This window comes from Gigantopelta aegis, chromosome 10 (assembly GCF_016097555.1).
Source record: "Gigantopelta aegis isolate Gae_Host chromosome 10, Gae_host_genome, whole genome shotgun sequence".
Lineage (NCBI taxonomy): Eukaryota > Metazoa > Mollusca > Gastropoda > Neomphalida > Peltospiridae > Gigantopelta > Gigantopelta aegis.
Genome location: NC_054708.1, coordinates 56,825,828 through 56,947,723, shown reverse-complemented (window position 1 = coordinate 56,947,723; position 121,896 = coordinate 56,825,828). Strand labels below are relative to the sequence as shown.

The 121,896-nt window shown below is 35.6% G+C and overlaps 2 protein-coding genes across 2 annotated transcripts; both read left to right on the top strand.

Moving 5' to 3' along the window:
• Window positions 1-1,323: 1,323 nt before the first annotated feature.
• Window positions 1,324-82,788, top strand: LOC121382789 (prominin-1-A-like). Its single transcript, XM_041512392.1, has 28 exons — window positions 1,324-1,447; window positions 33,203-33,568; window positions 36,482-36,537; window positions 37,501-37,706; window positions 41,053-41,173; window positions 43,690-43,756; window positions 46,361-46,456; window positions 48,867-49,051; window positions 50,718-50,792; window positions 51,742-51,805; window positions 52,086-52,162; window positions 53,420-53,502; window positions 54,237-54,389; window positions 55,873-56,005; window positions 57,997-58,094; window positions 58,932-59,022; window positions 60,595-60,741; window positions 61,620-61,709; window positions 62,277-62,351; window positions 63,730-63,783; window positions 66,760-66,840; window positions 67,630-67,698; window positions 68,881-68,973; window positions 70,065-70,180; window positions 70,805-70,837; window positions 71,588-71,620; window positions 73,991-74,021; window positions 77,999-82,788. Exons 2-27 carry the CDS (start codon window positions 33,262-33,264, stop codon window positions 73,995-73,997), a joined length of 2,610 nt encoding a protein of 869 aa, XP_041368326.1. The 5' UTR covers window positions 1,324-1,447; window positions 33,203-33,261; the 3' UTR covers window positions 73,998-74,021; window positions 77,999-82,788.
• Window positions 82,789-115,091: 32,303 nt separating this feature from the next.
• On the top strand, window positions 115,092-120,279 carry LOC121383711 (cdc42 homolog). Its single transcript, XM_041513805.1, has 3 exons — window positions 115,092-115,119; window positions 117,673-117,731; window positions 119,866-120,279. Exons 1-3 carry the CDS (start codon window positions 115,092-115,094, stop codon window positions 120,277-120,279), a joined length of 501 nt encoding a protein of 166 aa, XP_041369739.1.
• Window positions 120,280-121,896: the final 1,617 nt, after the last annotated feature.

Genomic DNA, 121,896 nt, shown 5'->3' with positions numbered 1-121,896 from the left:
ATTTGGTAATTGTGACATATAGTCACAGAGAGGAAACCCGATACATTTTTCCATTAGTAGAAAGGGATCTTTTATATGCACTATCCCACAGACAGGATATCACATACCACGGCCTTTGATAAACCAGTCGTGATGTACTGGCTGGAACGAGAAATAGCCCATTGGGCCCACCGACGGGGATCGATCCCAGACCGACCGCGCATCATGCGAGCGCTTTACCACTGGGTTACGTCCCGCCCCGTTAGTGAAAGACGCTTCCCGTTATGTTTGAAGGAAATGTTTTATTTAACAACGCACCCCGTTATGTTTGAAGGAAATGTTTTATTTAACAACGCACCCCGTTATGTTTGAAGGAAATGTTTTATTTAATGACGCACCCTGTTATGTTTGAAACAAGCAGCTTAAAGCTCTATTCTACAGGCCGCGCGCGACGCGAGCGATTATTTTAGAAATCATTGATTTCAGTTGTCATATCCTAACCGCATATAAATCTGTCGCGTCGCGCGCGTGCAGTTAGGATGCGGCAATGGAAATCAATGATTTCTAAAATAATCGCTCGCATCGCTCGTGTCGCGCGCGGCCGGTTAAGATAGAGCTTAAAGCTGCATCCTAATCGGACGCGTGCAGTGCGAGCGAAGCGAGCGATTTTGCTTTAGAAACCATTGACTTCCTAACCACACGGCGCGACAGATTGATGTAGTCGTGCGCACAACACAACACCGATAGGAATTGTTTCTTTTTTTTGTCGCGCGACACGAGCGATAAACATATATTAACAAATCAAACAACTTTTACTTGACGGTTTCAACTGTTGATAACAATTTTAAAATGAAGACCGTTGTTATGGTCGCGTCTGGTTAGGATAGAAATATTGTCGCGTCGCTCGCGTTGCTCGCATCGCTCGCGTCACACGCGTCCGGTTTAGGATAGAGCTTAGCCCTCCCTTTTTTCTTTCCTATTTACTCTAAATGTGGTGGGCTGTAGTACTTATAATCCACGGTGTATTGATTGAAACGTTGCATTCAGCAGAATTAGCCACACATGTTACCATTGGCGTCGTTGGGATTTAATTTGGTGGCGTACACTCTACAATAATTATATGAAAACAACACCGCTGTCGATGAACCAGTAAACAACCGAATCACACGTATTGCTAATTACGGGCTTTAATATCCATGCAACACAAACTACACATCAAGATATTACATTGATTTTTGTCTGTCGTTCGATTCGTCATGTAGTCAAGTCACGTGACCTGGCTTACCTGTAAAATCATTGTAGCGTACAATGGAGTATTGAATGCGGCACAATGTTTTATTGAATACACGCCTCGGCGTTCGATTTCGTATTTGTGTATTGCGACAGCGTGTCTCGGGTAGTTTGGGGTGGAATTCGGGCAGAGGTATTTCCACGAGAGAAAGCGAGTGCAACGGCGAGCAACTGTCAGGTAAAATATTATTTTCTTTTCACGAGAACGAAAGCGATGACCACGAACATGGATTGTTTACCTGCATAGAGCTCGTTAGGTTTTCATTTTTATATCTCTTAAACAAGGCGAGCTAAGTGGATGGATTACAAGTGGGAATTGACACACGACTCGAATGTTGTCATGTTAGAGAGAGTGAGAGTGAGTGAGAGTGAGAGAGAGAGTGAGAGTGAGAGTGAGAGTGAGAGAGAGAGAGAGAGAGAGAGAGAGAGAGAGAGAGAGAGAGAGAGATAAACAGAGAGAGAGAGTAGATGTTCGATAGATAGACTGATAAATAGAGAGATTGATAGGCAAGTAGATAGGCACATACAGACAGACAGACAGACAAGTAGATAAATACATAAAGAAAAAAAAAAGATAGATATATAGATAAGAGAAAATAGATAGATAATTAGATACACAGACATGCAGACAGACAGACAGATATATAGATAGATAGAGATACAGACATGAACAGCTATAGAAAACATAGAGATAGATCTGGATAGACAGACACACATACTTACATACCGATAAATAAATTAACAGAGAGATAGCTACATAGATAGATATATACAATAGACAGACGGACAGACAGATTGGACGCAGGTAGCTGCTTGCTAGACAGAAGGAATTTAAGTGCCTTGTGTAATTTACTTGCATGCGGTGCGTGCCATTGATTCATAATGCCGAACTCATAATAGGTTTAATGAAAAGACCACGCTTTTGAAAACCGTTAACGTTAACAATTCAGTACTGTTTTCAAACACGCAAGCTCGGTAATTATTAGGATTTGTGCCTGTATTACCCAGGGCAAGCTACCAAAGTAATATTCACACTAGTCACGGTGTGAAATAATCCAGGAATGCGTCACGATAATATTTGTGTATAACTAGCGCATATAGCCAGTGTAAAGAAAATGTACGCCTTAGGCAGGATTTCAGATATATGCGACTAGACTAAGTAATGTTTGATCAGCTCTGCTAAACACAAATGTAATTAATTATGAGGTTTAGTAACGCCAAGCGTTACTCATTTATTTACCTTTGAAATATTACTTCTCTAATATCTATATTTGTTAAGTATACAAACGCACGTACATATACATTCATAGATACATACAGACATACCTACCTACCTACCTACCTACCTACCTACCTGGATACACATATGTATATATATATATATCTCTCTCTCTCTCTCTCTCTCTCTCTCTCTCTCTCTCTCTCTCTCTCTATATATATATATATATATATATATCTATGTCCGCGTGCAAACACAACCACAAACACACACACACGCATACACACACACACACGCAAACACACGCAACACATGGAAACACACAAACGCAAACACACGCAAACACACACACACACACACACATACATACACACACGCGCGCACGCGCACACACACACAATTTCGGTTGCAAATGCCATAGTTATAGTTTATAATTTTATCCTGTTGGTTTTAAATGCAGACTCCTATTTTTATGTTTAGTTTTCTCCTGACGATGTCAACATTTAGTTAATGAAACATTGAGATTTTAAACTTGTGGTTTTAAACAGAGACATTACTTTTATTTTATAATTTATAATTTTGAATTAGAAAAAAAAAAACTGTTTATATTATTAATATAAATATATTTGATAGCGTTCAATTGATAACCGTCACAACTTTACGTTCTGAATAAACATAATTATATTAAAACATTGGAAACCGCCAAGAAATCGTATCCATAAACGAATGAATAAATGAATGTTTAACGACACCCCAACACAAAGGAAACTCGGCTACTGGGTGTCAAACAAAGGTAAATGAACGAACATACATCTCGAGGACTGGTCAGCAAAGATACAGATACCGCTATAAAATATCGATTAACATGTAGGACTGCAATACCTTGTACATTTGGCACTGCGTTGTGTTGCCACCAGTCTGACTTAAATCAGCTCAGCTTGTAAATAACATAGACGAGTTAAGCCGATTTCAATGTTGCTACATTCAGTTTTATTCAGCAAGTTACCTGTTGCATGTTAAGTAAACGTGTATCATATTCAAGTTTGGTCTTCTAAAAAAAAGCAACATAACAATTATACTCATTATTATGTTTTAGACTTTTAAACCATAATTTTCCAATTGAAACGGGCATATGTAAACATTTACCACTACAAAATAGAATATGTCCATTATATCAAAACAGAAAGTAGAAATTTCTACGAAGAATATGCACTTTTCCAAATGTAGTACATTTCATAATTTTTACATCGGGATAAAATATCGTGTTTGAAGTTTCGATGGCGATGAGCTAAAAAGAACATTCCATGTTTTCTGGTCACACAAAATTCAGTTGATTAATAAGCATTCACAAAATGTGATGAAAATGTACATCAATTTATAAGTGCATTGAAATCAGAAGTAAATCAGAACTGCAAAAATCGAAGCGCTTAAAAAAATTGCTTATTTCTCGACGATTTTGACGTTAGATAAATTGGTAGCAATACAGTGCAAAAGATTCAGTCTACAGACCTGTCCTATGCTGTGTGTCTGCGACAGCTTTTCAATATAATCTTCGGCATCAATCTCTGACTGACAGCGTCATGTCTCAGATTTTATGGAAACTAGACTTGAACTGATCTGAACTGAACTGAACGTAACTGATTATTTAGTCTAAATCACTGCGACATTACTTCACATAATATGTTTCTTATTATATATTTTAATTTGATTTTCTTGCTTATATTCGCTGTCATGTGCACACACCGTAGTTATCTGTGCGACGGTGATGAATAGTTAGTTATTAGTGAGAGAGAAGTAAATATATTGGCCTTACATCTCCCCATATAACCTTTAAAACAAGATCTGAGTGGAAGCCGGTACCAAGGAGCGAACCCAGTACCTACAGTCCTCACGGCCGACGGCTTAACCACTACTTCACTTATAGCGGGTTTCCTTGTTTCTGTATCGTTAGTTTAGACTGGTTTCATCAATCACCGGACATTCTTACCATTTAATGTAATTCTGAGGTTGTTATCAAATACGCGTAAATCAACCTTTTCAGAGAAATAGAAGATGGATTCTAGTTTATGTACCACAATGTCACCGATGTAATGATTAAAGTAAAAGCATTTACTAAAACGTACTTTTACAGATGACTTAATGTTTTTAAGCTTATCCCTCTTTTAAATACTGAAAATATTAAAGAGTTCAATAAGGTTGAAAAATATTTAATTCGGACAAATAATTTAAGAAATAATTTGATTCAATCTAGTTTTGGAATCCATATTTCTATTTGTATTGTGTATTAATTTTGTCAGTTCCCATATTACGGAACAGTCACAACCCACCTTTATACTTTACTTATTGTGTTTGCATATTGTATTTATTATGTATGCTGATGAGTTATAAAACTTAAGCCAATAGAAAACTTGAACGATTAAGCGTAGAAATTCAGTTATCTGAATGAATGAATGAATGTTTAACGACACCCCAGCACGAAAAATACATCGGCTATTGGGTGTCAAACTATGGTAATGCAAATAAATAAAGTGATGATCAACATCAATATAAAAATTCAAGACTTAAACAAAAACAGTGTAAAGAACTGTGCAAAAACACAAATATCACAGAATTTTACGGATACTGAATTTTACTCAAAACTTCAATTTTGTGCTGTAGGCCTATTGGCCATTCTCAAAGAGAATGTTACACCCCTGCACCACGGTGAGGTTACAACACACGCAGGGGTCAGTTATCTGGTGCATATATCCCATAAAAATGTGTATAGTAAAATGCTAAATACTTGTGGTAAAATGCATGGTAGCGCTGTTAACCACTAAGCTATCATTGCCACTTGATATGTCACAGACACTAATTATTCATCAATCGAGGTCAATGGCATACATGTATGTATGCCTTTTGTACTTATATGCCCTGAATTAATGTCGTTTCGTTTCCCAAACTTTATATATATTACCAAGACAAAAATCAAATTGGAGACATAATAACCAGCAAAAATGTCAAAATCATATTGATAGCAAAATAAAACACAAAATGTGATACATCTGAACATACATTTATACTGAACAGTTACCGATTATCCCCAGAAGCAATTTTTTATTTGTAACATAAAATCCTGAGAGTGCCGATTCCAACTGCATTTTAATGTATCATGTACGTTTCTAATTCTGCGAGATATTCCATACACAATTTGACCACTACTGACCTTGTTTTTGTCGTATTTGCGGAATTAACTCAGTTACAGTATGAATAAAGATGTTATCTTTTTGTTGAAGGATAGCAAAGCGTTTTGTCACAAGTTTATGCTTGTTTACATTAGAATTAGCAGTTGACGTTGCATTACGTTACCTACTCATTAATTGGATAGAATTTTGTCTCATCTATATTTCCATTGGTCAAGGCAATATATTTTTTGAAGGACCGGTGGGACCGTCCCAGGGCAATATCACTATTTACGGAAGGTCATGTAACTTGTTTTTGACCAATAAGAATACAAATATATTTTCATTATGTAATATATATATATATATATATATATATATATATATATATATATATATATATATATATATATATATATATATATATATATATATATTGTAATTGCCAACAAAAATATAATACCAATTTTTAATTATAAATCAATCCAGCAGTTTGTTCTTATATAATCTCTGCTACTCATATTTTTTTTGTATGCTTGGTTAATTGTGAAACACAATGACATTTCCATAGAGGCCGTATACCACAGCTGTGCGTTAAATCCATAAAGATTGATAATTGGCTTACGGTATTTACTGTAGTTTTGTATGTGTGTGTAAGAATGCGAGTGTGATGGAAGGAAATGGTTTATTTAACGACGCACTCAACACATTTTATTTACGGTTATATGGCATTGGACATATGGTTAAGGACCACACAGATACTGAGGGAGGAAACCCGCTGTCGCCACTTCATGGGCTACACTTTTTTGATAAGCAGCAAGGGATCTTTTATATGCACCATCCCATAGACAGGATAGCACATACCACGGCATTTGATGTACCACTGACGGGGATCGATCCCAAACCGACCGCGCATCATGCGAGCGCTTTACCACTGGGCTTCGTCTCGCCATTCCCCCCCCCCCCCCCCCCCGCGTGTGATGGATGCATGTGTATATGTATATTTTTCTCTGGTTCTGTCTGTTCATCTGTATGTATGCATGAATAATTTACAAATGTAATATTATTAGAATCTTATATATATCGTAAACAGCTTTATATCGACTTACTTCGAATCATCACTAACCAATATGATGGCAGATGCGTTCCATATTTTGAACTTTTGTAAACGTTTCCATGTCTTTGGTGAAACGTGCACACTTTATCATCGTTTTAGATGATGTGACGGACTTGACAGCTGTAGTGGTAATATTCATGACGGGTGCCACCGGTGGGGCAGGATATGCTCATCTTTCGTGAACACCCAATATCATCACTCTTTTAACAGTGATCCATGAGTGCATGCTAATCACAGCTATATTTATTCCAATGAGCTCTGAGTTCTGTACTAGTTTTGATTTAGTAAACTAGTCTGTGAGTGGGAGTCCTCTTTTGAGCGATTCAGGAAGGATTTATTTTCCAGTAAAAGTTCGCCTCAAGAATGGCTCTCCTGCTACTAGATGCCGAGACTTTTTAACGATTGTAATTACATAAAATATTAGTGGCTGTATATTAAACGTGTTTCTGACCGCTTTAGTTTTTTCCCATTTACCATAGTTTGACACCCAATAGCCGATGTATTTTTTGTGCTGGAGTGTCGTTAAACATTCATTCATTCATTCATTCATTGTTTCTGACCGTTATAATATTTGTACTAGGTTAAATTTCATTTTATTTCCTAAAAACTATGTTTTTGTACGTACGAAATTATTTGAAGACAAAATCCACTATGGGCTTCTTACAAATATTAAGATGACCAGAAACACATTGAATATACAGACACTGATATTCTAAACAAGAAAATGTATTTAATGTGTAAGTTTAATCGTAGAAATATTTTATTAGTCGGAAACATCTTACAATGCAGCAATGTCTCTTTAAGTAGCACCGTAAATGACTATTATGAAAGAGAAGCAAAGTTAAAAGCTTCAATAAACTTCATCAAACATTAATTGTTGTTTTGTATGCAAACTTACAAGTTAATTTTAAACTAGTCATAAAGTAAAAATAAATATAATATTTAGAATAAAGGTAAAAGAAAATTGCAGAGGATGTTTGTGTAAGCGTGTCTGTGTGTGCTTGTGTTGTGGTGAAGTTTGAGGTCAATTTCGTAAACAACCATCAATAACAACAGCTGCAGCAGCAGCAGCACCACCACCACCAACAAAACAACAACAGCAACACACGAACAAAACAACATCAACAAAAGCAACAAACAACAACAACAACAACAACAGCAGCAGCAGCAATAAACAACCTACCAATAACTGTGGTAGGGTAGAAAACAATATTAAAACTTAAAATACTAGACTACACCTCTATGGGAACAATCCCTGATTTTAACCAGACGTTGTGCCAACAGTAAGCGTGTTTGAACCATCGGGATATAAGCACGTTTGTACTTGCCAAAGAAACAAACGTACTAAATATTAAACGTTTGAGAATACAAATGTTTCATACAATATACCACAAAATTAATAAATTCAGTTTAAATTTAAAGTGATAAAAGGCAAAATTGATATGTAAAACATATTCAAAAACGTTTTTTTGAGAATGAATGTTTAACGATACCCCAGCACGAAAATACATGTCAAACAATAGAAGATTCAGAAAACTCATTTCTTATTTGCTTTTAAGGATTTTAGCATTATTCACCGTTAATTTGGTTAATTTAGCAAACATGAAGGAACACAATACGTTTACTGCCAGCCTGTTAAATACCTTGCAGATGAGAAAGAAGGTCACACTCTACAACCATCCCCACAAATCGCAGGCAATTTTTCAAACAAAGATGTATATACAATGCTCTCATCTGCTATTTAGCTCGTGATTCTGTTATAATTTAATTCCATAATGTTCCAAAATACATCTCAAAGGTCTTATTTTTTACACGCTATCCCAATCCCTTTCCTCACCCAATGCTGTCTTATTTCCATTAGGACATATTTGTTCCTAAAAGGGCATATTTCTTTTTGTATTCTATTTTCAATATATTCAGAATAACAACAGGACATATTTTTTCCTAGAAGGACATATTTGTTTTTCATATTCTGTTTTCCAACAAATAACAGCAGGACATATTTTGCTTCCCATTTCGAGCTCTGAATATTCCTATCGATTAAGTGAATGAATTGAATGTTTAACGACACTCCAGCACGAAATTCCTATCGAGTAGTACAGGGTTTTACCACCTACGTCTCTAGACTCCGATAAAGGGCACCATTCCTCACCATTCCTCACAGACTATGTATTTTTCTATTTTCCAATTTTGAAGTAAAAACCTCCCAATCTGAATATAAATAATCCCATTTAATTTTTACTTGTATTATATAAATGCATAGTTTGAAAACGATATGTAACACTTTCCCTCCTCACAACGTTTCGTAATGCAAACTAGATATATTAATATGAATAAACGCAAGTACATATATAGTATTACTCTTTTAAATTATAAATTAGCTTAATAAGATGTTTTTGAAATGAAACTGAAAATTGCCTTGTGTGTGTGTGTGTGTGTGTGTGTATGTGTGAGTGTGTGTGTATATGTGTATGTGTGTGTGTGTGCATGCGTGCGTGCGTGTGTGTGTGTGTGTGTGTGTGTAAAATGATGTTAAAATTCCCAAAGTCAAAGCCACGTGTGTCAAGTAACATTTTAGAAATAAAACCCTGAAGTAACCATTCGTTGTTTCTGACCTAACTAAGACACATTTACAACGATCATAAACTGAGCATGTGAACTTGCGGTGATCATTAGTTTGTGCCGTGGGGTTTGATCAGGACCAAAGTACAAGCAAGGCATAAATAGGTCATTTATTAAAAAAATATGTTGATCGTTAAATGCTAACAGTAACACCCACAAGACCTGACAAACATTTATTTAAATAGGAATGGCAGGAACGCTGTGTTAAGTTTAGTTGCGTTATATTGCGGTATTGTTTTCTAATTGTTGAAATTAAGTGTTAAATGAGACCATATTTACATTGGTACTTGAGTGGAATCTTACTCTTGTGTTTTCGGGGAACTACGGGCTTCGTAAAGGAATTTTAATTACCCAGCCAATCGTATTGTAGAATACTGATTAGTTGGCCAATGAAAATGGTTCATAATAAACTCGTGTAGTCCGTGTGTTTTGTGGGTATCGGTGATTGATTAGCTTTCACTTAGAATTTGGCTGTCAATAGTGAGTGTTTTCTTTATACATAGTATTGTTATAATTCATGCTTGTGCTTGCTTCTAAATGGTCTAAATTTATTATTATTAGACGTGTAAAATGTCATATTTATAACTAAGTAATAATGTTTGGAGTACTCGGAAATAGAAGCATCACATTTAGTTTTAATTGGTGATTTACAGATCTGTGATGGCTTGTTTTGCGGGGCCTCAAAATAATATATCGTTGTGAACGTATATTTTGTGTACATTTATTATTTAAATTATATTTCTTCTGGGTAAATTAAAGGGGGATTTTGCTTTCCGAAGAAGCAAGGGCGTAACCAACATAACGGTTCCGTTAGACTTTAACTAACAAGGAGCAAAATCCGGGTTTGCAGTTTGTAAAGACTTTCTGAATAAGCAAGGACGGAACCGTTGTAAGGGTCCCGTCAGACTTTAATAGGGAGCGGTTTAGACGAGGCTGATTGACTAATTTTCTCTATTTGTGTAATAAGAATTATAGTTAACTTACAATTGAAAACAATCAAGCATTCCGAAATAGACAGGTTCCAGTTTTACCAGGTTTTTAATTCCAGGTTTAAATAAGAGAAAATTGGGGACCATGAAATTTGGCCGGTTTTGACAGGATTTCGGTATGTTCAGTGTCTGGTTTATATATATATATATATATATATATATATATATATATATAAATGAAAATTGCAGATATTATACATGACACCTAACATTTAATCAGTAATTTATACAAATGCACTGAAATTGTTTCATCGATTATTGTATACAAAAAAGGTAAAATTCTAGTAAGTCATTATCTCTTTTATTACCATAAGCTTGATCTGCTTTGAGTAGACTTACTGGGGGGAAAATATGGAATAAGCCTGACCCAAGTTTATTAAAAGATAACAGTGTGACATGTATATCGGGTAATGGCATAGAAGATAATAATAATATATGCTATACAACTAAACGTATCCGTAGTAACACAAATACATTTACCTATGTGATTGTATTTTTGGGTAATTATATTCTACAATTTTTTTTAGTACACGTGGTATATAAATAGGAATCTTTGTATGCTTTTCTGTTCATATGTCGGTGTACTCTATTTAATATTTATGTATTTTGGGAATGCTTTGTGCATTTTTGCTGCACTAAATTATTATTATTATTATTATTATTATTATTATTATGATCAACAACAATTTTAGTTTTGACTTTGAATCTGAATGACAAAGCCGTTATCCGCGATTAAGATCGTATGTCTGCACAGTGCAGAGTCGAAGAGGCATTTGGCAAAGCAGTGGTTGATTTCATGGATCTCTATCTAGTGCCTCGTTTAGTCACTCCCGAGGAGATCCTTTACTTCCTTTACTGGACAAGACATCCTTCGTGAACTGCCACAAAGAGGATGCCACTCCTTGACCAGCTTACTATTTAATAAATAGCACGGGACATAGCTCATTGGGATAAATATAGCTGTACTGACATACACTCACGAATCTCTGCCAAAACAATGATTATTTCAGGTGTTCGTAAAACGTGAGCATATCCTTCCCCAATGGTGGCTTTCATCGTGAGTACTGCCACCACATCAGTTAAATCACTTCATCTGAAACAATGAAAAAACAAATATGCCAAGAGTTTCACCAAATTGATGAAAAGGTATGCACAAATTCAAACTTTGGAATAGCAGCAGTCATCGTTTTGGTCCGATGCACCATATTTAGTTGACAAAGCCCCCCCCCCCCCCCCCCCCAATGTCTACTATAAACGTCTTGAAGACTGGATTGGAAGTGTGAAGTGTACATTGACTGTGCCTTAAAACATTTATAATGAATAGTTTTGCACTAGTACAGTTGGAATCTTCTGGTGAGGGGAATTCTTTGATGTTCGCATAACTCGGAGTAATTCATTGACCGTTTTATTGTATTCGTCGTGAGGTATTAGCACGAACCTGTTGCTATAGCTCTTGAACATTTTCTTTAAAACAAGTGTTTTCACCATTTGTGCTGGACTTGACGTGTAAGAGATAATACCAGCAATGTTATTTTTATTCAAATTCAAATCACAAATAATCAAGCCTAAATATACTTACCTAATCACTTTTATTTAAATGCATATACACCTGTTATCAAGTACTTATAAATAAATATTATGTTTCGTGCTGGGGTGTCGTTAAACATCTATTCTATTTTATTCTATTATATTATAAATAATTATGTTACGGTGGAGAGTATAAATAATAATAATATACTAGCTATTTGTTTGACAACAGGTCAAAGAACACAGGCCGACATCACATGCCGTTCAGAGGTTGAAAAATAAAATAAAACACAAGAATGGAAATTTAACTTCTAAGAGTTACGAAAAGTACTAAATTATAATGATTTATATGGCATTCGGTATTTCCATTTTACAAATTAAGATCAAAACTAGAATGGTCAATTTCTGGGCTTCATTGATAACAGGTAAGCCAAGTAAAATATTGGCACTAATTACAAATAAAGGTAACAAATACACACGAACAAACGGGTAAATCCAAATGGTTAACTTGCTTAACGAAACCCTAAACATACATGGACTGGATAATTACTAGTTAAGTCATAACATAAATAAGAAAGCGTTTATGACTACAGTATCTCAAAATTGTAAAGATAAATACTTGCGTGTTTGGCAAGATAACTTGAATACGTCTACAGAATGCATTTCTTAAAGAGTATACTATTCAAAACAAAATTCTTGTTTGAAATTTATCTTCTCCATTTACGTATTAATTTTAGTTACTTCCGAGCAAGTAATCATTTTGTACCTATCGAAAGCGAGAGATTGCAAAATGAAGAACGAAACGACAGACAGTGGCGTCATTGTCACTCCAGTCTAGGTGTTGGGTTTCACTATCTTTTTCAGTGTCCATATTGTGATAATGATAGGTAATATATATATATATATTACTCAAAAGAATTTAAGGGTCAGACGATATTTTCGACATTATTTTCTGAATGTCAATTATATTAGCTAGACCATAATGTCACGCATGGTATTGTTCCATTTTGACGAAAGTGGGTCTAAGCAACCCATAAATGAATTAAAATCCACTGTCATTGACACTGTCGACTAGTTCTAATGGCGAAAACATGCTTACATTTGCACGTAAATTAGGGCGAAAGCGAGAGGTCTGCTAAGTGCCCATAACTTGCTTTTTCACAAAGCGCTTCATTTGCACGCTTTGCATGTGTATTCCATGTTCCCAATGCTGAATTTCTGTATAATTGGAGCTTGCGTTCGTGTACGGTGCACACTCCAAATTCGACAATGGTACGACGTCAACTGACTATCGAAGATCTAGGAAGGGCTATTGCTTGGCTTCAGGATGGCAATACGCAAAGAAATGTTGCTCTGAGACTTGGTGTCAGTCAGAGTGTCGTTGGCCGACTGTGGCAACGGTACCATATGACCAATATGGCTCTACGTCAACGCACAACCACTGCACGCCGATTACGTGACAATCTGCGGACTGCAACTGGAACTGAGTGTCTGATCAAACCATACGCAATCGTCTGAGAGCCAATAATCTACGCTGCCGTCACCAGGCTGTTCGACCACCACTCCTACCACGTCACAGAACGGCCAGACGCCACTGGTGCACACTTCATCTGCGGTGGCAACGTGTTCAGTGGGGTCGAGTGATGTTCATTGATGAGTCCAGGTTTAGTCTCCTGTTCAACGACGGTCGGGTTCGTGTCTACAGACGTCCTGGGGAGCGCTTCGCTGACGTTAACGTTAGACAACGTCACCGGTTCGGTGGTGGCAGCGTCATGGTGTGGGGCGGCATCTCTATCCACCACAGGACCCCCCTCTATGTGGTGGATGGCAATCTGAATGGAATCCGCTATCTGAATGAGATTATCCGGCTGTTGGTTCTCCCAGGCCTTCAGCAGATTGGCGGCGGGGCAGTTATGCAGGATGACAATGCCAGACCCCACCGCGCCAGGGTGGTAACGGACTTTCTCAGACAACAAGGTATCGCCAGGATGGATTGGCCAGCATATTCGCCTGACTTGGCCCCAATAGAGCATGCCTGGGACGAATTAGGCAGGAGAGTTCGGGATAACCATGCCCCTCCGGCCAACCTTCATGATCTGGGTCAACTTCTTATGGCAGAGTGGCAGGCCATTCCCCAAGAGTTCTTCAGACGTCTGATCAACAGCATGAGGCAACGATGTGTCGAGTGTATTCGCGTCAGGGGTGGATTCACACACTATTAAACGAATGTTCTGATGTGTAAAATCCATGTTTGACAACCTTCAACTTTGACAGCATGTCATGTGACTTTCTTGTATACAGTGACGTTTATTTGTGTTTTTTTGTAAATATGGAACAATAAATAAAAAAATTGGTGTAGTTTACATCATCAATCTAATACACTCTGAAACTTATTTGGTTATAAATTTTTGACCCTTAAATTCTTTTGAGTAGTATATATATATATATATATATATATATATATATATATATATATATACACATACATACACACATACACATACACATACACACACACACACACACACACACATATATATATACATATATATATATATATATGTAGGCAAATACTTCCGCACTAGGCCAAACACTCTCAAATGAAAACATCTCTTTACGTCTCCAAACGTTTCTGTTATTGAAAAAAACTATTAACTCTGTATTTAAATATACATGTATATTTGAAAAATAGATACATTGTATTTCGAAATATTGTATATGTACTACATTATATAATATGTTATAGTATGTTATATTATGCTATAGTTGCCAATCATTTGTATTATACTATTTTTGCATTTGTATTGCTGTTTTACTGCAACTGTACAAAATATTAATGAAATGAAAGCACCCCTGTGTATCGCCAAATGATGATCTGAATGTAAACAAATCTGAACGACAACACCGTTATCCGCTACAAAGAGGACTGCCACACCCACACCCAGGGCCCCATGCTTACAAAACATTTAGAGTCGAGACTCAATCTCTAATGACGTCTCACGCATACAATTTGTATGGCGTTATCATGACATTAGTGTCTCAGACTCTATTGTAGTCTGAGTCTAGACTAAAAAGGTTTATAAGCTCCAGGCCTGGTTCCCGTTCCACGAAGCGATCTTAGCACTAAGATCACCTTAAGTACTTAAGATACTAGTAGTTATAGATCACAACTAGCACATGACAGAGCTCATTGGAATAAATAAGTTCCGTTTTTCTGACGCAAACTGAATCATTGATTCAATATCGGTGGTTAAATCTACATATTCTAATTACTACTGATAGGATTACCTGAGGCTAGATCTTTCATTTTAATGAAATATTAATTAGAAAATGTGATTCACTGTTAGATTTGTGAAGACTTCTTCTCCCCCTCCCCTACCCGCTAAACGAGTTGTCATAACAAACGATCACCTCAGAATGATTGATGCACGAAATCCTAAAATTTAATTCAACAACCTTAGAGCTAATTAATTTAGAATGTCGACAGTTATTTCTAAAAATACAGAATATATTTTTTAATTATTTCTTTGTGTATTAAGCAAGATTTATGCCAATAATATATATGAAAACAAGGAAGAATATGTCTTTATTTAAAAGAACGAGAGAAAGTAAGAACACCTGTTTCTCATGTCTTGATTCCTTTCCTTGAACTTATTTTCGTGCTTATATCCAATTACGGTTCAAGCACGCTGTCCTGGACACACACCTCAGCTATCTGGGCTGTCTGTCCAGAGCAGTGGGTTAATTGTTAGTGGTTAGTGAGATGAAAGAGGGTGTAGTGGTCTTACACGTACCCATTGGGACGTCTGGGTGGGAGCCGGTACCGGGCTGCGAACCCTGTACCTACTAACCTTATGTCCGATGGCTTAACCACGACACCACCGAGGGTGATAAAACGTCCACAACGTATATGTAAAACTATCATATTTTAAGTAATAAACAACCCTGTTGCCAACTGATCGATTTGTCAGTTTACCGTAATAATATACTCAAATGTGATAAAATATTAACACCGTTATTTCTGTATAAAACTAAACAATAATACCAGTCTTTCATGATACCGATAAAAAAATAATCAACTTTCTTTTGTTCGTCCAAGTAGTGACCGTTAAACACGGCACTGTTTGTTCGTTGCTAGGGACAAAACAAAACGTGGTTGTGAGATAAATCAATAATCAACCATGGACCATTAACTGCCGTCAGTAACGCACGACTGAGACACTGACACACTGGAACACATATTTTTTTGACCTGTTTCTGAGAAACAAACGTCAGTTTCTAAATTACAGAACAGAAATTGGTAAAAAAGAAAAAAGAAAAAAAAAGAACAAAACAAAAAAAAAAAAAAAAAAAAAATAAAAAAAAAGAAGAAAGAAAGAAAGAAAAAAAATTAGAGACCCAGATTCCAAACATGTCTTGTGGTTTTGAATTCTGTTTGAGCACTTGACTTGAGCATATGTGATATACTAGTACTTCCTTTTAGTCTGTAAACATTTAAGAAAACATTATTAAAATATTATGATACGATTATTGTTTTATTCTAGAATACGAAACTGCTATTATTATCATTATTGTTATTATTATTAAAATAGTTTACTGCCACAAAAAATATTTGGCAGAGTTAAATTTGGAATGAATGAATGAATGAATGAATGAATGAATGAATGTTTTATGACACCCCAGCACGAAAAATCAAGTTAAAGTTGGAGCTCTGAGGTGATTACCTTGCACAACGTTTATAACTACACAATCTGTAGTTATTAATATAAGTAATGGATTACTAGCAGCAATAATATTTCTCTCTCTCTCTCTCTCTCTCTCTCTCTCTCTCTCTCTCTCTCTCTCTCTCTCTCTCTCTCTCTCTCTCTCTCTCTCTCTCTCACACACACACACAACTTCCGCCCGTTTTTAAAGATTGTTTTTAATTAATCATTTCGGTGGGCCCATTGAGCTATTTATTCCTTTAGCCAGTGTACAACGACTAGTATGTCAAAGGAATCTCACCAAACCAAGTCGGGTAGGGAAAAACAAGGACATAGGAAAGAAAATGGTAAGAACCCCTATAAAAAGACCCCAAACAACCAACAACACCCCCCCCCCCAACACCCCCAAAACAACAACAACAACAACAACAACAGAAACCCTAAATAAAACAATAAACAACACAAAACCACAGGGTATTCATACGTTATTAGTTGTCAAATATCTCACAAAAACACGTACTGATTTTATTAAAGATTCACCATATCTTATTACAACACGCCTCACATAATTCAATGATTTTGTTAAATATTAAAATTATCACATGACATCTGTCAAATTTAATTCCCTAGACTTATTTCTAAACATGCGAACTTTTGATAAATCATTCATAATTCACATTAAACTTTCATCACATTTATATCACAATCATACAATATGAGCAAATGTCAATAATTTACAGTCTATCCAAAAGCGCTTGTTGATGCGCATGTTTATACAGATATTTTGCCAAACACCATCCAGAAAATCCGGAATCGACTTGGGGGTCATTTGCTCGGTCCTGGCAGAGGATTCCGAGTCGCGCAAGGATACTTCCGCACCCATAGTTGGTACGCTTCTTGAAAAGGTTACCAACTGCATCCTACTGAAAGTCAGTCGTACAGTGGATTCCTACCAAGTGCTAGAACCACTGAATTACCTTCCAGACTGAAATGTAGTGGCGTCTCACCATGGTGAAGATGTTTCCACTATTTTACCAAATGCCCATTGATTCCGCATTGTGCAGAGATAGGTCTTGATCGCTGTTAACGGTTTTGTCGTTCAGATTTATTCCACATTTCGCAGATCTTATTTTTATGGTGGGCATCGCTCATGAACAATAATGCCCCATGTTTCTCGAAAAAGGCTAATAGTTTAGATGCAATAATGAAATGAATACTGATATAGATTTTAGGATCGCAAAATTATATAAAACATAAACTTTTATTTATTCAGTATACACAGTGATCTGGAGATTTTATCAATAATTGTTCAGGTAATAATAATAATAATAAATGTATTATTCAGTAATTGTACATGAATTATTAATATGAAATTAGTATATACTGGGAATTCTTTCTTCCCGTTTCTTTGTATTTTAGTTTTCTTTCTTCCGTTTCATTTTTCCTGTTTAATTTGTCCTGTTTCGTTTTTTTTCCTGATTCCTCCTTTCCTACATTCTGTCTGTTGTATATATTTACTTCAGCAATGTCTGTCTAGTAGATATTTGTATTTTCTTAGTATAGAAATCAGAGATAGAGCGTATTTAGAAACATTATCAAAGTGATTTGTCAATTTCCTCCTGTCTGTGAACGTTAAATCTAAATACTACTTAGTTTTTTTTTAACGAAAATATTACTTCGTAATTTACTGGTATTGAATTGTATCATCAGTATCACTGACGTAACTAAACATAGAAGAAGAAGGAAGGAAATGTTTTATTGAACGACGCACTCGACAAGATGGTGATTGACGGTTATATGGCGTCAGACATATGGTTAAGGTCCACACAGATATTGAGAGAGAAAACCCAAGTTGTTGGATCGATCCTAAACCGACCGCGCATCAAGCAATCTCATTACCACTGGGCTACGTCCCGCCCCCGAAAATAGAAGAGGACCGAGTATTAAGCCTTGAAGTAGTCCACTATTAGTTCACCACAACTGGATTAGAAACAATTAACAAAAATGCTTTGCGTTGTCTGTTACACATTTGCCTATCCATTTTGCACCGATGTCCTTTGTTGCTGTCAAGTTCTAGTTTATAAATTAAGACTTTATGCCATACCCTGCTTTGGACAGGTCGCAGAAGGAAGGAAATATTTTATTTAACGACGCACTCAACAGACTTTATTTACGGTTATATGGCGTCAGACATATGGTTAAGGACCACACAGATATTGAGAGAGAAAACCCGCTGTCGCCACTTCATGGGCTACTCTTTTCAATTAGCAGCAAGGGATCATTTATATGCACCATCCCACAGATAGGATAGTACATACCACGGCCTTGGACAGGTCGCTTAAGACAAAAGAACAGGAAATTAACGTTTAGCAAACATTTCCATTAATTGATGTAATGCGCTATAGTCTGTGTTCTTCTGAAATTCATAAAAATAGATTGTTGAATCAGTTTTTTGTTTTAATATATAAAGGTGCTTAACTTTAAATTAAAACGTCTAAAAGATTATTAAATTTAATTGTATTTATATGATTATTTTAAGTATTTTTCAACACAGGTGTTATTGGTAAACTATTTATAAAGTTTAATATATTATCATTGGATTTTTAATACACACACGGACTGTAGAACAAACAGAAGTACATAATTTCCAGTTGAAACAGAAACCCTATAAATACTCTATGATACATAAATACAAAATCGTGATCATCAAACACTATTCGCGCGTATCACTGCATGGCTACGAAATGAACAAATCGATTCGAAGTCATATATACATTTGCATTGGAAACAATGATACCCGTGAAATGTAGATGAAAAGATAGATTTATAACCACAGGTGCGTGAGATTAAAGTCTTATCCTAGTTATAGTAGTGCTTTTGTGTTTGGAACTTATTTCTTTTAATTAGTATTACTTACGTCCGGTTTAAACACGAATAAAGACCCAGATATCCAGATAATTATATAAAAATTAGAACATGGCTGTTTTCGTGTATTTTTTTTTCCGTGGTGACACTGGCCGTGACAGGGGCGTCGGATTATGAATTAGATTGTGCTCGGAACTATTCTCTTTGTCTGATCCTGCGTCTTGTGGGTCTTGTGATTGAAATGTGATAGTGTGTGGCTCAGCGAGTCAGTCTACCCTCTCCTCCCTCCGCTGAATGTGGACTGTGCCAAAAAAACACAAAAAAACACACAAAAAGAACAAAAAAGAAGACAGGCGTAATTGTTGGATGTCGAACGTACCATATCCACTAACGTATGCCATATGGGTATGCTTAAAACTATTTTAAGTGCTGTTTTGTATGAGAGCAAGACTAACACAGGTACGTGCTTTATGTAAAACACTAAAAAATAAATCACTGTAGGTCCGATGGGGAGAATTGTGAATTAGGGGGTGAAATGCAAATACATGCAAATAATAATTTGTTAAAACTATATTTCGTACATATATCCAATGAAGGTTCAAGCACGCTGTACTGGGCACACATGTCAGATATCTAGGCAGTCCGTCCAGGAAAGTAGGTTAATGGTTAGTAATAGATGTAATGGGCCCTATACCTCCCCACTGAGCCTTTAAAATTCGCTCTGGGATGGAAGCCGTCACCGGGTTGCGAACCCAGTACCTAAGAGCCGTACGTTCGATGGCTTAACCACCGACAGACGCACTAACAGTAGATGCTCTTAGATGTATTCTTCTTTTATAACTAACACTGTGCTGCTTTTCAATAATGTTTAAACTAGAATACCTTTAGCCAGTGAAAGTTAAGCACGCTGTCAGCTATTTGAGATGTCTGTCCAGGATGTTGGTCAGTGGGAGAAGTAAGTGTTGTGAACTTACACCTGGCATCTCACTGGACCGTTCATTCTGGATTGCGAACCCATCACCTATTTGTCTTAAAATTCCATGGCTGATCAACATTCACTTTTGCATGCCTTTCAATGCAATTATGTACTTTTCAAATAACCAATTGCTTTGAATTTAATTTTAATTGTTTGTACTAAATAAGTATTCCTAGAAGAATACAACAATATCGAGACGGCCAAGAGACGTCTGGTTTAGAGAGATCTATCCCTTGATAACTATCTTGCAAAAATCAAGAGGTTAATCAGGACAACTTTCAGTTATCGAACCTCATGCCAGAGCACCAACTCATTTTACTGTTGTATAAGTGGCAGCATACGACTCGAACAGTTGTTATTTAGTACCAAAAATGAAAAGTAACTTCAAAGCAATTGGTTTTGTGAAAACTACAGAGGTCAGTCTACTTGTAATCATCAAAGAAACATTTAGAAAGGCATTTCAGTATTTTATATTATTTATTTAATGAGGCACTATTTTCTAAACCGGACTACATTAAGCGATACAGCACGTCACGGTGGTGGTACGATGCCTTAACCACGTCGACACCGAGGCCGTAGGCTATTGATTCATGCATGGTCTTGTTGATGTAGTTTTTCAATTTTGTCTTACTGGTCACCGGGTTACGTATATTTGTAATTAACATTGTGTTTTGATTATTGTAACTTGATGTCTTGTTATTGATACTTGTTAACACCAACAATGTGCAATTGGTTTTTTTTAATGTTTTCATATATGCAATGGCACTTTTCATTTCATTTTTGTTTTCCTATGTGACAAAACATTACAACATGCAATACACGTACAACAGACAGACCGTTATAATCTAAATGAAATGCATAAATAATATTCTTACACACCCGTTAGTGAGAATATCATGAGTTATTTATAATGTCACACGGTATACAAGACTGATTGTTGACCGGGTTCTCACAGCCATACCATCCAAAGAAATAAGCACACTCGAAATTGATGTCTCCATATCGTACAGGTTAACCTGAAACTCACTACTCTGTGACGTATATGTTAACTGCAAACTCTATAAATATGTTTTTATTGAAAAGGACGTCTAAAATTTTCAAACCTGTTTTTATATGGATGTGTAAGAAGTAGAATACTATTTTCATATGTTGGTTAGATACCATTTATCTTAAAACAAGTTGTTTAAAAACATATACAACGCGCTTTCACTCGCAAGATACGTTTTAAAACAACTTGTTGAGAAATAAATGGTATCAGTGGCGGATCCAGAAAAATCCATATAGGGGGGCCCCATTGACATGAGGCGGAATGCCAATGGAACTTTGGGGAGGTTTGGAGGGGATCGTAAAAATGAAAATTAATATATAATAAAATTATAACTGTCACAAAATTTAGGGGGGTATCTGATATGACGGCCACTTATGCAGTATAATGTTTTTAAAGAGTTTATGCTGATGTTATTAAAAGTGTTAAGTAAAATGACTTTGTAAATATGAGCGGCAGAGATATGGTTCAGTGGTAGAGCGTTCGCCTGAAGTGCTATCGACCGTATGTTCAATCACCATCTTGTCCCTGTTCCTACCTATTAAGAAAAAGTCATGGTATGTGCTGCAATGCCTATCTAAAAACACATATAAAAGATCCCTTGCTACATTTTGGTAGAAACAACCTATATGGCTGCAACGGGTTTCACCTCTAATTCTCTTTGTACCGAATGTCGAAATAGCAATAAATTAGACACTCCAATAACCGTAGTTTAATATGTACTGATGTGTAATTGAACAAATATTCCTTTTTCGTTTATAAATATAACTCCCATTTAGGATATCTCGTGATCAATGTTTCACCTGCCATTCGCATGCAGTGTTTTGTTATTTTAGCTTGTTACCATAGGTACGGCGCGAACACAGGTAAATTAGGCAAACAGAAATTAACCGGTACATTTAAGGCGACTCCACATGACACGGGTGCCTTGTACGAGAATAGCCACGAAAACACACGATTTTGACATCACGATTTCATCGGTTTCTATGCAATTGACTATTCTCGTGCGATGCAGTCGTATCGTATGTCATCGCCTTTATACTGTACCACTACAGTGAATTGATTTTAAACCACTCTATTCGACTTTCCCGTCCATAATTGCCCATATCATGTTTCTTTCACATCGAGCTAAATACGGGTGCAATCAAGTTTGGTAAACTTTCTCCACACAATTACAAACACGCAATCCATTTATGTTGACAGTAACGCTAGATATAATCTTTTTCTCTGCATATGTGGTAATTCTTTTATACCAGGAGCGGACCCGGGGCAGGAATGCTGGGTGCGCATCATGCACCGAAATTATAATGTTTAATGCTGGATGAATACAATCAATCTGTTTTGGGGTTTTTTTTTTCGTGGGAAAGCTATACTATCTTGGTGAGCTTGGTGTTGCTGGGAAATATTGCAGGCTGTCCACCGATCCTACCTTTCCCTAATTTTTGGTCATTGTCCTATTTTTCCTACTTTTTCTTCAAAATACCTAGTTTCTCCTAAAAAAAGTTTTGTTTCAAAATGCCGCGAATTGTTGTTAAAATGTGCTTATGGCTTGTGTTATTATATAAGTGAACAGTTATGGAAATTTGTTTTCAACAAGATATATCTCCCAATTTAAGGCACCATATAATTCCATCAAATTAAATTTACATCCTGACAGTCAGTATGAGATGAAATTTAAGTTCTGGCACTCAAATGTTACCTTTGCCATGTCTTTGTATTGTGCTCCTTCAATACTCAGATGAAGAAATGTACTTTTAGTATAAACCATTTTGGGTACGATCTTTTCAATGGTTATGATTATTTTATTGTAAGATAAAAAAAAAAAATGTAGGTATTTCACGTTTTCGCAAAATGCTTGTTTTTCATCAACTGGATGGGAAAAACATAATCCTCCATTATGTATCTACGTGGGACAGGGCTATTCCACCCTAGTAGCATAATAACAAATTATGTACCCTCGAGTGGAATAGCCCTGTCCTACGTGGACGCATATGAAGGATGCGTTTGTCCAGTTTAAGCATGGATAATATTGCTGTGTATTGTATGAGTCCTACCTTTCTTCTATTTTCCTACTTTTCCCATATTTTCATTCCTACCTTTGTTCTACTTTTTTCACAAGGGTGTGTTGGACAGCCTGATATTGCCTGAATATAAATTACTTAACGTACTTTACTATAGTATAGATGCCTTTTCTGATCTTGAGTTTGACACCCAATAGCCGATATGTCTTTTGGTTTGGGGTGTCATTAAATATCAATTCATTCATTTTGGATCCTGCATCCCGATTCCACCCACAGCACTAACGATCAATGCTTTTGTATTACATTAAAAAAAACCCCGAAAATGGAACAATATTTGCTTTCTCTGTTAGTTTAAATATTAATGTGTTGCATATATTTTAAGTCCTTTAAAAAACACACACAAAGCTTCTGTTCTACCAAGTCGTGTAATACTGCCAAGCCCATTCCATAATTGTTTGTGTAAAACACCCAGCATTGAAATACTCGTTAAATTACTTTATTGAATTCAACCCGGATCTAAAGGTGTTCTTCTACCTGGCAATCTCGTGGCGCGTGCGTCAATTTAACGTCTCGCTTTCTCTATGCCAACTTACGATGAACTAAAGGCAAAGCCACACGATACGAATTGCTCGTACGAGAATGGCCGATTGTGGCAGGACAATTTCATTGGTTGCTATGCAATTGGCTATCGCCGTACGAGACACTTGTATCGTGTGGTGTCACCTTAAGGATGTTGCATTTTCTATGTTTCTTTCATTCTTTCTTTCTCTCTTTCAATAATATTTATTTCTATTCATATTTAAATGGCATAAACATATTACTGTCGTGACATGTATGTATTACGGAGAAGGCATAGGAAGTTGTATAACGTGTGCCTAATTCATTTGTTCTTTTTAATAAGCAGTAAAATATGTTTCACTCTAAGATGATGAACCACACACGTTAAAATAATGTCTAGTATTGATTTATAGTTTTTTTAATGGCAAAATCAAATTCAGTAAAAACATGCAAAAATATGTAAAATAATGTTTTAAATAAAATAAATATAAGTAAAAAGTCTACTTGTTTTTGGTTGTTTTTTTAATCGAAGGTGGAATTAAAAAAAACCCCTAAGATTTCAGAATCAACATTTCACGAGCGTATACACTGTACTTGTTTGCAATGGCGGATCCAGAAAATCCAGTTGGGGGGTGGGGGCGGCCCAATGTCATGAGGCGGAATGCCAATGGAACTTTGGGGGAGATTTGGAGGGGACCGTAAAAATAATAAAAAATAATATATAATAAAATTATAACTGTCGCAAAATTGGGAAGGGGGGGGCGGGCCCCTGCCCCCCTAGATCCGCCTCTGGTTTGTACCCACTTGTTCCCACTTGAAAGCATATATAAAAATGTAAATTTTCTAAGGAAGACTTTGATCAATATTATGTTTGTTTAATAGCATACGCTGGAATTATGTGCCCGTAAACATGTGCATTAATAAATAATCGTACTTTCGTTTGTGTTTTAGATTACACACTTATTTATACAGTCACGACTTGCCATACGTCGATGTGATTTCCGCTGTTTTTCGTAACATAATATTTTATTCGTGATCTTGTCAAAAGGTTACAGGATAGGGGTTTATATTTAGTTTGTTTATGGACATCCTGTTATGGTCGAGCTTGTCACAACTTGAGCTAACACGAGTATAGGCCTGTCATAAGAATATATATATATTACCATAGTGTGACATCCAATAGCAGATATATGTTTCTTACTGGGTGTCGTCAACATTTATTCATTCATTCATTCATTCATTCATTCATTCATTCATTAATGAGAATATAATTCTATTTATGAATATTAATATTGAAATGATAGGCTTCAGGTGGTTTTATTCTTATTTATTCGTTAATAGTTTAATTATGGAAAACACATAAGCCTAATGAAATATCACTGCATACATAGTTACTTTTTATCTTGCAACCACCGTTTCTATTCACAGAATATGATGACGGATAAAGCAAAGTAATACTCTTGACGTCACACGCATAGCCTACATTACAAAATCGTTCATTTGACCTCTAGGTCATAGTACCATGTGGCTGAAATAACAGAAACAAATAGAGGATATTTCTTGTGTTTTTTTTAAATACGATTTTTATGTCAACGAGTTATGTATGAAAAACATATTGTCACGAATTGCAAAGCCATGAGTGAAAATATGGTTTTCACACTTCACGAGTTGACATAAAAATCGTATTAAAAAACCCACCATGAAATGGTCTATTTACTATTTACATATTTTCCAATTTTTTTATAATATATTTCACTTTTTGTTAATATCTTTCGCTTATACTACAGAAAACACGTAACACCATGATATATTTCTTGTGATGGAACTTTTCCAGAAGATATACTTGACCATAGACTTTTTAAAAGAAATTTGAATAAAAATTATCTTTATTTAATTATTAAATTAACATTTATTTAATAATACTGCTGTGCAAACATACCAAACAAAGCGATCATAAAAAAACCCTTTAAAAGCCGTTAACTTTTAACGTGCACTCAATAACAGGACATTATGTCATAATTATTTAGCTTCATATTCAATTCGTTGTTGATATTTTATCGTAATTGCACTTAATATCCCCTTTTTATAGGTACAGTTGTTTAAATTACTTTTTAAAATTTATTTTTCAAATACGATCAGATGCATTGGTAATCATCAAACTTAAATACGAAGAAACGACACAAAAGGAGATAATTTAATCATGAACTTTAACAAAAAGTAAATACGATTTCTATATTTTCACTGGAAGTAAAATACAGTGAAAATTTATCTTTTCACCTGATATAACTTTTATGGTTTCTGTAGATCTATATATTTCTTTGCTATGCATATAATAATAGCTTTCCCCCTTAATGCTTATGGTCTGCAGGATAAAGATAATAACTAGTTTATGACGTCGAATATTTACTTTATCCTGTTCAGGCTGCATTCTTACCATCACAGGATAAAGCAGATATCCGACGTCATAAACTAGTTATTCTCTATTTAAACTGTAGAATAAAATAAAAAGAAATTAGGAATATGAAATGATAATCTTGAACATACACACGTCTCAGTTGTCGATTATTTAAAATATATTTTCGAAAAAACCCGCACTGATGTTTATATCACAGTGGTTCCAGGTAATGTAGACGTTAACGCTAAAGGTATCACCACTAGAGCTATTGGAAGTCAAACATTTCCCACATAGTCTGTATATTCGTAGAGGATACCCGCTACACATATTTCCGTTACAGCAAGGTAGGGCAGCACATACCAAAGCTTTAGATGCAATAGTCGTAGGGCACTGGTTGGGACCAGACATTTGATATACAACTTGTTCTAACCAGTGCACCACAATTTATATATAAAAGGCCATGGTATGTGCTATCCTGTCTGTGGGGTGGTGCATCTAAAAGATCCCTGGCTACTAACAGAAAAATGTAGCGAATTTCCTCCTTAAGACTATATGTCAAAATTACCCAATGTTTGACATCCAATAGCCGACGATTAATAAATCAATGTGTTCTAGTGGTGTTGTTAAACAAAACAAACTTTGATCTACAAAGGACCATCGCCCATATACAATGCAATACTATTCAGGCGAGTTCTCTACCACTGAGCTACGTAACGAACGGCGAACGTGATTTCTATTTACATGTTAGTCAAGTTACCAAGTCGTGCAATGTGATAGTCTGTAGAAGAGGGCCGATTAACTTTTACCGGCATTGTGTTTACCATTAGAAGTTCTGCTCAAATACCTCAAGTGGCGCGTAGTCAACCACACACAGACAGAGAAGATACTAACAAAACACTGTGTGGACATTTCTTTTGTCAACCTTGCATTGCTGGGACTGTGTTCACAAACCACAAGCGATCACCCAGTACACGCGATACATAATGTATTATTTATATATATATATATATATATATATATATATATAGAGAGAGAGAGAGAGAGAGAGAGAGAGAGAGAGAGAGAGAGAGAGAGAGTGACAGACAGAGAGAGAGAGAGAGAGAGAGAGAGAGAGAGAGAGAGAGGAGAGAGAGAGAGTGACAGAGAGAGAGTGAGAGAGAGAGAGAGAGAGAGAGAGAGAGAGAGAGAGAGAGAGAGAGAGAGAGAGAGAGAGAGTGACAGAGAGTGACAGAGGGACAGAGAGAGAGAGAGAGAGAGTGACAGAGTGAGAGAGAGAGAGAGAGAGAGAGAGAGAGAGGGGGGGGGGGGGGGGGGGGAGGGGGGGAGGGGGGTAGGAAGGTAGGAAGGGAAGGAGGGAAGGAGCCAGTGAGTTTATTAGAGCGCGCGAGTTGTACAACAGTATTTGAGTCAAGTATCGACTTGTTCGTAAACATTGAATATATTATCCTGTTTCAATGATCGTTTTCCTAGAAGGCACGCATCATTGATCAAGGTCAGCTAGCTAAACGGGAAGTCAGACTTCTGGCATCTGGAACCATAAACACAATTTTGTTTGTTGATCGTATTTATAAAACATTTTGGTGGTATTTGTTTAACTAATATACATTTTTCAATAAATTGGATAACATATATAATTATGTATATTTAATTGACCAAATATTACAACTACACAATGTAATGTTTAATTCAATAGTGTTTTAAAGTTACATTATCTGGTTACCATATTATAACATCATGTACAAATGTGAAATACAAGCTCAAATGCACTTTTAAAAAAGTCGTGTGTGTTCGCTATGAACGGAAAGAAATGTGTTATTTAACGACGCACTCAACACATTTTATTTACGGTTATATGGCGTCAGACATATGGTGAAGGACCACACAGATTTTTAGAGGAAACCCGCCGTCGCCACTACATGGGCTACTCTTTCCGATTAGCAGCAAGGGATCTTTTATTTGCGCTTCCCACAGGCAGGATAGCACAAACCATGGCCTTTGTTAAACCAGTTATGGATCACTGGTCGGTGCAAGTGGTTTACACCTATCCATTGAGCCTTGCGGAGCACTCACTCAGGGTTTGGAGTCAGTATCTGGATTAAAAATCCCATGCATCGACTGGGATCCGAACCCAGTACCTACCAGCCTGTAGACCGATGGCCTAAGCACGACGCCACCGAGGCCGGTCGCTATGAACGGATATCGTCAAACGTATACGCTTGATTCGTCGCCCGTGCCGCCATAGCTCGGCAAAGCACAAACGACAGCCTGTTGTCAGTTTCAGTTAACACGTGCGTTTGCCGATTTCAAATTGTAGGGTTCACTCAAAAAATTAAAAGAGAAATCTTGCGCTGTACGAAGAACGTTCGGTTGAGAATACGGTACTAGTCTTTAGTTAAAACCGGTTTGATCTTGACAACGTATTATCGACAGTCGTGCCTCCCTATTTCAGAATTGTTATTTTATAAAGTGTTAGTAGAACTTTCAAAGTTTAGTTTGTATACTAGTAACACATTAATCATGTATATATTTTAAAAATAAAATATACTAAAGTAGACAATGAACGTTTTCACTTCTTAATTTTACGTGTTAAAATCGACAAATTCAAATAAATATTATTTCGTTTGGAAAGGGTAAAGTTGGGGGGGGGGGGGGTGTGTTTAACGACATCAAAAATAAAGCATATTGATTTAATAATCATCCGACCCCATACAACCGTAAATAAAATGTGTTGAGTGCGTCGTTAAATAAAACATATCCTATCCTTCCTTCCATCTGCGGTTGGATGTCTAAAACTTTGTAATTTTGACATATAATCTTAGAGATGAATAGGGTGCATGTGCAGGGGGAGGGTATTGGAGGTCGAAACCCTTACTTGCCCAAGCTTAAAAAAAATTGAAATGTATTTTGGGGGGAGCATGGCCCCATATAAACTTCGCTTAAGACAGTCTATAACCCCGACCCCGCTGAAATCCCTGCACACGCGCCTTGGAAACCCGCTACATTTTTTTTTAGCAAGGGATTGTTTATATGTACCATCCCACAGACAGGATATCACATACCATGGTCTTTTTGTATACCCGCCGATGGGGATCGATCCTAGACTGACCGCGCATTTAAACCCCCCCCCACCTTTTTAGGTCTAAGTAATGAATAAAAATAACATATAGTCTTGAAAAATGTTACGTAAATCGAACACAGTACCCTCTTCTTCTACCCCTAGAGCGTTACGTAATTAGTAACACCCCCTTACATGTAACACGTATGCCTAACAGCTGGCCACTGTCAACATTTCAAGGCAAATCCCCAACTCACCGACCCCTGGAAAGGTGTTGTACCATACCTCTATGGATATAAATATGTTTTGGAGACGACCCCTCAATCAAGACAGTTAAATTTGTTGAAAAATTGCGAAATCTCACGTGATCTCTTGTTGGGGAATTCTATACTTGTGATAAGCCAATGAAAACCGAGATCGGTACGAGCTCGTCACAAGTGTTCCACTTTCAAAATCATGGCTTTGTTTTTGACCTGGATAAGCGAACGTAGTGAAACCAGTGCGGAGTGCGGCGTCATATATGCACCAAACGTAATTGGATTTTCTGTTCTATATGCTTAAATAATAAAAATATTCCAGGGAATGTAGTTTTAATATAAGACAGGAATTCCGCGGAATTTAATGTCTCGTCTTCCATAAACGTATTCTATGTCGCTGACAGTTAAACTAAACGATGTTAATTTTAAAGCACATCAACAAAAATCATTTAAAATTAATAAATAATGTTTTTCTCCGTGTGCATTACGATGAACATCCATAGGTGCAACTATAAACCATGTTTCAGTAAACTAGGACTTATAGTTTATTAGAAATAGAGCTAAACGCGAAAATGTAACGTTGAGCTAAACACAAAAGTTGACGCCGCCGTCGGGAAAGTAATACCAAACTAACTGTGAAGGGGAAAGGATAGTAAAAAGGAATCCTAGCACACTGATGTAGGGTCGACGTGGGGTTTTTTTAAGTTAGACCAACAAGGATATTTAAAGAATAATAAAGGTACTTTTTCTTTTCAGAGGGCCACTTACCGCCGCTAGTTACGCCCCTCGCTAGGTACAGGTGTGACGACATATTACTAAGAAGTCTGTGATACATAAATGTTTTTATTCTACTTGTCTGATCTAGCGGGTGGATTGATTTAACCTCGTCATTTGTGTTTATCTGTTGCTACCAAAGGAAGGGTTCCGAAGGGTGTGTATATGTGTGTGTGTGTGGGGAGACACGGCGGGGAACGTAGCCGAGAGAGAGAGAGAGAGAGAGAGAGAGAGAGAGAGAGAGAGAGAGAGAGAGAGAGAGAGAGAGAGAGAGAGAGAGAGAGAGAGAGAGAGAGGAGGGAGAGGGAGGGAGAGCGAGAGAGAGAGAGAGAGAGAGCGAGAGCGAGAGCGAGAGCGAGAGCGAGAGAGAGAGAGAGAGAGAGAGAGAGAGAGAGAGAGAGACAGAGAGGAAGTCCACAGCTGCCACATAGGTTACTCTTACCGGTAAAGCAGTAACGGATGTTTTATGTGTACTTTCGTACAGGCAGGGCGATCCCGCCACTCTGCCATCCACCGCATCCCAAACTGACCGCTCTGCCACTGCGCCATTCACCACTTCGTTGCCATCAGTCACGCAAGTGAAATGTATGCATGAGAGGTGCCAACGTTTTACGAAATATCCACAGGCGAATTGAGGATTTTACCAACAGATGCTGAATGTTTTAGGACTTTTTAAGTGAACGTAAGTTCTTCAAGCAAAACGGGAGGACCTACGCCCTCTCCCGAAATCGTAACATTAGCTATTTAAAAGAAGGCACTGGATTTCCAAGCATTTCGAATACAGAATCGGCATTTTGTAATGGTTTGTCGGTGCAGTGGGTTCGAATCCTGCCAAATGACGCTTTGTGTTTTAAAATGTTATATTATTTACTGTGTCGGCGTTTCTGCTGGTGGAGTGTTAGTCCCCGAGTGCGTCATTAGCCGTGTTGCAATTAAAACAAATTGCTGTAAATTAATAGACTGTTCCATTAGTTTGAAACCATTTTTGTGGAAGACTTGGTTGGCAGAGTGATTAAAGGGGCATTCCTGAGTTTGCTGCAACTTTTAAGGTGTTATCGACTAACAGAGCCTTTTTAACGATTGTAATTATATTTTTCTGCATAAAAGATTAGTGACTGTATATTAAACATGTTTCTGATCGTTCTAATATTTTTACTAGGTTAAATTTCATTTATTTCCTAAAATATAATTTTTTCGTACGTACGAAATTATTTGAAAACAGAATCCATTTTGGGCTGCTTACAAATATTAAGACGAATTGAATATACAGACATTAATATTCTAAACAAGAAAACATATTTAATATGTAAGTTTAATCGAAGAAATATTTTATTAGTCTGAAACATCTTACAATGCAACAAACTCAGGAATGCCCCTTTAAAGTCGTGGGCTGTCAAATGCCACGTGAATTGGTTCAGTATTATAGCTATTTTAAGAGTTCTCAATATAAGATGGAGAGTGGTCGCTTCGCTTACCCTAGTTACTACAAAGCAGATTCAGACATTCGTCAGAATATGACTATGAATTATTATGAACCAGATCAACAGTTACCACCAATACATTGGCAGAAGTGTCGCATTGTTTTCCATATTTATAAACGCGTCCACAACACAAACATTTATTACAACCTGGTGAATAAAACAATTATCAAACTTCCCTTGCTGCCTGTCGTAAAAAGAGTAGCCTATGTGGCGACAGCGGGTTTCCTCTAAAAAAATCTATGTGGTCCTTAACCATATGTCTGACGCCATATAACCGTAAATAAAATGTGTTGAGTGCGTCGTTAAATAAAACACTTCTTTCTTTCTGCACTGGCGATGCATTAAAATTTAATTTTTTGAGTATCAATGACGGATCTATTTATGCTTCATTAAACAACACATATAGATCTACTTTATATCAGAAAGTAAAAAAAACCCACCCCAAACCCCCATCATAAAACATTAAACAATACCGGCAGTAATCATGAAACAAAATCATTAAAACAATATACCAAACGTACTCCCTCCCCTCAACGTAATGGTATAAAACATGACAGCATTTTATTACTAGTTTCACTATAAAACTGTTTATATGTTTGAAGTTGATACAGTAACAATGATTGTTATTTATATCAAAAAGAATGTTGAAGGACAAAAGGAAAACTAACTATTATTAATTTTATAAAAAGTTATTATCCTTTGTCGTACAGTGTTTTGAGGAGAGCTCTTTAATTTCATGTATACATTTTGTGGGCATGTGATGGGTTTTGTTTTGGGTTGGGGTTTTTTTGAAGGGGAGGGGGAGGGGGGCATCACTTATGCACTGGTTATATATCGTTGCTGATTTTACTAATAGCGTTGCAAATTTCTGGTTATAGCATGGTTTTGCCTAGTTATATAGAATTTTGTAAAAAAAATTAATGAAAGCGTTTCTGATTAATTTCTGGTTTAAGCATTGCTAATTAAATTGTCGAATTTTAGTAAAAGAGCTGCTGATTTTTAGTTACAGCGTTGCTAATTTCTGGTTATAGCGTTGCTAATTTCTGGTTATAGTGTTGATTTTTAATAATGGTGTTGATAATTTCTGGTTATTGCAAAACTGTCAATCTTCAGACACAATCATTCAAAATTAATTTAATTACATGTTTGTCTCTTCTTCTGTTTTCAGAATACAACTTATTTAACTGCTCACAGGCTAAAACGTTACCAAGAAGATTTTTTTCTAAAATGGACAAGACTATGCACATTATATCTGTCAAGAGGTTGTTAAGGCCTTCAGTGCTTTGCCTGGCACTGCTTGCGTGTTTGTTAAGCCCATGTCAAGGGTACACGGACCCCGTGTTACAGAGCATTGTGCCGAATCCGGACTCAGTTGGAAACAGCGCCGACTCCAACAGCACGATTAGCTGGGCGGATATAACCCAGGGACAGAAATATGCCGGTGGAGAGCCGTACAATGACGGAGGCTTGGGAACCTTGTTTGACATGTCGAGGAGTTTCGTCGACACCGCCCTTTCAAGTGGATTTCCCTACGGTAAGACCCTACTTTTCTAGTTCTTGTCTATAAATGAACACTGGAACCTGTGGGAGTTCAGGAGAGCGAGCGTTCGCAAACAGTTTGATTGGTTTCTATCTTATCTTTTTATTTTACATCTTTTTAACATTTAACGCAAACGATCGGGGAGGGGGGGGGGGGGCGGAATGAACTTCAGTCGGTAGATCACTCCTCTGAGGTGCTTGCGTCTCAAGATCGAATCGCCTGATTGGACCTATTCTCTGATTATTTTTTCCCCCGTCACAACCACTGGTATATCAAAGGACGTGGTATATGCTATCCTGTCTGTGGAAAAGTGCATACAAAAAATCCCTTGCTACTAATAAAAAATGTAGCGGGTTTCCTCTCTAAGACTATATGTCAGAATTACCAAATGTTTGACATCCAAAAGCCGATGATTAATCAATCAATGTGATCTAGTGGTGTCGTTAAACAAAACACAATCTTTTAAATAATAAGTCAGGCGACAGACCGCGAGCGTTTTGGCCTCGTGAACAAGAATCTAATCTACGTCCTCATTGGGTCCTTTGGTCCACTAATGTTTCATAATAATGACCCCCTCCAATTCTTCATGATACCATTTTCCACTACCTCTCAACATGATCGCCAAAACTATTGTTGTACTTCCTCAATTTAACAACAACAGTCTGTCAGAGGACAACAAAATAATTGCTTACAGTAGATCCTAATTTATCTATTAATTGAAGTCTAGTTCATGTATTTGCGGGACAGCAAAATAAATGTTTACAATTTATTCTATTATATGTAATTTATAGAACAGGGTACTTGTTTACACTGCATTCTAGAAACAAGTTCATGGAACAGAAAACAAATTTCAAATATTGTATCTTACTCTATGTACGTAATATATATAAATAACAAGCGAGGTGTTTACACCGTATTCTAGTGTATGTATTTATAGAACAACACAATGCATTCTAGTTTATATGTTTATAGAACACAACGAATTCTAGTTTATGTATTAATAGAACAACGCAATGCATTCTAGTTTATGTAGTTATAGAACGACGATGAATTCTAGTTTATGTATTTATAGAACACAATGTATTCTAGTTTATGTATTAATAGAACAACACAATGAATGCTAGTATATGTATTTGCAGAACAATACAATTAGAACAGCACAATGAATTCTAGTTTATGTGTTTACAGAATAACACAATGAATTATAGTTTATGTATTTGTAGAACAGCACAATTAATTCTCATTTATGTATTTGTAGAACAACACAATGAATTCTAGTTTATGTATTTTTAGAACAACACAAGAAACTCTAGTGTATGTATTTATAGAACAACACAATGCATTCTCGTTTATGTATATGTAGAACACAATTAATTCTAGTGTATGTATTTATAGAACACATTGAATTCAACTGTATGTATTTACAGTATGATAATTGTCAACATAGGTCAGGTCAGGTCATAGGGTTTTACGTGCACATTCAGAACAAGCTGTTGTAGCGCACGCTTGTCGTGGGCACAAGAGCCGGCCTTGGCCGGCTCCTCCGTCCATGACAGGAAAGGTGGGGGGTGGGGGGAAAGGAGGGACCGCCTACGCTGGCAGGTACAAGGGAGCACCAGCAGCCCGATTGAATCGGTAGCAGGCGGGTGGGGTGGTGGTGGTGCTATGGAATTTGAATGGAGCTGTTAATGCCAAAGAGAAAAGGTGCGCATTTTTGTTGAGGAAATTTGGCGCAATTTTGAACGGTCGGTCGAAAGGTAGATGTGCGAGCTAGTATAGGTTTTGAATCGAGAGTAGCTCGTTAGTGGGTCGAGAGTAGCTCGTTAATTATAGACCTTCATGATGCTGGTTGTCTCCCTAGGTTGTCCGTAGGGTCCTTATAAGGACCTGACCTCTTCTGGTCGTGGCATGACAACCCAGAGGAGACTCGTGCAATTGTGTAGACACTGGTAGGTAAGGCGTTTTGTTCCGGGGTGGTCGACGTGCTGATGTTGGCATGGTCCTCCGTTTCCTCCTTAGTGACACCAAGTACAAGTTTCCAGTAGCAAGTATTTGGGGATTGGGTGGGGGAGGCTGATATTCTTTTGTTCGGCCTCCCCCGGGTGCATTGCAATTGTGTACTCGGAACCGGTATTCTTTTGTTCGGCCTCCCCCGGGTGCATTGCAATTGTGTACTCGGAACCGGTATTCTTTTGTTCGGCCTCCCCCGGGTGCATTGCAATTGTGTACTCGGAACCGGTATTCTTTTGTTCGGCCTCCCCCGGGTGCATTGCAATTGTGTACTCGGAACCGGTATTCTTTTGTTCGGCCTCCCCCGGGTGCATTGCAATTGTGTACTCGGAACCGGTATTCTTTTGTTCGGCCTCCCCCGGGTGTACTCGGAACCGGTATTCTTTTGTTCGGCCTCCCCCGGGTGTACTCGGAACCGGTATTCTTTTGTTCGGCCTCCCCCGGGTGTACTCGGAACCGGTATTCTTTTGTTCGGCCTCCCCCGGGTGTACTCGGAACCGGTATTCTTTTGTCCGGTTCCTTATTAGAGCAGTCAACATATGATTCTAGCTTTTATTTACAGAACAAGATGTTTTTTTAATACTGAATCCTATCTACATTATGTATTTACTGAATACAGAACAACAATAATTGTGAATACTTGATCATACGCTATGTACAGTTTATGTATTTTACAATAGTAAGTGAATTCTGAAAACTGGAACTTAGTTTGTGTAATTATAGATTAACAAAAATACATACGCATGCACATGATCAGAATAGTGTATTGACGTTATATATTTTGAAAAAGGTATCTTTTAGAGTAGTTTTCACACTTTTAAAAACAACATTAATTATTAAAAAAAAAATTATTTGAATTTTATTTTAAATAGTACACATTTTTCTTTTCGCTTACAGATTTAATAGAGAAATTCAAAAATGGAAAATTAGACATGGCTGCGGATGGAAAGCAGGTACCGTATTCGTTCATATAAAATCACTGATTAAAGGTGTTTCCCCATCTGTAAAATATTTCTGTACAATATTTAGAGTTCCTTGTTTGAAATATTATTCTATGTACGCTCAGGTGCGCAGTCAGACATGTCATTGTATACGGGAACTGTATAAACAAAAGGTCTGGAGCCCGTTCTGGCACGCGCGTTAAGTGGCAGTCCTCCTACAGACCATATATCGCACCATATATCGTGGTCAAGACAAGCTCTCCTTCTTAGAAAGATAACTTGGCTGCATCTCATCACAAAACTTGACCATATGTCTGACGCCATATAACCGTAAATAACATGTGTTGAGTGCGTCGTTAAATAAAACATTTCTTTCTTTCACATCACAAAACTGTCCTGACTTAATTTAGACTGGCTCCTGGAAAGATACGATATTGAATATGCTAATGGCCTATTCGGAATCGTGACGAATGTTGTAGCTTCTGTTAAACACTTTTAAATAAATCATCTAAACCGGACACCCTCGGAACCAATTAAAAAGTCCGGTTTTAAGAGGTATCCGATTTAGAGTGGTTATGTTCTGCATTGATCTATCCATCAGTTAATACACACACACCATCCATACATAAATCCACCCACCCATCCACCCACAAACACCAAACCCACCCATAACTCCATCCATCTATCCATACACCCATCCATCCACACAATCACACCAAACCCACCCAAACATACATCCATCTATCCACACAATCACCCACTCACCACAAACTCACCCAAACATCCATCCATCCATTCATCCACCCATTCATCCACACATTAACCCACACAATCACCCACTCAACCCAAACTCCACCCATCTATCCATCCACCCATTCATCTCCACCCATCCATCATGAGCAAACACCCCAAACCCACCCACCCAAATATCCATCCATCACTTATCCCTTCATTATTTTGCTCTCTTTTTTTCAGTTCGCTCTCGACTATCTTGGCTACGGAGTATGCATAGTGATAGGTTTTCTCTTCATCATCATCTTCCCCATCGTGGGCCTGTGTTTTTGCTGCTGTCGTTGTTGTGGAAACTGCGGCGGTAAAAAGTTGCAGAAGTCCGACCCAAGCGCCTCCTGTCGACGGAAAGTGTACGGATTGCTATTTCTCATCATAACAGTTATGACTGGGTGAGTATGGTACACATTTCTGTATATTACAATTATATTAATACAAAAGAGTGCTTTGAAATTTAAAAAAAGAAAGAAAAAAGTTTTAATGGGTGTCAAACTTTAAAAAAGAAAGATTTATTGCCCCCAGAACATAGGCAGTGAACAGGTTGGGGAGCCTTACAAAGTACATATTTAAACAATAGTATCTAAACAAATATGCTATTTAAATATGTTAATGCTTTCGATGATATTTATAAGACGGAAAGGGCGAGAGAGAGAGAGTGAGAGAGAGAGAGAGAGAGAGAGAGAGAGAGAGAGAGAGAGAGAGAGAGAGAGAGAGAGAGAGAGAGAGAGAGAGAGAGAGAGAGAGAGAGAGAGAGAGAGAGAGAGAGAGAGAGAGAGAGAGATAGAGTGACAGAGAGAGTGACAGAGTGACAGAGAGAGAGAGAGAGAGAGAGAGAGAGAGAGAGAGAGAGAGAGAGAGAGAGAGAGAGAGAGAGAGAGGGTGCAACAGCAGTAGATAAGTATAAAGAAGTTGTGGGGATATTGAATATTGAGACAGTATTAGAGAATGACATTTTAATTAGTACTCTATTTCCAAGTGAACTGTCAAAACATTATTTTTAATTAAAACATTCTTTCAAAGAAGTGCTTTGAATATTAAATAGTTTACATTCCCTCTCACCAAGATCACCCAATAGCAAATGTATATATTTTTTTGTGCATGAGTGTCTTTAAACATCTGTTCTATTCTATTCTATTCTCACCAAGATCAAACTTCTGTAACTCTTGGCTTCGTCACCATCAACACCGCTAACAATACCGCTAACAAGACCACCACCACGACCACCGCTACTACCACCACAGCCACCACTACCACTACTACTACGACTATTACTACTACTACTACTGCTACCACCACCACCACCACAGCTACCATTACCACAACCACTATTACTACCGCGCTACTACTACCACAACAACAACTACTACTATTACCATTACCACCACCATTAACCACCACCACCACTACTACTATCACTACTACAACTATTACCGTACTATTACTACTACAACAACTATTACTACTACAACTACTACTACTACTTCTACTACTACTTCTACTAAATCTACTACTACTACTACTACTACTACTACTACTACTACTACTACTACTACTACTACTACTATATTTCTTTCTTTTTTTTGAATGCGCGTAAAGATACCTTATTCATTTTTATTCCATGGTGACCAGTAATAACAAGATGACATTCCACCCACTCTAAAGTCCCGAGACGATTTTTAACAAGTGTTATGCGGTGCGTGTACACAGTGACGAGAGAAGCAGGGTTGTAAATTCTTTTCCGACCGCGAGTCAAACCCAAAATAAACAAAAAGCCTAAACTTTACGACCATGTTAACTGCATTACACTGACAATAAAATTGATAGCTACTTTAAGTACACCAGTACATCCTGCTAGTAACTGCTATATTAATAATATAAAAGGTATAGTTCAGGCCACAGAAAGAGTATTTAAAGTGGCAAGGGGAGGAAAGGTAACTAGGAAACATTAATGTTTCAGTGATTTGAAACGCGATTTCCCAGAATGTGAAGAACACTTTAGCATTGTTTAACATGACTCTTGTTAAAGGTTATAGTTCTGTATGTCTGCTGCGTACCTGTTCGTGTATGTGTGTCTGCGTGTTCTGTGTGTGTGTGTGTGTGTGTGTGTGTGTGTGTGTGTGTGTGTGTGTGTGTGTGTGTGTGGTAAGAATCTGTATGTATGATACCGGCCTCGGTGGCATCGTGGTAGGCCATCGGTCTACAGGCTAGTAGGTACTGGTTTCGGATCCCAGTCGAGGCATGGGATTTTTAATCCACATACCGACTCCAAACCCTGAGTGAATGCTCCGCAAGGCTCAATGGGTAGGTGTAAACCACTTGCACCGACCAGTGATCCATAACTGGTTCAACAAAGGCCATGGTTTGTGCTATCCTGCCTGTGGGAAGCGCAAATAAAAGATCCCTTGCTGCTAATCGGAAAGAGTAGCCCATGTAGTGGCGACAGCGGGTTTTCTCTCAAAATCTGTGTGGTCCTTAACCATATGTCTGACGCCATATAACCGTAAATAAAATGTGTTGAGTGCGTCGTTAAATAAAACATTTCTTTCTTTCTGTATGTATGTGTATGTGTATATACATGTATATGTATATGTATATGCATGTATATATTGATGTATGAGTATCTATATATTGTATGTATGTCGAGGTTGACTGTTACATACATAGACATTAACGCACTGGCGCAGGGGTTAATTAAGTCCTTTCTGACCTCACAAATTGTCCCATGCTGTTGCTGGGACTTGAGCCTGTGGCACCGAATCGCCCGCAAATTGCAGACTAACCACGATGCGCTCTGAGCTATTGAGGCATCCACAAAAATGATGCTCTTTAACTCAACCACATGCATGGGGCCTACACTCTACGCGATCAATGTATGTATATATGTATTGATGTATGAATATCTATATATTGTATGTATGTCGAGGTTGACTGTTACATACATAGATATTAACGCACTGGCGCAGGGGATAATTAAATCCTTTCTGGCCTCACAAATTGTCCCATGCCGTTGCTGGGACTCGAACCTGTGGCACCGATTCGCCGGCAAATTGCAAGACTAACCACGATGTATGTATGTATGTATTTATGTATGTGTGTGTGTGTGTGTGTATGTATGTATGTATGTATGTATGTATATATGTGTGTGTGTGTGTGTGTGTGTATGTATGTATGTATGTGTACACATAGTATGTATACATGTGGCTGTGTTTGTGCTTATGCGTATGTATGTCTGTGTATTTGTGCATGTGTGTGTTTGTGCGCGTGTATATATGCGTGTGTTTATGCGTGTATGTATGTGTGCGCGCGTGTGTCAGTCTTTCTGCCAGAAAATAATTTATTTGAATGTACGTAATATGCGCCCCTACTAAGTGCTTTTGAGTTTGAAATGTCTTAAAAATAAACAACGTATTTAATGTACTTTAAATGTTTTTTGGACAGTAGTTTTCTTATTATAATCTTTCTAAAAATTACAAGCATCTATTCAGTTTCCATTATATTCCAGTAAGTACTTGCACACTTCATACCATCTGGCAGAAACAATGTCTGTCTGTCTCTCTGCCTCTGCCTCTGCCTCTGTCCCCCCCCCCTCTCTCTCTCTCTCTCTCTCTCTCTCTCTCTCTCTCTCTCTCTCTCTCTCTCTCTCTCTCTCTCTCTCTCTCTCTCTCTCTCTCGTATGTGTGTGTGTTAATTGGAACTATCATTTATTATTACATGTATGTTTTGAATTCTGTACATCAGTATCGGCATGATCTGTGGCTTTGTGGCAAACGAGCAAATGTCTGTGGCGCTGGGGAAGATGGGCACGTCGTCGGTAGATCAGCTTTCAAACGTGAACATTCTTCTCAACAACTCCGTCGAAGTAAGTCGCCTACCCTGGGTACATTATCCTCCATGGCCAAATCCCCACCATCCCCATCTCTTAGCCGAACTAATGCTCTCCTGGTCAGAATATTTAAGACTGTAATCTGGATCTATTCCACACGCCTTGTTAACAAGTTTGACAAATTAGCGTGGCAGTCCTCTTACATTTTTTTTGCTGCACAAATACGGCAGTCATCCTACATACCAACTATGGCAGCACTCTTAATATATAAACATTTAAGAGTGGAAGGAAGGAAGGAAATGTTTTATTTAACGACGCACTCAACACATTTTATTTACGGTTATATGGCATCAGACATATGGTTAGGGACCATACAGATATTGAGAGAGGAAATCCGCTGTCGCCACTTCATGGGCTACTCTTTTCGATTTACAGCAAAGGATATTTTATATGCACCATCCCACAGACAGGGTAGTACATACCACGGCCTTTGATATACCAGTCGTGATGCACTGGCTGGAACGAGAAATAGCCAAATAGGCCGATCGACGGGGATCGATCCCAAACCGACCGCGCATCGAGCCAACACTTTACCACTGGGCTACGCCCAGCCCCCTTTTGCACAAAGACGACAGTCCTCCTACATACCAACTATGGCAGCACTCTTAATATATAAACATTTAAGAGTGACCCATCAGATCAATCATATTGTCTGAATGTCTTAGTATTCCCTTACCGGTCGAGGCTACAGAGTTCATCGCTATCCTTCTGTCGGTCTGTCTGTCTGTCTGTCTGTCTGTCCCACATACATTTTCGGATGTTTTTCCCCCACACAATGTCTCGAGATATTGAGCTGAAATTTTGTGTATAACTTTATGAAATTTTATTATGATATTCTATTACATATGTTCACAATTATAGCCCTTAAACATTTTCGGACTGGTTTATTTATAATGCCTGAAGATATTGAGATGAAATTTTGTACATAGCTTTATCATGTACTGTTACATATCAAGTGTGACTTTCAGTGTAATTTACCCTTTTTGCACAGAGTTATGGCTCTTGTACTTAGGAGATACGAAAACTGTTTGGGCCCTGCTTGTCGACTCTGTCTTGTACAGAGTTTTTGAACATGCTAATGATTTTGTCATTCTAATTAGTATATTAAAGGGACTATCTCGAGTTTTCAACCATTATAACATATTTTCAAAGAATATATATATTTTGTTCAACAATCTTGAAACCAGTTTATTGTTTATAATATCGGTTTCTGAATATCGAATGAGTTTCTGATGTTTGTATTAGCTTGAATTTCATTTTATTTCCAAATATAAGAATCGGGACGTCGTTAAATAAAACATTTCCTTTTTCCTAATATAATTTGGTTTAATATATACGAAATTATATGGAGGTAAAATACAGTTTTGGCTACTACAAACATTAGGATAACAAGAAATATATTGTATATATAGACACTGATATTTTAAATTGAAAAAAAGAGAAAATTAATATGTAATTTTAAATGTTCCAAAATGTTTGTTAGTCGAAAACATGTTACAGTAACACAGCCAAACACAAACTCAGGACCATTCCTTTAAAGGCAAACCCAGTTTATTTGAACGAAACGACATATTATTGTCGCCAAGCAAAGATTCACCTATTTGTAAATACACATATGCTGTATTAAGAAAATAGTCAGTCTGGGTTGAAGTAGAACCGATGAAATGACATGTAAATCTATAATACATAACGTTAAAACTCATATAAAACATATTTTTAAGTTATAAAACCAATATATATATATACAAATAAAATGTGTAAATTGAAAAAAAGATTCTTGACAAATTACCAGCAAATTATAAAGTTTTTATATACTTTTGGATGAAGACAAAATACTGAAGGTAAGGTAGTCTGTTACACATGACGTGAACTTGCAGTACAGAGAGTAAAGGCTTAACAGAGCGTGTACTTACTTTACCTGGGTTGTTCCATCCCTATATCAAAAAGGTAGATTTAACATGAATTTTAATGGCAGCTTGTTACGAAACGTTTATATACATTGAATTTTGCAAAAAAAATGTCATGCGAGTTGGCTTTCGTTTAAAACTTAATAATACTGTTGTTTTAAAAAAAAAAGAGTTTTAAGGTTATTCATTACAGAGTTAAAGTTCAATCCATCTGTTGCCTTTTGACGCAGACGAACTATATGTATTGATATAATATAATAGTATGTTAATATGCATTTTTAATATTGCTTTAAATACAAGCAATTAACGGTTTTCAAAATGTATTGCTGTATTGATTAATTATGATTAATATATTTAATAACACAATTCGTTAATACATCAGGGTTATAGGTTATATCTAATACCCAAAATGCCCTTTTAGTTTGGATATGACCTTTTTGTCTAGGTGACGAAATCCCTCTATTCCTTTTACACTACCACACCACATAATGTACACTAGATACGGTTCAGTATATAATGCACATGTTTGTTTGTTTGTTTTTGTTTTTGTTTTATTTTTAATTTTCAACCGTTTTCTATTTTCAGCAAGTAAATCAAGTGGCAAAAACAAATTTTGATTTTGTGAAGAGTGTGGTTTTCCGGGATTTAGACAGTAAGTGAAGTCAAACACACACGCCATAATTGGATATAAGAACAATGTTAAATTACAACATCAATGTTTAAAACATCTGTGAGTGATTTCCGTTGATTCGTACATTCGTGTTGCCATTGTCAGAATACTGACCAGTTAACGAATAAGGAAGGATATTTTTATTTAATGACATACTCAACACACGTTATTTACGGTTATACGGTGTCGGACATATGGTTAAGGACCACACCGATATTGAGAGAGAAAACCCTCTGTCGCCACTTCATAGGCTACTCTTTTCGAATAAAAGCAAGAAATCTTTTATATGCACTATCCTACAGACAGGATAGTACATACCACGGCCTTTGATACACCAGTTGTGGAGTACTGGCTGGAACGAGAAATAGCCCAATGGGCCTATTGACGGGAATCGATCCTAGCTCGATTGCGCATCAGCCGAGCGCTGTACCACTGGGCTACGTCCCTCCCCCTAGATAACGAATTAAGCAAGCACTTGTAATAAAAACTGTTAAAGGTAGTACTAAACCAAATAACTTCCGGCTGGATCAAAGTTCGAGGTGCACCCAACTTTTGATAGAGAAGTGAACACCACACGTCCTGTGATTGGTGATAAATGTGAGTGTGTTGGTTGTAAACAAAAAATAGTTTCATCTGGGCAAAAAATGTATGCAATTTTATTTCATCTAGTACCACTGTGTCAAGTAGCCTTGTGCTAAGGTACCTGCAAAAAAAGTACTCGAATTTTGTGCAGAACTAGGTTAGTCATAGACGCTAACCGTTATCTCAGAAATGAGCAGCGTGACCCCCAATTGTTTCTGATTCATTTAAGGGTGAGGGGTGGTAGTATTTATATCCGTGGCGTTTATGTCTATTGATACACTGCAGGTAGGAGTTTCAGCCACATATATTACTATTGTCGTCTATGGGATTTGATTTGGTAGTATACACCCTCAAGGGACTGACTGACGTTTCCAATCGACAGAAGATTTTTGATGACTAAAATTAATTATAAAATGCATTTTGTTGTTTAGAATATCAGTGTCTGTATATGCATGACCTGTTTCAGATCACCTGAATGTTTCTAGAAGCTAAGACTAGATTTTACTATATACTATACATTGGGAAGTACACTGAACATTTAGCTACTACAAACCTTAGGACGATAAGAAACACACAGAAATATATATATATATATATATATATATATATATATATATATATATATATATATATATATATATATATATTCTTAAAAAAAGAGTAGGGCAAACTCTAATAAAAATTTACAATTACCAAACTTGTAAGGTATATTAACTGTGGGGAATGGTCATATGATAATGGCGAATTAATTGGGCAAACATTACAACCGGTAGTTCAATATTACAGTAGGTGTTATGACCACCAAACATCTTGAAGGACAATTGGGGTCAGAAGTGAAATTTGAAAGTTGACGTTTTTTTTATCAGTAAATGGCAAATTCAAACAATAAAAATGACTAAAAACAAAACAATAACAACTGTATTGTCAACAGAATGAAAAGAGATTGACAGAAATAATATTCCACAGTGATTAATGGACCTTCCTGGAAATGTCAAAATCGAGAATGACATCCCACGCACGTGTACGTGCACGTATATATATTATATATATATATATATATATATATATATATATATATATATATATATATATATATATATATTATATATATATACATACACATATATACATATATATATATACACACATATATATATATACATATATATATATATATATATATATATATATGTAACCCGGGGAAGAAGTAAAGATAACACTCCTTGTGGTTCCAATATTTTATTTGTAGACCAGTTGGAAAAACCTGTAAAATATAATACAAACATTCCTTACAATCACACATTAACTTTCACACTTCCGCGCACATGTTTCGGTGTGTTGATATCAGACCTGAACGTTCTTAACTGTTCGGTCTAATAGTTGATATTAACATTAATATTTCAGGTTCCCCTACTTTTTTTTGAAGAGTATATATATATTATATATATATATATATATATATATATATATATATATATATATATATATATATATATATATATATATATATACATATACATATACATATGCATATACATATACATATACATATACATATACCTACATACACACACACATACATACATCTATCTATCTATCTATCTATCTATCTATCTATCTATCTATCTATCTATCTATCTATCTATCTATCTATCTATATATATATATATACACATACACACACACAATGGCAGCAAACGCCTTTAAAATACCATTTATACAGTGTCATGTACTTTGTACACCTGTATATCACTGAAGAACAGTCGTACTAATAAGTACAAAACAATCCTGATTATGAGTCGTGTGTCTATGTATTTTAGATTAATTAAATAGATCGATTGATCAATCGAATTGTATAAGTGAGAGAGATGAAAAAATTAATTGGGATAATAGCGAAATCATTCGAATTCAGTAATAAGTAATATATATATATATAAATAATGTGTTGAGTATATTACTGATGTCCAGGTACTTGCTTGTAACGATACATGTTTGCCTTTCCAGGTATTGGTTACCTTGTTGGAATTCCAATTCGAGACAGTCTTGGCACAGATGGTCAAATCATTGCATCTATGAACAGCGCCGAAGCTCTACAGTCAAGTAGGTTTTTATCCTCAGTACGCCAATTATTGTTACTTAATATGTAAACATTTACAAGCGGACTGATCCCACGCTTCGAATATAACATAACCTTTACAAAGAGAATAATTGACTTTCCAGTGGCCTTATTAGTATTGATGCATTGAATAATCTAAACGCGCAGTTCTGTCTGTTATCCCTCTTTATAGTTGACGCAAGTGTACTTTTCAATGCAATATTTACCATTCATCTGGCTAACCTGGCACAGTGCAGGTTTTTTTTCAAAGAGAACAATCCAATTGTTAGATGAATGTAATGAATTTATTTGCTTTTCGTAATGACATTTAATACTTTATTTGAGGCGGGACGTAGCCCAGTGGTAATGCAGGGGCGGATCCAGGATATTGTAACGGGAGTGATCACAAATTTCTATGAATCCCAGACAGTTTTTAAATAAAGATGAATTTAGGGGAGGGGGGGGGGAGGGGGCAATGACATGAGGCGGAATGCCAAGGGAACTTTGGTGGAGGTTTGGAGAGGGATCGTAAACAAAATTAAAATTAATATATAATAAAATTATAATTCACAGAATTTAGAAGGGGCCCGGGCCCCTGGCCCACCCCTAGATCCACCCCTGTACATATGTGTGTTGACGGCAATATAGTGGTGTACATGCGTATTGTGGATGATAAATTATAGTTACAGTTTGGTTTGTTTAACGACACTACTAGGCCACATTAATAAATTAATCATCGGCTATTGGATGTGAAACATTTGGTAATTTTTACCTATAGTCTTAGAGAGGAAACCTACTTCATTTTTCCATTAGTAGCATGGGATCTTTTATATTCGCCGTATCACAGGCAGGAGAGCACATACCACGGCCTTTGACATACCATCGTGGTACACTGGCTTGAGGAAGAAATAGCCCAATGGGCCCACCGACATGATGAATTAAAAACAATCTTTAAAAAGAGGACTTCGAACGGGCGGAAGTTGTGTGTGTGTGTGTGTGTGTGTGTGTGACGTTTCATTTTAATTCTTGAATATTATTTACTAATATGGCTTCAGATGTTTGGATGAGTTTAGTCTTACGGATAGTGGGGTTTAGAATCATATTTCTCACGAGGTCTGCTCAACACTTGTTGACATTAATCGCCTTCATGAGCATTGGGCTATTTCTCGTTCAAGCCAGTGCACCACGACTGATCTATCAAAGGCCGTGGTATGTGTTATCCTGTCTGTGGGATCGTGCATATAAAAAATATCTTGCTATTAATTGAAAAAATAGGTGTCATCTCTAATACTAATGTCAGAAGTACCAAATGAATGAATGAATGAATGAATGAATGAATGAATGAATGAATGAATGAATGAATGTATGTTTAACGACACGCCAGCAGTGTCAAACTATGGTAAATGCAAAATATTAGAATTACATCTAAAACCCGATGATTAATATATATATATATATATATATATATATATATATATATATATATCTCTCTCTCTCTCTCTCTCTCTCTCTCTCTCTCTCTCTCTCTCTCTCTCTCTCTCTCTCTCTCTCTCTCTCTCTCTCTCTCTCTCTCTCTCTCTCTCTCTCTCTATATATATATATATATATATATATATATACTCTTCAGAAAAAGTAGGGGAATGTACAATTGCCAAAACTGTAAGGTATATTAGCTGTAGGGAATGGTTATATGATAATAGTGAATTAATTGGGCAACCATTACAGCCGGTAATTCAGTATTACAGCAGGTTTTATGACCACCAAAGATCTTGAAGGACGAATGGGGTCAGAAGTGAAATTTGAAAGTTGACGTTTTTTTATCAGTAAATGGCAAATTCAAACAATTTAAAATGACTAAAAACAAAACAATAACAACCGTATGATCAACAGAATGAAAAGGATTGACAGAAATAATGTTCCACAATGATTAATGGACCTTCCTCGAAATAGTCAAAATCGAGAATGACACCCAACGCACGTGTACGGGGCATCTGCGTGATGCATGTGCAAACTATGGAATGTGTTTCGGTGTGTTGATATCAGACCTGAACGTTCTTAACTGTTCGGTCTAATAGTTGATATTAACATTAATATTTCAGGTTCCCCTACTTTTTTGAAGAGTATATATATATATATATATATATATATATATATATATATATTAATTAATTAATTAATTTGCTCTAGTGGTGTCGTTAAACAAAAAAACCGTTTCAATTTTATATTTTATTTGGCTTGGTGTTCCTGTGGAATATTGCAATATATATATAGTACATTGTAATTACATTTTGTTAGCAAAGACTCCTTTTTTGAACGCCCAACCCTCATATTTCTGAATACTGTACTTTTGGGTGTTTTCCTTTTGAAAACTCCAGCATCCACCTCAGAAGAACTGTGTTTTCACTTTGTTTCTAGCTGTTGACATAGCCATTCCTCAGATGACAGAGCTGGACAGCGCAATAACACGGCTCAAGGACAACATTACTCAGTTGAGTAACGAACTCAGTACTGCTAAGACTGATATAGACAATGCTATGAATTGTGGTGGTAGTTGCCCTTTTGACACAGCATTACTTGCTACCAACGTCGATCCAAATAGTGTAAGTTTTTGCAAATACACATTAGTGTTCTTTTTGCACCCATTTCTTTTTTTAAAACAGTATATTAACCCCAGAAACATATAATGGTAGTGTCAGGGTTTCGCACCCAGTTTTTAATAGAATGGATACTTTTATTTACTGACATTCGTATTGCCTTGTTTACGGGAGGTGTATCCTGGGAGAATGGCAGTCATCTTATAGGCAGTGCAGGAAGGTTGAAATATCCCTGTGTCATGCTCGCATCGGCGATACATATTTGACCCATTCATTTATCTTGAAGAAAGACCCTCCACCTCAGTGTGAAAACTGTCAGTGTATTCTCTGACGGTATGCCACATTTTGGTGGAGTTTAAGCATCTGAAAGGAAGTAGAAAAGGTAGTTTGGGTCAAAGAAATGTGATGGAATCATTTCGATTCCATCCAGAACTTAAATTACAATTTCTACGTGATACTGACTTTTATTCTAAAGTCTAATATAACCTATCTGTGATATTTGTATTTTTACACAGTTCTTTACACTGTTTTTATTTATCTCTTGAATTTTTATATTGATGAGGTTCATCATTTAATGTTTACATTTACCATAGTTTAACACCTAATAGCCTATGTATTTTTCGTGCTGGGGTGTCGTTAAACATCTATTCTATTCTATTCCACTGGAGATGTATGCCGCGTGGTAGTGACAGTCCTCATACAGACGGAATGAATAAATGCATGAATGTTTAACGACACCCCAGCACGAAAAATACATCGTCTATTGGGTGTCAAACTATGGTAAATGCAAACAGTAAGATATGATAAACATCAGCATAAAAATCCAACAGTTAAATTAAAACACAGTGTAAAGAACTGTGCAAAAGAATAAAAGTCAGTATCGCGAAGAAATTGTAATAAAAGTTCTGGATGGAATCGAAAAGATTCCATCACATTCCTTCGACCAAATATATATTTTCTAGTTTCACTCAAATGCTTATACTCAACCAAAATGTGGCGTACCGTCTTATACAGACGGAGTTCGAACCATATATATATATATATATATATATATATATATATATATATCGTGATCCAGATCTACTATTTTTGTAAGCAAAGCAAACAACACTCTATCATAATTTCATTTGAAATTAGTCTCATGCAGAGATACGATATTTTGAATATGTTAATGGCAGTTTTGTAATTGTCTCGCATGTCTGACATCTATTACACGCTTTTAAAATTCTATATTGTTTTGTTGCATTACTGGTGAGCAAGTTATAGTAGATTGTCGTAGATTATCGTCAATTGTTTCGGGAAATACACCTTCATTTTGATGGTCTGTAGGTCTCCCATTATGTTTGGAGACTTTAATCATGGCAACGCAATAAAAATTGCAAAGTTGTAGCAGTTCAGATTTTACTATAAAGTCTTGATTTTACAAGTTTTAAGTGCAATGGCCCAGGCTTGTTATTTGTGGATGAAACAGTTATAGGGTTTCCGCCTTGTCACCAGAAGAATTTGACTCCAAAGAACAATCCGTCTATTCGGCAAAAATGTAATTAAGAGTTATTTTATCATATGTTTTGTTGTTAACATCAGTAATAGACTTACCAACTTTTAATTCTAAAACGTAAATGTTTACATTCAAAATATACGATTGAATCGTTATTTATATATTTACTTCCAGTTGCCAGATATTTCATCTCAGAAAACAACACTTGATGGTCTAGCTTCAAAAAACATGTCTGCCTTTGTGGCAAGCGTAAGTCGGATTATACAACATATATTATATATATACTTGAATCACGTCGGTGATGTTATCGTCAAACTCTCGGGCGAATGATTAGTAGGTACTAGGGTCGGATCCCAGTACTAGCTTCCATCCAGAACCAATTTTAACACTGCTCAGTGGGTAGGTGTAAGACAATTTCACAAACCTCTCTCTGACTAACAGTTAGACCGTGTCTTGCTTCGACAGTGCCATTGAACTGAAAACGGTTTGAATTGCAGTACAAACTGCAAGCCATTGTGATTGTACAAGACCGCTACACCTATAACATTATTTATAACTACATATTATTTATAACTACAACTTTGGAGATATATATATATATATATATATATATATATATATATATATATATATATATATATATATATATATATATTGATGGAAAGAAATAAGGGAACACCAAATTGTAGACCAAATTTAATTGACAACTAGCATAGTAATGTCTGTTATTTCATACCAAATTGTAATGTGGGGTTGAATGTCTGTAGTGTTGAATTGGCTGCCTATATGTTCTTCTGACAATATGAATTGATTTTTGATGCAGTCATTATTTCTTGTTGCTATCTGTGTGATCCTTTATTTCTTTCCATCAGTATATATATATATATATATGTATTAACGTCTGTTAGACAAGAACATCCAGATAGCTTAGGTGTGTGCCAAGACCAGAGAAGCGAGCTTGAACCGTAATGAAATATAAGCAAGAAAATCAAGTTGAAATGAAATGTTTTTATTTTGTTTGACGACACCATCAGATCACATTGATTAACTACTGGTAAACATCATCGGCTATTGGATGGATTTAGCAGATACTAATATCCATATATTTACATATGTATGTTACCGGTAATAAGTATTGTTGTTAAATCTCTAATCTGCGTCTGCGGGTAGCAATATAATAGTATCTGCTTACTTCCAGGCAAAGAAAGACTTTGATACGATCCCAGAGAAAGTGGAAAATGAAACAGCAACCACAATTGCAGGTAAGCACCATTAAATTGGTTAAGTCTAAACAAGGTCCATATATGATTCCAGGTAACCAATTTATGAAGATTCATTCATGTGTTTGTGTATAACGATAAACAAACAAATAAATACATAGATAGATAAATAAATAAATGAATAAATAAAATGTGTGTATGTATGTTTTCATACTTGTAAAGCGTTATGAAATAATTTATATGCATATCAGTGTATGCTTTCTTTTCCTATTGTAGTGTTATTAGACCAAGTTATAACATGTTGTTTGTTTAAAACTTTCAGACTTGAAAAAGATGTTCAATGATTTCTCCAATCAGACAGACCAGCTGTCCGGAATGGTGAATGATTTCAAGACAAATGTAAGATTTCCTTCTGGGCTACTCTTTAACTTTTGGTCGTGGATCCAGGAATGTAATTCTTATTCTTCTCTCTCTCTCTCTCTCTCTGTCTCTGTCTCAGTCTCTCTCTGTCTCTCTGTCTCTGTCTCTGTCTCTCTCTCTCTCTCTCTCTCTCTCTCTCTCTCTCTCTCTCTCTCTCTCTCTCTCTCTCTCTCTCTCTCTCTCTCTCCCTCCTCCATCTGTTTCTCTGTGCATACATATGTGCATGTACAGACCTTTTTATCTGTCTGTCTGTCTGCCCGTCTCGCCTCTGTATCTGAATCTGTGTGTCTGTGTATGTCCTTCTGTCTGTATATAACAGACAAATCAACCTCCACTGAGGGAAATCGAACCACGGACTTTCAGTATGAAACAATCCAGCCCTCTACCAACTGAACTAATAGGGAAATTGCCTCTAGCTACTACCAATAGGAGCACTTTATACTGCTACTACTACTACTACCACTACTACTACTACTACTACTACTACTACTACTATATGTACGTCTCTCTGTCTATCGTGTCTCCTTATCGGTTTTTGGGTACGTAACCAATCTAATTGTTCGACTTGAAGTTAGAAGATTTATGCATTTTGAGAGCAGTTTTCCACCAAGTTGAAATAATAAGTAATTTATAGGAATAATAACACAAGAACGCACCCTTCCTCCTGAATTCTTCCCTAACTCCGTCACAGCTGGATACATATTAAAGACACACGTGACCAATTTTTTTTAACAATGTAGATGGATCCTTATTAATATTACTTTCCAGTTTGACTTGTACCAATTAATTTATAGCGTGTGAAAAAGTATCAAATTTGTTTATTTGGTATTCGTAGCCAAATTCTAAAAACAAACTGAGAAACAAACCAACAAACGAATAACAGATCTTTTGTCAGTATTAACATTGTTTTATGCATCTGAAGGAACCATGAGTGATGTATCTTCTATACACATTTCTTGTTCTAATCGCCAGTGGGCTATTTCTCGTTTCATCCAGTGCACCGCGACTGGTATATCAAAGGCCGTGGTATGTTGTACCCTGTCTGTGGGATGGTTCATGTAAAAGATCCCTTGCTACCAATGGACAAATGTAGCGGGTTTCCTCTTTATGACTGTGTCAAAATGACCATATATTTGACATCCAATAGCCGATGACTAATAAGTCAATGTGCTCTATTGGTGTCGTTAAAAAAAGAAAAAAGTTCTAATCAGGTTTGTTTACATATTGTTTTTACAGGCATTAGGTTCAGTGAACATTGATGATATGCAGTCACAAATCAAATCTACGTTTACGGTTGTGAATGGCTACGACCAATACAGGTAGGAACTGTTACAAAATCGTGATAATGATGTTCTTCAGATTATTAACGTAGAGCCTTCTTGCAAAGAATGGAAGGGGAACTTTTAAGGTGCCCCTAACCTCTAAAGATTCAGATACATGTCATCCAGAGCACAAGTTTTTAATTCAGTCAGAATCCCAGTTCAGGACAAAATGCGTATAAATGATTTTTCGTACACACCTGTTGGCGAGAACACCATGTGTTATTTTTCATAACACATAGTTGTTTACACACGTACGTGTGTTAACAATTTCAAGACATATGACTGGCTGCTCCTAGGTGATGACATGTCGCCAATGCCAATACAACACCCCAGCAGAGTGGAAATCGATTGCTCTTTGAAGTATACTTAATCTGGCAATCATGTATCTGTGACGCATAAGGCAGCTGTAAATCGTACTTTATTTATTTGTTCAGATGTCATGCTAGTGTGGGACTGTAAATCGTATATTATTATAATTTTTCAGACGGTATGATCATAATGCTGGCGTGGGACTGTGTAAATCGTATTTTTTTTTGTCTTTCAGATAGCATGCTGGTGGGCGTCTGTAAATCGTATTTTTGTTTTCGGATGGCATGCTGGCGTGTGACTGTATAAATCATACTTTATTTTGTTTTTCAAATGATATGCATGCTGTTTCGTCACGTTTGTTTCCAAATGGTATGCTGACGTGGGACTGTGTAAATCTTACTTTATTTCTTATTATTTTCCAGATGGTATGCTGGCGTGGGACTTTCATGTCTCATCCTGCTCATTGTTCTGCTCAATTTGCTGGGACTTGGTTTTGGCATTTGTGGCGGCAGTGCCAGCATGATACCGACTGAGCGAGGCTGTCTGTCAAACTCGGGCGGGAATATGCTCATGGCGTGAGTAAATAAATCTGGATTTTGTCGTTCTTTTTTTCTTTGTTGAACTTATTATTTTTGGTTTAACGACACACATTGATTTATGAAAATATCATCGTGTATTGGGTGTCAGACATTTGGTAATTTTTGAAACGTAGTCTTAGAAGAAACACACTTCATTTTCTTCATTAGCAGCAAGGTCTCTTTTATATGCACTTTCCCACACAGGGCAGTACATACCACGACCATTAATATACTAGTCGTGGTACACTGGTAATTGGAATATCTTGAGGAGGGTGGGGAGAGAGGGTTCCCCGTCTCACACAGGCACGATCCTTGACTGGCTGAAATTCAGTGTATGTTCCCCGCACTGAAGTAGTGGTGGTGGTGGTGGTGGTTGTGTGTGTGTATGGGGGAGGAGGGTGCACAACCTCTAATTTGGGGTACAAGCCAGATTTGTATCTTTATTTATATTTCTCTTGAGTAAGACAGAAAGTATGTTTTCGTCATTTCATTTCAACTTATTTTCGTGCTTATATCCAATTAAGGTTCAAGCACGCTGTCTTGGACACACACCTCAGCTATCTGGGCTGTCTGTCCAGGACAGTGGGTTGTTTTCGTCAAGAGTGTGTTTTTGTGTGTGTGCGTGTGTGTGTACAGCTCCCGGTTTCTATGGTTCTACGCTGTTTGTAGCAGTGTTTGAAGTAGTAATTTGATTTAACAAAAAAAGAAAAAAAAGTACATTATAAGTTGTAGAAGCATCACGAGGGGTATATGGCTTTGTATGTACCCTCTGTGTGTTCTTTTACCCTGAGCCGAGCCGAAGGCGAGGGGGTAAAAGAGCACACAGAGGGTACATACAAAGCCATATACCCCGAGAGATACTTCTACAACGAATTTATCTTGCCGACATGTTAAACCATATAGCCAAATAATCAAAATAACGCCAGACAATAATTGTTAACAATTTATTAACGGAGCCGTACCACGCGGACGCGAACGAAACCACTTGCCTGTGACGAAAAATAGTTCCATCGATAAACGAGTTTTTAACTTCAAATGTTTGTAATACGAAATTGTCTGAAACATAAAAAACCCTAAAAAACCCAACTTTTTTAAAATCAGAAATGTATGTAGTAAAAAAATAAAAAAAATAAAATAAAATAAAAACCCCACAACTGTTGCTAATCGCGCATTAATACAATAACACCACGACCGTAATTAGGTGGCCGAGTTCAACATTGCAGCTTTTAAAAGTATAGAAATAGTGTATTTTATAGTAAAAATAAAATTAATTATGTATATTTGATTGATTATCAAGGTTATTTATAATCTAATTATTGGATTAGCATTAATTGGGGTGGCTGGAAACTGTTGGAAATTACAGACGGGGTATAAGAGAATTTGGCTCCGCCCACAGGGGTATAAGGGATTTGTCTAACGGCAAACAATCAATGAGATTAAAGAGTTTTACATGTAGGCGAGATAATTATTTTTATTCCAGCGCTGTTGGCTTCATCTTCATATTTTCACCACTTCTCATGCTGCTTACCACGCTAACGTTCACGGTTGGTGCTCCGCTGGAAAAGTTTCTCTGTCAGCCAATCAAAGATCCGGATCTGGGTATTGTTAACAAGGTTAGTATTACACTTATTAATATCGTCATCTATCTACGTAACCGTGTTAAAAGAGACTATCCCGAGTTTGTCGCAATTTAAAAAGGTTTCGGCCAATATAAAGTATGTTGTACATTTTTAAATAACAATTATTTACTTACATTTTCGTGTATCGATGATGAACAGTTCTATAATCAATGCATTTCTGGACATTGGGACGTTTCGTTGTATCTAACTATTGAATTTTGTCCTAATGTTATTATTTCTTACAATGGTCAGATGAAATTTGAAACAATTCGATCAAAGGTCATTCCAAATGTATTTATCCGTATAATGCTTTATATAAAACATGTAAGGTAAGATCGTATTTTTTAAAATCCCCACCCCCCACCCCACCCAAAACAACAACAGGAAAATGTAGGATGTGTGTTTGTGTTTTTGGTGAAACGAACGGAAGTTTTGCTATAGTAGTGTCGGAAATAGAATAAAACTGATTTTCGTCGATTTTGTCTTTCATAATAAACTAACAAGTAAATATTTTGTAAATATCTATTTAATGATACTCTACCTAATTTAGCATTTACTTGTTTGGGTTCTTGTTGATGTACAAGGTGGTGTTTACTCTTGAAATTAAAAGAAAGATGTCGATTTGTGCTCTTTATTGGAACAGACTATAAAAAGAAAAATGATCGACAAGTTAATTTCATTGCTGTTGCAGTATGTGAGGGACCGTCTCTGATGACGGTTTATCCCTATCCCTCAACAAAACAAAATATTTGTAGACATTTCTAAGTAACTTTTGAGCAAAACTGTCAAGAACCATTCTGAGTGTGTGATCTATTATACCGGTATTAAAGGTGCTATGTATATGTACATGTATTAAAGGTGCTATCTCCAGGTTGCATAATTACAGCTATTGCAAATAGTTTTTAAAAAATAAAATTTTGCTTTAAAATTTATAGACTACACTTTCTACTATATGCCCACAGATGATTCTAACAATATAATTTTATCTACTAGTAGAAAATACACTTGTATTGGAGAATCTTTATCACAGATGCTTACATATAACTATGATATAGCACCTTTAAGTGGTTGCAAGATTGTGTAAATTTCTAATGTACTTATATTGAATTTATATTCACTAAATATGCTGATCATAATTAATAATTTATGCTGCAATTCAAAATACTCAGTTAACTTGCACTTATAAATTAAAGGTTTGTTTAAGGATAAATGAAATTGACACCTGTCGATCAAAATTTGTTATAGTCTATTCCAATAAAGTACACAAATCACCTGTTTACTGACATCTTTCTTTTAATTTCAAGAGTAAACACTACCTTGTACATCAATGAAAACCCAAACAAGCAAATGCTAAATTAGGTAGAGTATCATTAAATAGATATTTACAAAATATTTACTTGTCAGTTTAATATGAAAGACATAATAGACGAAAATCAGTTTTATTCTATTTCCGACACTACTTTAGTGCTGAGAACTCCGGATTGCTGTTTTAAAGTGACTGGGTGGGTGAGGATTTAGGTATAACAACAATTTTGGACAGAGCAATATAGGTGGTTATCTCACTAGACAAACCAGGCCGTACCCTTCTCAAAATCCGGGGGGGGGGGGGGGGGGGGGGGGGGGGGGGGAGCACTAATTTTTATAAACAAATAAAACACTATAGAACTTAAACCCTGAGATGTGTATGCTATTTTCTGGTGTAAATTTTCCGGAGGGTACGGCCCTGATAAAAGGCACTTCAGAACTGATGCCCTCTTACTCCTCGCTAGGTAAGATACTGAAGAAATAGCCTGATAACATATATCACTTGGAATTTTATTTTTTAATTATCGAAACATTTTGTAATTCACTTTGTAATATGTTTAAAGAACATGTATTCCTATTTGCGTTAAATGGCAGAAATCTATTTAATAATCATACATTAGTAAATTTTGTCATTCTTAAATACATTTATATTAAACTAATTTAACTGTTCTTTGTTACAGCTACTTAATGACTTTGTTGGCAATTCCAATGGCTCGTATTTAGGAAATATGCTTTTTCAAGACCCGTCTGTAGACCTGACTCTCGGAGGGATTATAAAGTATGTTGATTAAAGAATTGATAATTTCATTAGGTGTGATAATCAAAAATAAATATATACACATGGTAATTTGGCAGACTATTTGACACAAACATGACATAGCGATTTGTCATTAATATGTACATGGTACTTGCATAGAAACACAGCTAAAGTATTGATGTGGGTAATTCTGGGCCAGAGCTTATAAAACTAGATTTTGGTGGTTTGAAATGCTGCGTAATTTGTATGGCGTTGTTTCCACGTTACTCTCTACCGACGTTTTACAAGCAGGATGCCTGAACTTGTTTATGTGGATACACACATGTACTCCATAACAGTATGGTATGCATTCATAGTCATCACGCAAACATTTCAATTGCAACTTTACACTGAAAGCTGTCCAGCATTCAGCAAACCAAAAAGACCCCCAAACGCACCCAAAAAAAACCCCCGAAAAAACCCATTAAGCACTAGTCTATTTTTATGTAAGAATATCCAAAATGACGTCATTCAAGTTTGACATCATTTCCATTCAAAAAGGCACCGTGTCACATATTCGTACGTCATTTGAATATCGGGTAATGGCTGACTAGAATTAAAGTTGCTAATGCAGTTTACAAAAACACGACCTACCTATATCTATATCTATATCTCTATCTATCTGTCTGTCTGTCTGTCTGTCTGTCTGTCTCTGTTTCTGTCTGTCTGTCTATCTATCTATCTATCTATCTGTCTATGTATGTATCGATATATCTATCTATCTACCTATGTATATGTATATGTATATGCATATAAAACATGTATATATAAATGTATGTATATATTTGTAACCATATGGTTGTGTTTTGTTCTAAACAGGGACTGTGGGGACGGGAAAGGTGCATGGACCGCCTTTAAATTGGACAATTTCAAGACGTTCAACCTTACACAGCTAACTGATTATAGAAGTGTGAGTATCAAAGTGGAGGATTAAACAGCAATATGACTATATATATAGATATACAGATGTATATGATTTTGGCATTAAAAATAATAGTTTAGGCAATGAACAAATCAAAACGGGAAATATATATTTCATCAATATAATTTGTCCAAAGAATATCCATGTAACATATTATTCTTCATGTGCACTATCTAGGAAATGGTATTGTACATTATAATCCGAATGAAGTAACTGTTGGTATTTTCAAGATTGAATCTCTTTATAATTCATAAACCAACTTGATAGACCTATATACGTGTATTACCGACGAAGTAATCATAAAATAAATATATCAATAATATGCCTAGGGAACACATCATATTGAAACACCAACAGCGTATTATCATTGATGCCATCATGGAAAAACATATTAACCGGGTGTTGCTGCCTAGGTCATCATATATGTACATAGTAAATGAGTTACTGTCTGCTTTACTAGTATATCATGCTACAATACATACCATAATTATTTTATCCATTTCATAAAAAAAAACCCACAATGAAAACACCCACATTCCAAAGAAATCCCCACAAGCAACCGCTCCCCAACAATAAAAACTAACAAACAAACAAACAAACATACAAAACCTTTGTAACCACTGGTGACGTATATTGTTTATGAAAAACATATAAAGATGTTTGAACGACAATTATATTTATTTGTATGTATAATTTTAGTCAAATGACATCACAGGATAATTGGTTGTGAGAATGTATGGATAACATTTTTGTGTATTTTTATTACCGAAGTAACATAACAGGATAACTTCATACGCAAGTTTATGAACATATTTGTGTATTCTGCTTCGCCACTTTTGATTATGTTTCGATTGACAAAAGTGCTGATAATCTTTATAACCGCACACATGTAAACACCACCTCTCATCGAACCAAACTTCCTTATCGCGTCATGCAACGTCACTTAAGGGCGTGGTGCAAGTCAATTACCACATAATCTTACTCATGGTAAGCATGGCTATTTTGACACTTTCTACGTTTTGATTGACAGCGGATATACGTTCGTGCTTTATTACTATACTTATGGCAATTAACATCACAGAGAAAATACGCGAGTTGGTTGACTTAGAACTTAACGTACGTCACATTTAAGATTACCGATTAAAACTGGTAGATGGTTTAACGTTCCTAGCAAATAGACTATGCAAACGTTGTAATACTGATATTGTAGATGAATACTATTATTTATTCAATTGTAAAAATCAAAATAGTGAAAATTCTAGAAGAAAATGTATAAATCAACATTATAGAACTAATCCTAGCGTTTTTAAAATAAAAGGTATGCTGTCATTATGTAAATCACCATTATTGAAGAACTTAGCTATATTTCTTTGCACATTGTAGCTATTATCTGGTGTTCTATGTTAACTATTATATATATTTCAATGCTGATGCCTGTTCTTGTCATATATATTAATAATGTATTTGTATTGTCCTTTTGGTACATATTGCAATGTGTCTGAGTGCTGTTTAATAAATCTTTAAAAAAAAAATCTTGTATGCGGTTATTACTGGTTTCAGACAATTGACGTGACAGGTCAGTTGGACGCCATCGACTCAACTGTCGACTTCTCAAGCTTGAGCTTGCTCACCCCTGACCTCAGCACCCAGCTTGACAAAATCAAGACAGCAACGAATGGAATCGACTTTTCTGCTTTTGAAACTGAGGTTTGTTTGTCCATTTAACAGATGCCCACTTTGGTATTGATCAATGATGTTTTGTTGATAGATATAAATATGATCCACTATTATTAATTGAATGGATACATAATTGTTTAACAACACACGAGCACAAAAATACACTTGATCCACTAAGTCCGTAAGATAAAATGACAAAAAAGAAATTTTGTTTTGTTGAACACATTTTTAGTGAGATAAAATGAATCCTGAATTAAAAAAAGTAATGATTTTTTTTTAAAGTTTACTTCCGTAAAAAAGAGATATATGAGTGTTATTCTTGGGTACTGTCTGCAGACTAAATTTCCCATTTTAAATATATTATGGTCTGTTCAAACTTTACCACTTTACATTAAAACAAATTTTTAAAGTTTACTTCCGTTAAAAAGAGAAATATGAGTATTATTCCTGGGTACTGGCTGCAGACTGAATTTCCCATTTTAAATATGTTATGGTCTGTTCAAACTTTACCACTTTACCACTTTACGTTAAAACTAATTTTTTGAGTTTACTTCCGTTAAAAAGAGACATACGAGTGTTATTCGTGGGTACTGGCTGCAGACTGAATTTCCCATTTTAAATATGTTATGGTCTGTTCAAACTTTACCACTTTACGTTAAAACAATTTGAATTAGAACAGAATTTCTTCGGCAAACTCACAACATTAAATATTCGTTCAAATCAATGTTGGGCCTTTTGTACTGAAGGCAATTCAAACCCAATTACTTTGTGTTTTTCCACCGATTCCATGTTACTGGTTACATAACTACTTATTTTCAATAGGTCCTATGTGTTCTATAGTGTATTGTTGGATAGATGGATCTAGATTGCTATGTGGAATAAAATGGATTATTGTGTTATTTTTCCAGCTAAGCAAGAACACGACCTCTACGGACTTGGACGCATTCATCACAGTTTTGAAAAATTACACAGACTCGCTGAGCCCTGGTGCTGAAAAGGTTTGAAATCGGACGCAACCCCAAAAATTCGAAATGCCCCAAAATCTACCGCATTAAATGTTGTTTTTTTCACTAGGAAACATGTAATATATTGATCACCTTAATATTTATGTTGATAACCATATAGATAATACATGTTGGTATACTTATGAATACTGTAGGTGCCTTTGTTAAAACGTTGCATCCCCTCCCTGGTTTTTGGAGGTACCCTTTTTAAACATTGAAAAATCCTGGAGATATATATCGTATGCTTAGTACTCATATTAATGTGATTAAGTGTAAATAACATTACATTTTATTGTAAATAAATGTCAAAACCTTCCTTAATTATTAGGTAGTGAAAAATAAATAGTTACGGCTTTTACGGCCGCCTTTATGCTAAATTGCACGTAACTTACAACTTCTTACTTAAATGTTTTTTGTTAAATCAGTTTGTGTCTCAGGTCTTCCTAATATTTGTGGTAAATCCAAATGCATTTTGTACAAAATTAAAAAATTATGTATAGTAGTATCTAGGAAACTACCGCCAATGACCGTGTTTCTGTTACTTTTAATTGTGTTTTCTAGACGTCCCTGACTGCTACCATTAATGACCTGACAACAACTAAAGATGTCACGCTTGTCAATACTCAGACGGCTCAGGTAGGGGTTTTATAACAATAGGTGCATGTAAGAAGAAAATATAATGTCAATAATAACGATGATGATGCTGATGATACTTATAATAATAATAGTCCGAGGCTCGCATAACACAAACCTCTCTCTCTCTCTCTCTCTCTCTCTCTCTCTCTCTCTCTCTCTCTCTCTCTCTCTCTCTCTCTCTCTCTCTCTCTCTCTCTCTGTGTATTTGTCAAGACTATTCTCTTGTCTTTGTAATTATGTAAAATCTGTTTCTCATTTTTTAAATGAATTTATCGATATACAACTGTCACAAATTGCATACAATTGTGTAGCGTTGTGAATGACTTTAAACTAAACACCTCAGAAAATGACGCATTTCGTCACATGGGATGTCATTACGTAAAGCAGATCAAAGCAATATACACGTGACGACGACAGCCGAAAACGTTACCACCTATGCATTGTCAAACAGGTCTTACCTGTTCGTGACACTGTTGTATCTTAAATTGATGCAAGATTGTCATGAAAATGACGAGACGTCGAAGTGTAAACGTTTTAGTTCTGCAGCTTTGATGCCACGAACCAATGCGCGGCAAATATTATTCCTAGACTTTATGAATTAGGTGTGAGAATAAAACAAAATACTTCTACAAAACATTTCATGTATATGTATTTTGTTATTATAACTTTCTTATAAATTCATGTATGTTAAAAACTAAATTTAGGTTGTTATAACGTCCACAATTATTTTAATTAATAGACATTTAAAAATGAGTAACTGTGTTCAAAACGTGCACAGTGGTACAATTGATTGATTAATTTAATTTTCATAGCATAATAATTTCCATTGGCTTAAATAAAAAATGTATGATTCGATAACCCCCCAACTCCCCCCCCCCCCCCCCAACAACAACAAACATTGATATAACATTTTTATATATGACTTATTTTGTTTGTACATTATTGTGGACATATTTCACTTAACGTTTGAGTCGATATTCGGTAACTCGATATTTTTGTGTGGTTCCCACGATATCGACACATCGGATGTAAAATATTGAGATATTTTATCCTATCAGAATCAAATAGCCTTCATCCTGGCAGATCTCAGGAGTTCAGCAGGTTCTTTTTAGAATTGCCACCCATCCTCGGAAATCCGAGATCAAACCCATGCTGTACAGACATGAGATAAAGTAATTTGGAGAATAGTGAATCTATTTTTGTAACCATATATTTATCATATGTTTGTCATTAGGATCTTCTATATAATTCAGTGGACCAGAATTGCATTTTGCTTCTGAAATTGAGGTTGTTAATAGGCATATACTTACACTAACTTCATGAAAATAAAGTTGCCATATAATACTATAATCAAGCAATTTTCGTTTTTCGTTTTCAGACTGAGGTTTTGAATGCTGCCAATGCCCTCAATACCACTATTAGCGGTGTTCCAGTGAGTATATGGACCGGCGTGTAATATAGTTCATTGCCAGTAATAAACAGCCGTGGTTCCTAATAAAAACCACAAGTTTATAATTTGTTAAAAATTTAAAAAATCGTTAATTATGGCAATTATATGAGCATTTGTTTGACGACACATGAGTTTATATTGGCCATACAAGGGAACAAGTGATGGGAGTTGTGGGGTGGGGGTGGGGATGGGTAATGGGTGGTGTGATGGAAGGCCGACTGCCAAGTAACAAGGGTTTTTTTAATGCACGTTTCTATAGACATATAGGTGTACGGGCTCTGATTTTTGTATGAGCGGGGTGGAGGTGGAGGTGGGAGCAGGCTGACATTTGTCCGAAATAAATCAAAATGTCTGAATTTGAATATCAACGTTTGTTCATATTATTATTACTATTATACTATATAGGGTTGCAAACGAATCACCACACATTTTGACATGAAAATCAACTAGTATTGTGAGCAGAATGATAGAAATACATGGAGAAAATGTTTATCCGAATATCGCCATCGTTTTCGCCAGAATTAGAAGATTTGCTCCAACATTGGGTTGGGGTGGGGGGGGGGGGGGGGGGGGGTTGTTCCCCCACTCTGACCTCGCCCGTCACAATCTGATTAAAATTAGATCTACTGGGTCTACCAGTAGATCTAACAGCATTGCGTGGACTCCCATTTCCAGGTGACACTTCATCTATAAATAACAATTTAAATATCAACCAATTACACTTCGCCTTTTATAGCGTTATTCGGGAGCATACAAATTCTAAATATATCGGGCGAGACTATTTATGCAATAGGCGAACTTGTTGGTCTACTTCAACATTGAACAAAACAGGGGGGAAAGTACAGTAATAAACTCTGGATTGTATACTAGTATAAACAGATTTTATGGCTATACCATTACGTTTTTTTTTCGTCTTGAAACGAATTTTATGTAAAATTTTATATTGCAATTAGTTTCCAGCATACTTCGTAATTCACCCGAATCATTTCGTATACCCTCGGCATAATCCCGAATGTTTTCAAATTCTTTTCAAATCACTGGCATGATTTTGCAAATAAGGTTTTGATGGTCGAATGAAAGGTCAACTTGACATGAGCTCCAACGGGCTGCTGTTAGATCCACATGTAATAGTAGAGCTAATTTTAATTAGATTGCCCTCGTCACTAACACATTTGTGTAGACAGAGTAGTCATAACATAACCTTGGCTGTACCAGTCGATGGTCTCGGGTTGTGACGAGGAATATCCTGAGCTCATTACGGGCAAACGATTTTATTTTCTCCCATCCCTAGCCATGCAAGACAGAGACCTATTCCATGAATGAATGAATGAAATTAATGTTTAACGACACCCCAGCACGAAAAATACATCGGCTATTGGGTGTCAAACTATGGTAATGCAAATAAATAAAGTGATGATCAACATCAAGATAAAAATTTAAGGTTTAAACAAAAACAGTGTAAAGAACTGTGCAAAAATACAAATACAAATATCACAGAATTGTACGGACACCGAATTTTACTCTAAACTTCAATTTGTGCTGTATTGGCCATTCTCAAAGAGAATGTTACACCCCTGCACCACGGTGAGGTTACAGCACGCGCAGGGGCCTATTCCATGACGTCAGTCCATGCGGAATATATCTTTCTCTCATCCTCAGGTATATTGGACAGAGCTATCCCATGAAAGAAAGCTATGTAAGAAATTTCTATCTTACATGGGAAATCACGCGCTTGCGTTTAACATGACGTTGTTGGTAATATATGACGTCATATTAATATGAGATGATGACGTGAGGTCATTAGACACAGTTTTAAATTAATATTTTGTTATTAAAACCTTCATTTTAAAAGATATCTAGTTAATTTGTAGTGTTAAATTTTATTTAACACATGAAACAAACACGGCAAATACGATAGTATAGTTTATTTATAATAAAATGGTCAAATAAAAACGTTACTTGTTCAGCCATATTTTTCTGTTCGTGTAAAATAATGGTTTATTTAACGAATGAATGAGAGAAAAAGACTCCATCATATGCGATCATGTGGGATAGAAAAAATAAACCCTCGGTGGTGAAAATTTTGACCATGGGACTCGGCAAGCCTCGTCCCAGGTCGAAATTTTCACCACCTCGGGTGTACTTTTTCTATCCCACATGACCGCATATAATGGAGTCTTATAGTCTTGCATGGGCTATGACGTCATTGAATTTAACATGGGGAGTATTACGGCGTCATATCATTGGAGTTGGTTAGGTTTAGATCGATAGTTTGTTATTAAAACCTTCATTATAAAAACTATCGTGTTAATGTGTAGTGTAAATTGGTATTTAACACATGAAACAGACACGGCAAATATGATAGTTTAGTATATTTATGATAAAACGGTCACATAAAGAAGTTACTTTTTCAGCCATCTTTGTTTGTTCCTGTAAAATAATGGTTTATTTATCGAGTGGATGGAAGAAAAAGACTCCTTCGTATGTGATCATGTGGGATAGAAAAAAGTATACCCTCGGTGGTGGAAATGTCGATCCTGGGACTCGGCAAGCCTTGCCCAGGGTCGAAATTTCCACCACCTCGGGTGTATTTTTTCTATCGCACATGACCACATATGATGGAGTCTATATTACTCCACGACGGGTTAGCGCTCCACCAGAGGTACCATCCCGTCCCATTGGTGTGATCATGTGGGATAGAAAAAGTATACCCTCGGTGGTGGAAAAGACCAGGGGTCGAAATTTCCACCACCTCGGGTGTATTTTTTCTATCGCACATGACCACATATGATGGAGTCTATATTACTCCACGACGGGTTAGCGCTCCACCAGAGGTACCATCCCGTCCCATTGGTGAAGACCGAAAGGAGAGTCGTCTCGCGGCCATCCTCCCAATCACTATTTGATGAACAACTACTAGGAGAAAACTCTCCACTGCATGTACTTGTTTCATTATAGGCTCAAGTTGACAGTGTAAAGTCATCACTAACAGCGTCTCAGACCTTTCTACAAAACAACGCATCCGCAATTCTCAAAACCGTAAGTTGTGTTGTTTGTTGCATTTAACATTACTTTCATTCTTTTTTTTTAATTTAGTTCTGCACCTAGCATTTAAAATATTACAGTTCTTACAATTGTCAGTTATCTTGTAACCTCCAAAGCAATTCTTGAAACCCTATCCTTCAAGATTCCAAGGTACTACACATCAAATTCTTTAGATGTAAGCCAATTTGTTTTTCGAGTTTAAAGTACTACACCAACAATTCTTTAATCTCTAAGTTATCTGTAATATTGCTAGTCTTACAGCGTACGGTATATTGTATTTAGAACATTTCATAATTGGTTATCATTTAAAATAGATATTATATTCCAACATGTTACATACAAATACTGTTAGTGTTTTATTTTTATCATTGTAGATATTTATCAATAATTGAATAATTGAAACAACAGACAAAACAAAAAAGAACAACAAAAATAACAACATCAAAACAACAACAAAAACAAAAACAAGACAACCCCCGAAAAAAACAAACAACAACAACATCAGCAGCAGCAGCAGCAGCAACAACAAAAACAATAGAAAAAACGAAAAAGATGAATAACAAAAATAACATATCCCCGAACCCCACCCCAACAACAAACTCCCCATATCCACAAAATCCCCCAAACAAACAAAACAAAATAAACCAACAATGTTCATTAGAAAAAGATTTAAGATTTATGTTAACTGAATTAAAGAATGGTAATAAATCATAGTATACATATTACATTAAACAAACTGATAACGGACACGATTCATATTTGCACGGTTATTGTTTTTTTCAGCAAGTCCAAACATATATCAATAGAATATTGGGAACTGTGGACTCCTTCATCAACGATACCTTGGATGCTGTAAGATTTACGTCTGCATCTTGACTAATTTCTTTCTCAAGTTTGATAAATGTAACAACAAAAACTGCGTTAAGTTTTTATAATTGAATGCCTTGAACCACTTTAAAAAAAAAATGCAATGATTAGTACCCTTCGAGTGATACAGTGGGATGTTTACAGTAAACCTACATCTTTACATTGATTTCTGGCAGAGTTATCTACCTTAGAATGGGAAGTCTGTTTATATGTTATAGAATATGTGTATATCGGTATGCGTGTGTGTGTGAGAGAGAGAGAGAGAGAGAGAGAGAGAGAGAGAGAGAGAGAGAGAGAGAGAGAGAGAGAGAGAGAGAGAGAGAGAGAGATGGAATGAGCGAGAGACAACATCTGTATATATATATATATATAATAATACACTTTATTATTCTGTTTATTCCACAGGGGTGCAAAAATGTAAAATAGTTCACTAGTCCACCGAAACAGAACCAAATAAAATGTATTAGCCCGCCAGAATTTCTAGTATCCACCAGCCTATAGAACAATGTATTATTGACAAAAACATTATTAAGGACATTTGGCAAGTTGCTAAATGATCAACATCACATGGCGAATGAAATCAAGCCACAAACATTCATTGACATTAAATCACTAAATTGTTTAATGTTCTGGTAAAGACTACGTTTTTCACATTTCTTTCATATATATTTACAAAATCCAAGTGACATCCCGCAAGTATGTAATAAAAACATATATTCAAAACACACCGGCAAAACCATTTCAACGTAAACAAGCCATTTCTAGGAAGAATATATTGACCGTTGACCCATTCTCTTTCCGGAATGTCACACTTGCGCAGTTTGGAACTCTGAAGTCGCCTAATTTCAATGCAGTATATGTATTGTTGCGTATTTCGTCATCACTATGAATTATTTGTTTGAATGGTTTGAAATTCTGGCATTGATTCGATGCCAAAAATGTCAGTCAGTCAGAATAAGACAGATCGCCCTTTGAACTAGTAGTTTCATTTTTTAACTCATCCGTCAGAATTTTAACTCGCATTTGGCGAACAGACGAGTACTTTCTGCACCCTGTTCGAATACATGGATTTTAAATGACAAACTGTCAACAAGTATTCTAAATAACAGAGATACACCGCATTGTGTTAAGTGTTGTTAAACGCAATGCAAATCTCTTCTTTTACAGCTGTACAATGACATTGGAAAATGCACTCCGATCTACAACCTCTTTAATGACCTGCTGGTGAACGGTCTCTGCAGTTATATCATAGATGCACTGGTATATACGATAAATAATTCCATTCCATTTTAATTTATTGTTTAACAAACTACGTGTTTTTAGAAATTTAATATATGATGTATTGTTTTTATATTATTTTTTTTGAGTAATCTTCTTGGTCAACTTAAAGAAAGAAAACATTTTTAGAATGTTTTAGATATTTTACAAAATATTTTATATTCATGTTTTTGTTATTACACTTATTTTGACAGAATGTTACAGAATGCATTCTGTTTCATCATTTTTATTTTTATATACATTTATAATAAATAGTTTATATTCATGTTTTATTATTCTTATTTTGACATTATTTTGCAGAGTGCATTCTGGTTCGTCATTTTAATTTTTAAATATTTTGCCAAATATTTCATATTTATGTTATTTTTATTTAATTGCACGTATTTTAACAGTATTTTATAGAATGCATTCTGGTTCGTCATTTTTATTTTTAAAGATTTTACAAAATATTTTATATTTGTTTTAATATTAAACTTGTTTTGACAGTATTTAACAGAATGCTTTCTGGTTCATCATTTTAATGTTCTAAATTTTTGTAAAAAATATTTTCTTGTCATATTTTTTTTTTTTTTTTTTGACAATGTTTTACAGAATGCTTTCTGATTCACCATTTTAATGTTTTAAACATTTTACAAAATATTTTCTATTCATGTTTTGTTTATTATACTTATTGTAACAGTTTTACAGAATGCATTCTGGTTCGGAATTTTAATTTTTAAATATTTTACAAAATATTGTATATTTATATATTTTTTTATTATACTTATTTTGACAGTATTTTGCAGAATGCATTCTGCTTCCGCATTTTAATTTTTAAATATATTAGAAAATATTGTATATATATATATATATTTTTTTTTATACTTATTTTGACAGTATTTTACAGAATGCATTCTCGTTCATCATTTTAATTTTAAAACATTTTACAAAATATTTCATATTCACCTTTTTATTGATCTTATTTTGATAGTATTTTAAAGAATGCTTTCTGGTTCATCAGTTTAATGTTTTAAACATTTTACAAAATATTTTCTATTTAAGTTTTTATGTAACACATTTTTGATATTTTACAGAATGCTTTCTGGTTCACACTTGGGTGGTGTATATTTTTCTTTATGCCAAGTTTGATCTTTGGTGTTAAACTGGCCAAGCATTTCCGCACCATGAAATACCTTGACAGCTTTGAAGGGTTAGTAATACCGTTTTTATAGAAAATTATCAGAGGATATTAATATTTACAACCACGCATCATTAATAATAACGTTGTGGTTCCAGTAAAATTAGTAATATCCTCTTTTACCTGAGATATTATACATAGCCTTATCACAAAGCTATTATTGAAATCCATTAGCTGATGATTAATTAGTAAATCAATGTGTTCTAGTAGTGTCGTTTTTTCTGATGTTGACAAGGCAAGATTTGGCTGCAAAAATGTTAAATATATGAGAATGAAATCCTATGATCTAGATCTGTTAAATGAAGATCAAAAAGTTTGACAGATGAAACAGTATATACCCATTTGAATTGATATATTGAAGTGACTTAAGGACTGAATGCACAAAAAATATCCAGACAGTTTATAGTTTTGTGTGTTGGACCCATGTATTGCATTCTGTCTTGTTTTTGTATATCTCAAATGTTCTCGCCTTCAACTCTCCTTTTAAAGTTATTTTCAAATAATCTCTTTTGTTTAGTTATTTTTTCCAGTTACATGTTTATTGATATTATAGTATATAATTCCACACTTTTGTGTAAGCTATTTTTTAAATGTTGTTTCTGGTTAATTATTTGAAAATATTTATTTTTCTTTCAGTGGCAAACCACCCATGGACACTAACCAGCCTATGTAAGTATTTTATTTAACTTTTTTTCTTTATTTCATTTACTTAATTGATATAAACAAATTTGGTATGTGGTAATTGCAGCTTCCCCAGGGTAATAATATGTTGATGAGGGCTTTAGCAGAAACGTTGATTTTCCTGTTGTCTTAGTGCGTTTGAGTTCAGATGAGATATATGTCTGTTATTTAAATTATTAATTTATAATGTTTAATACTGAAGTAAGTAAATGCATACTAATACCACAGTCATGTATCATATGTTGCATTGAATAAAATAATTCCTTACAGTGAACAACCAACTACAATACTCCATTATAATCACAATTGCAAGTACCATACATACTCATAACAGGCCTGTCATTCTGATGTGATAATATATTATTTTAGTTTCATTCTTTATTATTATAACTCTCTTCATTATGGTAATCAACCATCATCTGTTTAGTCCATATAAACTTATAACAGCAATCCACATATAACGGCCATTATACCAAAGGCTAAACGTTCGATTCCCAGCTAAGACATCATTGCAACTTCAGTTCTGTTTGGATCGAACCATTTGCTATGCTAATCTTAACTTATCGGATTTACTGTGGTCTGTGTCATTAAAAATATAACCATTCTATCAAATAAACTGATTGCAGAAATATTTAGAAGGAAATGTCGTCTTGTTAGGCTATTCATCAAAGTGTCGACATCCTTTTGTTTGTTCATTTGTTGCTTAAAACTGTAAAATCGTATTTATTTTTATTGCAGACCTATGAGCCAGGCAGGTTCATGGCCTGGGAAGTAAGTTTTTTTTCAATTTCTTTTTGTACATTGTCGAACTAATTGCAAACTATTAAAGAGAATGTCCTGTGTTTGCTGCCATTTTAAGATGTTGCCGACTAATACAAGTATATTAACACTACAATTATTACATACTAAATATAGTTTCTTGTTTAGAATATCAGTGTTTGTAACTAGCCCAAACTGGATTTGGTCTCCCAATAAATTGTCCAATGCAATAGAACCATATTTAAAATGTATATACCAAATATATTTTTCACAGCACCACTAGAGCACATTGATTTATTAATCATCGGCTATTGGTAATTTTCACTGGTAGTCTTCAGAGGAAACTCTGTAAAACATTTGTTTTGTATTAGCAGCAAGAGATCTTTTATATTTACGTTCCCACAAACAGGGCAGCACTTACAATGACCTTTGGTATACCAGTTGCGGGACACTGGTTTTGATGGGATAAACCCCAGTCAGAGAATGGATCTACCGAGGAGGTTCGATCCAGCGACTGAAGCACGTCAGTCGAGCGCTGTATCGACCGAGCTAGATTCCACCACTATACAATTGTAGTCATTATAACGTGCCTTTTAACAGTCGACACCTAAACAATGGCAGCAAATTCAGAACACACCCGGTTATGGTAAAAGAAGAATTAGTCTGATTCTTCCACCCCAGACGAAAACGTTTTTTAAACGACTGAATGTGATCTAATAGAAATATATATATATATGTGTGTGTGTGTGTGTGTGTGTGTGTGTGTGTATGTGTGTGTGTGTATATATATATATATATATATATATATATATATATATATATATATACATATACATATATACAGGCAGGTAAAATAATATTAAGTGAAATTGATCCAATAAAGATTACAAAAGTGATGGGCCTTAAATGACTTGTACTTTGTAATGTGACAAACCCCGGACTATAAAAGCAGCATAAATAAAAGTAACGTCACCACAACTGTATGTATTCCAATGAGCTATGTTCTGTGCTGGTTTTGATTTAGTAAAGTGGTCTATGAGTAGAAGTCCTCTTTCTGGTGGTCAAGAAGGATGTATTGTCCAGTAAAAGATATCTTCGGGAGTGGCTGTCCTCCTGTAGATAGATTCATGAAATCAACCACTATTTTGCCAAATGCCCATTTGACTCTGTATTGTGCAGAGATCAGGGCTTCTAGATTATGGTAGCCCCACTCCCATGGCTAGTGATGTTCAATGTTGGGCTGGTAAATAGCTACTATTGCCATGCCAGACAGGGCTTCTAGATTATGGTAGCCCCACTCCCATGGCTAGTGATGTTCAATGTTGGGCTGGTAAATAGCTACTATTGCCATGCCAGACAGGGATTCTAGATTATGGTAGCCCCACTCCCATGGCTAGTGATGTTCAATGTTGGGCTGGTAAATAGCTACTATTGCCATGCCAGACAGGGATTCTAGATTATGGTAGCCCCACTCCCATGGCTAGTGATGTTCAATGTTGGGCTGGTAAATAGCTACTATTGCCATGCCAGACAGGGCTTCTAGATTATGGTAGCCCCACTCCCATGGCTAGTGATGTTCAATGTTGGGCTGGTAAATAGCTACTATTGCCATGCCAGACGGTTAGTGAAAATATTTTATCGAATGTTGCAGTTAAAGTCTATTTAGTACATATCAATATCCTACACCCACCCCCACCCCCAGCTCTGTCTCTGCCTGTAGGTGACATATGATATTGGATTGTTACTATTATTTAGTAAAATTGTATTAACTTAAAACGTGGGCTAGTGAATTTTTAATCGTATCTAGTACATTTAAAAATAACTGATCCCCCATGGCTAGTGTATTTTATAAAAATTCTAGAAGCACCGAGAGATACTGTCATGTTGTACAGATTTTGTCAACTTGCAGGTTTAAAATAATTATTGTCAATTTGGTACAAAAATAGGTAACCAGCATCGTTTCATTTAACCACATAAAATATATTTGTATTTGTTTGATTTTCCAATGAGCATTTTGGTAATGTAAACAATGAAATTCATCTTTATTTTTTTTAAACACTGACTCTGGCGAACACTTAAAAAGACAGTAATACCTGATTTTCATAGGTCACAGGTATTTTTGTCTTTATATATGAAGGACAAAAAAAAACACCTCTTACATTTTCGGTGTTCAGTCCCCACCGGTTCCTACAGGCCTGCACATAAACGCCTTTGTAGACATATGCACACAAATCTGAATTTGTCCTTGTTAAACACACTGATCTAAAATGAATGAACAATGACCACAGTAGACCTTAAAACAGACACACCAAAATAATATGGAAGCTGAAAATAACAAGTGACATGCAGTTTTATAGAAACATTGAAAAATACTTTTTTCAGAGTTTGAAGAACATTTCACAGAAAGATTGGGGTATTTTACGACTTTAAAAAGTCATTTTGTTACGTTTTACTAATAACTGGAGATATAACCTCTTGTTAATTTTCACACTAACACGTCTGCCATTACGACTTTCCAAATATTTTAGTTCTGTTATTACCTTTTCCTATTCTGTTATTACCTTTTACTATTCTGTTGCTACCTTTTACTATTTTAGATGGTGTTCGTAGGCCACACAATAGTGTAGTATAGCCTAGACACTTTGGTATATCAAAATCTCTAATTAGAAAGCTAATATTTCTGATATTTTATGAACATTCAATCCATACCACGTTAAACATCTGAATAAATTATTCCAAACGGCAGCACCATTTCATATTAGTAACTGAGGACATTTTAGCGTATAACTGCATGGCGTCCATAAAAACAGGTTACAGAACTCACCACTCGTGTACCACGCTTCAAATTCAATTATTTTCTGACACACCCGTTGGTGAGAACATCATTCGTTATTTTTGATAACACATATAGTCCAGTAAAGATAACCTGAAAAATAGGCGAACCTAGGACAAATTGCACTGGTTTACACATGTACGTGTATTAACAATTATTTCAAGACATACGACTTGCTGCTACTAGGTGATGACCAGGTCACCAATGCCATACATCCAATGAAAAAACTGCACGATCAAAATCGATTACACTGTGGCGTATAATTAACCTGACAATCATTTTTCTGTGACGTGTAAGTTAGCTACAAGTGCAAAGGCTGTAAATAACATTTAGTCGAAAAAGATGTTAAAATGTGCTTAAAACCTGGTTTTTTGAGGATATGTAAGAACTAGAATAATTCATTCGTGTCCGTTAGATACCATTATTTTGCAACTCATTGTTTAAAAACGTATCAAACTCGCTTTCACTCCTTAGATACATTTTAAAACAACTTGTTGTAAGATAAATGGTATCCAACGGCCACTCTATAGATTTTACAAGAGGGAGCGGATTTTGGAAATTTAATAATTCTCTTTTATATAATAATTATATTTGTATTGTCAAAGAAATAATTAGAGATGATATAAACAATGTGCGATATCGGTTCCTTCTGACGTTGATACATTATCTAAATAAGAACGTTTTGACATAAATTTAACTATCAATGACCAGTTATTTTAAGAGGTTTTAATTATGGAATAAGAGATAAAACAATTGCATTTCCATCTAGGAAAAAGAAATAATAGCAAATAACAGAAAACCAATTAAAAGGAAAAATAATATTGATATACTGCTTAGCCAAGAGATAAAGTGATACATATTTAGAAGAAAGTCTTAATAATGTAAAAATTGAACTGGAAACTCACAGAAAAGAAAAATTAAAAGGTGTTTTTATTAGGTCTAAAACTCGATTGGTGGAACACGGAAAAAACATCAAAATATTTTTGTGAACTAGGAAAGAGAAATTATGTAGCAAAAGCAATGAAAATAATGTTCTACAAAATCAAAAGCAAATGGACAAAGAGATAGTCGGTTTTTATAAACCGTGTATACTAATCGAGATGACGAATGAATTAATGTTGACCTAGAAAGAGAACCTCATAACCATAGTTACGAAACTAAACGATACTATGTCAAAATCGCTACAGAGAGAATTAGCCTATAATGAAGTCACTAAGTTTAAAAACAAAGAAGATTAATTTTTAAGTCACCTGGGACAGATGGATATTCTACTAAATTGATCAAATTCTTTTGGTTTGATTTTAGTTATTTTGTTATTAGAAGTATAAAATGTGAATATATATATATATATATCTCCACATTTTAATCTTTATATATATATATATCTCCACATTTTAATCTTCTAATAACAAAATAACTAAAATCATATATCATATATATATATATATATATATATAATATATGTTATCAGATTAAAAAAAATTGGGATCAATTACACTTATTCCAAAGAAATATAAGGCAAAATAATATATTAAAAAGTGGACACCAATATCACTTTTAAACGTTATTTACCAACTAGGGGCATCAGCTATTGCAGAAAGAATTAAGAATGTTCTCCCCTCATTAATTATCTATGGATCAAAATGGATTTATACATGATTGATCAATAGGTAATATTAATATGATATACATTATATAACTAAACAAAATCAATCCAGAATGTTCTTGTAGATTTTGAAAAAGCTTTTAACAGCCTTTCTTGGAGTTTTATAACATGGATACATTACAATATTTGACAAATATCCCAGGTCTAAAAGTTAATATATATAAAACAAATGATTCTCTACTAATCTGTCAAATACAAGAAATAAACTAAAATGCTGAGCTAAAAGAAGTTAAAATTGCTGTAATTAAAAGTCTGGCTTTATCCAAATTTGTTTATCTTTTTTCTTCTCTTCCTAACAGATGCTTCTTTAATAAATTAGAAACAATTTCTTTCAATTTATTTGGAATAAAAAATAGCTAGAAACAGATTAATTAGGGATTATCAAAATGGTAGTTTAAGAGCAGTAGATGTTAAACTATTTTGCAACGCACAAAACATTGTGGATGAAAAGTGTGTATTTAAAGCAAGATATTGCATGTCTGTTGAGTAATTGCTTACAGTCTAAACCTTCGTTAATATTTACTTTTGGGTCAGCTTACAGCAAAACAAAATCATTGATATGCACAAATCCTTTTCGGGAAAATGTGTTAAATATATGGTCAAACGTATAAGAAAAATGTGAAGCTAAAAGTAACAAAATAAAAAGTACTTAACCTACCAATTTGGTATAACTCGTGTATTAAAATCAGTAAGACGCATGTGTATTATAAGACATGGGGAAAATAAAGGCATTATGTTAATAAAATATATTTTTAATAATACCAATTGGCTTACATATAATGAATTCTGTATGACTTTAAACCACCATTTACAGCTTATACTGGGTTGATTTTAGAAATTAGAAATAATATAAATTGAATGTGTATACAGAATTAGTAACATCACAAATGTCGATATTGCTTAATGGCCTAGAAGGACTTCTTAAAACAAATGAGTGTAAAACGTTTTACAATGGTGTAAACGAATATACATCTAAGCATAAAGTAAACGTGCATGGCATAAAACGGCATCATATTTTTAGAATAGAGTTCTGTGACAAATGGTGGGAAAATGTATATCGTCTTCCTTTCAACTAACTACGGACACAGGGCTTCGTTACTTTCAGAACAAGATTTGTTTTTCTTTTGTTTTAAACCACAAATAAGCACTTGGTAATATATGGTATAACAAATTCAGGTAAATGTCAATTTTGTCATATGTTTAGTGAAGATTTAATGTACCTTTTTGTTATGTAAACATGTTCAGACATTCTGAAATACTGTTATAAACTGGATATTCTTAAAAACAAAATTCAGACTTCAAGTAAATGCAGAAACAATTGTGATAGGCAACCCTAACTATTCTAAAAAAAGATAATATTATAAATTTTAATGCTGCTATTTGCCAAAATATACATATACAAATAAAAATGCAAAAGTCAACCACTAACGTTAACTGGCTTCCAGAATAGCCTGAGCATGTATTATCACAATAGATAAGTATGTTTACATAATAAATAACAGAACAATCCAATGTGAAGAAAACGTGGAACTGTTGGACAAAACCAATTGTATATAATATAATGTATATTTATTTTTCAGAATTATTTATGGATACATTATATTTGCAGAATATATAGATTGATTTACAGATTAATTATGTTAATATTTATATTAATAAGTACGAGACTATTTTTATTGTTACATGTTTATTTTGTCATATACATCAGTACTATATTGTATATTTTTGTCGTGAAAACAAGAAAAACTGAGTTGAAAAATGGGGCAAGAACAGTTTTGGGTAGCTCTCAAAGCACGAATTTTAGAGCATTTTCATCTCCAAAAATTCATGAACCAATGAATCTGCAGTATTCATCAGCTACACTGATTTCGTTTCTTTTCTTCCTATCCAGCAACAAGGTGGGTCATTCTGATAAATGGTGAAGTTACGTCATCACATCTACTGCGTTGCCAAGATGACGACGAATATATTTAGTATTCACTTTCTACGATGACGTCGAACAAAATCGGGGACACAACAGCAGCAGCAACAACAACAACAGCAACACTTCAAACAGACCTAATAGGAGTTCTGTTCACTTCAAACAGACCTAATAGGAGTTCTGTTCACTTCAAACAGACCTAATAGGAGTTCTGTTCACTTCAAACGATTTTAAGAACATAATTGAAGCAGTTTTGTTCAACGTTTATATGTCTGTTTGTTAATTTTACCCTAAGTGCTAATAGTCTTCTTATCTTGCTCAAGTGTTTTAAAGGCAGTTGAACTACTGAAAATAGCGTCGCGCAGATTACGTGACTTGAAATATACACAACGTATAGTTCTCCTCAGGCAACCCTTTGCATTGCAGTCATTTTAAACAGCCAAAGCAGGGCTCTACATTAAGTGTTGCCCGCTTGCCTGAAACGTACGTTTCAGGTCAAAATTATAATTATATATTTTCATACACTATTTTGTTGTGTCATTTACTAATTCAACTGCCATGCGACCACATCTTAAATGTGGCTTCTAATTAGAGTTTTATGTTGCTGGTATCTACATCACAAAATGATACTCTGATGCAGGCTATTTAGAACAGTTTCTAAAATATACTGAGTTAATGTAACCAAATGAAACAGAACATGTATAGAATTTCTACCTTTTTCTAGCGTATCCGTAATATACTGACACATATATTCCAAATTAATTATGTTTAAAAAAAAAACTACACAGAAAACCCAATCCTCTCATATATTTGAGGTCAATGTGAACAACTAAAACATTTATACTGATATATTTGCACAAGACAGAGTCCAAAATGAAGTTTCAACAAGGTAGGAGTATTCTGTCATGAATTACTGCTATGCTCTTCCTCCTACCTCTTTGTGTAAACCATTATAATGATACAACAAAGTATATAACTAAGCAGACTTATTTATTTTATGGGTGTACCAAGTGGCTTCAACATACAACTTGCACAACCTAAGGAACGATAAAATAAATGTAAGACCTTTTAGATCGACCTTACAAACAAAACAAACTTTTTTTATTACACACATTACATACTACACAAAAAATGCAACATATTCATTGAACAAACAGAAAAAAAACCCATTATAGTTTCTTGGGTCAAACAAAATACCGATGAAGTACATTCCAAGATTTATTTTTGAAGAATGGGACATTTCCAGGTTTTGTACATGGAGACGTGGGAGGTGTCCCAACAGTGCTACTTTATTTTAAATGTGCTACCTAAAAATATATTTCTTAAAATAAAAATAATAATCAAATGTAATTATTTGTTAACATAATGTGGATCTTTAAATATTTAATAGTACCTGCATTTTAAAATATATTTATTAGTAACTGAATACTCTACTTACACCATATATTTGAATTGTTTTCCAACAAACGAAGCATTTGCTGTTATTAAGATTTCACCACACCGCACATATTCTAAAACTACCCCAATGAACACAACGCCTAGTCGCACATTTACAAATGTCTGCTACCACTTTGGGCCACGATGACGTCACTACAGATACACGCTAGAATCGGCCATACGTACCTAAAGTTGACGAGCTGGTGCATTTAATAGTGTAGAGACGTGAAGGTACAATATCATGGGCAGGAATACTCGAAGCTACATTTTGCTGAGTATAGCTTATTCACTTTCTTTTAGTAGTTTTACGATACCTACCATCCGCATAGTAATGATTATAATTATTGCAATTGTTTTTTTCGCAATTGTTTAGTTGTTGATTTAAAATGATTCGACATGGGCACTACCACATTATGACCCAGAGTTTCTATTTGTTTCACACGCACGCACACACACACACACACACATACACGCACGCACGCACGCACACACACACACACACGTGTTTCTAGGTAAATCTGAAAAATCACCCCAGTGCCAATTGTAGACATACATATATATTTCAATATTATTGTAATCATGGACACGTTTGAGAACTGTATATATATGGTATAAATCTATAGTTACTATTGTTGCTCTAATAGAGGTTTAGACTCGTTGTTCATCGAACTGAAACAATATAATTATTATAACCGGTGATACAAGATTTAGTCAATGGGAATGTGTGCCATTCTGGAAATTATCATCTCGGACACAGATCTATACGGCATTCTGGTTCCAGATATAAATATTTTGTTTCCTTTATAAATATTTAGTTTATGTATTTTGTACAGAACTTGAAGTGTTATTATAAGTACTTAAAAGTCAAATAACTGAACTATTTGCTGCCAAATAATGGGCTACAGAATTGTATATTAAGGGTGCATAATGTGATAATATTTGTGATACTTGGCGTTTGTTATATACCTTGCATTTTGTGTGTTGGATATAATATCCATTATGTTTTTATTATGTATGCCACACGACCATCTATACAGATGTAAATTGAACATATATATATATATATATATATATGTGTGTGTATATATATATATATACACACACACCACACACACACACACACGTGTATATATAAATAAAAATGTCTTATGCTTATGTAGGTTCATTTTATTTCTCAAATGTAAATATAATATTGCTCATATACATTTGTTTTCAAATACAATTGTTATAATATGTTCTCGAGTGCGAGTGTAGGTGTGTGGGTGTAGGGGTGTGAGAAATGCTGTGTCACTATTGATTATGTTATTGTATCTACGAACTTATATGTAACTTTAGCGCCACGTAGTCTTTGAATACTATGGAATACCGGCGGTGACATGCTAATTGCAATTTCCTATTTGCTCGTTACTAACTGCTCAGTCTAGGTAGCCTCTATATATTTTAACCAACCATAGATCAGTTTTTATTGTCCCAATATTCCATAAGTATATTTCAAAGATGTTCCGTCTTTGGATCACAGATATATTTTATTGCCTGTTCATATCAAAAAAAGAAATAGTTGGTTATCAGATTTCCAATCCTCTTAATGAAATCTGATGTAGTCCAATGTTACAGCGTTCGCCAGATGTGCGAGTGGTCAGAAAACCGGTGCACCTTAGTGAACCCATTGGGATTTCCCATTCCAACTAATGGTATATCAAAGGCTATTGATGTGCATAAATAGAGATAATACGTGCTTGTGTGTCGTACTGCTTTGTAGGAAGTGAGTGTCAGATTCTTGTATTGCCCGAGCGACAGCGAGGGTCATGCATAAATCCTGCCGCGAGTTTCGTAAAATCAGTACGATTCACACGCGAGGGTAATAATTTCTTTATTATCCACATTATCCATATACATGTATATGTTTTAATGAATAACAAGCTAGGATTATGTTAAATCGTTTCAAACATAATTAGGAGACAACGAAATGACGTCATTTTGGTAAGCGATTGCACAGAGCTAAACCTGGGGGAGTATATTACGTTATGACATCGCTTGCCAAAATTACGTCATGCGTTGTGCACGTAAATGTTTATGACACACGTGCGTCATACTGGGTATATTTCCCTGTATATCTTGAACTATATGGATAATAAATGCCTGATAATGCCAGCAACTGGGGTGAAGTTGTATATTAATTCGTCTTGTAACGGGGAAATGGCAATGCATACTTTTGTATTGTATTGTATTTGTACTGGACGATGTTCCATTCAATGACCTCTGACTTTTAATTCATATCCCTACATCGCAGCAAGATCACAGACTATTGTATTTGTATGGTTACTTTGGTTTCATTTTGTGGGTTGCTTTATTGTTTTTTGGGGATGTTATTTATTGTTATTACATGTATATTATTATTAGGTTTTCAAAAAGTTTAATCTTAATATTAGACTTGTCCATATACGTACTAGATGGAGAGGCAAGGGTGGCAGTTGCCCCTCCAGAGAAAAAAATCCGGAAACAATTATAGAAACTTAAAAGAAAATTCTCTTCTTAACCGTTTAAGGACTATTAACTACTCAGTTGCCCCCACCCCACCCCAAACAAAAAATCATTGCCACGGCCCTGTATTGTATTGGATTGGGTGTCAGTAAGGCGAGAATGACCGTCAGTAACATTGTGAACATCCTGACACCGTGGATGAGGGTTTTGGTTGCAGTCACCATTTTCTGTTAGTGTTTGGTGTGATCCCTTATTTCTTTCCACCAATATATGAAGCATAAACTAATAAAAGTTACGGAAACCAATAACAGTCAGTGGCGGATCTAGAAAATAATAATAGGGGTGGCTGGATTGGGATGGAGTGAAACGGCGGGGGCTGAGCCATGGTGAAGGTTCCGGGGACAAAGTCCCCTGAAGTTTCGGCATTGTGGACATTTTAGAGCCTTATTTCACCGATATCCGAGGATCTAATTCCTAATTAATAATAACATAAAGTTGATAAATTTGTTGCCGTTTTCCTGATTTTGTCCTTATCGATGTAAGCCATACTCGGTTCAAATGTACACCTGGTTAACAGGGCGATGCATATTATTTTCGCTATCGGAATGGCTTTATTTGCATCTTCCTGAACAAAACTTTGAAGTAACGGTATATGATTGGAATGAACATGAAATTTTTTTTGTTGAAGATTAATTATGTAATTAAACTTTAAGTTCATTTATACATTCAACATTGTGTATATAACGTATTTTGTTTGAAATAAATATAATTTTTGGTCAGATCTGGTATCGTGGTTTTTTTTTGAAAATTGTGTATCGGTTTGAATATAATTATAAAATATTTTTGAAATGATTTGTTGTTTATTGTCCACGTAAAATGTTGATATAAAATATGTAAGCTAAAACGTTGGTTTGGAGAGTTCCACCTGAAGGAAGATAACTGCTGTTTATTCCCCAGCCAATGCCACTGGATGGACGCAGTGAAACAGCACTCGCCCGAGGTTGCAGGATCGATCCCACTCATTGGAATCGGGTACTTTGCTGTCCCAAATACTGAGTCCCAAATGGTATATTATGATTGTGTATGTACTGTCTTGTGAATAGGCCAGTGCATATAAAATATCCCTTGCTGCTTGATCGGCAAGAATCCCGCTAACGCCTTCGGTCAAAAATGAAACATTTGCGGGATCAAACGGACAATAACATCCGCAAAATAACATCCGCAAAAACTCCATATGGTGATGTCCATTTTAACCTGAAACGTTATAATTGTTCGACATAATAACATTCACTGGCGTGGCTCAACGGCTTTTTCAGTTGCCAGGCAATGCATGCTATCCGCGAATTTCACTTTCTTTGGTCTGCTTAATTGAGATCCACTTTTTTAATGCTTACTGAAATAGAAATAAATTAACATATACAATGCCAATAAAATATATTCTGTTTCGTGAAAAAAATTCAACCGTTGACGTTTGAAACGTTAACTTACAACATCTGTACCGCTTTCCAATGACATCAGTGGTTGCTAATGTGAAATGGTTTGACTGTATTATCGAGTGCTTTAAAACAAACAACAAACATTGTTTTCTTACACATGTCAAAGTTATTTAATCACATCAGCAGAGTGTCAATACTTTTTGAATTGGTGAAACTATTTTTGGTGTTTTGTTGAAACCAATTTTAACAATTTTATATGAAAAAAAATATTACCCTAATGGCCTATCGTAATGGTAATGGAAGAGTCTTAACCTACTGAAAGTAATTGTTTATCGTGGCCGTCGAGTTTTGCATGTTAAAAAGACTACGTGCTACATTTTCTGCAGCGCGATTAAATTGAAAATTATGTACATTTCTGTTTAGATTTGGTCTGTTGCCATATGGAGTAAGAACACCCAGTTCACCAAGGTAAACATCTATGGTCCATTTTTTAACATTTTGACATTTATTGGACCTCCGATGTTTACAACTCTAATGGCCGAAACAAGCGTGCAGATTCCGCCCAGATTTCAGACGGAATCGATAAAATCATGGAATTAATTATTTCGTGGCGAAATATGAGATGTACCAATAAATATAAACACTTACTGTATAAAGAAAATCTCCCGAGTTACGTTTTACGTATAAAAAGACAGTTTGTCCAAATAGTAATCCTGCATTAATCCAGTTATCAGATACGAAAAAAATCTCGAATATTCCCGGCAGCCATTATAAGCACATTTAAAATGTGATTAAAAACTGTTGGCTGAATAGGATTATTTTTACAATTATTCGTCTCAGGTTCACGAGTTTCTTCCTCAATATACGACATTTAAATAATAATATAATAATAATAATAAATTATTGAATAATATTAGTAATTATAATAATAATAATAAATAAATTAATTAATTAAATTATTAACGAAATAAAAACGTGTTTTTTTCATTTATAAATGTTTCCTTTACACACACACAACACACACACACACACACATAATAGGGGGTGGGGGGGGGGGGGGGGGAGACAGCAGGGGACAATATTTCGAAATCTGAGGTAACCGGAAGTCGGTTCACGTGGTTTTTACCTAGGTAACCAATTGTTCGGTTGCGTGAATTATATTTGCGTAACCTGTGGATTACCTGATCGGTTACCTCAAAGTTACGTTGAAATTATATTTTAAATACCAAATTTTTAGCTCAAACATAAAAGTTAAAACAAAATACAAAAGAAAACGTTTTATAAAACAGTTTTTAATGCTTGCAAATCGAAAGAAGCGACTTGTAGATGTTTCCTTTGTTCTCGTACGATCGTAGCGTTGTAGATTTATTATTATTATTATTATTATTATTCACCACTTGCCATCGGGATCGCAAAAAGTAATTTTTAGTTGCCCGAATCTAAAAACCACTGTTCTCGGGCACCGTATTCTAGAACCTCTGTGCAGCTTCCTGAAGTTAACACTATTGTCAAAGGACTTAATATCAGCCCAGTACTGAAACAAAATAGATACATTTGTAGGAAACATGCCCATTCCCTGGTTCCTCTGAAGAATAATGCAAAACACTCAGTCACTCACTGGTGCATGATTAAACTAATAATTTTTTTTATATAAATAACAAATAAAGGCTACCATTTGTCACTGACAATTCGTAAAATTTAGTATACACCAGATTAAAAAAAAACCCCACCAAAATCCCAAACAACAAATGTCCAGTTCCTCTGAACTATAAAACAGGCTACTCATTGGTGCATGATTTGATTAATAAAAATAAATCTTATAATAACATAAAAAGAAAGACCACAATTTGACACTGATATTTTGAGGTGGCGATGGTACTTTTACTTTATCGCTGATACTTCTATACTACAGTGACGTTCCAAATGTTTATTTAAAGCTCATTATGCGATGTTAGTATTTTTTAGCTTTTGTGACATTTTTGTTTACGTTAAAACCGTGTTCAACCTTTGTAAAATTATAGGCAATCCAATATTATGTCTACATATATACCTTTAGAGATAGAATAGCTGCAGATAATTTAGGCGCCTTAGCGGCCCGTGCACATTTCTTTAAAAGTTTTGGCTCGACTCTATACTGAGCCTTTGATGATGATGATGATAACCAGTTTAACGTGCCCATATACCACTAGGGTTTCGAACACGCCCATCCCGAGTCCGACATCCGATAAGATCGGTGGCCTGACTCGGGATGGAGGTGTGTGTGTGTGTGTGTGTGTGTGTGTGTGTGTGTGTGTGTGTGTTGAAAATGGGCAGAATTCTGAAAATAGCAATTAGTAAAAAAGTTAATAGAATAAATAAAAAAAAGTAAAAGGTTACAAGCCAAAAATAGAAAGAATTGACTGCTCGGCCGAATATTTATATAATTTGGAGCATTTTAGGACAGTCCAAAATTAACTAAGAGAAAGAAGAGAGGATAATAATATTTAAAAAAAAGAAGTAATTTCGACATAAAGTTATGAACGCAGATCTAAAAGTTTAAAGTCCGATCGATATGTCCACGCGAGTGGCCTCGTTAAGGCCGTTTGGGTGCACAGCTTAAAGGGACGAGATGGGTTGCATCCCGTCAAGAAAACCCCTAGATTGACAGTCCATAGACGTTGAAGGTGTAGTGCTGTGCTGAAATACAGATCTTGAGAAACCGGATCCGTCTGAACGAGAGAGAGTATCAGACTAGGGTATAGTCCAGTCGTCATGGGTTGGTATAGTGGTGCGGACGGGCCCGACTCCGGAGGATACGAGATGGTATCACTATAAAACAAAGTAAAGTCTAGAAAAGAGTAGTAGGGGCCGACCCCGCTTCCTATTTGTTCTTAAAGTGGGGCGGTCAATCTTCCAGTGCTGCTAGGAGCCTTTGGTAGCAAGTTACAACCGTTGCAATATACCGTTGGCTACTGGTTTGCTGCACATCAAGTATCTAAAAATCAGTCTAAAACATGTGTCGGAATACTGGTAGTATGTCTGCATGAATAAACTTACTGTAATCGTGAAGTCTGCAAGTTTTAATTTCTGAACGTCTACAGGCCACGACGTAACCGATTTGCGGTTCGCGTAAATTTAATTTTGCGTAACCGACACGCGAACAGAACGGCGGTTCGCGTGAAATATTGTGCCCTGGACAGACATATAGGGATGGAACGGGGTGGCAAGAGATCACGCATTTGCTTGTTTCTTGTTGTTTTCTTGTTCAATTAATGTGCAGTATTTGTAATTTATGTTTCCCCATCTCTTTCTGTGTCTATTCACCTTTCCCCAAAACTTGCTATAAAAGATTAATAGAACTATTATGAAAGAGAGTAAAAATGACTGATGAATAAATATATAAAACCCTTAAAATAACTAATGACCTGCAATGATAATTAAAGAAAGATTTTTTTTAACGAAAAAAGAAATAAAAAAAAAATGGAGAGAAAAACCTTTGATCAACAAGTAACTAATGGCCTGTAATAATAAAATTAAAAACAAAATTCTAAAGGAAATAATAATTTTTAAAAAAGTAAATAAATGAAAGCCTCAAAATAAGTAATGACCTGTACTGACAATCATTATTTTTTAATAATAATAAAAAAGCATAATAACCCCCCAAAAACCTTAATGGCATAAATATTAATAACGCATATAATGCAATCTGATTAAAATTAAATCTACTGGCTAACAGCATTGTGTGGACTCCCATGTCCAGGTGACATTTCATCTATAAATAACAATTTAATTATCGACCAATTACACTTCGCCTTTTATAACGTTATTCGGGAGCATACAAATTCTAAAATATCGGTCGAGACTAGTTATGCAATAGGCGAACTTGTTGGTCTATTTCAACATTGAAAAAACAGGGGGGGGGGGGGATGCAGTAGTAAACTCTGGATCGTATACTAGTATAAACAGATAGCTATACCATCACGTTTTTTTTCCCCGTCTACAAACGAATTTTATATAAAATTTTATATTGAAATTAGTTTCCGGCATACTTCGTAATTCACCCGAATCATTTCGTATACCCTCGGCATAATTCCGAATGTTTTCAAATTCTTTTCAAATCACTAGCATGATTTTGCAAATAAGCTTTTGATTGGTCGAATGAAAGGTCAGCTGGACATGAGCTCCAAAGGGCTGCTGTTAGAACCACATGTAATAGTGGAGCTAATTTTAATTAGATTGCATATAATGCAACCCACAAAAAAGCACATATATAGAAACAAAAACAATAAAATGAATAATCAATTCCATTCAGTCCCGAAATATTTCTTTTTATTGGCTGTACGAACTTTTTTTGATACGAATAATTGTCGTTGCGCCATATTTTCATTCCGCATTTTCCAGGATACAAATAACTTTCAAATGTGAAAATGTGTCATCTTCAAACATCTAATCCTGGAAAGGTTACCAAAGGTATTGTAATTAATATTTTAGTCTAAAATTTATTAAAATATGTTGTTGTACATGTTGAGGCTCTTAGATAAAGCACATATGCCTGATTTGATTAAATCGTGATTGCAAATGGAAAATTCGATCCAATGAATAAACGTTATGGCACAGCAATAAACATCACAATAATAAATATCGTGCCGCAGACGTTTATCTTGATGAACTAGTCAGTACAGTGACCTGTGATTTTACAAATCTCCCGGTTCTCTACGCCAGCGTGCGACAGCAAGGTGACCGCGGTAGCGCGAAGACAATGGTTTGTGTTTGCTTTTTTAATGTATGCGGCTTTGCATATTTCGTTCATGAATGTAGCTATGTTTTTTTCCAATAGGACGTGACGCGTACCAAACGGAATCGCTTTCAGACACGGATTGTTTTGGCTGTTGGTAAAATGATGGATTATTTTGATTCATTTTGGATTTATTAATTTTGAATGAGGCAACCGGGCAGTACATGAAATTTGTTGCATATATGTGGGGGTTTTTGTGGGGTTTTTTAGGTTCAACGGCATCTTTTAAATCGCCACGATGATTTTTGGTAATTTCGCAATGTGTCATTTCGATGAACTCGTAACCATCCTCATCAGTTGAAATTTTAAAGGAATTGGATGAAAGTTCTCGCTGATTTTCTGACCCACGGCAGGCGCGGATGCAGGATTTCTGAAAAGGTGTGTGTGTGTGTGTGTGTGTTCAAATTTATAGTAAATTTGTGTTCGATTTAGAGTAAAGCTTGTCCTGTGTTCTGGACTTCTGCATAAAATAGGCGTAGCCTCTCGTTCAGAGTAATCGCATCAAGAGTTTCAAAATCAGTGGAAATTCCACGAACTTCAAGCCATTCTAGACAGGAAGAGAGAGAGAGAGAGAGAGAGAGAGAGAGAGAGAGAGAGAGAGAGAGAGAGAGAGAGAGAGAGAGAGAGAGAGAGAGAGAGAGAGAAGAGAGAGAGAGAGAGAGAGAGAGAGAGGAGAAAAAGAGAAAACATAAGGTGTGCAGGCAACGAGTGAGCAATGAGGTACCTGTAAGTAATTTTTGATTAAAATTCTAATTTAAAGAAGACGATAGTGACGAGTAATTTTTTATTTTAATTTTATTATTATTATTATTATTATTATTATTATTACTATTGTAAATTTCTGTAAACAAAGCATGTCTAAGGTTAAAATAACCATGTCGGTTTTTTATAACGTTTATGTTGCAGTACGTTATACATTGTTATACAAAGTGTTTACAATGCGTTATTTACAGCCGCAGAAATTAATCGATCGACTTGTATGTAGGCCTTTTTGTTTACTAGATTTTTTAACTGCGGACAAGGGGGCGTAACTCTGACATGTTTTGTTTTAACGCTATAAACTTTTTTGTTTCTTTTTAGGGCGGCAGATGGGGGGGGGGGGGGCGCCTACGTTTTAATATCTTGACACCCCATATTGTATTCCGTCCTGTGGCTTTTGACAAGGAATCCCCAATTATCCTTTTTTATGTGTGCTTCATCCACGTTCACAAATCTCTGGTTCTTGGTGTCTATTGCAAGTTGTTGACCAAGGTCATCCTGACCGCTGTTGCCATTGGTGCTTGTTGAGGACGTTGCACTTGCTTCAATGTTATAATCAAGAACTGAAATAGAGAGAGAGAGAGGAGGCCTATTCAGAGGATAGTTAAACCATCATTTTCCATGTGAAAAGAAATTTAAATTCTGAAGAAGAAAAAAACAAAAAAACCCGAAATTGGAAATCAACTTACATATTTTTAAAATGTCACAAAATTATATATCCACAAAACTTGAATTTAAACGACTCACACAAAATTATATATAAGTAAAACCCGTATTTAAATTACTTACCGTCATCTTTTCATCAACGTGTTTACTGTCACGATTTGTAGACAAGACATATGACTTTATTTTCAGAGTGTGGCAAACATGTGAATCCAGTAAAGAAATCTGTTCTATTTTAGAAAAAAGAAACGTTTACATATAATATATCAAAACTAATCCTAACGATATTTACACTCACTAAAATCAAAATTGTATGTTTGTCTAACAGGCTTTAGTAGAGTAAAGAAAGAGGTGGAAATAAAATACATGTTCACTTGAAACCCATTGGTGCTTGGTCTCCTTAGCATACTAGACATACATGTAACTGATAGGCTGGGTCAAAACAGCTGGAAACAATGCCATGATACAAATAACTACCTTAAAGTCTAGTAAAATATCCAAAATATATACATATACAAACATATGTATACATTTATACACACACACACACACACACACACACACACACACACACACACACACACACACACACACACACATACATACATACATATATATATATATATATATATTCATGCACATACCTGTATGTACCCATACAGATACTTTACGTATGTTCATGTATGTAGTAGGCTATACGAAAACAATGACCGTTTCTAATCCTCATATATGTCAGATGTTTTGATGTAATACAAACTGTTAACATCCACACTGACATGCCATTGGTGTTAATAGATCTGACTAAAAACTACATATGTATAAAACTTTAATTATGATGCGTACTAGTAAATAAAATCCAACAAATATGGAATATAACTTTTGTTTTTACACACACGCACACTCCCTAGTAAAATGTGTTATTTTGATCGTTACGCTTTTTTACTACAGTAACAATGGCGGGTCACAAATATTAGGGACGGTCCATAAATATCGATGTGCTTCACAATCCGAACAGTGTTCGGAAGGGGGGAGGGGGTAAACGCTATGTTCTGATTGCTTTTCAGGCCATAACATCGGTATTTTGGGGGCTAGTTTTTGCGGCGGCGCTCTCTACAATTGTCATCTACTGCATCAATAAAAGTCATCTTGTAGTACACATTATATCAATGTTTTTATGTTAGGATTAGGGGATGGGGGGGGGGGGGGGAGGGGGTCAAACCCAATCCTAACATTGTTAGGATTATGAAAACCATTGACATTTATGGACCGTCCCTTACTTTAAACAACTGAATGATTTTAAATAAATATTAATGCCTCGTTGTATGAACGTTTCAGTCTAGAGGTGACATTTTATTGACTGGAAAATTACGTATGTCTTTTTATCAGTAAAGGCTTTTTTTAATTTAAAAAAAAAACAAAAACATTAATTGTCCCTAGAAATATTTGGCAGTGTCAGGGTTGAGGTGCCCTGAGCTCACTGACGTACACATATTTTAATTATATTATATATATACACTGTATATACAGACTATTTACATGTACACAATGTTCATGTTTAAACATATACTGCATTCAAGAAACTCTCTCATCCACTCACCTACTCACCCCCCCCCCCCCCCCCCACACACACACAAATATCCATGTACATCAGTTTTCATACATGTCGGTATTTTGAAAGACGCCACAAACATTTAACACAGAGACAAAGAAAATACTTTTGTACTTTAGACATTACAAACATGGATGATGATGAAATGAATGGTGAAGCCGCAGTATTTCCATTTCGGTATGGGACTACTTGACAGGTCCGTGCTCCACGCTTGCTGTCAGTTGAACTATCTCGGTATCATCCGAGCCCGGGGTACACGGACATGCAGTGCATGCCGGGTAATCATCCCCCATTGTGGGGTCATACACTCGGGAGACACACCCATAATCACACCCGTGAAGTGGTTGAAACTCGGTATATGTGGCCTTACACCTACCCATTGAGCCTAGCGGTGCACTCACTCTGAGTTGGAGCAGGTGTCGCGAAATATATTCGCCCCCCTAGAAAATCGCCGGCCGGCGGATTTATTTCTCGCCCCCCTCCAAATATTTTCGCCCCCCCCCCCCCATATAATGTGTTATATATAGGACGATGAACTATTTCTACCATAGTCCATACGCATACAAATTATGTGCTGTCTTTAATAGTCATCGAAAAAAGAGAGAAATTTCCTTATTTATTACCTATCCATTCAATCGTAGTATAGTAATAAAGACCATTCCGATCCGTGCAATTAAAAAATCTTTTATTGAACATATGTCCAATAAAAGCCTGAACTATTTTTGGGGGAATCCCCCATATTATTGTTTGAGAGTTAGCTCCCTTGAATGTTTATTATTATTTTATTATTTTATTAATTTTAAAATAAATAAATAAACTAAAGAAGGTATGTAATAAATACAGAACTTCACATACGTTTTTTTCGTTCCTATTTATTGCACTTGTTTATTGTGCGCAAGAATATATACCACTCGACCGCTACGCGGTCTCGTGCTATATATTATTCTTGCGCACAATAAACTCGTGCAATAAACAGGAACGAAAAAAAAACGTATGTGAAGTTGTGTGTATATATTACACTTTTTGGAAACAGTTCTCAAGCGAATTACTCTCTAATTATACAACATTACATTAGAAGAATACCCTCTATTTTACCTTTAGTTTACACTGTCTATGATTATAATTAATTTCTATCTACAGTATAGAGACTATAGACGATATTTTATTTCTTTATTTCATTTGTGAATGCAGTGCCCCGATTTCCTCCATAAGGTATTCATACGTCATGCATTTTAAAACATTTCAGAAAGACATTAATCCATGGATATGATTTGAATAAAAACATATACTCTCCGTCAAATATATAAAACTCAGATAATATGTTTCGCTTGTAGTGACGACTTTTATTGTAAACTGAATTATATAATTATAGGGGTCACTTTATTATCCATTATACAAGTGATTCTACTGATGTAGTGGCGTATATTTAGGAGAGTTTTGGGCTATCCTGGCAGTGTACTTATCTAATATGATGATGTATATACACACACAGGGTGAGCTTCTCTTGTTTCATTCTCCTGCTTGTGCACTATTATAATTTGCATAGTAGAGAAAGTTTGTTTTACTCCACCAGTAATATATTGGTCTACTATGATAATGTATTTAGCTCTCCGGTTAGTCTATATAATAAATAACTATGTGATAAATAGAATCTCACATCCGTGCTAATTTTATTACAGTGGGTGTGTGGGGGTGGGGTGGGTGGAGTGGATAGAGGATATATAGTGGGAACTAATAATTCCATACTTTCTCAGAAGCTCTTGGTATCGTATAACAACACATGACACTATATTCAAATCAAACCATAAACATTTTATTTCAAATTAAGTATCCATCAGGGAACCAAAATGCAATACTTGCATAAAATATAGTAAATAAAGAGAACGAAAATACGAAGTTATGAAGTCCTATCATATAAACACGAGTCTTCTTTCTTCTTAGATGCACACGATTTTATCCATCGATTTTTTTCTCAGTGACATATAATCGAATGCTCGCATCTTCCTGTCTTCAATACATTTTAAGATATGATTGCGTATATTGGCAATGTTATATTTCACTGAGGGAGACATATCCTGGGCCAACTGGAAGGCATTGGCTATTGCAAAGACCCCACAATCATTCCCATTCGGCTGAGGCTGAACATCTAGAACTGTCACTGTAAGTGACCCATCTGTGTTCAAACGATTCTTGAAAATTTCTTTCATTTGCCGTTTTATGTTGTCAGTAATGGGATGAGATGGAATGCTGTCAGCGAATTGAATTCCATCCTTACTCCCAGAAACAGTCACCCAGTGATCATGGTCATGTAAGATTTGCACAGTGGTATCCATTGGCTTGAATGCTGTCTGCTTCAGTAGTGTAGACTGATTTTGAATACCAGTAGACTCTGTGATGAGCATATGGCAAGCATCGATCACTCTGTCGCTCAACCATGCACCGTTGAGAATGTCGCATCGATCACTCTCGTTCAGTTTAAATTTTGGTACCCATTTCGACGACCTTTGTGGCAGCTCTTCTGTCCTGACAGATTTTGTTGCACTTTCAGGTTTTGTTCCACCTCTTAAGATTCACGGCATTGTATTTGGTTTTCAGCACGGCATCACCCTTCTTCAATACGTAGAGTCCTTTCCCTAAAGTTTGCGTCACTGAATATGGCCCCTTGAATCGTGGTGCGAGTTTGTCTCCCTTCCTGGTATCTCGTCGACGGTTGACTATCGCCACGTGATCGCCAATCTGGTAATTAAAATATATAAATTTAGTAAGATGTAGTCATTGCAAACATTGATCATTTCGGTTGAACCTGAGAAAGCCTACAGGCCTTGAACTTAACTTTTTTTTACAGGTAGCCACCCGGGCTACCAGCTTATGCCTTTTGGTAGCACTGAAACAACATATTAAGTCAGTGATTTTAAAAATGCACTGGCTCAGACTGAATCACTGACCCATAATATATTTTATCATATGCATGTATACCAAAAATAATTTTTAACTAATACAACTCAATACAAAATGTATCAGTTAATATACGTTTTGATAATATAATGCTCTTTTTTTACCAAAGGAATATTTTTAAAAAAAAAAAAATTTTAGAAATGTTTCGGTTTTTTTTTTTTAATTGTATAGTTTACGTATTACAGCACAATGCTTGTCTACGAAGCAACAAGGCATACCATAAATTAATTACCTCAAATATGGATCCTCTGTGCTTAATGTCGTATCGTTTTCTTTTGTTTCTTCTGGCATCTGATATGTTGTCCTGGGCGGTGTCACGATGCTTGGTCAGGTCTGCCAGCTGCTTCATTCTGGTGCCGACATCATCCATGTCCACATCACATGTTGCATCGTCTACCTGGTATTCTAGGTCGACGGGGAGTCGGGGCTTCTGACCATAAAGCAATTCAAATGGCAAATACTTTGTAGAACTCTTGTTTGTTTGTACGGTAGGCGATGGCTATGGCATGTATGTACTGATCCCAGTCGTTGCACTCATCGTTTACCAGCTTCATAAGTTGAGTAACCATGGTTTGTTTAAATCGTTCTGTTAGACCATTTGTCTGAGGATGATATGCCGATGTCATTGTTTGGTCCATGTCCATGATATCGCACAACTCTCGCACTAGTTTATTGCAAAACTCCCGTCCTTGATCGTGCAGCAATACCTCGGTTGAGCCGTATCTGTATACCACACTCAATAGAAAGGCATGGATACTCTCGGCAGATTTGTTTTCTAATGCTCCTACCTCGACCCATCTTGTCAGATACTCTGTTGCGACGATGACGTAACGCTTTCCGTCGAAGGTCTCCTTCAAGGGTCCTACAAGATCAATCCCCCACCTGTGAAACAGTCCTTTCACAGGAACAGGGTGAAGGGTGGCAACCTGCGGCTTATTACTTGCATTCGATCTCTGACATCTTTGGCACTGTTGACAAAATGTTTTGATATCTGCCGTCATCGTTTTCCACCAGAACCTGTCAGATAATTTCTTGATGGTCGCGTTTTGGCCAAAGTGACACCCTCCTATAAGGTGACTGTGAAGGGATTGCATTAAGGTCATTTTTTCTTCTTCTCCGATAACCAACCTTCTGACGCTTTCCATTGTGTCCTATGTGGTACAGCGTACGGTCTTCAAGTGTAAACACCTTTGCCTTTTCTCGCAGACGTCGCTTTTGACTCTTGGTATAGTCTTCTGGATAGTAGGACGAAGCAAGATAGTTGATCAAAACCCGAGCAGCAGTGGAGTTCATATTGCGTAAGATAATTAGCTTCACATACAGCAGCAGCAAACGTTGGCAAAATTACATAAGAATGAGTGATGTATTGTGAACAAAATTTTACCTTCCTTATATAGGAAAATATTAAATAAGTTTAGTTACACTGTATCAGTCATTATCCTTGATATTTTCTAATTACTACATTGTATATCTAACATCAAAGTGGACAGGAGTGTTCGTGGGTGTGAAATTGTATTTATTGTATCACGCTTTGGAGTCGGTACCTTTGATCTTACCCGTGGTGTATCCTATAGTTAAACGATGTGCGCGTCATTGCACAACAATATAAATCGGTAAATGATTTATGTTTTAAAAAAACATTAAAACACAAAACATTCGGTCAGATGAAATCCAAAATTAACGGTAAACGAAAGTTCAAGGTTTAATTATTACACTTCAAACATTGTACATGTATTCAAATGTGATACTCATTTCCTCCTGTGGGTGTTAGAAACCATTCTTATAGTTCTCATTTTTAATATGTACTTTTAGTGCGCTACATCTGACCTTAAACAATACTCATGGAATTATACTTATACATGTACGCTGTAAAATATCATCTAAGAACATCATTTTAGTAGCGTTATCAACAGATATAAAATGTTTAGTACCACCACATTAAGACAGGTGTTTACTGTTTGCAGAAAGGAAACAAACAATTCTTGAAGAAGTATCTAGCTATAAACTTTCATTATATTTGCTTACAAATATTTGACAATTCAAATGCATAATTAATAGGCTACATTATTCCAGTAACTGAAGTTGGATGTGTGCGTGTGTATGTGCGTGTGTTTATCTTTGCGAGGGTCTGTATCATATGTGTATATGTATGTATATGTGCGTGTGTGTGTCTATGTATGTGTGTGTGCGCGTGTGTGGCATGCTCACGTGTATAAAACATAACAGTGATATAAATATGTTCAACAATAATTTTACCTGAATATTGTTCATTAAATGACAGAATAACTAAAAATGAGTAAGGGGCAAATATTTTATGGGGGTGATTCTATTTCGTGGGTCGGGGCGATTCTATTTCAAGGGGGGAGGTTTTATTTCGAAATAGATTCGCCGGGGGGCGAAAATGTTACGGGGGCGATTCTATTTCGTGACACCGGTACTGGCATGAAAAATCCCTCATTGCCTCAGGTGGGATACGAACCCAGTACCTACCAGCCAGAAGTCCGATGGCATAACCACTACACCACCGAGACTGGTACATGTCGGTAATTAGTTTTAATTATTTCTGGGAGCAAGAAAGAAGAGAAAGAAGAAAGGGGAAACACGAAATATCAGACGTGAAAGAAAAGAATAACGGGTTGCAAATTTAATTTTTTAATGTTTGTCTCTAAGTATGTTAAACTACAGTTGAAAAAGTTCATGTAAAATTGCCAATAAATAAATTATACCATTTCTTCCAATATGTTTCAAAATATTCGTATTCTCAGTTTTTAAGCAGAATACACCTTTGAATTTCTAATTTGTTTTTAATTATCCGTTGTAATGATCGTAAGTTCAAATTTTGTTTTTGCATTTTTATAGAATAAATATAATATTTTATATTAATAATCATCCAATTTACTACACTGCTGTTTTGTTCATTAGGCAAACCTAAGATAACTATATGTTTATCAAAAGTAATTTATCTCGCCTTCATGTAAAATTCTTTAATCTCATTGGTTGTTTGCCGTTGGACAAATCCCTTATACCCCTGTGGGCGGAGCCAAATTCTCTTATACCCCGTCTGTAATTTCCAACAGTTTCCAGCCACCCCAGTTAATGCTAATGCAATAATTAGATTATAAATAACATTGATAATCAATCAAGTATACATAATTAATTTTATTTTTACTATAAAATACACTATTTCAATACTTTTAAAAGCTGCAATGTTGAACTCGGCCACCTAATTACGGTCGTGGTGTTATTGTATTAATGCGCGATTCTTTTTTTTGTTTTTGTTTTTTATTTTTAAAATTTAAAAAAATGTTTTTACTGCATACATTTCTGATAAAAAAAGAGTTTTTTTAAAGTTTTTTTTAATTAATATCTGTTTCAGACAATTTCGTATTACAAACCACTGCAAAGTTGTATCTTTGGTACATTTAAAGGATATGCTATAATATATTTTCCATTCCCTTAATGAATAGTTAAAACCTTTTTCCTGATATTTTAATTGTGATTTTGGTATTTGTGATGTTTTGCATAGCAGTTTATATTGTTACTTGCAACCTTGTTTCTCTTTTAAAATCTGCTTTAACTTTTGTGGATAAACTGGTTTATAATTAGGGAAAAAATTAAGAATTTGATAATTTAATTTTCCATATTTTTCAATGAAATATTATACTGCTTTAATTAAAGACGTATACTCTAAAAAATTCGTTATTATATTATACTTCACCATACATTCGTCAACAGTTAGAAAGCCACCATGTACACCAATTAAATCATTTATGAAAATAATTCCCTTTTCGGCATACTTTTTGTAGAAAATAGGATTTTTATCTTTTAATATTTTACTGTTGTGCCAAATATTGATACCAACTATGTCGTCTATACTTTCAATGAATATCTTCACATTGAATTTTTCTCCACCTTTCAAGAACATCTTCCCAAAAAGGATTACTTATATTTTGCATTTTCTTGCTAACAAATTGATCCCCATATATAATTAAATCATGTATTGATACTTTTGTAGGCAGATTCAGCTGCCAAGTCTGCTTTGGATTTGCCTCATGCCAGGGTTGGTGTGCCTTATACTGATTTAAAAAAAATAATATGAACAAATTTATCTTTTCGACTTGGCAACATGATTGGGACGGTGCGGTTGCGAACAAGCTTCATTCTATTAAGCCAGTCTTGGGAGAGTGGCAGTCCTCCTATAGACCGCGCAGGAAGGATGAAATTGTCTTGTGTCATGCTCGCATCGGTCATACTTACTTGACTCATTCATTTATCTTAAAGAAAGATCCTCCACTTCAGTGTGAGCACTGTCAGTGTCTTCTGACTGCGACACATTTTGGTGGAGTGTACGCATTTGTCAGCAACTCTCCCTGCGCGTGCTGTAACCTCACCGTGGTGCAGGGGTGTAACATTTTCTTTGAGAATGGCCAATACAGCACAAAATTGAAGTTTTTAGTAAAATTCAGTATCCGTAAAATTCTGTGATATTTGTGTTTTTGCACTGTTCTTTACACTGTTTTTGTTTAAACCTTGAATTTTTATATTGATGTTGATCATCACTTTATTTATTTGCATTACCATAGTTTGACACCCAATAGCCGATGTATTTTTCGTGCTGGGGTGTCGTTAAACATTCATTCATTCATTCATTCATTTTGTCAGCAACTCGAAAAGATTTATTTGGACAAAGAAATGTGATGGAATCATTTCGATTCCATCCAGAAATTATTTTACAATTTTTACGTAATACTGAATTTTATTCTAAATTTTAATTATATCTATCTGTGATATTTGTATTTTTACACAGTCCTTTACACTGTATTTTTATTTACCTGTTGAATTTTTATATTGATGTTGATCATCACTTTGTTTTTCCATTACCATAGTTTGACACCCAATAGCCGATGCAGTTTTCGTGCTGGGGTGTCGTTAAACATTCATTCATTCATTCATTCATTTGATACCTTTGTAATAGATGAAAAAAGATGTATCCATTTTGAATCAGTTGTAAGTAGTCTTCTTATCCATGTTGATTTTAAAGCTGTTATATAGATTGAAATATTAATCATTCTTAATCCTCCGTTTTGATAATCTTGAATTATAGTTTTACGTTTTATTTTTTCTGGTTTATTTTCCCATATAAAACTATAAAATCTTTTTTTAAAACTTTTAGACTAATTGCTCAGATGGAGTTGGTAATGAGATTAGTAAATCTATTATTTGGGGTATTATTAATGTTTTTAAAACAGTGAGTCTGCCTAATAGCGTCAATTTTCGTGCATTTCAGATTTTCATTGTACTTTCCATTTCTAATACTTTTGGTTCAAAGTTATCTTTAACTATATCTGTTAGATTTAAAGAGAAGCGAATGCCCAATAAAGTAAACTTAGTTGAACCCCATTCTAATTTCCATCTAGTATGATGAAAGACTTCATTTGAGAATTTGTTTCTGCCAATCCATATTGTCTTTGATTTAGAATAATTTAGCTTCAAACCTGACATTTTTGCAAAGCAGTCTAGAGTAGTAAGTGTGCTGTACAGTGACTCGGGAGATGCATCCAAAATAAAAGTAGTATCATCTGCATACTGCGAAATAAGATATTCTTCTCCATCACTATAAATTCCCTTAATATTCTTTTATTGCGTATTAAAATGGCAAGTATTTCTGCACATATTATAAAAATGTAGGGCGATAACGGATCGCCTTGTCTGCAGCCTCTGTATAGCTTAAAACTTTCTGATAGATGTCCATTTTGGATTACAGAAAACTGAATTTTGTATCCAGTGTTTTTATTGAACACTTAAAATTAAAAATGAACTAGAGCTTTTTGAATAAATTTCCAGGATAAGGAGTCAAACGCCTTTTCAAAATCGACTAATAATAGCTGACCTGGTAATTTATATGTTTCTGTGTATTGCATAATGTCATATATCAACCTTATATTTTCTCCTATGTATCTTCCCTTTATAAATCCTGTTTGATCTTTTTCAATAATTTTGTCCAATACGGTTTTTATCCTATTTGCAATGCAACCAGATGCTATTTTATAAGTACAATTTAAAAGGGTGAGTGGCCTCCAAGTTTTAAAAAATTGCTTAGGTTTGTTTGCTTTTGGTATGCAGGTTATGATGCCTAGTTTTTGTACATGTGACATTTCTTGAATACTGTAACTATAATTGATGGCTCTAACTACAAAGTGCCCCAAATCAAGCCAAAAGAATTTTAAAAATTCTGCTGGAAATACATCAGAACCAGGACCTTTTTCATTCTTCATATTTTTAAGAAATAATAAAGTTTCAGCGTACGTTAATTCCCCCTCCAACTCTGCTGCTTCGTTATCAGAGAGAATATTAAAATTACAGTTTACAATTAATTCTGTTATATCTTCACATTCAGATTCCTGTTTTGAATACAGTTTTGTCATTAAACATTCATTCATTCATTTTGTTTCTTTCAATATTTCAGCTTGGTCTGTGATTAAATTTCCGTTTTCTAATTCTATTTTGGAAACTAATTTGCTATGAAAGTTTCTTGCTTCCATGTTACAAAAATATTTTGAAGCTTTCTCTCCTTCTACCCGTTTAGCTCTAGATCTAATAAAATGCCCTTTTAATTTCTCTTTTCTAATTTCTACCAATTTTTGTTTTTGTTCTTCTATTTGTTTAAAGTTTATGGCTGCATTTTCTTTTAACGCTTTAATATCTTCGCACAGTTTAGTTTCCAGTTTTTGTTTTTCCCTTTTCTTGGCAGAAGAATATGATATCGTTTTCCCTCTAATTTCCATTAATAGCGTTTCCAAGAAAAGTTGATCATTAATGGTAAATTGAAGTGTTTCATTTGGAATTGTGTTTATTTCATCTATATTATATACCGGGGCAGCATATTGCGTTTTTATATTATTTATTATTTCTTTTACTATCTTAGCATACTCTTTGTCGTTTAATAAAGAAGTATTAAATTTCCACAAACCTGTACCTTTTTAAATAGTATTTAGTTTTAATTTTAAAAAGGATTTTTCTTTCTCCATGTATACATTCTTAATGTTGAGTACAATTCCCTAAACGGATCAACCAAATCATACACTTGTAAATTATCTAACAATGTTTTCTTTGAGTTAGGATGATTTACATGTAGATAATTACTAGTATTCAAATCCTGATTTAACACTAAGTTAAAGTCACCACAAATTATGTACTGTTCATTTTCAAAATCTTCAATATTTTTCAGAACATTTAAAAAAAAGGTAGGGTTATCTTCATTTGGTCCGTAAATATTAACAGCGTTATTGTTGTATTTTCTATAGCTATATCCATTGCTATGTAATTTCCAGAATTATCCGTTTTGGTTTTATTAATTTTACACTCAAAATTATTATTTAACATGATAGATACACCTCTGGAGTTACTAGAGTAGGAATTAAAAATGCACGTGTAACCAAACTGTGCTTTTATGTATGGTTTCAATTCGTTAATGAAATGTGTATCTTGCAGGCAATAAATATTATATTTCTTTTGTTTCAGATAATTTAATACATCTTTTCTTTTTGCTGAATCTCCCAGTCCTTGACAGTTTAGTGTCATAATTTGTACCGAAGTCATTTCAAAATGTGTAAAACATACTTAAAGCCGCACACCCTAGTTCCATCCAGCGAAAATAAATTATAATTTGGTTAATCTACAAACCTGTAACACACTTAGATCACGTTTTTATCAAATGGAGTGAAAAAGCAGGTTTTATATCGATAAATACCATGGGAATCCCCATGTCCCAATTGCTTGAAATAATTTTGAAAGTTTGTATTCTGATGTCACCGGTAAATGTCGCTCGAAGCACAACAATGCCTACGTCACGACAAATTTCACAGACTTGGGGTGCGTTCGTTTCACCTCTCCTGGACATGTTCCAACTGTTTTCTGTCCTGGTTGTATCCCCTCTCCAGATATCGTAAGACTTAGCAAAATTATTGGTTTTTTTAAGGGTTTGTAACGTTTTGTATTGAGACACTTACTTGTCTGAACTTTATTGTTACTGAAAATGTTCACGAACTGTGAAGAAAAATCTCACAAATGAACAACAACAAATCGGATATTGATTGCGCGAACCGTGCACTAAAACAAACCGAACCAAAATGATAACGGTCACGTGATATACCAACGTCTGTGACATTGAAATGTAAATATCCCCTCTAAAAATAGATTGGACCTCGCTTGCTTAACGGTTTTTTCTCGACAGAACGTCTTGTGAAAAAATGCAAAAAATGCATTTCGTGATTTTACAAACATCAGGATTAGCAAAAAGCACTTCAGGTGAATGGAAATGTGTATTCTAAATAATAAAATGTAAGTAAAGTGCAATTTTATTTGTGAAAAATGGGGTTTAATAGCGAAAAACAACGCCGTAATGGTTAACAAATAATTGTATCTAGGGTGTGTCCCTTTAATAATATACATGTATGTACAAAATACAGGCACCGTATACACTGTCTGTTGCCCACTACTTTGCGTTACCCGAATGTAAATAGAATCAGTTTGTAAGTAACAATTCACCGGCTCAAAAACAAATATTGAAATGCGACTTGGCAAAGAATAAAAGAGTGATGCGACAGAGCTTATAAAGACAAATATGACAGTGGAAGATAGCAAGAAATGTATGCAGAGAATAACAGTGTAAAGAATATGAATACTCATATGCAGAAACTGTGACCAACCAGGAGCCTATCACACACAGAATCATATTATTAAAAGTAAATACGTTGTGTGTATACATATATATTAATATTAACGGTGTTGTAATCCAAATAATTTTAAAAGTATATTCATGTAAACAGTTTTTAAAATTCTGTCAAATATCTACAAAACCCCCCAACAAAAAACAACAAAACAATATGACAGTTAATTCGATCAATTCCATATCAGCTTGTAATGCTACATTTATAATGCATATAATACATAAGAATTGTTTCTCATTTTTTAGGAATTTATCGATGTATAAAAGTCACAAATGGTATAAAAAATGAGAAACAATTCTTATAATTACAAACAGTACAAGAAGTGTACCTTAAAACACTCAAAAATAATTTCTTTTGTTCTTACCGTCAGCCATGTTCTGTAAATAAGCGTAGGAATACATGTATACATACTATTGGATGTTTTGGGTTTTTTTTTTTAACAGAATAAAAACAAATAAAAAATATATTGTAATTTTTTTTTATTTATAACATGAATATCTCATCCAGTTTCCCTTATTTTTTTAATCGAGAAAACAGGTCACTTCCTTGTTCTATTTTTAAAACGATCACCGAACTGGGTCATTGGGCTTCTCGCCCATCCAGCTAAAAATAGTTCCAATCGATCTTGGTCTTCCGTGATGACGTATTTTTATGAGGTTTATGGAAGGATAACGCTTGGTTTTTTAGTGACGTCAGCCAATCAGAATACAGTAAATCGTATAAATTCGGAAAGTTTGTAATTATATCCATATAACATGTGAACAACGTTATTTTTGTGTGGATGTGGATGTGTATGTGTGTGTGTGTGCGTGTGTGTGTGTGTGCGTGCGCGCACGTGCGTAATTAATTTAAACTTATTGTTAATAATATTGGTTTATTTATTTATTTATTTATTTATTTATTTATTTATTTATTAATTAGTTTGGTCGATTGAGGTCATTGGGGTCTAAAAATGACTATACAGAGTAGTAAAAATACAGCATAAAATACACGTACATCTTAACTGCAATATTTAACATCCATGGGATAAATAAATCCTTCGTTGTAGGTATTAAACTTAGTAGGATGTTCTCCATACATTTCGCACCTCCCTTCCCCTCAATTCTTGAGAGTTTAAAAACATTTCACATTCTCTGTTTATTTTGAGGGTACAAAGCAAGATATATTTCTACAAAATAATAATACCAAACTAGAACGTATATGAAAATATTTATGCAGTAATTTTAATTTAATTGTGACTGTCTTGGTATAGAAATTGTCTGAACAGCTTGCTAGAATTATTAAAAAGATGGATTTGGGTTTTTATTTTTGTTTCTTAGTTAAATTTAATTAAAAGTTTTATTTTATTTTATTATTTTTATTTATATTATTTATTTATTTATTATGATTATTACAGGGGCGGCGCGGACGGTACCACTTTTCAAAGAGGTACGGCATGGTCGTACCACTTTTGTGTGTGTGCGTGTTGGTTAAATTTGTTGTATCTGTGAAAATGTCCTTACAAGTAATTCTAAAGGCAAGTCTGGCATCCACGAGCCGTACCAATATGTTTTACACTGTGCCGCCTCTGTATTATTAGTATTATTTATTTTTAGGGGGTGGGGTCGCTATACTATTTATTTAATCTCGAATATAACTGCGCTAACCTTTTTCCATTTACGATAACATAAACTAATAAGGTAAACTATAAGGTGAACAAGACCCACTCCTCAAAGTGACAAGTGGTGAACTCTGGGCAACAGCCTATTGAAAATCATGATTGATAACTTTAAATACATTTATAAGCTTACACAATTTACTTGATTGGACAAGTATCATTCCTCTGTTTTGCTGTAGTGATAAATTGGTCAACAACATAAACTCAATAAGCTGTACACGCTTAAACTGAACCCTGGAGAGAAAATCTCTACAAATATTATACCTATAACAGGTAACTTTGCGTTCAATTAAATGTTTCTTCTTGTCTGAAATGTTTAAAGTACCTGTCCTAAATATTTATTTCAAATCATTAAGTGTGTCAACGTCATATTTTGGGATCTGTACTAATCGTTATATTGCAGAACAACACCGATCAAAACAACACAGTTTGATAGCGATTGCATAGGCAAGAGAAAACCAGATGTCTGACTGCCCAGCTGTGCTATCCCAGAATGCAGGTTTTTTTCGCCGGATCCTTATTACACGGATTTCATTTTATCAAAGGGAGATAACTGAAACTTTTTTCCGTCTTAGGTCCGCCATACGCTTTTCATTGAAAAACCAAGCATTGACTAGGGTGTTGCTTGAGACGATTGATCAAAAGAAAATTTGTTTTAGTTACATCATCTGCAATGCGAATCGAATGTTTCTCCTTCAGTTGTATTAACACCATGACGACACTCACTTTAACCTCAGAAGATATACATTTTACCAATACTGGTTTTGTCATCTTCTTATCCATATGTTGAATTCTATGTATGCCTAAAATGTCATCTTTGTTTATAACTACACCTCCTTTTTCTCTAAGAAGTTCACAAAAGGTTTCTTTTAAATTTTCGTCTTTTTTCTCAGGAAGATTAAAAATCTTCACGTTATTCTTTCCAGAATACTCTTCGTTTTGATTCGCAAGAGATGCGGTATTATTAATTTGAGAAGTTAAGGTCTCGCAAACCGATTTTACATCATTCAGTTCTTTCTCTTGCTTCGCCATCTGATCATTTAGTTTCTCATTCTCCAGCTTAATGTTAAAACAGTCGGTTTTCAGTTGGTCAATATATAAATCGGTCATGAGTTTTTTCTCTTATCTCCCGTTTTAAACTCTCGCGAATAGACTTAACCGCACTGTCCACGGCCGACTCAGTAAGGTCTTATACTCACACTTTTTAGGAATTTCTGCAAGTGTTACTGCATCTGTTGTAGCTAGTGCGCTGCTTAAATAGTTCACGTAGACGGGTTTACCAGGTGAAATTCAAAGCGACCGGGGTACGAACGTCATGAGCAAGTTGATCCAGCAAGTACTGTCTATGTTAGATATACGACAGATTCGTTCTGCTGCATTCCACCCTGAGAGCCAGGGCGCAATAGAACGTTTCCACCAGAGCATGAAAAGTATGCTCCGCTGCCATTGTTTCGACAATGGTACTGACTGGGACCAGTCAATTCCCTTCGTGTTGTTCGCAACACGGGATGTGAAGCAAGAATCTTTAGGATTCACCCCATTTGAGTTGGTCTATGGGCATTCAGCCCGAGGCCCTCTCAAATTGGTAAAAGATAGTTGGTTAGACAAGGATAATGCCGAAAACCTGCTGATTTATGTAGGGAGAGTTAGAGATAGGTTGTGGCAGGCGATCAAACTAGCTAGGAAGCATCTGAGCTATGCTCAGAGCAAAATAAAATCAGTGTTTGATAGGAAGGCTAGGAGTCGGGAATTTAAACCAGGGGATAAGGTGCTGCTGTACGTTCCCATTAAACGGGGTTCATTGCAGAACAGGTATTTCGGTCCCTATGTTGTGCACAAACGGGTTAATGAGACAGGGTATGTGATAAACACTCCTGATAGGGTTAGGAAAAGTAGGTATTGTCACATCAATTTGCTAAAAGGTTATTTAGACAGACTGCCGATAGTTCTAGTGTTACCGGTCCAGATTGAGAGTCACTCAATTTCCTGTGATGACGTCAAGACTGCGGAGATCAAGTTAACCAACAGCCAGATTCTAGCAGACTTGAGTTCTTATTTACAGCACCTTGACAGCCCCCAACGAGCAAAGCTGACTACGTTGATTCAAGACAATGTTTCCATTTGTCAGGACTTTCCAATGGTTACCAATACCTTAATCCAGGATGTGCGCTTGGAACCCAACGCTACACCGATTCGACAGCATGTCTATCGGATAAACCCTGTAAAATGTGCGGCACTGAAAAAGGAGATAGATTACATGTTGGAACACGACATTCTGGAACCATCAAGCAGTCAGTGGGCATCACCTGTTATACTAATTCAAAAGGGAGATAACAGTTTTCGGGTGTGTGCTCACCTACGTCGTGTGAATCAACTCATCAAGGCAGATGCCTACCCTCTACCCCGCCTTAACGATTGCATTCCGTTAACGGAGAAAGCTAAGGACATTCTGGCGACCATCACACCTGACGGCCTCTTCCAATTTCGAGTGATGCCGTTTGGTTTGAAGACTGCCCCTGCTGCCTTTCAAAGGATGATGAACCATGTGTTATCAGACTTAGAAAACGTCAGTGTGTATCTGGACGATGTGGTGTTAGCCACCGACACTTGGGATGAACATTTAACCAGTTTACAACAAATATTCAGTCGCCTACAGAAAGCTAACTTGACTGTGAACCTGGGCAAATGTGAATTCGTGAAAGCTTCAGTGACCTACTTAGGTCATACTGTCGGACATGGTTGCATCGCCCCACTGCAGGCCAAGACACTAAGCATCAGCCAGCACCGACCAACCGTCGTGAAGTTCGCCGGTTTCTTGGTATGGCCGGTTATTACTGTCGTTTCTGTGCTAAATTTGCGACGGTAGCTGCCCCCATCACATCGCTGCTTAAGAAGGAATCGAAGTTCCAGTGGTCAGATGAATGCGAGAAGTCATTCAACCGTCTCAAGCAGATGCTCTCCTCGTCTCCCGTGATGGCAGCACCAGACTACCGAATGCCTTTCAAGCTGGCTGTGGATGCCAGTGACGTGGAAGCTGGAGCTGTGCTGTTCCAAGAAGACGAAAATGGACTGGACCATCCTGTAAGTTTCTTCTCCAAAAAGTTTGACAAACACCAGGTGAACTATTCCACTAAAGAGAAGGAAGCTTTGGCCATGGTACAAGCTCTGAAGCATTTTCAGATCTACGTGAAATCGGCATTGCATCAAGTGGTTGTCTTTACTGACCATAATCCACTTACTTTCATTCACAGAATGAAAGCCACCAACCAGAGAGTTTTGAGATGGAGTCTTCTTCTGCAGGAATTCCCAATTACCATTGAACATATCAAGGGCACATCCAATGTAATCGCTGATGCCCTGTCCCGAAGTTGAACGTTGTGATAATGTGTTGACGTTCTTGATTTCTGTTTTTGTTTTTATATATTTTATTGTATACCAGGGACTCAGAGACTCAGTGTGATTACTGGTAGTCACCTTATTACTATGTGTTATAAATGCCCGGATGCGTCGGTTAACGCAAATTTTTTTTTGTTTAAATGTAGTATATTTCCCTATTCCTAGAGTAGAGGAAATATCCTTTTTGAGGTGGGTGTGTGTGACGGAACATGCTCTTATCTTTTCGCCTGTGGCGATGTTAATTGTTTTAGAGGGCCGTGTGCAGCTTGGTTACGTAATACCTCCGCGCGACCGTACCCCCTAATACACACTTAGACCAGGTGTGGAGGCCATGTGGCCAGTTGTTACGTAATACCTCCGGTAGTGCGGTTTTACGACCGTGGATTCTGGCGAACTAGGCGACAGTAAGTCTGGCCATCTAAGAAGAAATACTGTCCCTGGGAGTTGTGGAACTATCACATGATAGGTGAGGTACCGCGTTGTGCCCCCAGGCGATATTCGCTGTCTCTGAGATTTTTGAATAAATAGCTAGGATTTTAGATATATCGGAGAGAAACATTGGAAGGCTTCCGGGGAACGTAGTCCGACAGGACTGGTAAATATATTTTTCTGCTCTGTTGTATAAGCTTGATGTGACTTTAAATATTTTAATACTGTATTATACCAATATTCTTTAGACAGTGTCTCCGGTAACCTGACGAAGTAAATTGTAGGCTTCACTGTTCTAATATTTGTATACGAGTATTTGGTAAGATAAAGCTTAGCCGGTCATCCTAGAGGACCTAGGTAAACTGTATGTTATTGTCTTTATTGTGATAGGTACCCGTATTAATTCTGTATTACAAGGTTACTGAATGAGTATTTAAGGGTTAATTAAAAAATTAACCAGTTAGGAATAGAGTTGTAATTCCTTTATTAATTAAGTTCCCCTGGCAGCGTTTCTCAATTATCACACGTGTGTGTGTTGTATCACGGTGAAGTGATTAGAATATTGTGTAAACTAGACACCTAGTGATTAACTAATTAAGTGATTAGTTCTGGGTTATTATATTGTTGTTGTTAATTAACTACTGCGGCAAGTACATTTGTCAGCGTAGTGTTAATACAGATTCCAAAGTGTATTGTGTTTTGTTGTGTTTTCTAGTGAACTAAACTTGCTACATATATATATTTATATAAGATCTTATCTCTGATATTACCTAGAACCGAGCCACTCGGGTATTAGACTGCCCGATACAGAGAGATCTAATAGATATACAGTTAGGAGAGATATTGGATAATCGTGTTTTATTCAGTTACGGGTAATTATAGGATCCCCGTGACACACGTCTTACTAATTTTTCTAATTTCAAGGCATTAATTAGGTTGTTTTTACACTTCACTTACATTCTCGTCAAGTATTAAGACTTCCAACCCATCTATGGGAGAAACTTGGAGATTTTCGTTGTTGTTTTTGCAGAGCAATTTACGCACGTGCGTCAATTCTGCTTCTAAGGGAGACAATCTTGGTATTAAATTTTAAAGCAGAGATGAATTTTACTTTTCAAAATTTTATGGGGGAGCACATCCCCGGTTACCGCGATTATCGTGGCTCGATGTGCGGTCTGTCTAGGATCGATCCCTGTCGATGGTCTCATTGGGCTATTTCTCGTTCCAACCAGTGCACCACGACTGGTATATCAAAGACCGTGTTTTGTGTTATCCTGTCTGTGGGATGGTACATATAAAAGATTCCTGGCTACTAATGGAAAACATGTAGCGTGTTTCCTCTCTAAGACTATAATTATTTCACAAATTACCAAATATTTGACATCCAATAGCCGATGATTAATAAATGAATGTGCTCTAGTAGTATCGTTAAACAACAACAAAAAAGCCACGATAAAAAACAACCAACACCCCACAAACAAAAACCAAAAACAAAAAACAAAAAACTTTATCCTGTTCAGGTCGAATGGCGAATGCAGAGCCTCGAAACATTCGCCATTTTAACCTTCGCTGAAAAAAATCGTTATCTGAAAACAGTAACCAATTATTATTCTCTATATAACTTTCTAACCCAGATGAAGCTTCACTGATTTTCCGTTAGATAATACTTATTTTCCAACGAGTTGTTTCAAAATATATTTGACGAGCTAAAGCACTGTTGTGTGACTGTGCAGCTATTGTAAATTGATTCCGACTAACAGACTTAAGACTTTAAAAACATATTAAATACATTTTCTTGTTTAGAATACCAGTGTCTGTATATCCAATGTATTTGTGGTCGTGTGCTAATGTTTGGAGAAGTCACTTTTCATTTTACTCAGTGTTTCGTTGTTAACTATAAGGATTTTAGAGAGACAGACAGACACACAGACAGACAAATTGTTTATTAATGTCTCACCTCAGTTAAAAAAAATCACTAAACACCATACAATCTAAATAGCGCTCAGCTACTCCATATGGAATTATGAGAGACTATGAAAGATTAATAATCGACACAGATAAGATAATAAATATTACATTAAAGGGACATTCCCGAGTTTGCTGCATTGTAAGATGTTTCCGACTAATAAAATATTTCTACTATTAAATTTACATATTAAATATATATATTTTTTTGTTTAGAATATCAGTATCTGTATATTCAATGTGTTTCTGGTCGTCTTAAAGGGACATTCCCGAGTTTACTGCAATTTTTAAAGATGTTATTGACTAACAGAGACTTTTTAACGATTGTAATTACATATCAAATATATTTTTCGGCATAAAATATTAGTGGGTGTATATTAAACGTGTTTCTGATCGTTCTAATATTTGTACTAGATTAAATTTCATTTAATTATCTAAAATATTATTTTTTTCGTACGTACGAAATTATTTGAAGACAAAATCCAGTTTGGGCTTCTTACAAATATTAAGACGACCAGAAACACATTGAATATACAGACACTGATACTCTAAACAAGAAAATATATTTAATATGTAAGTTTAATCGTAGAAATATTTTATTAGTCGGAAACATGTTACAATGCAGCAAACTCAGGAATGTCCCTTTAATATTTGTAAGAAGCACAAACTGGATTTTGTCTTCAAATAATTTCGTACGTACGAAAAAATATTTTTTTTGAGGAAATAAAATTAAACTTAACCTAATACAAATATTAGAACGATCAGAAATGTAATTACAGTCATTAAAAAGTCTCTGTTAGTCGATAACATCTTAAAAATTGCAGCAATCTCGGGAATGTTCCTGTAAAACACATTTAAAATATTTAACATGAAAAATTAACTATATATTTTTTTTTATCTAACTAAAACCCTTAAATGCAGTTAATAATACAGTATCATACATTTAATAATAAAAAAAAAATTCAGTTAACGTATAAAACAACTTGACTCTTTTCTAAAATTAATTTGCAGGTCTTAGCACTTACAAAGTATAAAGTATGACTGGATAAGATATATGACGAATTCGAGTCCCAAAATCAAAACATTGTGTGATAAATCCTTAAAGTTAACAACGAAACACAGTGATATTATCCCTATTCTAATACTACACCTAATAGTATATGTAAGACATTTCGTTGTGTTTTTGGTATAGCAAAAGTTTGTTTTATTTAACGACGCCTCTAGAGCACATTGATTTTTATCTTGTCATTCGCTGTTGGACGTCAAATGTTAGTATAGCAATCCCACAACTCTTGAAAACCTAATTATCTATTCTCCTTACGATATTCAATGAAAACGCTTGTAATAAGGAACAGTATGACGTAATAATTTAGGCCTGTTGTAGTTTTGAACATAATGTATTGTAATACAGGATATACTAAATATATATTTTCTTTTGCTGTTAATTTCTGTTGTAAAACGTATGCATATGATTGGAATTTACATATTTTGTTAAACGGTGTTTGAACCTATTGAATTATTTCAAGGAATTCATCTGGATTAATTTTGTACAAAATACGTCTACAAATTTATAACTGCTACCAACATATTTTCACTTAATTGCGTTATGAATACATAAAATAATATTAATTTAAACCAAAGGGTAAATATTATTTTCGTGAGTTTTTCAAAAGTTTGTGATATTTCAAAGCAGTTAATGTTGTTTAAAATTGCATTTAAAAGTCATGTTCAACTTGTCTTCGTTATCAATTTCGGGGGTGGGACGTAGCCCAGTGGTAAAGCGCTCGCTTGACGCGCGGTCAATTTGGGATCGATCCCCGTCAGTGGGCCCATTGGGCTGTTTCTGGCCCGAAAAGTATGTTCCAAACAAAACTGGTGTACTTCAGATGGTGATACAATTATTTCTGATGAACCTGCCTGTGTCATTTTGGGAACACAAACTAGAAGATAGGCGACAAGACACATTAACCAATTGACTGCTGCGATCGATCAGTGGAATGGGTGAGTGTTCATTACTGCTAACGATATGTTAAACATTTCAATGACACGAAATAATAATAAAATAAAAATAACAATAACATCATTTTCATCTGAAGTTAGTAAAATGTTTTGAAAATTATTTATATCGACGTTTATATATAATGGAAGACTAATTAATATACTGACGAAAATACCACACATGAGGCTAAGTGACAGCATATTGGACATGTTCTCGAAATTTTGGCATTGTGGTAAATCCTGTATGCCCATGACAGCGTACATATATCGTCCGATTTATCACGAAAAATAACCAATGAAAAAAAGGCTTGTATGTCAGTTGTATAGAATTCTTAATATATATGTTTTGTACGTACGAAATTATTACGATGTAAAATCTGGTTTGGGCTACTACAAACACGAGGACGACAACAAACACCTTGTTGACACAGACACTGATATTATAAACAATAACATATTTTTAATATGCAATTTTAGTCACTGAGAAAAAGAAAGAAATGTTTTATGTAACGACGCACTCAACACATTTTATTTACGGTTATATGGCGTCAGACATATGGTTAAGGACCACAGGTATGAAAGGAAACCCGCTGTCGCCACTACATGGGCTACTCTTTTCGATTAGCAGCAAGGAATCTTTTATATGCACCATCCCACAGACAGGGTAGTACATACCACGGCCTTTGATACACCTTCGTGATAATCCGAAGGGATGTAGAAAGTGTTCTTGTGTTCACGCCCGGATATTGTTATATATCCTGTATATAGCTGGTATTCAAAACTTGTGGCACCCTGTTTCAACCGTTTGGCAGCCAAATTATTGCAACAAATGGACACACAAACCAAAAATCTATAACCAACCGTACTCACTAAATCCCGATTGAAGTATTTGCATCATTATAAACAAAATACAACTTCCAACAACAACTATCCTTCGTCATAGATACTACCGCATTATAACACACACTTTACACCTGGTTTTTGTTAAGTTCTTCTTTTTTAATTTCAAATTTTATTTCTCAATTTCGTTCTTTGTTTCAATCAATCACATACAAGGCACACTTGCTTAAATTGCATACATGATGAAACAACAACCGTCATGGCAGTCGAATTATATTGTAATAGCATATCCTTACAGTGTTCGTTTTTCGGTTTTTTCCTTAGACACTTCCTTCCATTTACTATTTCGTTTCTCTTTTCGTTCGAGTTGTTATCTGAAGTGCAGTGGGTATTGATGTATGGATACCTATATATTGTATGTATGTCGAGGTTGACTGTTACATACATAGATGTTAACGCACTGGCGCAGGGGATAATTAAATCCTTTCTGGCCTCACAAATTGTCCCATGCCGTTGCTGGGACTCGAACCTATGGCACCGATTCGCCCGCAAATTGCAAGACTAACCACGATACGCTCTGAGAGTTCACAAGGTAAACCTTTGTCGAAATATTCATTTGTTCCGAACCCCAACCAGTTCCCCATGACTGGTACATGATGTACATCAAAAGTCAAGGTACGTACTCTCTGGGGAAGATCCTTTGTTGCCTAAATGGTGGTAGCGAATACATATCCCCCTCTCTACGTCTCTCTCTCTCTCTCTCTCTCTCTCTCTCTCTCTCTCTCTCTCTCTCTCTCTCTCGCTCGCCCTTTCTCTATGTATCTTTCATTTATCTGTCTATGTATGTATGTATGTATGTATGCATGCATGCATGCATGTATGTATGTATCTCTCTCTCTCACACACACATACTCACACACACACACACACACACACACACACACACACACGCGCACACGCACACACACACACACACACACACACACACACGATGTCCCTCAAAAGTCATCAATTGTTAGACTCAAGTTTTAGTTACTTTTAACTCAGTAATTTTTTTTTATCTATTTATGTTTATATTTATACTATAGAGACATGACTTGAAATCTTAACGCATGTGTATATATATTTATTTGTTATATGTATATAATCCTCTGATGCTACCGGTTGGAGGCCTTGAGCGAAATAAAGATACATTCTGTTCTGTATAGAGTGGCTTATTACAATGTTTTTGCTTGCATGTAGCCTGTATGCTACATTTTATTAAGTTGTAATGACGTCAGTCTTTAATAAACTATCTGTCTGCCTGTCTCTCTGTCACCATGTGCTGAGTGTTGTAAAGCATTTTTTTCATTTCAACTTATTTTTGTGCTTATATCCAATTAAAGTTCAAACACGCTCTCCTGGGCACACACCTCAGCTATCTGGGCTGTCTGTCCAGGACAGTGAGTTACTTGTTAGTGGTTAGTGGGAGAGAAGAAGGTGTAGTGGTCTTACACCTACCCATTGAGTCGCTAAACCTCGCTCTAGGTGAGAGCCGGTACCGGGCTGCGAACTACCTACCAGCCAAACGCATGATTGAATGTTTAAAAACTCCACCCAGTTGATTAATCTGTGCGAGTATTGGCCGCGATGCGTTACCCATCAGCGATCACGTTGAGGACAATGTGATGGCTTTGAAGTGTCATCCATTCGTCTAAGAATGCGTCCATCTGATTGGCTAACACGACTTTGTGAAATAGACATGTCTGTGGAAAATGTATCAGATAAGCTGTCGAACTCTACTAGATAACGGACGTGCTTTATCACTATTGCTTTGAAAGTGACTAGTTCTGGAGGAAGATGAAGTTCATACAGTGTTCATTGTTAGGAGATGGGATGGTGGGCAAAACGAGTCTGACTACTACCTTTACCCAACATGATTTTTCAGACGACTACATGGCTACAATATTCGACAATTATGCAGGTATTTACATTTTAAATGATATAAAACAATTTTTTGTTTTTATTTGTTTCTTTCTGGATTAAGCGAAATTCTTTAAAATTTCGTATTTGCGATAATGAAATATTGTGGTATTAAAACGAAGTTTGTTTCGTTTGATGATACCACTAGAGCACACTAATTAATTAATCATCGGCTACTGGATATTAAACATTTGATAATTCTGACTCACAGTCAACAGAGGAAACCCGCAAGGGATCTTTTATATGCACTTTCCCACATACTGGAACGCACATATCACGGTCTTTGACCAGATGTGGTGCACTGGTTGGAACGAAAAAAAACCCAATCAATTGAACGGATCCACCGAGGTGGGACGCAGCACCCCAGGCGAGCGCTTAACCGACCGAGCTACATTCCGTCCCTGGTATTAAAATGATAAGTTTTACCGCATAGGTTTCACACTTATCCATTCTTTTATATACAATGTATTATTTTATTGTAAATATGTTTGTATGCCTATAAAATGTATATTTTTTGGCAAATAATAAACTACTTAAACCTGCTTGGCGCCGATCAATCTATACAGCAACCCTCTCAATTAACCACGGCAATCGACAATGCGGTAAAGATTGCCGCTGTGTTTTCAAATATCCGTGGCATTTAATTTGCTGTGGACCTTTTCAGTTTTCTATGTCACTTTTCTTAATTATTATTATTATTATTATTTATAATACTGACAAATTAAACACATTATTACCGAAAAGCTTCCGTGGAAAATACCGCGGATACTATTTATCGACAGCTGGCTTATGTAAGGATTAGAAACGGTCATTGCTTTCGTGTAGCCTACTACACACATGAACATACGTAAAGTATCTGTGTGGGTACATTTATATACATATGTATATGTATGTATGTATGTATGTATTTTTTGGTTATGGCCCAGAAAGTAGATAACTTTGTATAAATGGTCCTAAAATGAATTCTACGTAGTGGGACAACTTAGTATTTACCAATTACGAATATCTACTAGTGGGTCCATTATATGTTTGTCGGTGTGTGTGTAGTCCAAAGGTTACAACGAGTTGATACGGTATGACATTCAGGGCGGATAGAAGATTTTTTAAAAGGGTCGGGTTAAGAAATAATAAAAAGGCAACTTTGAGTTTGCCGAAAACCAAATTGATCGAGCTTCCGACTGGAGCGAGATATACCAAATAATACCAAAGCCAACATTTCTTTCAACATTTCTACACGTTGGTCATACGTGGCATGCCTCATGAACATTTTGAAATATAGATGCCTAGAGACGCGTTTTCAAGGCAATATAGTGCTGGTTTGCTACTGTTCTGTTTGGAACACTATGTGTGATAATTTGTGAACTTTACCAATTATATAAAATGATTTAAAGGGACATTCCTGAGTTTGCTGCATTGTAAGATGTTTAAGACTAATAAAATATTTCTAAGATTAAACTTACATATTAAATATATTTTCTTGTTTAGAATACCAGTGTCTGTATATTCAATGTGTTTCTGGTCGTCTTAGTATTTGTAAGAAGCCCAAATTAGATTTTATCTTCAAATAATTTCGTACGTACGAATTTTTATTTTGTTTTAGGAAATAAAATGAAATTTAACCTAGTAAAAATATTAGAACGATCAGAAACACGTTTAATATAGAGCCACTAATATTTTATGCAGAAAAATATATTTGGTATGTAATTACAACCGCTAAAAAGTCTGCAACAAACTCAGGAACGTCCATTTAATTGGAAGTTGATCGCAATAAGTTAGAGGTATGGTCATATTTGCAGTTAATAAATAACAAGAAAAAAAGTTTTTTCAACACTAACTTGATTGCAATTATAAAACATAAATAGTGGTAGAATTTTAAAATTTTCAGAGCATGGCGATTTTGGCCTTGGGTTTGAGAAAAACAATTGGACAGCGCACACGTGGTTAATGATCAAAACAATAAAAATAAACTATGCTAGATATCGAGTTAAAATAAGCTAGATTTTGTTCTTAGTGTCTTCATGAACATTATAGACTAAGTATGCTTAAATATGATAGTATGCGAAAACAATGTTTAATTGAAAAGTGTGCAAGTGTGTGTGTGTGTGTGTGTGTGTGTGTGTGTGTGTGTGTGTGTGTGTGTGTGTGTGTGTGTATTCCCTCAGCCCCAATCCCGGCGCTAATTTCCCCTTAATAGCAGTTCAGATTATAACAGTTGGGTAAATAGGTATTACAAGCTACATTAAATATTGAAGAAAACAAAACCCGTATAGAGTAAAAGAGCTGTCACGTGTTGGACAAAGTTATTACCGTATCAGATGCGTGTGCAGGAATTTTATCAGGGCGGGAGGTCTAAACTGCGGTGTAATTAATTTATAGGGGGTCAAGTCATATTCCTTCAGAAAATATATTAAGGAGAACCGGCTAAAATGGAACGTAAAGAGCCCACAAAGTCACGGGGATCAATACGACCCATCTCGACCCATGCAAACACACTGCCACATAGTTACGCGATACATTGAATTATGCTAATAATTCTCCATGTTTTTCTTTTCAGTGCCACTCAAGGTTCGAGGTGAAGACTTTGTTGTCAGTGTGTTTGATATTGCTACACAGGTAACTATTGCAATCAGCAGATAATAGATAATATATCGAGAAAAATATCAAATATCCAGTTTCATATGATCATGATGACGATTGTCATGGTGATGATGATGATGATGTTGTTGTTGATGATAATGATGATGATGATGAATCTAAAGAAATATTTATTATGTGACGCTCTGAACAAATTTTAATTTACAATTATCTTGTGAGAACCCGGGATTACGATGTAGCCAGTAAATTATTTTGATAAATTATTAAGCTATAATTCAAGTCCGTTTTGTTTTAGCGCCAACGTGCATCGAAATCTATATTTGTTTACACTGAACAGCGCAATTCTATGCGCCGGGTCAATAAAACAAGGCCTTGTTTATCGTATAACATTTATATACATAATCATTAGTGTTTATGTTATGAATAGTCACAGATACCTTACCTTGTCAAGTGTTACTAAGTTGTTAAATTGGCATTTTAATACAGCCATAAATGTAAAAGATCGAAGCCACACTTTTGTACGAGCCTCGTTCTGGAATTTTGAGAGTTACTTCCAGGTATGTGTCACTGCTATTTTTGACGTCTGTTACGCTGTGTAGTTTAGGTAGTTAGGTAGTATTTTAGTGGCTATTTTATAGAGGAATCCAAATAACTGAATATCCTTTATGCAATTTGTATATTAGAACCAGTAGTAACTTTTTTTACCCCTCCACGAAACGAAAAAACCACAACTTTTTGATTATTTTTTATAAATTGTATTTCATTTCCTTGCTGTTGTTGAAGCATATTCTTCTAACATCAGCTAAACATTTATAGTAACATGTTGTAATTATTGTAAACCGACCTCAACGGTGTAGTGGTTAAGCCATCAGACTTTTTTCTGGTAGGTTCCATAGGACTTGGCACATTCGGTTGTTGCTCCGAACACCTCCCCTCAATATTTTTCACATCAAGGTCTGAAACAGTATCTATAACCTGGATGCTGATGACTGTTTACCTCAACGTTCGTCACACAAAACAGTTTGTACCGGAGATCACTGACCTTTATGTATGATGCGCTGAGGACAGAGAAGAGGCTTGTGAATGCCTTTAGTTTGGATTTTTGTAGTTCTCTGGGGAATCTATAACTGAGCAAACTAAAACAAAATGTCCTGGGTCTCCCTGAAGCTGGTCAGTGATTTCAAGGCATTTACCCTACCTTTGGCGGCAAATTAGTGGCTGAAGTAGCTTTGCTAATCTTTCTAAGTAATAAATATGGTGTGGACATAGCTCAGGGTAATGGTCCAAAGGATTCAGATAAAATACCATCAATTTGGAGTTTGTGTTCTTGTTACACCACAATGATGCAACCAAACAAAGAACAATCTGCTTTTGATTTTACTTTTTTTTTTTTTTTATACATTATGCTAAACCTCTACATCATGTTAGTTTCATCAGGTTTTGGAATTGGTATGCTGGTAGGTCTTTTTCTAGTCTCTCACACTTAAAGGCTTTTAAGAGTCTAAAAGTGGTGATATCTCTGTGAGCTATCTTTGCATTGGAAATTCTAATGAGGTCCCACTTTTCTGTGAAAAGACCTATCCTGTGATATCAAAAATATCTGCTGATACTGCTTACTGGTTTTTTTTTTTATTCTTGGTCAGAAAGTATGATGGAAGTTTGATTTGTAACTTATCTTTTAACTAACCTAGGGATGTACTGCTGGATTCAGCTGTTAATAATACTGTTTGATAACTCCAACGTTCGGGCTCTGCCTCCAGGAGTTGGAATATCGTTTTTGTGATCCCAGTGGTCTAGTTCACAGGAATGCACCCAAAATTGTTTTTGCTAGACGTCTGCATTGAGAAGTGGCCCATGTTTCAAAGTTAATTCTTATCAGGATTCATCTCTGGGTAATTCGTTTTCAGACCAAAATTTGGGGCAAGGTACCTGACATAGTTGATCTTATCATAGGCAAAACACCATGAGATCATAGTTTTTATGGCATTAAGGTGCACATTCCAGTTCCCAACACTAAAAACACAGACAAGGCCAAATACATGTATTGCATTGTCTAGAATGTGTATGTAGGACATCCAGTATGTAGATAGCTCTCCATTCTTGTGAATTAGGTGTTCTCATGAAACCTAATAACTGTTTTCCTTACTTACAGATTGATTACGAGCGTATTCGAGCGTACACCTACAGAGAAAACGCGGTGGTAGTCATCTGTTTCTCAGTGTGCGACTGGGAATCGTTCAACAGCGTGCCCCTGCTGTGGATGCCAGAAGTGAGGCGATACACGAAGAAGACTCGGTCAATCATTTTGGTCGGCACCAAGACAGATCAGCGGCAAGGCAACGCAAGCGAAGTGTCCAAAGAAGAAGGGCAACGGTTAGCGAAGAAAATCGGGGCAGACTGCTATCTGGAGTGCTCGGCTAGAAAGCAAGAAGGTCTGGAGGAAATCTTCCAGCACATTGTCTTCGCTGGACTGAAGTTCAAGAAGAGCAAAAATTTCGCCAAGTTCCTTTTCAATCGTTTCAGAAGGTCACACATAATGCATCTGCAGAATAAAACACGTGGCTGAGGGCAGCGAATAAAGGCAGACAGAATGTTCCTCCTACAACTACTGATGCTAATACTACTACTACACTACTGCTACTAGTACTACTGCTACTGTACTAGTACTACAAGTGCTGCTCCAGCTAGTACTACTTCTACTATTCTACTATTGCTGCTGCTGCTGCTGCTGCTGCTGCTGCTGCTGTTGCTACTACTATTAATACTACTACCACCACCAGTACTGATGATTATGATAACTTAAACATTCGTATTCATACATCCGTCCGTCCGTCCGTTCTTGTTTCCATCCATGCATTCAAGCATGTATGCATGTATCCATCCATCCATCTTCTACCCAGTCAGCCAGACAGCCATACTTACACCCACCCGTGCATCCCTGCATTATCGTGTCCATCCATCCGTCCTTCCATTCAAAATCCGCCCGTCCATCCATTCATCGATACGTCCATCCATGCATCCATCCATCTCATCCCACTTGACTTCTCCACATCCAAGACAACAGTAATACATGTGGAGTAAATGGGGTTTGTACAAGTGCTCTCTGCAAAACTGCACAGTATGCTGACAAATATGTATGTTATTAAGTTTTTGTTTTGTGTGTGTATGTGCAATGCATGTAAATATGAATATGTGCTAATAAATTGTTATTGACAGTTTTAGAGTCGTCAGAATTTATTTTAGGGTGTTTTATATTACACAGTTAAATGTGAATATGCAGGCGAACCATAATCCTGATCAAAACAGACTTTCTACATGACACTAGTGGATGGCATCATTTTTAAATGCAGATTTTACAAGAATGCAGACATTTATATATCAGGGTTAATACACTTCGATATAAATCGAAATTCCATGCCTTTTCCGTAATTTTCAAAAGGTGAAGTTTTCGAGTGTAAGTTCATTTCTCACAAAGTTTAAGTGCTTGAAATATAGGTTTTTAAATTTATAAATTTATTAAGCCAAAATTATTAAAAAAATTAATTGAATTTAAAAAAAAAGAAGAGCAAATTAATCCTGAATGTTACATCAAAATTATTTCTTTATTCTTTGAATCGATTTATGGTAGGAGAGACATTTATTTCTGCTGATTATTTGTTGTTGTTTTATCCGTTGAAATATCTCTGTGATTTTTAACTGAAACACGCTGAATCTCGCTGGGTTCAGGGCCTCAGATTACAGTTATCTTCCCATTTGTTTGTCGAAAATCCGGAATTTTTTTCGCGCAAGTAGTCTGCTGTTTGACTGTGGTTATTTTATGGCAGACAGCTATGAAGTGGCAACTATTTGACTGAAGTGACAGGGGAGAGCATGCAGTTTGTAAACATGTGTTGACATTGAAGACTTGTTTGTGGTAATTCCGGCCCATGCAAAAGTAGTGCTTTTTGTGTAAAATGGGTGTACTCCGGCCTGGTTTAGAGGGTGTGTTTGTTTAAACCAATATGCTGGGAGAAAGAGCTGGACAACAGGTGTTGTCCTTTTCAGGGTATGTGTCCCCCAGGCAGGCAAAGGTACATACAAAAATCCACGGGCCTGCTGATATTAATAAAAAGGTTATAGCCACTAAGGCTATATAGAAACATATTGCAAAATTAATTGTGGTCTGAGGCCACAGAGGGAGCGA

Bases quoted from the DNA above. Each gene is read 5' to 3' on its own strand.
- LOC121383711 (XM_041513805.1), top strand. From the start codon at position 115,092: ATGGCTACAATATTCGACAATTATGCAG. The intron at 115,120-117,672 runs GTATTTACATTT...TTTTCTTTTCAG, and splicing joins AATATTCGACAATTATGCAG to TGCCACTCAAGGTTCGAGGT. The intron at 117,732-119,865 runs GTAACTATTGCA...CCTTACTTACAG, and splicing joins TGTTTGATATTGCTACACAG to ATTGATTACGAGCGTATTCG.
- LOC121382789 (XM_041512392.1), top strand. From the start codon at position 33,262: ATGGACAAGACTATGCACATTATATCTGTCAAGAGGTTGTTAAGGCCT. The intron at 33,569-36,481 runs GTAAGACCCTAC...TTTCGCTTACAG, and splicing joins TTCAAGTGGATTTCCCTACG to ATTTAATAGAGAAATTCAAA. The intron at 67,699-68,880 runs GTAAGATTTACG...CTTCTTTTACAG, and splicing joins TCAACGATACCTTGGATGCT to CTGTACAATGACATTGGAAA.